This window comes from Eutrigla gurnardus (genome assembly GCF_963514095.1).
Source record: "Eutrigla gurnardus genome assembly, chromosome: 15".
In the NCBI taxonomy this organism is placed as follows: Eukaryota; Metazoa; Chordata; class Actinopteri; order Perciformes; family Triglidae; genus Eutrigla; species Eutrigla gurnardus.
The window spans coordinates 13,985,747-14,087,946 of NC_139938.1; the positions used below are offsets into that span (position 1 = coordinate 13,985,747).

Genomic DNA, 102,200 nt, shown 5'->3' on the forward strand with positions numbered 1-102,200 from the left:
AGATTTAAACTGCACCGTGAGCAGCAGAAACATCAACTGTTGTGTCACATGGGGGCAGCAGAACCAAGTTGTGAACATAATGTAATTACCTCATAAGTAGTGAACTTGTTAGCAAACAGTTTAATGTTTACACGTCCAGCAGTTATGGAGTATTTGGAGTCAGCTGTTTAGATCCAAATCTAAGAGGAAATATCTGCTAAATGCGTCACTAATCTCACCAGCTCGTCTCTAACTGTGTCTTGTTTGGTGCAGAGCTGATATGCACAGTGGATTTTAAAGGAACAATGTAGGATTTTGGGAGATTCATTGGTAGAAATGCAATAGAATATACCTAACTATATTTTCAGTACTGTATAATGACTATAAATCCTACTTCTCTATGAGTGTTTTCACTGAAAACAGCTGCCTACTGCAGTGAATGATAGGAAAGTCTGAGGGAGGAAACCATAATGACAGTTAAAATTAGCTGAAATTGAGGTTACAATATTGCAAGCCTAATTCTATAAGCTACACGTGGAGCACTGGACTCTCAGGTTAAACTCTCCTCCAATAAGCATGCATGGCCAATGGAGTTTTGCATAAGGGTAGCTGGCCGGTCAGGACGCGCCTACCCAAAATACATGCAGATCCCACAAAATGCTGCACACAGGGTTGCCTGGCATCGAACAACAGGGGTTTTCCCACTTACTGCCTACCTCCATGGAACATAACCTGCATGTCTTTGGACTGTAGGAGGAAGCTGAATAGGAGAAATTATCCATATTTTCTTTTATTACTCTAGATCAGAGGTCTTCAACGTTTACCAAGCCAAGGACCCCCAGGGCTTAAAGTGACCCGGTGGAGGGACCCCCTACATATCGTGTAAAATTGTGTTGATTATTAAACCGGGCCAATAATAATAATGTGTAGTGCTTATAGTGCCATGTATAATATTTTGTAATTTTGCTAAGCTGTTAAAATAATAACGACATAGTCATATTTTAATTCTATCACATGACAATTTCACAACATAATTTATATTTTCTTATTAAAAGTTGTATTCATGTTAATGTGTATTTTTGGACATATTTAAATCTTTATTTAAACCCCCTGCAGTAACTCTCTGGACCGCCTGTTAAAGATCTTTTCGAAGATTTCATGTGTTTTATTTAATCGGGAAATCCACACAGTACTGCTTCACAGGGAGTCCTTATATTAAGAACAAACAAAGCAAAAATGTCATGTTCGAATAACAGGACAGTAACAATACATACAACTGTAAAACTCATTATGATCCAGTCACAATACGTATCTCATGCTAGATCATGCAACATGGAGCGTGTAACATGGGCACTTAAAGCTTATGATTCGTACTCTCACATTCTGTAAGCCATGAATGAACCACTATGAACCATGTTAACAGTGCTGGATGAGATCCTACAAACACTGAAGGGCTGAGGGGATTCACACAGCTTCTGCAGTCAGTCAGAGTGTAAGGGAGGAGGTGGAAAGTGAAGGCGAGGGAGAGAGTGAACGTTTTATTAATGAATATTGGAAGCTGAAAGCGATGCGGAGCCAAAAGAAACGCTCATGGGCTTTTTTTTTTTTTGGAAATGGGCGTGAATGCCATATGGGAATGTTTTACTGATGGAAGTGTACTTGGATACAGTGTGGATTTTCCAGCTGTGTGTGTTTTTTGGTTTGGGTTTTTTTTTGGGTGCCAGTCTGGGTTACTACCTGTTCCAGTGAACATGGTGTACAGGTTTCGTCCTTTCTATCCTAAATAAAGCTTGTTGACATATGAATGGCACAATCACATGAATTAGCCACAGCTGCTGCTACTGCAGATGTGTGTGAGCAGCGCCGTCCGCCCAGATCATAGCTGTCACGCTCTCACTTTGGCCAGTGACTACCAGTTTGTTCTAATTAGGATAATCATTCAATTATATTGTGTAATGCTGATTAATTGGATTAAGTGTATTTATTGACTCTCCTCGACATGAATTACATTACTTCCATGTGTTTTACACAAACAAAATGCACCTAATCCTCTTTTGCTTCTGAGGCTCTAAAGTGCAATGAAATAATTTATTTAAAAAACCCACACATGCATGATTTCAGACCAGTGTGTTATAAGAAAACAACATGTTTGGTTTCTAACTTGAAACTCATCTTGCCAACAGGCTGACGAGATGGAAAAAAAAGAGACACGCTATGAAACAGCTGATTTTTTCATCACAGCATGGGCTGCAGAGGTGAGCTGGCTCTGCAGAGACGTATGCTTCAAGTTATTCTTTTTTACCTCCGATACTCCACCACCTGAACTTTAAATCAAGGCCCCATAATTCATGGCTGCTTCTTTCTTCCTGTGCTCAGACCTGCGTGCCTTTTGCTTTTATGTACATGTGGGGGAACTCTACGGCAAAGAATAAACACCATTGAATTCTCACTTGCTGCAAATTCACAGGAAATTAGTATGCAAATAAACACTTACATAATAAGAGACAGCAGGAACATACAGGGTTGGGAACCAGGCTCATATAAACCAGTTGTGGGTGATCACTCATTGCTACTCTGGAAAAGTTAGCTGCATGAAGCATAGTTTTGTTCTGTTAAATGCCATGGTTGTAGACAGTTTTTTTTTTTTCATCTCTGAGTTCGTCAGCGACCACATGTGAGCAAGGAGCTTGGCTGCACAAGGACTAGTTACTGGAATCATGGGATGTTCTTCCTCACTCAGTCATTAGTGTGCACATTCACCTGTTGAATCATGTGAAGACTCACGCACACGGAAAATCTCACGCCATCACTTTCTCCACGAAGCCTGAACATAACTAAATAATTGCATTCCACGTTTCTTTGTTTTACTTTACTTTTTATAGCAGCACACATGTAGTCTGCTATAAACAGTTTACTGTCTGCCAACACAATCACTAAATACTGAATAAAAAGCAAATTTTGGTTCATCCATACCTCGTATGCCCTCACGATGGCACCAAATCCCAAGCTTAAATACAGTCAAATAAGAATCTCTGCATATGAATACAGAAAGAGCAGACTTTCTTCAAGCCACTGCAGACATAACAAGATTAGTTTGCTCTCATCATCAAAAAGACAAATCAATTCAATACAAATCAGCTGGTGTATCCTCTCTGGAAGGGGAAAAAAACAACCTGGCCACACGATGATGACTGCAGCGGCTTTTACGATCATTTTCATGATCCACTGGATGACTAACAGCCTTTCGGAGCCACTCGGAATCATCGGCCAACTTCACATGTGGGCTTCCCGGCTCATTGTAAACAGGACACTTAATGAGCACGCCGACGACTACCAGGCCCCGAACTAATGACATTGATATATATTCCCCGAGACCGTGCCAGCTTTTGATTGCTTTTGTTCATCAGCTAATCAGAAGGGCTGCTAATAGACTGATGTTCTATTTGAAGTGTTTACACAGTGAAGAGACACCCTGCCCTCTTTTCAAACAGTGTTTGACCTCACAGTGGTGGCTCCACTCAGATGTTGTATTCATGCGGACACGTTTTCTGTGAAGCAGCCACACACACACACACACACACACACACACACACATGCAAATAAGCCGTTTTCTCAGGTTGTATCACTGTTTAAACATTTTGACTTAGCACAAAGCTCCCGAATACACAGCGTTCCAACCTTCAATAGCAACAAACCCCCCAAAATATGTCCAAAAAAAGTCTCATCTGTTCTGCATCAGGAGCAACAACAACAACAGGCCTCTTCCCCAAGGTGTGCCGGGCCCTGAGTGAGCCATCCAGGAGTCACCCTCTGTAAATATCACAGGTCACTGCCGTCCAAGCCTTTTCTTTTTCTTTGCAGGATGTCCTGCTGCTGTTTTCTTAAAGCGTGTGTTGTTGAGCTATAGCATTAGCACGTGAGCTTTCACAGCTCCATAATGTAAATCATTAGCTTTCGCTTCCCAATGACAATTTGTATTCAAACAGTAACAGTTAGAAACACATTTCCATATTTGGAAGATTTCTGTATTTGTATTTCTGCTTATACATACAGTGAAATATGGTTTGACCAAATGTATATGTCTGACATAAAATCCTAACTCAATGCTCACCTTTTCTGGAGCTTTCAACCACATCAGAACTCAACAGTCTCCTCTGTTGTCATAGCAACAGTAGCTCAGTTGTCATCAAATATCCTAACTATGACAAGTGAGCTCCACATAAGCAAACTCTACTGTGCCATGAATTGCAGTTAAAGCTCCAATAGGGGTAATATTTCTAAAAATTTGGAGTAATTCTAATAACATAGTGTTGTAGCGTTAGCCATAGGCCTTAAAGTATTGTTTTACTTTAAACACAATAACAATGTTTCTCATACCAACATCTATAAATTCAAAGAATAAGTCATTCATATATGGAGGCTTTAGCAAAGTTGGAAACATCCAATTTTCCCGTGTGTGCCAGAGATGTTATTAATGCTTCCTGAGTTTATTTTGCTCTTGAAATCAGCTACCTGTACTTGGCAGAACACACCATGGCTTGTTAAAAACTCACAGAAATGAACAACGTACATTCGCATAATGGGACACCACACGTGTGCACACACAGACAGGCAGACAGACAGACAGATGTGGCCCAAATGAGCAAGCTGTGATCAGAAGTGTTTTCCTCGGTTGCCAGGTTTGGTGTTTTACAGCTGTATTTGTTCCTGCACGTACCCCTTCACCTCAACCCCGCCACACGCGCCGCCGTGAGAGGCCTGCCCACACACACTAAGCAGCGCACGAGCCACATCAAAGTGACTGCACTAATCCCAGCAGGAAACCGGGGATCCATAGGCCTAATCATGAAAGGGGGGAAGAAAATGCATATGGAATCAAATAAATAAAAACTAAACTCGTAAACATTTACATTAGCTGAAAGTTAATGAGAGCCGGGGTCTTTTTCTAAACTTTGATTTTCTTGAGGTAACATCTTATGGGCCTGTTATGGTGATTTGTCTTCAAATAGATTTAATGAGTAGTGAGCTCATGCTGGAATAATCTCTAATGAGAGTTAAAAAGGAAAACAGGATCATACCATTGAACATATTGAGCTATATGAGCTACACCTCATGGTAATCTTTGACTAACGGTCGAGCAAGAGTGACATTGATCATCCAAGACTAAAAAATATGGCAATCCAGTGATTCATTTTCACATGAGCAAGGTCATAAAAACAAAATGTGGACTTTGAAAGAAGAAATGTAAGTGCACAGCTAAGAAACTTGGCATGGTCAGCAAAGGCCAGGATCATTACAAAAACTTGAAACTGAACTCTCAAACATCTCAAACCAATATTTCAATGCGATGTTTAGGAGCTTCGAAGACCTCCAACACATTGTATATTCAGAGGAATCCCCCTTTTACAAATCAAGGAGCTTTAAGGCACCTCTTTGATCTTTTTTTGTGTTCTTTGAAACCCTCCCGACGAACCCATAATTTTTGCAGCGAGCCCAAAAAGCCCCTAAACTAACCTCGGTGCCTCCAGGAGGCTGGAGCACGGGTGGGATCGCTGGGCAGCCACCTGGTGGGGCTGTGGGAGAGGGGGAAATGGACTGTAATCAAACGAGCCGCCGCAGAAACACCAAGCGTTCACTGGGTTTATGAGGCAGTCAGATCCAGTCAACCACTAACAATGAAAGAGGAAACACCTTTTTTTCTCAGACATTCCACGCTGTTCTTTGTCTTGGAAATGTATTCCACTCATGGTGCCCTCTTCTGAAACTATAAAAAATGAACATCACTTTTGCTTCTCCCATTGGTGACAAGAAAAAAGATTAACCTTCCATGATAAAATCCAAGGAATTACTGCTACACTTTCTATGAATAATCCATTTCTGACCATGGCACCGACCAGCTCTGTGATAATACAGTTCTTTCACACGCACCAACTCAGACACTGGCCCTCTTTGGATGTGTCCGTGGTCTCCGTCTGGACTCCTTGGTGACATTTACATTATTCAGCCTTGTGAGACCCATTAGGCTGACTGCACTGTCCGTTGAGTCCAGCATGGTTTGGCGTGGAGCTTTCCATTACGCTGGTCAGCTGGAACAGTTGGGAGATGCTTGGAGGGGGAAAAGAGAGAGAGACAGAGAAAAAAAAAAACAGTAAAATACAGAAATAGGATAGATGCACAATGAAAATGAGGAATTTGCTACTTGAGGAAGAGTTTCTGTGTGAAACGTTCTGTTTTTCCCGTCTTGGAGGCGTCCCAATGCTGAAGACATTCTAAACGCATGATCCCAACATCAGCAGGGGAGTAGCCCTGATGCTATCTCACACAACGATTAATAATTACAGCTGCAGGGAATTATTTGGCAAGAACAAAAAGGTGGCATCTAAATCTTAAAGTCAACATTTACTCCTGCACAAGCAATCCAAAGATAAACTCCTTTGTGCACTGTTGCCTCATTTAATGTCAAATCCAACGTTGCAGAGAGTAATGCCTAAGATGTCAAGAATGTGTGTGTTTACCAGACGGATTCACAACATGAGCCTCACTGGAGCATTTATAAGCAAGCTTGCAACTGCACAGATAAATAATGAAGAAGGATCCTATACTTTTCTTACGGACAACACAATTAAAACATTAGACATTAAAACCACTTATTATATGCCATATTAAAAAAATCTAAACAGGGAGAAAACAAGAAACCACCGAGCAGCTGCACGGCTCTGTAACGTGGACTGTACGACCTCATGTCTTTCCCCAGAATGCACTACCCAGCACTCACCTCTATCAACCCCCCCCATGTACCTCCAGCCATAACAGCAGTGCGGCAGGCCAGATGTGTGGGACACGGAGGTGCAGAAAGATCCTACCCAGCCCCCCTAGAGATTCCCAGGTCCGTTTGGTCCTCATGTTTCAGGCTGGGCTGTCAACCCCAGTGCCAGGCTCCACATGACGGCGGCCTATAGCTGCTGTCAGTGGTCACGCTCAATGACGGCTAATTCAAATGATTTAAAGGGTGATTTTGTGAGCGAGGGTGAGAATGCATGCGCATATCTCCTGACATCTATTTTTATGATCTATTTCTATCTGTATTCCCCCCTCCTATGCTTTCATTCACTACACAGCATTGTTTTCATTCCTTCTCTCACAATACATGCACGTTGACATCCCTTTGGACTGATATCTGGCTCTGGAGACATATTAGTCTGACAGCAATGACATTATGCTGTATATATATGCACGGTGCATATCATGCACATACGCGCAAAGTCACGAGAGACTGATGTAAAGTAGTTGTATCACACCATGCAGTGATAATACACCCACAGTCTGCTTATGTGCTGTTTATCTACAGGCACAAGTGTTTCTTAAGCAAGAGGGCTGAACTTTGTTTTGTTAAGTTCTAAAAACACAAAATCTCCTGAACTTCTGATGTGTTAAAATGTAAACTGGTTTCAGGGGATATTAGTTATATGGACTATTTCCCCAAATCATGCCAGGATAATGGAAATTCCATTGAGATATTTGCTTTAATAACGGTATTTTTCCATATGTGCTTCTGGGGCATATCTGTTGGAGATTGAGCAATCTGTCACAGGGCAGAATTGGTCCATTCCTCTTGGGCTTTCCCCCCAAAAAATGCCCGGAAAGAAAGATAGATGTGTCCAGTCCTTTTAAGCCATTAAGAGGATGAGCAAACATCCCCTCGAAACCCTTTAAAATGACAAGACTATCTCCCCCCCGGAAAAAAAGCAAATAATCTGTCCTGCTCCTCCTGACTTTCCTCGCATCCTCCGCTGCCCCTCCTCCTCCTCCTACATTCATTTGCAATGATGATAATGCATAAAGTGAAAGCCAGTCGTTGACCTCTGCCTTCTAGCTGCTGCTGAAGTGATTGCAAAGAGAGAAAACTGACATCTATCTGCGGACACAGGATGCTGTGTTAATGACCTCGAAATCAATTAGTCAAGAGAATCGGCAACAAATCTAAAAGAAGGATCACTATCACTTAACTGGCCAAAAACTACAAATATACAGGAGTTGAGTGTCTACGGTTACTTGCGATGGGACTGTGGAAGACACACAAGCTCACGTGGAAGTGAATTCCTCAAGGAGAGCTTAAGGATTTAAGTATGCAGGGGACCGCAGCCCCCCCAAATAGACACTTCCTAAGCCTCTCTCCTGTGGATAAGACTACTCATCAAAATGAACTTACGTCAAATCTGTTCAATTAGGGGGCCGACGCCGGGGTGGACTCATTCCAGAGCTCCCCACCTTCCAAAATGTTGGCCTCTGTGTCTGCGTCTGTTTATCTGCCTCTCCAGAGTGACTTTCAGGGTGAGCACATTCGTGACCCTCCCCACCCTCGGCATGAAGCGAAAGCGAGTACGATTTGGCACAGGATGTCTTTTCCAGGTCGGACACGAGAGCTCAGCCCACCTGCTTTCTCTTCCCCCTCTTGCACATTTTACACTTCCTCGATTTTTCCCCCTCTTCTCGTGCTTGTGTTCCTTCCAGACCCATTCCGTGTTTTATCCCCGGGCTCCTTTAAGAAACGCCGTGCGTACGAGGATCCAGAAAAAGCTTACTGGATGGGGAAGTGTTGCATTTTTGGGACATTACAGCACGATTCTTCTTACAGTTGGGATTGAGAGCGCCACATGTGCCGTTGTAAAATGGAGAAATAATATTACACTGACAGTTTTTCATTGATTCCTTTTTGAGTGGCAGATTCAACCTGATGTCTTTTTTCGGAAAGCGACACGATACTGTAAATAGCAAAGAAACTGAAATAGAGTTGATATTTAATTGGACGTGGTGAAATATATATTTATATTTATTATACAATACAATAACAATCACAATACCTAACCATAACAACTAGCATCCATGTCTTGTCTTAACCCCGAAACTGTGTTGAAGGAGTGAAAATGTCCTTTCTTTATAAAAAAAAGGGCAAATTGGTGCTTACAAAGTACAAGAGCACACACACACACACACACACACACACACACACACACACACACACACACACACACACAGCTGCATTTGAGATTGCAGATCAGAGACATATTGTCCTTATATGGCCATTTCTCTCTCAGTTCTGCGAGCTGGACTCGATCTCAGTGTGTTTAGAGAGTTTTTGAGAAACCTGTGAACTCGGGTTCGCTGGGAGCGAAACACAACCAGAGCAGCTCCTCTAACTGAATTGTTTTGTAGCCGCTGTGATGATTGCACAACTGCCCGTGTGTCACTTGAGTGCAGCCCAGGGTCACAGTCATGCAGCACGCTGCATTGAATGGACCTCATGGTGAGTTTCTGTCTCTTTTAAAAGAAAATGACATTAAGCAGGTGCAAACTCTTGCTGTTGTCGTTTAAAACAGAGGATGTTTGCTCACATCTTTAGTCAACCTCACATTGGGTGAGTATGGATCTACTGTATCACACCAATCAAAGCCATAAAACCAGTTATCCCCACATCCTCTCACAAATCCTTATCCTACTAAAAGAAAGAAAAAAAGTTCAAGAAAACAGTCCCCAACTTTATTCTGGGCGAGTGCAGCTTACAACACTGCTCATCATGGTGTCCTAAAGCCTTTCATTGTGGTTTACTGTGAAAGCTGCTCATCTCAGCCCTGCAATTGCCGCTGATGTGACTGAGACATCTATCCTTCACAGTTCAGAAATATATTCAGCTAAGCGTTTATTGTGTCACATCCACATCCAAGAGTACGTACAGTGTATCTAGGGTAAAGCAGAAAGGGTCTTAACATTGTATATCCATCTGTTGAAGCTTAAGAAACAGTTTAATACCTTTGGCTGCTTGAAGCTCGGCAAGTACTGCCAGCGATGAGATACAGCAAATACGTTTTTTTAAATAAATTATCACCAGGAAGTAGCCTAAAAAGTAAATTTCAATATATATAGAGAGAGAGAGAGATGTTTCTTAATAACAGGATGCATTATCTATCATCTATTCTTGAATTGGAAACTTTGGGAACTTCATCTATTATCTATTACAGAGTGTCATGGAAGACACACAAATTTGACGTATTTGCTAGTGACAGGAACAACATTTGTTATTCACAAATAACACCAAGTGCACATTTTCCTTTTCCCAGCTGGCTAAAATGTCATAAATATGAAAAGCAGATTGTGTTTTTTTGTTTTAGTCTTTTGAGTCACACTTGGCAAAACGTTTCCACCCCAAATAGAAGCACATGTTGCTTGATGAGTCCTCGTTTTGCTATGAACGCATGTTAGGATGGGCAGATTTGTGACCAGCTTACACTTGCGTTCACACATATGCACATGTGCACGCACACGCACACAAACACACACACATACCACACACCAGAAGCAAACCCCACGTTTTACAATAACCCTGATTTACTACCTCCTGTCACTGTGATTGTATATTCCATTCTTGTCTCCCCCTGCCAAGCTCATATTTTCTCGCTTGCTCTAGATTTCTTTTTCCCTGAAAGGGTACTCCGCTGCTTTCATACGGTTTCGTGTGTCTTTTTCCCCTCAATCGTGGATCAGGATTTAACGTTGTCTCAGCTAATAGGATAATATGTCACAATTATTAAATGCCGTTATACTCAAGAGGCTGAAAATAGTTTTCTTGTATATGGAAACTCTAGATTCCAATGTTGTGCATCTGTTTTATGTTTCACGAAAGGGCTTCAAAGATGTTGCAGGCTCGTCAAAGCCAGGAATAATCTAAAAAACGTCATTATTACATGTCATTATATCCGTATTTTCCTGTGTTTTTACGTAGTTGGAATTCAAAAGGAGGAAAAAACATACTGCTGCATAAATGATTAGAAAATACCATTTCTGGTATGTGATGTACAAACACTTTCTGCACACTTTTATATATAAATGAGTTCCAAACGGCGTCGGGTTACAATTTGAGTTTGTTTTCTTTTCTCTCACACTCATTCATCCTTGTGTCCTTTCTCACCCTTCTTAAGCACTTTGTATTTTGACCTTTGACCTCTGTACCCACATCATGCAGATCTTCTTCCCTGGGGACTTGGATGGAAAAAACACAGCACAAAAAGTCACAGCTCAATGGAACGATGCCTTTGTAGACAAACTGTTGAAATATGACAAGGCTTGAATCTCACATCTCTTTCTTCTTGTAATTATTCACATTCCCTATTTTGTTGATGCCTTTTTGTGGGTATGTTTTATACACCTGGACTTTAGTTGTGACTCTGTAATGTATCTGGTTCTTTATTGTATGAAATCAACGTTTACTCGATGTACAGCTTCCATACCAATTGGTTTGTTGTGGTCAAAGGTGGATTTGGTGGCATTTAATGGTATGGTTGCTGATTGCAACCAACTGAAACTTCTTCTGTGAGCCGTGTTGGAGAATGGCGGATAAATATATCAATACATTTTCACATCATTCTATATTTCTCTGTGTTTTTTTTAAAGGGAACTAACTTATTGAATGACTGGGCTTGTACAACATCACTGTAGCCAACAGAGACACAGACCAAGCCTACAGAGAAAGTCTCCAACCTCACAGCAAAGTAAATCAATAGATGAATAAATTGTCCTCTTCACCACAAGGGGACCCAAGGGAGAAATCCAGGAGAGGGAAGGAGAAGGGCAAGTGTGCATATCTTAAAAGAAAACTGGGCCTGAACCACAGATGCATAGACTGGATTTTGCATTAATGAAGAGAGGCTCTCTTTCTGAATTTCAATAAGTGAGAAGCAGAGAAATACAAGGAGAGAGCAATCAGAGAGAGAAGCAGCACCCTAGATAAAAAGGCATCTGTACTCCATGACTTATTCATGCACCCCATGTGGCTGGTTAGAGTCCCATGGGAAGAATTAGATGGAATGCCTGTCGATGTCTCCGGCACCGGGAGGTCACATGTGACCCAGCCGGTAGGCAGAGGCTCTCTGAGCGCCGTCTGCCCTCCGCTGACCTGTAATACTTAGCCTCAGACAGCCCGCGAGACTGCACATCAGCAAACAGAATAACCTCCCCAAAAATATACAGTAAATGTCTCTTTGGGACGTGCGGTCGGCCACAAATTCATCATCGTCTCTCTTTGTTCAGCAGATGCCTCTCCAGAGCCGTGTGGACTTATGGAGCGCTTCATTCGTTTTATGAATTATTTGTATGGATGAGGGAGTCTTTGGTCAGTGCCCAACAATCCCAATCCCTTCCCCTTGGAGTCTGTTATTCGAAAGCTCACGCAAACTTAACATCAATAATGGACAGTGTTTGTTTTGACAAACAAAAACATGGCCTCCGCTGGCTACGGGCTGCAGCGCATGCCTGGGAGTTCGCCCTGCAGTGATTGCATTGGCTGCCGAGTGTGACAATCTAAACCATACCATGCAGGGAGAGGCGGAGGGAGGCTGGAACGACATTAGCAGATGGATGTATTTCACCGTATAGGAGCCCCCCCTCGGTTGACGTTGAAAACACTTAAAACGGTTTAGTCGTTCCACCTCCAGCAGCACCAGAGCTCGCAGCGCTTTTTGATCCCAGTGAGAATTTAATGGGACTTTAACTTGTGGTTCAGATTGTCTTGGTTTAGTGTGGTAACTATTCATTATGGTAGGGCGAACGGAGACTGCACTCAGCAATTCTGTTTGTTGAATTGATTGGAATATTTAACGCTGCTGTGCTTCACTGCGGTTGTTTCCGCTGCTGCTGGGAAGGGAAAAAAGTTAAAAAGATGTTTTTCATCGATAAAAAAAGTGAAGAGAGTTATACTTTATTTAATTGAATCAGGATCTTCAAGGCATTTTCAGAAAGAGCTGGAAAATCAGGTCTTTGCCCCATGAAATATATATTCCTTTTTTCACTATGACTCAAAAATCATAAACAAAAAAATAGATCAGATCAGATCAGAGGTTTTTTTTTTGGCATCTGTCTTTTAGTGTCTCCCTTTATTGCCTCTCTTTTCCTGTAACGTGGTATTGGAAGAGAGAGCAAGTAGCCTTGACTACAGATGTAAAACGTAGGCCAACATGTGCAAATGCTGACTGTATAAACAGATGAAAACATACAATAAATAAAAATGCCTGCCAGTAATTATGTAGTTAGCAGGTAGCTCTTTCTTTTAGACGGATAAAAAATGGTGGTAAGAGTAAAAAAAAGGTCAATTTCCCCTCAAATAGTTTTAACTACGTGTAGTTTTAACTATGTTTACCTCACAATCATTTCCAACTGGACAAGCAAGGAACAGACGCCGGTCATCAGACATGCACCGATAACAAGAAGGCATCTTAGATGTGTAGAAGGTAAAAGATATTTCAGCACACATCAATAAAAAAATACACTCAAGTGTTGCATACGAGAGGGATCATATCTGCCCTTTCCATTTTAACTCATTTTAACACCACAGGACAGTTTTATTTGCAACCAGAGGGGGAGAGGGGGGAGAGGGGGGAGTCAATACAGCGAAGCTCACTCACATTCAACTCTCCGAAGCTCTCGCAAAGTAACAATAAAGAGAATCTTGCGCTAGGAATATGAGATACCGAGGGGGGAAAAAAACGCAGGGAGAGAAGGATGGATAGAAAGAAAGAGAAGGGCAATAAAAGTGTTCAGGAGGGATCTTTATTTAGTTTAGGACTCAGACTCTAAAGTGAAAGCAGATGGGACTTTAGTCTGGAATAGTTTCCACTTGAAGTCTTGGACTCGTGTTTGCTCTGCTCGCTGTTTCTGAGCCCATTCCAGTTTCCTTCAACCTGTGTTTCTGGGCCTTCGACAAGAGGTTTTCAACCACAGATAGGAACACACGCACACATCCGCGCCGCAAGTCACCGGAACGTCCATACGTACGGAACTTTTCATGACAAAGCCAGAGTTCACTGTGTGAGGTCAGCTGAGTGGCGAGACCCTCCACGGTGACAGCTAGGGTGAGCGTGAGAGAAACCCCAAACGCAAAAACAATAAGACGCCTGGCCCGCCGAGGCTGCAATGCGAACACTAAACAATGCGAGGGAGGTTCGCGAGAGGTCAAGTCGACAGTGTCGTCGGGCCGGCACACAATAACTTACAAAACCGAGGCACTTTGTTTTTTTTCCCCCCCTTCAGATGGCAAGAATGATGTTTGCAACACATCTGTCATGTGACCCTGAGAAACAAAAGTTCAGGCAAATAACCAAGCATTGTATTTGTCTTCGTGTAAACGCACAATGCACTCTGGGATGGCGTCATCTCATCTCAGAGTGCAGAAAAACACGTATTTGTGATATGTCCTCCGTCTGGGTCCTCCATCGAAGAGGCATTTAACCCCAGGGTGACGAGTGTGTGTGTGGGTGTCTCATGGATTCAGTTCTGAGTTGACTGTTAAAAGATCCGTATATGTATTTATAGCCGGCTGTAAATAAAGTACAATCAGCACCATGTTGGATTCTACAAACACACGCAGGTTGAGTCATGAGTGATAGTTTCGCTATGCAGCTTTGGCTCTTTGAGACACGTTTGCTGTGCACGGATTCGTGCAGCCGCATCGTCGGGAATGATTAAGCTGTTTCCAACATCTCCAGCTCTCCAGAGAGGCACTGTTTTTTGGTCACCTTCTCCATCACTAAGAGTTGCGCTTGTGTGAGTTTGTTTTATTTTTAGCCAGTGATAAATGGCACACACTATTCCTTTGTGACCAGTCCCCCGACGTATATGCCCCATTATTCAGTGGAAAATAAGAACCCGGGAATAAAGTAATTCTGCTGCCGTGAATTCAACCCATTTCACACACTATACCATTCACGAGGTCGGTCGCCTTGGATCTAGTTCAAACGTCAACCTCATGATATGCATTTTTCACAAATCCGAGAGTCTGCTGCCCTGAGGATTACATTGTCCTTCTCCACCCTCAATCTTTTTTTTCCCTGGGACGGGCCAGAATTTGTAAGATGCCAGCCTTGGTTTTTGGTTCTCTGCATCACTGTCATTTTAAAAAGTGCAGTAGCTTGTTGACATAGAGACGAACCTGAGAAATTGAAATCCAGACTGAAATAAGTGAAGGTTTTTGCTCTGTTTTTTTTTTTTTTTTGCTTTGTTGCTCAGTAAATGTCATATTGTACAAAATAAACGAGATATAACATGTTAATTGGTGCTGGTAGACGGAGATGTTACCTTTGGACAGAGCCTATTTTCAGTGCACATGCTAAGTTAAGCTAAGCTGAGCTAAGCTAATATCGTTAATGAACACATATAGAGGTCTTTGGCCTCTCATCTCACTCAAGGCAAGAAAGCGACTATTCAAAATGTTGAACTAATGCTTTAAAAATTTAAGCTATAGTCATCACTTTCAGGAATATAGTAAATCTCAGTGGCAGTCCATTATAGCGCTGTTGGCTGATGTTTAAACACCGAACTTTTAGACATTCACTACCTGCAGTAGTGAAAAATAATTCATAGTAGGCAGAAAATGCTTTATGTCAAAATAGCAGAAAAAGAAAATCTTTTTTTTCGTTCTGGCCGGCTTCCACGGTGAAACTGAATTCTCACCTCATCCATCTTATTCCAAGAGAATCTCATGGGCTTCCCCCCTCCACACTCTCTCTCCCTCCTTCATTCATGGCTCGCCGGCCTTGACATCTTACTGTTCCTCCGAGTGACATGCCACGCTGCCAGGAATTCAGTTCATCTGAACTATGTACAACCGCAGCCCGTATCCTTTACAACCTGGACGCCCCACACAGCAGGGGCAGAGAGGAGCGCGAAATAGGGCTGGACCGAGGTTCAGCGCTAAGAGGGGGGTGAAAGGCAAAACTTGCCTCCTGTCAAAAATCCCCCCCCTGTAGTCCTGAAATGTGAGGGGAGACAGTGTTGTGTATTTACTGGTGTGTCTATAAATAGCAACTGTGGTGCTGAGTGTTGATTTTCCGACTGTTACTGAACAGAATGAGCTGACAAGATGTCACAAAGCTGCATACACACTCACCTGCAGAAGACAAATGGTGCCAAACTCGGTCGTGACATTTGATTTTCAAGATCATGGCGTCTTCATTTTTCTGACTCCAGCTCAGCACCAGATATTTACGACGGCGTATTACGGCCACTGTAGGAAAAAAACGAAACAAAAAGGAGCCGAGAGTGGGGGGCATACTTTATTACGATGCTAACAACCTGCATCTATGCTAGCTAACTTCCCTTGAATGTCCAATTTTTCTACTTCTAATTAATACATCACAACGTGTGACAACGCCTTAAAGTTAAGGTCCTTAGGGTGATGGCTGTTGATGATTATTGTTGTTTTTGTTTTTTTATATGAGCCAAATTGTCATCTTATGTGTGTTTATTGCTTGGGCGGTTGGGCTACGTTGCTAGCGGTAGCTGTCACTTACTCTATGTCAAGTGGAAGCTACCGCTAGCAACTTAACCCAAACTTTTAGATAAATGATAAGAGTGAATTTGGTGAGCAAATTCAGCACAATTTCCTCCATGTCAGCAAGACCTACTAAAGGTTTAATCAAGTATGAAATAGATGGGCCACTGACTCTGGCTCTGAGTCATGTCTATGCTCCAATCTTAACGATTTAGTCAACAAAGGCCTCGTCCAAATCACCTCGTTCTGTCTAGGGGGGAGAAGAGTTGCAGTGCAGCCATCTTTCACATCGCTTGAATACAAACCTTGGAACGCTGAACCTGTTTCACTTCAAATACAACTGGGAAGAAACCAACCAGTGTCAAGTGAGTGCAGTGATTCAGAAGGAGATAATAACATATTTAACACTGCCAACGAAGCTACATTCACAGAGGGACTTTCAAAAATACCTTCGTTTTTTTGGCTCCATTCTTCCCTCCTCGTCTGCCACCAGAGGCAGCCAGAGCTTCCCATGTGCTTATTTTTTCCACACTAGATATAATTCAAAATGACAGTGTAAGTATGATCGAAAAGGGCTTTGGAAAGGTGCAATACCCGGATGCATCTATCTAAACCTCTATTTTGGGGGAGAGGGGGAGGTGAAGGGAGTTAGCAGCGACGGACTCAGTAGGGGAGGTGGCAGTGATGAGAGTGAACTCTCATTCTGAGGTTAGGGAGGGAGTCTACTTTCTGGACAGGACAGGAAATGTGGGAGCCATAGGGGACACCTCGGAGATATCCACAGCTCCCCCGTAAATCTTCATTATTCACAGCTCACCCAGTCTGATATCTCTATTATGCGGTTTGCGGCTGTCATCGGCTAAGAAGCCAAACCAATTCTCAGCGAGTTCAACCATTTATTATAAGAATAAACCACAAAAACAAAAAAAACAACAACTTCAAACATGACTCATTTCATCTGAAGACCACACCACCCACTTTGGCGAGGACAATCCAGATTCAGATCTTTTTGACCTTTCCGATGCAAAAAAATTGCTGCGTATTATGAATCACGTGAAGCTGAGCGCTGTTATGAATCAGTGAAACTAATCCAGGTTATTGTCAGCCAGAAAAAAAAATTGGAAGAGTAAACCCAAAACCATGTCAATTTTTATGATTCTCCCTCTCCTCCTCCTTTGCGTGCAAGAGAAGAGAAATGTGGTTTCATTACGCATGTGGACCAAAACACATTGTCCCTTTTCCCTTATTTTCCTCACAGAAACAGTCTGAGAGGGACACCCTGGGAGACATGTGGAGCCCAAGTCTCTGGGTTATAATCAAACACAGGAGCCACAGCATCCTGACTCAGCTACTACATACTCCTGGCAGCTGCAGTGACTCAAACCTTTCAAAGGAATACTTAGCTGCCATTTACAGTAATGATTTATTATATAATGAGCACCTTGGATCACTCAGTTTTCCCTGCTGATTTTTCTTAACGTTGGTGGTTCTGCGTCTAGGAATCACGAGCACACCTACAGACTGTGGACCAGCCATCCGGTTGTCAACGATTCTACTGATGTGGCCAACACGGAATATCATAAGCAGGCCACAAAATGGCTGCAATGGTGAAATATTATGATTAAGTCAGATAATACGTATAAAAAAGAGTAATAAGTCATAAAAGAACATTCTACACACCACAAATGGTGATAGCCATCACTGTCATTATGACCTATGAAGTAACTTATATAGTTTATCAATACTGCTATATTACATGAATAATGTAATATTCAAACAGAAAAATATTTTCCGCAGCAACTCAATTTAAATTAACTGCTTATATGTGAATGCATGCGTCAAATCTGTCCGTGTCTCCTCGACTCTTCAGTCATTCTGCAAAAGAGTTTATCTGTCAAAATAACCCACGAGGAGTCAGTTTATTTAATTGCAAATGATATGGATGTAAGCCATGCTGCTTACCGATACTTTTCCTCTCGACCTTAAGCTAAACAAAGTGTTGAGCAAATGTTTCGGTGCCTAGAGTACTTAGCAGTCCTGTGCTTTAAGCTGTACCGACAAGCGGTTGGCTTGTCTCGATGATAAGCCTGATTCATGTCTCTTCTCCGCCAAAAAGCTCCATACAACTGATCTCCTTCCTACTAAATACTCCTTAATTCCCTGTTTAACTTCTCCGTGTCGGGCAGACTCATCCGACGCTAAGACTCGTCTGTTTCGAAGACAAGAGAGATGGAGCAGCTCCTCTACAATCAAGCCACGCTGCTGAGATTCTTCTGGTATGAAGACAAGCAGAGTGAGGGAGAGAAAGTTTGGAAACGTCTTCGGATCTGTAAAATGTGTCAAAACAACAATTATTCATTCTGTCACATGGAAAACATGTTACTTTTTTTTCCCATACACGACTTTAATTACATTTTCAATAACAAAAATTAAGAAATGGAGGAAACCTAACCTATCTAGATATAAGAAATAGTGACTTTTCTAAATGCAAATCATCCTAAATATAGGTTTCTTTCAACTTGAAGCTCTGTGTGGTTTGATTGGAAGCAGCATCTCTGCGGCTTTGCAGGAAGAAGTTAATGAAAGCCTTTTGCCCATTATAGTCTGTTATTGAGGAATATTTATTAAACTTGTCAGTTATTATTACAGGGTGAAATACTGCTTATGGATCTGCTAATGCTCCTCCATCTGAGCATATGCAATGTAAAGCAAGCAATAAAACAGCTGCACGTCTCATTCTCGTGGAGAGACGCTGTGCATCACATGGGCACAAACTGGCTAGTTTGTACAGAGAGACAGAATCATAATAGAATTGAGTGAACGCAAAGACCCAAAACGACACTGTGAGTAAGTTCACAACTGGAAACTAATCACACGAGTTCCTCTCTGAATAAATCTTATAAGACTCATGTAAAAGGAATTAAAAAAGGAGCTCACGGAGAACACAGTGACTCTGGAAAGCAGCTACACTCTATTGTTTTCTCTGCTCTGAGATCGGACATCTCCGTTGATTTGTTCTGCTCTTGTTGAACCCATTAGGAAAGGTTTACATGCGTGAGATTTCGCTCAGACGAATAATCTAGATGGAATGCCGCTTGTAACCCCACAAGTAAAGCTCGCCGTTATTGTTTTTTATGTGAAAAACCTGCAGAGGATAAAGCCTGTCGTTTCCTTGACAGTGAGGGGTGAGTGACCTACACCTCCTTACAGAGCGCAGGGATACGCTCCATACACAGTGGAAAAACATCAGGTGTGCATGTGATATGCTGAGCTACGGGGGAAATACATGGTCAACTGTGGGGTTCTAAATGCTGAAAACACTTCAGTGTTATTGATGGAATTGTATTTTGTCCATCTGAGCAAAAGCTTGACCCAGTCTATCAATCTGTCAATCATAAATCAACGTAATGGCTTGTAATGTGAACATGTTTCGCCTCCACCACAATACATTTTTCCACTTTGAAAGGCTTTTCCCCCTTTTTAAAAGTTCCGTTCTCTGTTTGCAGCGCTGGAAAGAAGTGGTTCTGTTGTCATCCTCGCAGCCCATGTGTTGGTTTAACCTCCCTGATTGAGGACCCAGAATGTTTTCTTAAGTTCAGTATCACTGTCAGACCTTTGGCTCACATCTCGGACACAAATGGAGAGGGCAAAGATGAACTGAGGCTAGGACACAACAAGGAGGGGGGAGGTTCGTGTTGGTAGAGGTAGATGGAGAAATGGTTTCATAACTGACTCACGGACAGAGAAGGACGAAGAGAAAAGGCAAGTCGGGACCTTCTTGTGAACTCAGACTAAGCTATTGCTGACATACTGGCAATCCTGGCTGACTAATAGACTGACGGGCAGTCGGACCACGAGCAGCTCTGCTGCCGAGGTCGTCAACCGCAGAAGGACAGAGATGAACAGAAAAGAGAGAGTGATGTGGTGTCTATTCGGGCTTCTGCAGAACAGGGAAGATTGAATAATCCTTGAAACACTTCCCTCCCTTTGCTCTGTACTTTCCAACTGCGTGCCACCCGCACGACCTTTGAACTCCACCTTAGTTATCATGGCCCATAATTCATGCAAATAAAGACTGACTAACCGATTGGCCCATTCAGGCCCAGATTATTGACTATGACTGAGATTATGAAGAAATGTGTTTCAGTCAGTGAAAACAGTGGATGACTACAACAAGGTATTGTGTTGTCAACATGTTAACCTTGGCTTTTTGGAAAATGATCGATATTGCTATATACGGCTACTTTTTGAGATCCAGTATTTATGTATATGATGTTGTTCACTAAGGAATATGTAAAAGTAAAAATGTATTTCTGAACGTATTAACAGCATGGACAAACTGTAGCTCGGAGCTGAAGACAAACTGGCCAAAATGTTAGCAATTTTTTGTACACACAATGTGTTATATAGTCTTGATATTTATACTCTCTGGAAAAATAATGCAAATGCTAAAGACATTTGTATATTCATAAAGGGATCATGGAACAATTTATATGTCATTCATATTTCACATCTTGCCTGAGGTTCTTCCAGCCGTCTAAAAGCCAACAGATTGATTGACTGACCATAAACTGAAATGTTTGGCCTCTCACCAGAGTAGTTGACACCTGCAGACTCTCACATGGAAGCACTCAGGGGTGTAGAAAGATTAGCTTTTTTTTTTTTTTTTTTAGCACATTGTTTTTTTCTCATACATTCATACTTAGACTTTGCTTTGCTGACTGATTGCACTGCGCTGATATCCAGATTTTTGTTTTACATTAAAAAAACTTGATTAATGGTGTTATTTTTAAATGATGTACAAACAACACACATTAAACACTCAAGACGGCAATTAGAAAAGGCTAAAACGGCACTCAACTCTCAGTGGAATTATTCCCTTAATTCATGTAATCGCTCGCTACAATGTAGCTGAGTTATTTTGTCTCTAACACAGAATCAGATTTCATTTCTAAACCCCAACCAACTACCACGGTAAACTTTTTCCCATCTCTACCCTTCTCCCCTCCACCTCACCTTGCTTCCCTCCAGCAGTGTGAAGTGTGAGTGACACTAGTGAGGGAGTCCTGGAAAGCAAGGTCAGCACAAATGAGAACCAGGCTCACACTGACTCAGCTGGCTCCTTTCTCCTGTCACTTTTTTTTTCTAAGCTTGACGCCACAGAAAAGAAAGAAAGTGAAAAGTCACTAAAAATAGCAACCTGGAGGCCAGGAGCCAAAGAGCCCGAGTGACTGTTTTTCCTCCACGAATCCTGTTGGTCGAGTGGAAGAGCACAAAAGAGATCCAGTCTGGAACTCTTTGGATTAACAGAAGTCTTTGAAAACTATTGTAAATCAACTTGATGTGTGGTCATTTTCTGCTTGGTCACCGTAGAAACACACATCACAAAGAACATCACACCGTCTCGACACGCATGCGTACGGGACAAACAGAAAAGCAGTGGGAAACAGTGAGATAACAAGTGACAAAAAGCATGAAACGGGATCTCGGCACCTACTGCTGAGAGCCTTTGAATGTTAGTGTGTAGGGATGTATGTGTTCATGGTCATTTCCTTGGGTGGGAGGGGGGGATACTAGGGGGAACAGATTCACTGGGGCTCGTCTGACCTTGGAGCAGAAGTTGCCTTAGCCAACTTCCACAGGTCCTGTTTGGAGCTCTGGGAATCCGTCAAAGAGACGAAGAGGACACAATGAATAGTTTGTTGAACTGAGATAATCTCACTAACTTTGCAGGGAAATTCAAGATTGTTTTCTCAAATAAAGTGAAATGCAAAATGATGGATGATCTTAAAATTCAAATTGATACTTTTGATTGCATTAAACGTCATACTCCAGACATCTAAAAACACACTTCTGGGTTATAATGTGTGTTGTAGAGGCCGAGATGTTTTTAGTCCTATTACGGTTCACGCTGATCCTACATTTCCCATGAAACCATCCCTGTCTCCTAAATGTCCACTTCTTCCAAGTCCCACACAAACACTCACAGAAGTCACAGAGGACATTATAAAACTGTCGTAAAATGAAAAAGAAAATTTGGTCACCAAATATGTGCGTGTGACTGTTATGAGGAAATAAGAAAACATTCAGCGTCGGTTGTGCCATGTCCTTAAGCATGCCAGATGGTTGGTTTCTACTGAGGTATTTCAATGACAAAGTTTGCAGTTAAAACTGAGAAAGCCTCCACATGGAAACTTGACATGAAAAATAAGTATTAGTGTAACTTGCCATCAACATAATTAATTTCTCCATTTTTAGGGTTTAGGTTACAATACAATACCGACAAACCATACATCTCGGATGGCTTTGGTTTAAAAAGCAACTGCCAGAAATTCCTTTTTTCATCAGCATTTCATCAGAGCGAATTAAACTTAAGTATTAAGGGGATCCTCGAGGCAAAATCGTTAATATCTTTCAGATGCTTTTAGTTTTTGCATTTGGCACTTACTTTAACAACAGTTTTTTTTTTCATTTATATGCCTTAATGAAAAGAAATCCTTGCACGACCTCAAGCTCAGTTAAAAGTTACAATTATTCCTTTTCTTTCTGTTTCGTCCTTGCCCTCTCTGCGCTGACCTACATTCATGAATAAGGTATCAACTGCTAATATTTGCCTCCAATATTCAGTGCACAATAATTCATATTTAACGGTTGCATGCATACTTTGTGTTTTAGTGGTTGCAAGTGCCTGTCCTGATTTATCATTCAATAAAGCTGAACAGATCGAAATCAGAATGAAAGAGCACCTGGATGCTAACTACGGCGTGGGCCAAGTCTAACACAATATTTACAGGCTCGATTCCTAAAGTCTGCAGCTGCAGATTACCCAGACCAACTGGAAAGAAAACATGGGCTTTTAAGAGACCGTGCTTTCTCGGAATGTTTTTACAAGAGGGACATTTTTTTGGAGAATGAGATTTATAAAAGTTTCTCGAAGGCCTTCACTTCTGCTCGAAAACTCTTGGAATTACTTTTACAGCGGGATGACAAGTACAATTAACAGTCGGTCCGTGAAAGTGATGCTTTCTTAACAATTGGAGGTCACATTGAAATTCAGTTTTTGTGCTCCACCGTGTCAAACACGCGTAAAAAGTGATACATTAAAATGACTCTTGTGGAGTAGCTGTGTCACTGGAAGTTAAATTAGGTGAAAATGTCTTCATCGACCATTGAAATCAACATTTTATTGTGATATTCCCAGAAGTCTCGGCTGGTTTAGAAGAGTAATTTACTCTAGCACATTAATGTATCTATCACTACAAGTAGGCAACTATAAAAGTATTAGTCAAGTAAGTAAGTAGGAGAATTCAGTTGTATTATATAATGGCTGTTAGCAGTGTCACCTCACAGCCAGAGGGGCCCGGAGCCTTCGGTGTGGACTTTGCATCATTAGTGTGGGTTTTCTCCAGGAACTCCAGCTTCCTCCCACAGTTCAAAGACATGACATTTAGTGTAATCCATGACTCTAAATTGCTTGTAGGTGTGAATGAGTGTGTGTGTGTGTGTGTGTGTGTGTGTGTGTGTGTGTGTGTGTGTGTGTGTGTGTGTGTGTGTGTGTGAATGGTGGTGTTCTATGTTACAGCACTGTGATGGACTGGTGACCTTTACAGGCTCCAGCCCCCCACAAGCATCAAGAGAATAAGTGGTCACAGATAATGGATGGATGGATTATTTCCATAGGATATTGGTTATAATGGCGATATTACCTTGAAAATTTTGATTATATAGTAGGTGAATATATAAATTATATGTTTCCCTTCACAGCATCTCCACTTACTCTTGAATTGTAATATAAATACATATTCCTTAGCTTCTTACCTTACCTTTTGAAATGAGACCAGAAATGTGCACATGGAGCACTACCTCTACCAAGTGAGCTATTTGAGTGCCCCTGCTATTGCACGGATTAACATTTCAATACTTCACAATAACACACTCACACACACACACACAATATCATTGTGTACCAGCAATTTTAGATTTGTCTTACAACATCTCCAGGGGATAGACTTCTGCTCCGGACAGATTTCTCCCACATTTGCCTAAATAACCTGCCAAGTATGTGCCTGTAGTTGCTGGATCTGGGCCAATATCAGCTGGGGAGATTGCTGTGGGCCTCCAAGTGTGTGCGTGGAAGTGTGTATGTGTGTGATTAGTGTGTGCGGTTAGGGAAGGAGTAGGCTGCAAAAGAAGTCTTGGGGCAGCAGCCTGTAAACACAGCTGTGTTGAGGTGAACGTGTAAGTGAGGGCAGGAAGGTTTCTCCTTAGACCTTAGTTTAGTTAATATGTTCTTCATCCTGTGAAGGCATTTATCCTCCGCTGACTACAAATTCATGATATAAATGGCATGAACAATATCAACATTCAGTTTGTAAATGTGCAATTTGTTTTCATCTTTCATTTCACAAGAGGTTTTAATGCGTGAGCTTCTGTCTTTGGCACTTCCTTTTGCATCGTGTCAAACACCATGTCCGGTTCCTTCCATCCATAATGACTACAGAATCACTGCAGCACGGCTGTGTGTGATGGCCACATGCAGCAGAAATCTGCAACAGCTATGCAAACACGTCTGTGCTCCATATGAAATAAACATTTTTGCAATTTTTCCAGCTACATCAACATCATCTGCCTTTATATGAGCTGGGAGAACTGAAATATACTGTTGATTGGATCTTGGATGAAACTCAGGTTTCTCTGATACTTCTCTGATATATATATTATTGTATATTATATTGTCTGCATGTTGCAATGTTGGAAATAAGTGTAAATGGATTCAACCAAACCCAAGCGAAATTTAAATCCAATCTAATGTCATAATGCTAATAAACTGTATTAGATAATACAGTATGTAGGGCTACTTCAAAGTTTTACAGCCTAGTAGTTCTGGGTGTTCTTTAAAGCCAGAAGGTGACCATACTGGGTGTAGGTCTCTGTCTCCTGACCCCTTGTCCTTGTAAGGTCTGCAGTGATTCTGCCCAAAGCCCTCCCTTTAGTAACAGCCCTCTCATAAATCACTTAAGTGAAATACAGCTCTTCAAAGTTACCATCCACAGCTAAGATAACTGGAAGATTGTTAAACTTTAAGTACTTTTCAGTCGTTCCCTCAAACCCTTCTGGAAAAAAAAGATGAAGCCTGACTCCAGTTTGTCAAAAGAGATCAGTAGGAATTTATTATTTGCTTTAAATACATGTACAGCTCTTTTTTTTTGTCCGCCTTCGCTCCGCTGATCATTCATGGCAGTCATCTCAAACTGAACTCTGAATGGAGGCCCTCCAACGCAGAAATGTTTCTGAGACACCACCATTATGAGTGGAGAACATGTTGTGCCGGAGCTCGGCTCGTGGCACGTGGAGCTCTCAGCTGAACCGATGCCAGCTTTGCATGAGGCGATTTATAGACTTATGTCGAACAAAGAACAGAGGTAGACTCCATCCCTTGAAAGGACATCCAATCGCTGCAATTACTCCGGAAGATTAAAAACAGACCAGAAGGATAAATACATATGGATGAATTAAAAAAAAAAGGCTCTCTTAAAGTCTTTTTTGCCTCTTGCTACGCAAACAGATCACTAAAAGTGAATCATGAACAATGGGAGGGAGGAAAAAAAAAGGTGCAGATGATGAGTTAAACACATGGAACCAGAAAACACCTCATCATGTCGGTGACAATCTCGATGAGTGAATCACACCAATGAAATGCACAGAACAGAGAGTTGAGATGGAAAATAAATACTGCACCGGTTGCTAAATCCTTGTACATTCATCGGGGCTCATGCAGGCGATCGGTTCCCACTCTGGCTCGTGTGCTACATTTCTCCAAGTTATGCCACTTTTTCTACCAGAATCCCAGCCTACACATTGCATGTTGTTTTTTGTTGCGCTGAGATGAGCAACTTCACAGTAAAATGCATTTAAGCTTAATCAAGTTAATTGACTTTAGGAAGCACTTTCTGTCAAAGACAGAGGCGATCAGCAAATTGAGTTCTCCCTGAATAAAAAAAAAAAAGGGAATGTGCTGTTATGCATAACAGCAGAAGTGATGAACTGCTGAAGAAGCAGGCATTTAGATTGATCACAGGTTTTCATCCAGCTGCTGTTTTGGATTAAGGATGATCTACAGTTTGACAAAAAAAAAAAAGAAAAAAATCTTAAGGTAACGACGCAGCCTAGTGTGAGCTGTGCTTGGTTTCCTACTGTCGAAAGTGTGGCAGCAAGTCCTCTTTTCATATAAATAATGCTAAAAACACAATGCGTCCCGCTCACTCACTGTCACAAGAGTCTCTAAAAACCTACGAGACACATACAGTACATAACGTAGCCTGCATACATACAAATATACATATATGCAAATACACACAAAAACAATAACCCCCTCCATGTGGAATAATGGCATTTCCCGATCTGAAATCATAATTTCATATAAAAATATATAAAAGTAAAAATCAAAAAGAAGTGTCGTCTGAAGTGATGAGAAAACAACAATAATCTCCATTGTGGTTCCACTGTGCGATGCATTGCCAGTTCAATGGATCAAGCGTCCTTGTGAACACACCGTTTGTCCGTCCAGGAGGCCATTTTTTTTTAACAGAGGCCACCAGATGAGTTTAATACTGGAGTGTAAAAAAATGTCCACAGACACAAAGAGAGGAACGAGGTCCTTAGCTCTCTGGCCAGCCAGCGAGGTAACACGTAAACGACACATCTATCTATCTACATACTAAGGGATCTCTGACTGCAGGGCTTGGTAAGTGCACATTCAATTGACCTCTTAGCCCCGATCAGTTCATAGAGACCTGCGTCACTGTTGACATGGAAGGGTGGGCTGGTCCTGTCAACATAGGCACACGTTCTGTGTATTCCTGTAACACTGCAGACCAAAAGGAAGTACTTCAAAGAATGCAAATATTCTACCAGGAGAAGGTTAAGTATGTTTTTTGTGGCGGTTTTTATTGTCCAGGATTCATATGGTCGGACACTTAAAAAACAAAACGTCGCAACATTCCCGTCTGGACATCCGTGAAACCTTTATTCTCACGATGAAAACGACGGTTTCTGAGAATGACAGTACAACCGATGTCTCCGATTGCTTTCTTTTGGTCCATGAAAAAGCCAAAAGGACGCTTCATCGTGCTTTGTTCAGGTTGTCTGTCTTAAAAAAGGTCTTCCTTAAATAGTTTTCAAATGTTTCCATCATATTCTCATCTCGCGATCAGGACTCTGGTCCAGTGAAGGCTCTCTGGTGCTGATCATGGACGCCGAGGGCCCTTGGTTGACGCCGAAGGGAGAAACAGCCGGAGATCGGGCTGCCAGAGGGGACAGCGAAGGGGAGAAGCTGGGGGACATCGCTGCTGATGAAATGGACCCCTCGTGACTGATCGGGGACCTGCGGAGTGACGCCAAGTGGGGGAATGTCCGTCCAATCACAGGGACTTTGGGGGGAACTGACATGGCCCCTGGGTGAGCAACTGATGTGATGAGTGGCGGAGGGTCAATTCTAGGTTTGGGATCCAGTTTGTGCTTGGGCTGGAAGGGCTGGCGAGGATTCTGGCTCTGCTGGGCAGTTTCGTCCTTCAGCCTGGCGATCTCTGTGAAGACATTAGCCAGAGGCTGGAACTGAGGGCACCAGTTGAGGAGGTAATCCCAGTTGTAGCTGCCGCGGAGCTCCTCGTCGCTGGCAACGATAGCCGTGAGGGAGCCATCCACTAAAGGTTTGCCGTCCTCAGGGAAGGGGTAATCCTTGGGGAGGGAAATGTTGAGGCCACGGCCTGCTCCTAGGTAACCTCCTGCCTCGTCCCTGTAGACTGGGAGTTGGCCAGAGAGCAAGGTCCCACTAAGACTGCCCCCCAGTTTCTTTCCTTTGAACCAAGTGCTACCCTCCAAAGCTGCAGGCTCACAGGAGATATCGGAGAGCTGGTCGGCATCCTGCTGAATCCCAGAGTCTGGTCCTCTGGCAGAGATGTGCTCCTGCATGGACGAGGTGATGGAGGCGACACGGGGGTACTCGTTTATCATCCGGATCTCGTCATCCTCCGCGGCCTCAGCTGATCCTCTTCCGCTGGAGTGAGAGGGATCCAGCGAGCCCCCTCTAGTGTAAGGTCCACCACCAGCCCCGCCTTGATCTCCAGCGTAGCCCGGCAAGGCCTGGTGATAGATCCTCTCCCCTCCTTGCCCCGACTTGCAATCATCCAATTTCTGCAGAGCAGTTCCAGAGGCAGCGGTTCGGTTTCCTGTATCCTGGGCTTTCTTCCGTCTGCGTGACTTGACGAGGAAGACGACCACAGCCATGATCACAAGCAGTATGATGAAACCGAGCGACACAGCAATGATGCTAATCAGCAGGATGTTGACATCGGTGGCCAGGCCATAGTTGGTGTTTGTGACATCAATGGAGACTTGGGCTGTAGTGGTGCGGGATGCATCTAGAGGACTGTGAGCCCTCACATCCAGGGTCATCAGCCTGGCTTCCCGTTTGGAGCGGCCCGATCCGCTGCTACTACGGCTGCTTGAACCGTCCAACTTGAGGAAAATGACCCCAGTTGTTTTGTTTACATCAAAGTACTGAGAGCTGGTGGGAAGAGAATAGAGAACAATACCATCCACCCCTCCATCCTCATCATTCGCCTGGACTTGGCCAATGCTCTGGCCTTTCTTAGCTCCCTCTGGCACTTCGAAAGAGAAATCGGAGGATGTGAAGAGTGGGTCGTACTCATCCTCACCCGTGACAAACACCTGTACAGTCACAGTGGCCGAATGGTTCCCTGAATCTACCGCCACTGCTACGAAGTTAAAGGAGTTGACCTTCTCAAAGTCAAAGGGAATTTTGCTTTTGATTTCTCCTGAGTTCCGGTCCACGGTGAAGCTGTCTCTCCCCGCCGCAGACCGCTCCATGATGTGGTACTTCAGTTGGCCAAAAACCCCTGTGTCATGGTCTATGGCATGTAGGACGGTCACGGCTGAGTTCGCTGGTTGGTTTTCTCTGATGCTGACGGTCAGGACTTCCACTGGGAAGAAGGGGTGATTGTCATTTACATCCTTGACCTCGATAATGACCGGCGCTAGTGCGAAGTGACCCTGTCCATCTGTGGCCTGGATGATGACAATATGCGTGGACTGGTGCTCACGATCGAGTGCCTGCTGAAGCCGCAGGGCTCCGGTCCATTGGTCCATGGTGAACAAGTTCACCTCATCCCCAGAGCTGATAGTATACTGGACCTCGGCGTTGGGAGTTGAGTCTGGGTCTGGCAAAAAGAGAGCAATAGAGTCCAATGAATTAACTGGGAGACAACGTAAGAGAGGAATAATGTGAGATAAATACAAAAATGCCCACCAGTAGCAGTCAGTCTTATGATCTCAGTCCCAGCGGCAGCTCCCTCACTTAGTGACACAGTATATTCTGCTCTGCTGAACACCGGCGGGTTATCGTTCACATCGCCGATAGTTATCACCGCAGCGACACACGAGCTCTTCTGGGGCACGCCGCGGTCCGACACCACCACTGTGAGGTTGTAAAGGGGCTTGGTTTCAAAGTCGAGCCCCTCAGCCAACAGCAGAGTCCCAACTGTCTGGAAGCCCCGTCCCTCCAGGAACCGCACGCTGCTTTCAATCTGGAATGCATTTCCTTCATTGCCGGTGGCAATAGCAAAGTCGAAGCCACAGTTTTCTCGAGAGAGGTCGCTGTCAAAGGCCTCAAAAGTCAGAACCGTTGACCCTGGGATGGTATCCTCGGCAACTGTAGCCCTGCAGACAAAAGAACATCACGTTTTTAAAGGCCAGCTGTTGAGGATACACCATAACGCATCCGGAATCTATTGACGGCAGGCTGACCTGTACTCTGATTGGTGAAACACAGGAGCATTGTCGTTGACGTCGGTGATTTGGACCTGGACAGTGGTGAGGGAGGAGAGTGGAGGCTCACCTCCGTCACAAGCTTCAATAACAACACTAACTGATGGACGTTCGGGGTCAAACTCTGCCCTGTGATTGATGAACAGGGTCCCTGGAGAAAGAAGGCGGGGAGAGGGGTTCAGACATCGTGCAGGGGAAGGTCCTTTAAAAATGTTAAAGAATAACATTCATTTATCACGGAGGAAGCCTGGGTTGCTCACCGTTGTTGGGGTCAATGTAGAATCCCTCCTGGGTCGAAGACATCACCCTGTAGGTGATCTTTCCATTCTCCCCCGAGTCCCTGTCAGTTGCTGTTACCGTGACAACTACACTTCCTGCTGGCGTGTGCTCCAGCAGCATTACCTGGGATGCAGAGATATTAACAACAGTTGAGCAACAGGGCAAAAGAAACAAATAACCCAACAACGGATCACATAAAAACTGTGTCTACAAGTACAATATAGTCTGTTGGAGAGAAACTGTTTCTGAAGTTTAATTCCCGATCAAACCTTATAAGGTGTGTAGAAATCAAACATGTAATCACACTTATTTTCCTCAGGGAGTAAGAACTCTGCAATGGACACCTCAGACTTCTTAAAACACACATGTAATCAACATAGCTGCATAAAGAAAGAGCATCAGTTTGATTTATAAGACACCCTACCTGATAGAGATCATGGGTGAATGTGGGCGCGTTGTCGTTAATATCCTCCACCAGTATTGTAATGTTAGCCTCGGTTTGGTGCTGGCTGTCTGTGGCTCTGACGGTCAGGGTGTACCACGTCTTCTCCTCAAAGTCCAGCGGGGCGGTGAGTGACACGCCTCCACCGTAGCGGTGAATTCCAAACTTGCCTAGAGCTGTGGGGTCCAGCTGCAGGGAGTAGGAGAGGGCAGGACTGGAGTCCACGTCATTGCCCGTCACAAGAGTGATCTCTGTGCCGATCAACATGTCTGAGAGGTGGAGAGGGAGATTGAAGAAAAAACGGTCAGCTGCAGAAGTATGCTTTTTTTGTTGTTGCAGTTTTTATATTGTTGCACAATCATCATTCTACACACACAGGGTTTTTCTGATGACAGATTTGTTTTTATAAATTTGATGCATGCATGCTGTAAGCTGGCCTACATAAGGCAATAATAAAGGACAGAAAGGACAAAATCCCTTTAAATGAAAGCACTTACTTTCTGGAATGCGGACTTCCTGGGGCAAGGGAATAGTGGGACTGTTGTCATTCTGGTCAACAATGATAACTGTCAATGTGGCTGAACCAGCCAATCGTGGACTTCCTCTATCAGTTGCCGTAACAACAAGCCTGTGGGTGGGCAGAAAAAAAAGAGGTTAGAGAAAACGTATACATAATGGGCTGTTTCTGTACACCACCATGTAGCAGCTCAAACATTTATTATAGGGAAAACACATATCCATCCTCAAAATGTGCACATAGAGTGGTTCTCGTGAGATCTTTTCAACCACATATGCGTTCTCACTTGGTCTGGGTGAAGATCTCACGGTCCATGATGGCCGCTGTGCTGATGCTTCCTGTCATCGGGTCGATCTTGAACAGGCCGCTTATGCCTGATGACTGGATGGAGTAGGTCACCTGACCATTCTGGCCCTGATCCACATCCTCAGCCATCACCTGGCAGAAGGTAAGGGAGAGGAAAATGAATGAATGATGAGAATTTATTTTGACCCTTAGGAAACTCTAGCAAACCTAATACCTGACTGTGGAATTTCTTTCCTCCGCCAAGGAGGTTATATTTTTGTTTTTTCTGGCCTGATTTTCATGAAACTTAGTGGAAGGGTCTAGCACGGGCAAAGGAAGAACCAATTAGACTTTGGACAAACACCTGATTCTTCTCATGGAAACAGCCTTAGTTGAGGTCTGTGCTCTCAGAGTGCCCTTCTAGTTTATTATGCAGTTTTTTTTATATTTGGAAGTACCTGTATGATTGGCATTTCGTATCCCTGTGCTTCTCTCATGTAGGCCACATAATTCTGCAGCTGAAAGCGGGGGAGGTTGTCATTGACATCCTGCAGGATCAGGTTGATAGCCATGAAAGAAGTAGAGGACACCGTTTCAGCCTTCACAACTAGACGGAGTCTGGGGGTGTCTTCAAAGTCAAGACCCTTGGAGCTCTGCACCATGATTTCACCTGAAGATTTGAGTGGGAAAATGATTGTCATTTGAAATCATCAAAATTAAACACATTCAACTGATGTGTTAAGTTGTCACATACACATTTATGACTAAAAAAGGGGCCAATTAAAATGTTTTATTGTGAGTTTCACCTGTTGAGGAGGTGATGCTGAAGGCCTGCCTTCTGTTGCCACTGAAGAGGCTGTAGCTGATACCCCTCCGTGTGCCATCTGGGTGTTGAGCCTGAGCCTGAGCCACAGCTGTGCCTGGATTTTTTGAAGCAGAGTAGAAAGAATATTTCTTAACATCGACAGCTGATAAATCTACCAAAATGTAAAGTGGAAAACATTAAACTGATGTCATTATTCTAATCCCAAACAAAGCAGTATCAGTGTCAGACCTTTTATAGCGTTCTCCTGTAGGCTGACGTCTCTGGCGTTCCTGGAGAAACGAATGCCGTCGTACTCCACCTCCTTCACGTAAATCACCACCACCCCCTGAGCCGACTGAGCCGGACTGCCCTGGTCCATGGCCTCCACTATCAGGGTCCTCTGGGCCTGGGTCAGATCCCCGAGTGGCTCGGTGGCCTGGATCTCCCCGGTCAAGGAGTTGATGCTGAAGCCCTTTACTGGCATGGCGAAGCGGTAAAAAACGGAGCCGTTGGCTCCAAAGTCTTTATCCTCGGCCTTCATGGTCGCCAGGACCCGCTGGGAATGCCTGCTGGACACTTCGATGACAAGCGGATCCTGGATGAAGAAGGGAGTGTTGTCGTTGACGTCCAGGATGGTGACCGTCACCTAGAAGGAAAGAGGTCACATGTCAGTTAAATACAAAATGCACTGCTATTCCAATAAGCGTTCAAATCTTCTAAATCATAAACATCTAACCCTTCATTTACCTGAGCAGAGGCGTTCCTGGGTTCAGCAGGTGAAAGGTCAACTGCAAAAACCTGGAAGCTGTATGACGGCCATTTCTCCCGGTCCAGAGGTGCCGATGTGGTGATGGCGCCGGTGCTCTCATCCACGCTGAACGCTCCGTGCGCCTCACGGCTAAGGAAGTACAAAACCTTCCCATTCAGGTCGCTATCAGCATCTGTGGCTGACACCTGGAATTAGATAGAAATACAGATTTATTGGATTAAATGAGTATTTGTTGACATGTGAGAAGTTTGTGATATATTTTGAATGAAGCATCTTCTAATTTCTGCTTACCTCCAGAACTTTGGACCCCTCTGCCGCATCCTCTGACATTTCCACAGAGTAGCTACTCCTGCTGAACACAGGGCTGTTGTCGTTGACATCCAGGACTCGGACCTCCACGGTGGCGGTAGTGCTGAGAGCAGGGCTGCCCCGGTCGCTGGCCACCACCTCCAGGGTATACTGGTCCCTCGTCTCCCTGTCTAAGCCGCGCGACGCGGACAGGGCTCCCGTGCTGGCGTGGAGGTGGAAATCTCCATTAGGGTCACCAGCTGGTTGGAGAATTCACATGGCAGAAGAAAGAAACATCTTTAAAATCCAAGCATTTATGTGGACCCAGTTTGCCAACTCTGCACTTAAGGCAAATGATCGACTGGGCTCCAGACAGGTAAATGGAAAGTTCTATATTGGAAATGAGACAGAAGAATGCCAGGAGCGAGTTAGGGAGGAATAGAGCGCCGTCAAAAGTAATACACTGGTCCAAATGCATGTATGACCTTTCTCCAATAATGTAGACCAAACTACCAAACAGGCTAACTAGATGTCACCAAAAATGGTCCAAGCAAACACGATTCTTAACATTCTGTACATTTAAACCGTTTTAATCCTTAAAAGCATTCACTGTCTCACCGAGGATGTTGTTAGTTTCCACATTAGACACACACGCGCAGCCATTATTGCAGTTGTGGTAAACTAAATCACTCTTTTAACCCATTCTAATAAAAGACTTGGTTTGGACACACAACAGCAGTTCCTCACCAGTGATCCTGTACTCCAGCTCTCCACCGGGACCAGAGTCGGGGTCTGTGGCCTTGAGAAAGCAAAGCTCTACGGGGGCCTGGTTCTCCGGCACCTCCAGTCCGTACCATGACTTCGCAAAGACCGGAGTGTTGTCGTTGACATCCTGCACCTCCACGCGGACTACAGCCTTGGCGAAGTTAGGAGGGAGCCCTCCATCCCTGGCGTACACTGATCAGAGATATACATTGTTAAGCCGGTTTTAATTTGAAACTGACAGAGGCTACTTGTGGTGTTCTGTGGGAATAAATGAACTTGAGATCCGTTGGTGTATGAAAGAGTGAATAGAGTTGGGAAGACGACGGATGCAGTAGTACCAGTGAGTGTGTAGTGATCCTGCAGCTCTGCGTCCAGTTCCCTCGTGGTGGTGATGACTCCCGTCACAGGGTTGATGATGAAGCCTTCCTCTGTCACACCTCCATATGTGACTTGGCCATTAGAACCTGCATTGAAAAGATTAAACTAAGTGCTGGGCAAACTGCCAAACTGGGAATGAAGCAAATAAGCTATATTCAATAAAATAAGAAAGTGAGTAGTTCAAAAGATAGCTCTTAAAATATGTACTGTAAATCAGCTGTACTTCTTTACTCATTCTTCCTTTAGTGAATTTTTGAACTTTTTGTTTCTTTTGAAGCTCTATCCTCTTCATCCATAATTCTTACTGACCAAAGGACGTGTGTTCCTGTGTTCCTCCAGCAAATATAGAATATAAAGAGAATAATTCAATATTTTACATGTTGTTTTTTTTACTTTTAGAAAGTCTATGTATTTCTGTAACTTATTCTTGTCCTATTGTACCTGCATCCACATTTCCAGTATACTGACTGAAGGATTATTGAAATGTTTAAACGAACCTTGGTCCCGGTCAGTAGCAGTGACTTTTAATACAGTCGTCCCCGGGCCGTGGTTTTCCGTCACCTGGGCCACGAACTCTGATCGCTGGAACAACGGAGCTTCGTCGTTCACGTCGATCACCTGCACACACAGCACCTGGGAAGTGGAAAGCTGAGGCATCCCATGATCCTCTGCCACGATGGTCAGATTGAAGACTTCCTGCTCTTCCCGGTCTAATGCTTTGAGAATGGAGAGAGAGCCTGCAAGAGAGAAAAGGGAACATGTTGTAAAAACACTTTTCCTGGATGACATCACTTCAAATGTATTTTTCTCTAAGTGTGTGTATTTGTATGTCTAGAAGGACCAGTAAAAACAAAATCTTTAGTTTTGCTTTATGAGAGTTTCCACAGTAGGTGTGAGACCACAGCCAGGCTATTCGACTATGGCACTTTGAATATGCATTTGAGTATAAATCAATGCTTTATCAGTGAAACACGTAGGGTCTAGAAGTTTGCGCAGAACCACACACCAAGTCAAATCTCAAATTTTCTTTTTTATCTGCCCACATCACTGTATCAGTTAGCTTTTGAATCTGTAAGGCATTAGTTTGTGTTTACGTGTGTGTTTCATATCAATCGAGCTGGTTCCCATAGAGTCTGTGAATAAGACCACCACTTCTAAGACCCTGGCTTCAGTTACTCTTCTACCTTTTATGTCGACACCCCACACCCCTGTCATCACCCAAACTACGAGGAGGGTCAGTCCAAGTGGGAATATGAAAAGTGCATGTGTGTGTCTGTGTGTGTGTGTGTGTGTGTGTGTGTACTGCTCACAGTAGCGTAGCCTACGAGTCTAACTGGCCTGCGGTGCCTAAGAGGCGTGTGTGATTTCTAAAGGCTGCAGCATGCCAACACACATGCAGTCTGTGTTAAGCTGAGGCTCTGATGTTGCTGTGGGGTTTTGCTATATAGCTCCCATGTTGCAGCCAAATGCAAACAGATGCAAAACATTTACTGTTGCGTTCTCCTCTGCAGTCGATTTAGTGTTGCTGATACAGTACCAACCACACAGCACGCTTAATGTGATCTTACCCATGAGCTTTGCTAATGTTCCATGTGCTAACTCATGAGAAATGTTATTTTAGTTCTACCAAAGATCTCAAATGTTATAGCTGATAAAGAATATATTATCTATGTTCCAAATAGCCTTAATACAATATTTTATCCAATATTAAGGCTCCTTTTGATGAAATGAAGCGATGTATGAGAAACATTAACTTCCAAATGGTTATAAAACTAGCATGAAGCAGCTGTAACGCTAAATAACTCAAGGTTCATATTGGCAGAGCAGACATATCATTTATAAGCAGTAATAAGGCTAATGATGCTCTGAGCTTTCGCCAGGAAGTTTGGTAAATGTCTTCACAAAACAATGCTAATCTGATATTACAGCTAATATCAACCATAAGCGCAACACCGCACAGTCTGAGAAACAAACCAGAAGTGAAATCAAGCCCGGCTAAATGCACCACACACTCGACAGTAATGAAGTAAAGACTTTCTTCCATCTGGAAGCTGCATTAGGTGTCTGTCTGATGGTTCTTAATCCCATCGAAGGCAGGCCGAGCACGCCCACGCCACCCAGCTGCTACCATTATGACCAGATTACACATACACATCTAGAGATATCAAAGAGCGTCCACGTCCCTCGCGGCAAATTAACGTTGGTTCCCATGAAGAAATCCGTCAAGAAAAGGACACTGAAGCATTATTCAAGCGGAATATTGCTCTCAGGCAGTGAAAGACCATTGAGTATAGCGTGTTATGAGGGTTATGAGTGTTTTAGCAGTTGGGACCCTATAGACGCAGCACTTCACTGGGTAATTATGATCTTCTGGAAAGTTTTGTTCATCCAGGGGGGCTTCCCCCCGGGTGGGATGCTGATTATCTATCAATCATGGAGCCCTCACAGAGAAGGGCCACATGCTACTCCGACTGTGGTAAAGCATTCAAAGCGGGATTTGAAACGCATGATGTGGTGAAGTTTGCCGTAATCATCTCTTGATGGAGTGTAAATTGGGTATTTATGGGGAATCCCCAGTTTCCAGAGACCTTCTTATACAGTATTATTGGAACATTATAATATTTTTACACAAATAAGCTTACCAGTGTTGGGGTTCAAACTGAAGCGACCAGCGCTGTTGCCGGCCTGAATTCTGTACGACACTCGGCCATTTTCTCCCTCGTCTTCATCTCGAGCCATCACGTACAAAATCACAAACCTGTCAATAGTGATACAAGTTAAAATACCAGAGTAGAAAGACCACTTTCAAGCTAGTAAATTCATTTGATTACTTTTTAACAGGCTTCTTGGTTGAAATAAATCTGTGTAGATAGAGTTAGACTCACCCTACAGGCTGATCCTCCATGACGCTGACTGCAGACGGAGAGCTGAAGACCGGAGCGTTGTCATTTTCATCCGTCACGAACACCCGGGCGGTGACTGAACCCCAGCGCCTCTGAGAGGGATCCACCGCCTGGTCTGTGGCCCGCACCACAAGGTAGAGGGAAGGTGCTGACTCGCGATCTAACTTCTGCCCAAGGGTCAGGACTCCACTCGAGGGGTCGAGGGTCAGGAGGTCAGCCGTGTTAGGCCAGTAGTGTTCGATGGAATAGTGCAGCTCACTGTTGGGTCCACTGCCGTCCTATAAAAGAATTAGAAAAAAGGAAAATTTAGCAAGGAAAAGGACAAGAAATAGAAAAATATATAGAAATTTACTTTTATAGAACTTTTGAATAGACTTTCTATTGTATTTTCATCAGCAAGTGGATGAAATTTGAGAAAATCCCATTGAAGTCCAATATGATTGAAAGCTCATGAGAAAATATCAATCACGGGTTAACATTGCACCTATTTGTCAGCAGATACTATATTCTCTTTCCCACCTGGTCCACAGCCTGGAAAGTATATATGGAAGCCCCGGGCTCCATGTTCTCTGGGATCACAATGGTAACAGGGTCTTCTGTGAACTGGGGAGCGTGGTCGTTGCTGTCCTGCACGTCGATATCCAGCTCCACGACGTGGCTGCTGGGAAACGCCTGCGAGAAGTCCGACACCTCGACGTGCAGCCTGTACTTCGAGCCCTTCTCGTAGTCCAGCTCACGCACCAGGTACACGTCGCCCTTCAAGCGGTCCACCATGAAGGTCCCATCGCGGTCTGTGCCCCCCACAACAAGGTAGGTCACCTGACCTTCCAACATATTCGACGCATGCTGGTCATGTGAGCGGACGGAGCCAATGATGGAGCCGGGAGCGGCTCCTTCAACTGTGTTCAGGGTCATGGAGAGCATGTTGGGCTTGGGGTTGGAGCGGGAGGAGCTGAGAACCTGAAGGAAAGGAAACCAGGTTCAAACAGACTCATTTTAATCTTGCATGTCTTAAACTAATATAATAATTCACATCATGTCATGCAAATAATGATTTTGAAATTATTTTCCATAATAATCTGCATAGAAAACAGAGTGAAAAAAGCTGTGAAAACTTTTCAATATATTATTTCAACCAAATATAGAAGCAAAGTGTCAAGGCTAATGCTGTATTGTGTATGTTGCTGGGTCTCATTTCCTTTGGTGTTCTGCAGACAATGAAGCTATATGGCTCTCATCCCAGCCCATCCCTAAACATAGCCTTGGTCTGTAATCTGTTTCTGTTTTGTTGCTATTATTATAATAACCCCTGACAGGCATCCTCATTGTGCATGAAGACATCATGTAGAATCCTTTCCAGTAAAAAGTCCTGACACTGACGCATTCTGGCTTCAAGATGAGAGTCGCAGCTTGTGACCTGTGACAAAATAATGACGGGTGTAATGCAAGCTGTCAATATTCTAGTCCAAACAATGCAGAGCAATAAATGCCCCCATGATGTAGCAATCCGGTCAGCTGAGGAACAAGTGAGCGCCAGAGGGGCTTTCGCCACTCAAGAGCAGTAGCCTCGGGGTTCGATAATGTTCTGGGACAGATCAAAGCAGATTTTAACAAGCTCTGGTTTCATCATCAACACACACACACACACACACACACACACACCATAACTTCACTCCAACACCAACATCTGTTGCAATGAATTGCATCTTTCTGGTGTCTTTATCGAACTTATAAAGCTAGAGGAGGACTGATGTGGATAGTTTGAATAACTTAACCCTGCCATGCTGACTAAAAAGACAGATTTTCAGCTAAAACGCACAACAAAACATCAAAAAGTCCACCTCTCATTTTTTTAAAGCTAGAAAATAGCACCTTGTCCCATCATTTTTCTCTTCTGTGTTTCACTGAAATGGTGCAGCAAGCCAATCACAGCCCACTACGAAAGTGGAGCAATGATTTTGAAATCCATGTGGAATTCAGCTACGATTGAACGTTGTTGTCGAATTGGAATTTGTGGTGTGTCAGCCACAAATGTTTGAACATAGGACTCCAGGTGCAAGTAATTTGCTCAAATACATCCCAGTGTTCCCATTATCTTGAATTTACTACACTTTTCTTTGTTTTACTCACTGCCTACAGTACACACACACACACACACACACACACACACACACACACACACACACACACACACACATGCTAGCGTACTGTAGTACTTGTGGTGTACAACATTATCCCTGGGTCCGATTCAGCTATGTGAAACGTTATCTCAAAATCATTATCTGGAAACGTTGCCCCATGAGAGTGTTTGAGAGTGTCATTTCAGCCAGTGTGTCTGCAGCATGTGTGTGTGTGTATATGTATCACTGCCTGCTACCGTACAGTGGTGGATTCCCTTTCTCTCTGTGTGATTCGATGCAGCTGGCTCCCATCAAATCTCATCTGGGAGCATTTGATTCCAAGGTGCCTGTTTCCCCTCTGACTAATCTCAGTGTCGCACAAAGCAGGGGGCGACGGGCGAGCACTCCCGTTGTAATTAGCATCCTTTTTCCCCTTTCTCAAATCACATCACGTGAAAACACTGAGCTCAAGAGTTCCACAGTCAAAGCAAACCACCACCCATTTCTGGCGAAATGGCTCTGTGGCAGGTCCCCCCCCACCCCTGATATTGCTGATATGCAGGGTTGACCCTCCTACAGAAAGTTCAGAACAATAACTCAGTCCAGACCAGGTCCCTCCTGCAGCTCCGGGCTTCTCACCTTGGGTTTTGGTTACTCCACTAATCTTCGGAGCAGGAAACGCACACCGGACTGCGTACATGCTTCTGTTTGTACAGGCACAGGTTCAGCTAACTCTCCTTCTCATATTTATCTCCTTCGCTAATTCCTCTGACAGTTACACTCTTCACATTGTGCACAGTTTGAGGAAATGACTCGAAGCAAGGAATGCAAAAGGGCCGAGGTAACGCCCAGATGTGACAGTTTTTTCAGTAACTGCCAGATGCCTTAGAAATGTTTTGAAAACACAACAATGTTTCCGTGGATGTAGCTGGAGGATAGATGAGGAATGTACAGATTTTGACTACCTGTATGCGTAGCTGGCAGGTGGAGCTGAGGCCCGGGGTGCCGTGGTCGGCGGCCGTCAGGGTGAAGGAGTACTCGGCTCGCTCGGAAAATCTCAGAGGGGAAGCGGTCCTTAGCTCGCCGCTGATTGGGTTAAGGGAGAACCGCTCAGCTCTGGTGCCTTCAGAAGATGCAATATGGATTAATATCGGCTCGAGTAGTTAACGTCATGATGCGGTTTGAAATGTTAATGATGGCACTCACCTGATAAAGAGTAGTACACGGTCCCGTTCTCACCCTCGTCTGGGTCTTTAGCTGTCACTGTTCCCAGGACTGTCCCGGATGGAAGCCCCTCCATCACCTACAATGGAGAAAGAAACAGTATATTCCTATTATTTTTATCCCTATGCCTTATTTTGTCCTCCCCCCTCCCTTTCTAGGGCTATGAATTTTGCTCATACATCATACAACTTCACAGCCTTAAAAAAAAAGCAGGTTGTCATAAAGTATGTGAATTCAACAGTATAGGGAAGTTGGGAGTTGGGAAAGCGATATGTGACTTAAGGATCTCTGATGTCCCTTCTTTCTCACCTGGTGCAGCAGCTCCCTGTCCGGCCTGACGTGAGTGAAATTGGGGGCGTGGTCATTTTCGTCCAGCACACTGATGTGAGCGGTGCCGGTGGCGCTGCGAGGAGGCGTACCCCCGTCCTGTACCACCACACCCAGCTGGTAGCTGGACTGCTGCTCTCTGTCCAGGACGAGGCGGGTGCTGATCTCACCTACAGACGGAGAGAAGGCCTTAGCGTGCATTGCAACAGTTAGGGGAGAATTACTGACTAACAGCAAATCATTCAATCCTCAGGGGAAATCATGCTGTATTAGTGCTGCTTACGGACTACCTACATTTTAGCCGGTGTAACTCAATTACAACAAACTGCTTCAAGTGTAAGATGAATGCTCTCAAATTCAAATACGGTACGTTACAGTGTTCATATTCACCTGTTTGTGAGTTGATCTGAAAGTGCCTGTCAGTGTGCAGCAACCTGTAGGTGAGTCGAGCATTTAGTCCCGCGTCCCGGTCTGTGGCGGACACCCGTCCGAAGCCTGTCCCTGCCACTAGGTTCTCTCTGACGGCCAGGAACACCCTCTCCTGACTCAGCCTCGGCGAATTGTCGTTCTCGTCGGTTACCGTCACCCTGACCGTGGCGCTGCCGGTCCTCCCCGTCCCTCCCGGGCTCGTCGTGGCCAGGACGGTCAACAGGTACATGTCTTTGACCTCGCGGTCCAGAGAGCTACGGACAAACAGCCAGCCGCTGTCCGGCATAATACCAAAACCCGCAGCGTCACCGTCAGGCCTTAGGCGGTAGGAAATAGGGGAGGAAGAAGACGAGGAGGAGCCTCCACCATTCCCAGAAGCCTCTCTGTTGAGCGCTCGCACCTGGAGGAAACGTGTGTTGAGAGGCGTGTTTTCCCGGAGCTCCACGCGATAGGTCAGGGTGTCGAAGTTGGGGCCTTGTGCATCTTGTGCTTGGACGTGGACCACCAGGGTGAAGGTGGAGCTCAGCTGGGGCGCTCCGCCGTCTTTCGCAACCACCAGAAGGTCATAGCGTGGGACACTTTCATACGACAGAATCCCAATCAGACGTACTTCCCCGCTGCCCCGGTCAACGCCAAACGTCCTCTGGCCACTATTTCCTCCGGCCCCGGCAGAGACCAGGTCGAAGCTGAGCTGGCCGTTATGGCCAGAGTCCTTGTCGGTGGCTTGAATGCTGTAGATGACAGTCCCCATTTTGGTGATCTCGGGTATAAGCAGGGACTCTGAGGAGGAGGGGAGGAAGGTCGGGGCATTGTCATTGACGTCTGAGATGGTTATCCGCACCCGGCTGGCTCCGAACGCCGGAGGAGAGCCGGAGCGGGCCTGGATCTCCAGGTCAAGACTGGAGCAGGTCTCGTGGTCCAGAGGAAGGGCAGTGCGAATTGTACCAGAGGAACTGTCCACTGTGAAGTAACCATCGGGGTCTCCGGAGGAGATGGAGTAGAAGATGTCCTTAGAGACTCCTACACGGAGAACACAGAGAGAGAGCAAAAAAGAAGGTCACGAAGGGACTAGGGTTGCAAAATATCATAAAATGCTAAAAAGGCATCTCATATTTTCCACCCAGAGTGTTTATAATATAAAACAGAGATAATGAATTTCGCTTGATAATCAATCATCCAAACATTTCAACACTAGAAGGGATATTAAGAGTTTCAACATAACCGTATCCACAACGTGAAAAATGAACTTGACCGATCCAGATGAACTTTTTTGTAGACCCAGATGTTTATTATTATTATTATTGCAAGTGTTAACGAAGGGCTGGAATCACTGAAAGCCTCGTACAGTTACAGACCGAGATAAGTATTCTCCACTCTGACTCCCACTCAGAATTACAGGCCCATCCAAATTCATGTCTCCATCAATAACACTGACACAAACTAAAAGTCTGGCCACAGTGGAAATAATCCCCTGTAAAGCACACACCGTGTGATGGATGTGATTCCTAATGGGATGCATGTTCTTGTTGCGTATTTGTAGAACTGCTGAAGTTAGAGAGATGACATCATGCACTCTCCAGCCTATAAAACAGGCTCCCCTGGCAAAAAAACAAACACTTGATGACTTGACAGTACAGGCGTCCTCACCTGTCTTGGTAGCGGCTCGGACCACCCCGACCGCTGTCCCCCTGAGGACGTCCTCGGACACGGTGAAGAAATACTGGGCCTGGTCGAACACGGGAGACGCCACCGAGCCTCCCACCACACTCACGTTTACCCTGGCGTTGACCGGGGCCGTCAGACCTCCGCCGTCCTCTGCTGATATCACCATGGAGATCACCGTGTTGGCTTTGCCATGGAGCGAGCGAGAGAGAGAAATAACACCTGTAGGAGGGAGAGAGATTAGTAAGGAAGACACACACACACGCACACACGCACACACACACACACACACACACACACACACACACACACACACACACACCTGTGTCCTTGTTGAGAGTGAAGAAGCCGGAGCCTCCTGCAGGTACCGTGCGGTAGGTCACCCGGCCGTTTTGCCCAGCATCGGGGTCATTCGCTGTTACCTTGACGACGGAGGTTCCCGGGGCACTGTGGGTACTGAGACTGACTGTGTAGAGGACTGGGTAGAAGGTGGGCCGGTTGTCATTGATGTCCACCACTGAGACTCGTACGCGTGCTACTGAGCTCAGGCCACCCTGGAAAAAAACAAAAATACTTCCGATTAGATTTCAAGATGTTTGCATTAAAACAGTGACGTCACATGAGCAGGCACCAATACTGTACTGATATTATGGACCTTAACTGACGAGTCGATTGATACAAAGGGAGGCTAAATCATGAGAATAGCTATTTTAGTTCAACAATAATAAAATACATCCCCGAAGACAACATTCAATTTGTTGTCCATTGCATGGTGAAAAGCAACAGTCCGGGACTCGACAACAGATTTATGTACGACTGCAAAAAAAACAAAGCAGCTGCAAATGCAATAAAATACAGAAGTTGAGATGAGTTCTCCGTCGAAGATCTCTGAAATATGAAGCCAATCAACCGTTGTGTTTGTCAGCGAGGAGAAGAGTTTGAGGCTCATTACGCTGCATCTGCCGGCTTAGCTTTACGAGACCATTAAAAAAGGGGGGATAGTTGAGACGCAGGAAACAGATGAATCAAGCTGGGAATGTGCCGGGAGTCGGAGAGAAAATGCAGGGTGGGAGCCAGGTGGTAAATTACAGACCTGAAGTCAATCTTTACCTGATAGAGCAAATAAAAAAGTCTGACTTCCACTAATATGACTAATGATAATACTTGAAAAATAATGGCAAAGTATTCTATTTCTTTAAGATGCTTTATGGCACATTATGTGGAGATTCAATGCCTGCTTAAGTGCATCCAATGTGATTAAGTGACACTTTAAACATGCATGGGTCTGCTGGGAAGAGTTGAGAGCAAAAAGTGTGTAAATGTGGTCGAGTAATGCATCGTATTTAACTTAAATGGTATCCTACAGTAAGAAGGTTATTTAAATTGACTGTTTAAATGGATCTGTTTTCCTACTTCTTTACCTTTTCCCTCCCAACGCTCCCTCTACGTTTGCTCTGATTGCTTTGCCATGCTGTTGTGCTTCCCCTTGATTTTTTTTTTTGAAGATGCACAGTAAGAGACAGGACGCCGGTCTTCTTCAAACATGCCCTGGATGTCTCTTTGATCAGATTTATTTGAGTGCAGTCGTACACATCTTTAGATTGCCTTCTGCTCGAAGCTTTGATCTGAAGGAGCATCACGCACTCAGCGAGCAATGTGTTTGGCCATGAAGCAACACAAAGAACCGCCGCTTCAGTTTGATGTTTTGATCTCTTTCAGAACTCTATTGTCAAATTAATTAGGTTTTGATTGGACGAATGATGCAAAGGTGAAAGGAATAGTCTTTGGTGAAATACGCTTAGTTGCCTTTGTGTCGAGAGTTGGATGAGAATATTGACACCACTATTCACTTTGTCTGTGAAGTGAAGCTACTGGCTTTCTATGTATAATGCACTGGCTTCATTCCCTGCAATCTGCTGGCTGTAGCTGCCTAGCTTTTTATCAGACAGACACAAGCCTGGCAGACTATTCCTTTAATGATTCATTTGTCTGATGAAAGATGAAAGGCTAACAGAGATGACGACTGTACTTTTCCTTATAATATGAAGGTAATAATGTACGTACTCCATCCGTTGCAGTGACGGTCAACTCAAACTTGTCCAACCCTTCGTCCCGGTCCAGAGCCGTGCTGGTGCAGATCTGGGCCGTCTCCTTGTCAATGGTGAAGTGGGTTGGCGCTGCGCTTCCAGAGGCGGAACCCAGGACGTAAGATATGGTGCCAAAGGAACCGCGGTCCTCATCTGTGGCCGACACCTGAGGGAGAAGAGACATGAGGTAAAATATGGAACGGTCCACCGGTGCCAAACAGCCCGTGAGGCATAAGGATTTCAAAAGGCATCGCACCAACACACCCAGCAGGTTCCCCGAAATCGGCGTGAAGGAAAACCTACGTGTTATAATTATTATAATATACGAGCGGAGGGCCTATCTGTTATCACAATCATGTCCCATCATACAGTCACATACATCTGCACTTGTCAAAATATCACACACCATAGCACTACCTGTTATGATTTCCAAACTACTATAAAAACGGAGCATCTGCGAGAGCGATTCACTTTTATATATCACAGACGAAAATGAAGAAAATAGAAGGTTAAATCTCTCCCATGGTGTGTTTGAAAAACTGGAAAAAGGCCAGCTGGTGCCGTTACCATGGATACAGACGGAGGATCTGACAGATGACCTTTAATAAAAGAGAGGAGAGTTTTGACGGAGGTTGTGAGTTTTGATACAGGGGGGTCAACAGAGGCGCTTAAATTATTGTCGGAAGGTCAAATTGGTTTTCAGCTGGCATTTAAATAAGATGCAGACCGACACACACGCACACACACACACACACGTTTGCTTCAATGAAATCTATTAAAACACTCAAAATTCCCGTAATACAAGACGAACACAAAAGGGAAATGTCCTCTGTACTGCAGGGCAGTGCTTGAGACTGAAGTTTTACTGGTCCATAACATTGTTTGGTGGCGTTTATGGTGCTTGTTAAAAGTAGCATTCTTCCTCAGATCTCGAAGCCTTGGACCCGAGCCAAGATCCAGGAGGCCTTGTGACTTCTAATAAGGCAACACAAAGATGTCTGATTTCCTAGAAGTCTTTGGGTTCAATTTTGTCTTTGTATGAATACTGATTTCAAAATATCTGACAAAAGAAGATTTATAGAATGAAGTCATAATATTATGAGGCCAAAGTCGTACCTAATAATGTATCTGTTTAAGAACTCGGATAAGCCTGCACTGCACGAACATGAACATTTAAACAAAGCGGTCAAACGGAGTATTAATAATGTTCTTGAGTTTAACCCAAAGAAAACAAAATGAAATTGTAAATTCTTAAAAGGCAAGTAGACACATTTTTCTTTTGTTCTTTACTCCTGTTGTGATTATGAATGTTCTACAGTATTGTAATACTACATGGTCTGAGTGTTTGTCTAAAGTCAACAACGTCATCTCTGACCCCAACGATGTCCTGAACAGGGAATAGATTGTTGCCATCGAATGGGAGATACAGGGTCCCACCATTTAGTCTGTTATGCACCAGTCAATCTTATTTGAAGATAAAGTACTATAATTATAATGAAGAAAACTTTGTTATTCTCACGATTTATCTAGTCATATCATGAGAAGATTTTTTGGGGAAAAACCATCAAAATCAGACTTTATACTTTCAATAGGATGCCTATTATGATTACATCAAATATGGGAACTGGTGTGACTATAGGTGTAATAAACCTCTCAAAAAAGGGTTAGAAGTGAACAACGCAGACATAAAAGACACATCTCATATGTCTTCTGCCGTTTAAAGATTCAATTCAACGTCCGAATCCTACATGTGAACTTGTCCTGGCCCTGAACCCTTGAGCACAGCAGACAACCGGCAATGACCTTTCTTCCGTCCCACCAACACGTGGCTACAAACAGATGTAACGGAACACTACCACCTTGACTCATGTCTCACTGTTGTTCCTATGGGATATTAAAAGATGGGGATATTAGAAAAGCCCCTCCTGGGTTTTGGAGGAGGTCGGTGTTTACAGCTGGGGGGACTTTAGATCATTGCTGGGACTTCCTTCAGAGTAGTGTTGAGACTAACGCGATCTTTTGGGATCTACGCACATGTCTGGGCGTTCGTCATATCGGACTCTTGTGATGGATTAGCCACCTGTGGTGATGAGGACCATACATGCTCACACACAGACACTCGCATATATGATGACCCCCATCCCTTTTTCACTTAATCTAATTAAAGGGGCTTTAACACCCATGACCGCCCACCTGGTCATAGGGTGACTTCATCGCCACCTCTATATTTACCCTATACATTCTGTTGTAAGTCACAAACAAAGAGGGAAAGGGTGCTATAGACTGGATAACGCAGCAAAGGAGACATGACAGTGTTCTTTTTAAAGGTTTTATGAAAACACAAGGGTTGGGCACGGCATCACATGTGCTTTGAAGTCGCTTTTGAATGGGGGCTTGGGCTAAAAAAAGGCTTGCATTGAGGCTGGGAACAAGCAGGAGAGCAGGACATTGATTCTCCACACACTCTGAAATTTAGAAAACCCACAGCAATATGGTATGGGTTCTTCATGCTCGGAAAAACAAAAAAAAAACATGCAAGACAAACATACGGTCTTACTGAGAGAAAAGGCCTATGCAAGCACACTTTCATTGAAACCTTGGGAGCTATAAAACAAAAGATGTAATGATTTGGGTTTCTCTGCTGATACATACTAAACGCAGCGCGGTAGTTTTGTGGTTACGGACTTCGAAATGCAAAAAGTAGAACACTAGAAAGAATGCAGAGCGTCAAAACAGAGACAGGCAGACCTCCAAGGCTGGAATACTTGACAGTATTGTCAAAGCACCAAAGTTTGAAATGTGTAGCAGAAGAAAATCCCATCGACGCTCCACGAAAAGACAAGAAGGTTGTATGGATCAACTCTGTCATCGGTACATTTCCCTCCTGTCAGTCCATCTGACATCACAGCTTCAACAGTCGGCTTGACACTACACAGGCCAGAAGGTTGGATCAAACGTGCCGATTCAGCACCAAAAAAAACTTGTTGCGGCATCCTGCATTTACAGCACTTATCTCGACTACAAAAAAAGTAGCACAGATTTAAAAGCCAATAAGCTAATCTAGTAAACACGCACACACGTCTTCTTAAATCAACAGATCTGGTGGACTAGACGGGGATGTTTGCCAGGGAGGAATTCCTCCCACGCCAGAGCCTGCTCTCTGATGCATGAGCAGCCAGCGAGCCTCGGCTCCGCACATCTATTCCTCATCGTGCTCTCCGGAGCTTTCCTGCTGTGATAAACTCACAGCTACACAGTAACACATACACAGACGGCAGCTCACACCTTTCCCACATCTAAATCTCTCTTGCTCTTAAGCATAGACGCTTGCATACTGCTCGTCTCCGTGAAGTTTGTGGGATTTTTCTCGGGTATGTGTGTTGATGGCAGGGCGCTGGTTAACTGTAAGGTCAAAAGTTCAGTCCACGTGATTTGGCAACGCTCTGGAGCATTACGCTAAACCTTTTAAAGTGCGTTTTTATGCTGACTTGCAGTCGTTTCGGTTGATGAAGCATTTACAGATACAGCAGTTGAGGCAAACAATTATTTTAAATGATTATATTAAAAGGGCCATAATGGTGGTTTGTGAAGCTGACTTTCATACATTATTGGCATGAACTGAAACTGAATGGCTGCCTGAAGTTTGATGAATGCCTGGACTGTGGCGGCTGTGAAAAACAATCTGCAGTAATGCTGTGTATACATATTGTATGCTCCGATGTGGTTCTTTTTTGTGGGACCTCTGATATCCCACCTGATGTCACGGGATGCTTAAGTGACAGGAACGTGGCTTTAAACGTCTATGAATGATACGTGACCTACAGACAAAGTTGATAACTACTTCTAATCTGAATTATTGGATGTACCAGCTGTGAAGTTTGCATTTTGACTTAGATTTTGACGAGAAAAATCATCGGAATTGTGATACACTCACATATGGTGGAGTTCGTTGACCGACTACTAAATACCTGTTCAAAGACACAGCCCGAGTCTCACAAAGCACACGTCAGTCTGGTTAAAAGACTATGTGAAAAACAGTCACAGGGAGAGCGTGCCGAGGATGGGATTCAGTTAGGATTCATGTCTGGAGCTTTTTGTCCAGAGAGAGCAATTCATCCCTGGCTGGGACAGTGGAGGAGCGATCGCTCACTGGAGCATTAGCAATGATCCAGACCTCATCATTCATTCGTCCTCACAAGCACGCTCTCTCTTTCTGTTTATTTGTCTCTCCACCTTTTCACTCTCCTAATGTATGCACCCCCGTCGCCCCTCATTCTCCTTATGCGGATGCACGGATGGGCATAACAGCTACACACCTAACCCTCACACACCTCACTCAGTCAGTGTGTCCGTCTGTATTTAATGCTGCAGAGAAGGAGCGGTCTCCTGTCTGGGAAGCGGCGATGATTAAAAGGTAGGCCCCCCCCTTACCGAGCCCACGTCTCATCAAACCTCAGGGAGTGACAGGTATGTCATCGCCTCCATTACATGGCTTTATCTTTTAGTGCTGCGATGCATCTCCTCTCTCCCTCCGTTCCTCTCCACTGTTCTCGGAGTCTCCAGATGTGGGCGCTGGTCCAGGTGGATCCTGCTGTTCTCTGCAGTTTGTCTCTGTAAAACATCGGTTCATGGCAGAGGGAGGCTGCACACGGCTTTTTCTCGGCTGCAGCTGCAACTCTGCTGCAGCTCTGGGCTTTTATAGCTACTCGTGAACGAGAGGGAGAGATTCTAATAGTGACCAGTGCCAGACCTGTATGTTAATGTTAATAAAAGAACATCATCTAAGAGGTCTAGCCTGATATGAATGCAAATGCTGTCCCACCATATGCAGAATGTGCAGAAGTGGCCATCTATGTCGTATCGTGTATTATTGGCAAGCTATGATTTCACTAATTCATTGATTTTTAGTCTTTTTAGTTTATTTCCCCATCTGACTTGTAGGGATGTCACTGGATTTCCAGATCTCAATTAACTTGATAAACACAATCTTATTATTACTGTTATGAAATAAAATGGCAGAAAGTATGACAATTAGACCCAGGCTGTAATAAAAAAAAACAACAACCTTGAATTATCCTTTAAACCAGCAACAATGACCATAAAAGAGCATGCTAGACTTGGAGCTGGAGAGCTCAATACATCATTGCTGGATAATTGCACACAAGCTGAAGTTATTTACAACTAACTGAAACTGTCTGGATGCAGAAGCAATAACTGCGTTGGAGTGTCGGATGGAGCGAAAACATTCATTTAACTCGGTTGCTCTTTTTCCACCGACACATTCCTTTGCTCTCCAGTGAGCTGCATTCCTCATATTAGGCATTCTCAAGTCTCCAAATCAATTTCTGCCTCTCCGTGGCCGATGAGTTGAGACACCGTGGGTACAATTAAGACAGAAGGGAGGGGAAGGTCGGAGAGGGGGGAAATAGTTTGGCGTATGAACAAAAGGCAGGGCTAATGATAACATGAGACCTTGAAACGGGGAATGACGAGGACCGAGGCTTCATCTCGCTTCTCATCCAATCTCCGTTCCTCCCTTGACCTCCCCCTTTCTCTTTTAGCGTCCCCCCCCCACTTCTTCGGTGCTCTCCCTCGCTCATTCTTTCAGCACCCTATTATGGCAAGTGCTTGTTGTCTTTCATGTGGAGTCGACGGCTGGAAATGATTAGCAACATCAAACCGCCGAAAGGGGAAGAGAAAGGGGAGGGAGGTGAAACGGGCAGAGAGCGATAGAGATTGACTTCTATATTTGGAAGAAAGAATGCTAATATTATTAATTAATAATAGTAGGGGATTATGGCCACTAAAAAAAAAGACTCCCTGCCTCTTTCTGCGCGTACTTTCACACACAGGACACATTTGTAGATGCTCCGCACTGAAAGCTAAACAGTAAAGTCTCATAGTTGCAGCTTTGGCCCATGGAGTTCAACATGCAGACATGTGGTGTGTGTTAGGAAGTTTATCTTTGGGCCGCATGTCATGTTAAAGGACACAGGAGCCGTTGTTCAGGCCTATTCGTGAGTGGAGACATCTCGTTTATGGCTGATGTTTGGAGTTTCCCATCCCTATATCTGCTGTGGTTTATTTTCACTTATATATGCTTTGGTTTAACCTTCAATCAGATCTATTTCAATATGCAACCAGAGCAGGATCATCGTACAATCCCTGCTAAATTAGAAATATACATTAATATACATCAAAAATACACTGTCGTCTCTTTTTTGTGAAAAGGAAGAAAGGAGGGCAACTAGGTTAAAAAATAAGATGGATAAAAAAGTGTATTCCATGGATGTGCATAGAGGAACACAATGAGGGATGACATCACCTTACCGGACTCTGAAGAGTGACCGGAGACACGGGGGATTTAGATGATAGTGATCTGATCGTGCACAAAGCCCTGCAATGTGGCAACTCTTAACCCGGGTGTGCAACACTGTGTGTGTGTGTGTGTGTGTGTGTGTGTGTGTGTGTGTGTGTGTGTGTGTGTGTGTGTGTGTGTGTGTGTGTGTGTGTGTGTGTGTCGATGCCTCTCCCCCTTTAACATTTTGAATCCTATGGGACCTCAGTGACAGCTGGCCTAATCAGCGCAGAAATAAGCCCCGTTTTTGACTTACTGTTAAATAATAATAGCGTTTAAACCGCTGCCCGATGCCTCAGCGAGACTCTGGCTGGTGCAGCAGCTGCACGACACAAGGGTGAATATCTGCGACATACCACAGATTTTATCGTCGCTGCCCGCTAACAGGGAAGCTAATGAGGAGCTCGGGGTTAAGTGTCAAAGTTGAAGGGTGAATGTGCACGTTCACCACCCACGGAGACAAATAAAGATTGATATATTTATGGTTTTGGTCATTAAATAGTCTTTAGTCTACATGCAATATAGGCAATATTGCCAACAATTATCAAGATTCCTTTCTAAATCATAATTAGTGAAATCAACATTGTAACCTAATAACTGATCCTCGATCTGCAATCAAAATCCGGCATCCGCGAGCTTAATGAGGCTCAGCGCTGTTCCGCTGTTGTCGAGCAGCACAACTGTTCTGTTTTATGTATTCTTGAAATATCAAAAAAGAAAAAAAAGAAAAAGCGAAAAACAGAAGCTGCTAAAACTAGAGAGAACAAAACGCATATGAGAAAAGTTTTCTCTAAGCCATCATCTTTCATTTAAACAGTGAGGTATGTAATATAAAATGAGCGATAATTGTCACGTATTGTCTTCCAGTTGTAATTTAGCTCCAGAGATGGAGAGAAGGCAGTAATTAAGGAGCGAGAGAGCATAGAGATGGACGGGGGTTGTTGGACCTCAGACAGGGCACCGCTGTCTGAGACGGTCTGAACCGTCGGGGGTTTTTGGGATGAATGAGAGGATGAACGACTGAGAGTGAGCGGCCCACGGTTGCCTGGGGCACATTTTGAATCCTCTGACTAAAACGGTAGTATGTGTTTATAAGGATGCATCTGTGTTTCTGCTAGGAGAAGACATGTGTGTGTGTGTATATATAAATTGTGGGCACTTCAGTGGTTTATCCAATAAAAACACGACAAAGAGACAGAGAGAGTGTGGAGTCTGTTTTGTTTTTATGTTCTCTTGAGTGTTCGGGACTCTCAGACCGCTGTGAAGAGTATATCATTGAAATTCTCATCGTAGGTATTGATTAGTCCATCTGTGAGAGCAGAAAGCACAGCAAAGGGGAGATCGATGGGTTTGATTCCAACAATCTATGAAGACAGCTGTTGATCAAAATGGACATATAATGGGTTGATGAAAAACCTAAAACAAACATTTTTTTGTAGTAAATGGGATGTTTTCTTTTATTTCTTTGAAACTAACCTGCTTCAAGTTGATACGACTATTGAGTACATACACTCAGTCTACCCTTTAAACATGCTACACAAAGGTTTATCGCTGCTGATTGCACGGCTTCGCTCCAATAAACCAAAATAGTGTCTCTAAGCCTCTGTAGCCCTCCGCCCATTTCGTCATGCTTCCAGGATGTGATCCCCGAGGCCATGGGACAGTTTCATCGTGGCCTCTTCAGTCAACAGTAACAACCACAATAATACATTAACCCCCTCTACATATCCTAGACATCTATATTATAATGTATTTACTTTGAGTGATATCATATTGTTTATTGTTAACGTCCAAATCAATGATTTCAAGCAAATTGTAGGTAAAAAAACAAACACAAGGAGCGATTGGAGGTTTTGGTTTACACATGTGAAGCTATTTTGAAAATGTAAGTGGTTTGCCAGGCCACCATTGGAAATAAGAATGTATTTTTCATGATATGCCTGGTTAAATCAAAGTCAAATACAGAAAAAAGGATAAAAGTCATGTCAAATCGTCAAAACACCTTTGGAATTTTTGGATGTATCAACTGACCGTGGCCACTAGACGTTTTCCTTGTGAGGTGTAGTCTCGTTTGAGCGGAGAACCAAAACACGACTCACTGAAAAGCCACAAAAGTTTCTCTTCCACTCCCCGCTCTCCACCCAAAAGCTGAAAACACAGCAGATAAAAATGGATGACCCGAGTTAAACTCCCAAAAATCATTTGTCACTGCCGCAACGATTCCTTGTATCTTACGCCTACGGCACTGCAGCCTTGGTTAGGGCAATGCCGTGCGTTGCCAGATGGAAGCCTTTAACTCAAAGACTTATTACATTATTTATCTATTACTTTCTCTGCCGAGGGGCTAAGAACACAATACATCTAGCCAAACTTGAGTTAAAGGATTCTACACTGACATGTTTCCAATTCAAACTAAATCACGGCTTAATATAGTAAATCTGAAACCAAGTCCCCCCTCTGTGGAGCAGCCTTTTTTTCCCTTCTTTAGGTGCACGAAACCTTCCAGGCGAGTTGAAGCCTGATTTTCTCCACGTAAACATTTATGTTTGAGTGTCGTTTTATTTCTCGATCTGTAAACCAACACGCAGCTACGTGGGAGGTTCACACTAATAAGGCAGTGTGTTTGTCATTATAAGTAAGCTGGGCTTTATTGGGGACGGACTAAACCAGCACCGTTTTCTGTCTTCCAGAAATGGTCATACAAAGAGCCAATATCCATCTGACAATATTAGTTTTGGTGATGGGGGTCATTACAAACGGTGTGTGTGTGTGTGTGTGTGTGTGTGTGTGTGTGTGTGTGTGTGAGATCACATCAATGACTGAGACTTAAGGGTCAAAGGAGAACCAAACTTCCAGCTGTTTCCTTGACCCTTAGAGACATGTTTGAATGTGTGTGTGTGTGTGTGTGTGTGTGTGTGTGTGTGTGTGTGTGTGTGTGTGTGTGTGTGTGTGTGTGTGTGTGTGTGTGTGCGTGTGTGTGTGTGTGTGTGTGTGTGTGTGTGTGTGCTTTAATGTTTCACTGACAAAACAGGAGAAAGCAACACCCCGTTATCTTACCACAAAAGGGAAAAGCGTGGCTGCCTTGAGGCAATGGAAACCCCGTGTGCTCTGACATCTCAGGGCTCAGCGGGGTTGATCTCGCTCTTTCTTCTCCTTTATGAGTCGTTTCTGAAGAACGGCAGATCAGCACGCAGAACAGATTCAAGCAGCCGTCGTGTGTGTGCGTGTTTTCTTTCAACCCTGTCTATCTCTGCTTTTTATACCTGAATCCCTTCTCTCCCCTTGTTCTGCCTGAGGTCAACCAGTCAACGACCTCCACCTCAGGGAAGTGACAATAGTAAAAAGATAGCAGGAGCAACCCCCCTGAGCTTTGAGCTTACATCTGGCGTCGGGTTACTCCGACAACTGTTGACTGCAGAGAGGATGTCTGCGTATCAAAGCATCTCCAGTCAGGATGTACACTGCACATAGTATATAAAAGTGACTGTGACTTATACGAGGGTGAAACTCAGGTCAGGATAAAGAGGTAAACCACTAAGAGGCCTCTATATGACAGCGGCTATAATAGCTCTCTCTCTCTCTCTCTCTCTCTCTCTCTCTGTTCCTGCACTTCAAAAGTGCCGGTTCATATTAAAATAGAAAACCTTTTAAGATATGAACATGCTTTTGCCACTGCAGTGTTAGTATTCTCATCACTATAAGGGTCTCTGGCCTCGACTTTTCTACCAGCCGCTCCATGAGGTTGGTATTTGTGGCTGAAGTGAAATGTCTACATTTGCCAAGCACATCTGTTATTATTGCTATGGATGTATAGATGTGTTGTTATCACAGATATTACTTTCCATCATCAGAGAAGGGCGTTAGGTCTAGTAATATCACAGAAGATGAATAAAAGCGAAACAGAAGACTAAAGCTCGGTCAGCACTGATGCCATTGTTTGCACTGCTATGGCTGTTGGCACCGTTAGCTGCAAGCCGCCGGCCCAGCCATTGGCTCAGCAGCATCCTTACAACAAGATAAGTGGCATTTACTTGAAATCATATATTGTTGCGTAGTCTGCACTAGCTCATCCGATCCATACTCAAAGGTCAGTAATGTTGCTTTCCTACAGATGTTAGTGTTACGGTTAAGATCTTTACCAGCTGATAGCGATGTTGCAGAACCAAACCTCGTGTGTCTTCATGCGTATCTGATCATTCCCCGTTCAGCCTGCACATTACAAGCCTGTGACCGCAGTCATGTGCACGACAGGGGTCAAGACAACAAGCAGCAAAGATTAATGGCTGCTAACATTGGACCTCAGACTGACAATGGAGCTAAGTTGATTGTGCGGTTGGGAGTAACAGGCAGCTATGATAACTGGATTAGCCTCTAACTGACCCGGGCCTGAACCACAGCCAGAGTCAGAGATGGGTCACCCGCTGGGTGAAACGTATAGAGGTTCTTCTGTCCGACCCTTATGCTCATTACCATAAGGGTCACCGGTAAGATGAAATTAAACACGGTTAGCAAACTTAACATCGAGGAGGTTAAACTACTTGGGTCCCATGCAGGACCCCGAAGGTCACGAACTCCAGCTGCTACCGTACACACGGTGTGTGTGTTGCCGATTTAAGGTGCAGATAAAAGCACATCACTCTCATTAACCCACACATGCTAATGCACACTGTGCACTCACGCTGACACATAAACTGCTGAATGGTCAGCTTGTAGTGAAAGCAGTAACGCCTTAACGAGCTCTATTGATTAACTTTATTCTGCTGAAGGTTCAGGAGCCAAGCCCTTGTCTGCTCCACACGCCTACAGTAAAACTCCACTGTGCTTAATTGACCCGCAGAGACATAAAAAACCTCCACGTGTATTTGCGGGGGAAGATATCAGAGACTGTGATTTCATATTCATACACAGCCTGAGGGGGTGAAAAACTAGCTTATCCTTGTTAAATTAATTTCCTGACTCTGCACATGTGGGGTGAATATGAGGAAGTGGCGGGAAACACAGTCCTGATTCCTAAAGCACCTGTTAAATCAAGGTTCGTGTGGGATCCAAACCAGAATTTGGACGGCGCTTAGAAGAGGCAGCCAAGTTATTCTCAGGATAAACCGTTCTGTCTGAAGCTACTTTAGCTGCTTCAATCCTCTTCGTCTTTTCTCGCTTTTTTCCCCCTTAATTTGGTACTCGCGCTTCTCATCTGCTCTCCTTCCCTAATTGTTCCTCTGTGTTGGCACATTTTTCATTTGTTTCTCCATCCCTGTGTTTTCAGCGTAAACAAAAAAGAAGGGCAGTCAGCGTGGACAGCGAAGGCTCGGTCAAACAGCGGGGAACCAATCGGATTAAAGCGAGCACCAGAGGGCCTCGTTAAAATCAAAAACAAACTTGGCGCGCCCAGGTTGTCAGTGACATAGAGCATCCATTAAAGATACATCCACGCACACAGAGGTACAACATGTGCACAGTCTGCCTCCCCATTATCATCCCATCTTCCACAGCTAGCTCAGCCAAGTGGAATTTCCAAGAAAAACAGGTTGGCTAGGCATGATGCAGCCCTGGGGTCAGAGACACAGCCAACTCCTGCAGAGAGCGAATCAGGCGGGGATGAAGACGAGGGGGGGAAGGAGAGAGAGAGAATGTGAGAGAAACGAAGAAAAAGAGGGAGAAGGAGGTTAGCGTCGCACACCTACAGGCGTGTGGAAAGAAGTCTTAAATCAGCTACACGTCCACACTTCATCAGTCAGCTCCCTGGGAAATGACTTCTCAACACAAAGACCCACTGCAAGCACAGTAGTAGCCCCAAACACAAACACTGCAGACGTGAACTGGGCAGACAAGGCCCGAGGCCACATATTGCTCCATTGTCTCCAATAAAAAAAAAACTATAAAAGCACACCGCAGGCATTCAAAAGGAATTTTTGAATGCTTAGACAGTTACTTTATCTGTGTTGGGAAACTTGAAAATCTTAATTGCTTGAGCAGAGGCAACGGAGCGGAGATAAACTGGAATGGAGATTAATTTACGGCTAAATCGTCTCCACATAGAGGAAGTTTAGCTTCAAAGAAAGAAATAATGAGACTCCAGTGACTCTGATTAATTAAGGGGCCTTTTTCTATCTTCGTCACTCCATCTGTCCCGCTATCTGCTCCTAGTCCCCCAACACTGTATCTCCACCGCTTTCACTCGCTGTGCTGAATCATTACCACAGCGTCTCTGACGTCAGTTCAGTGACGAAAACACTAGAGCTGCACTAATTATCTCAAGCAGAAAGTTTTAACTTCTTCACATTAGCAGTTTGATAGAAACATATGCTCCCAAACTGCTGAAGGAATTTGGAAAACGCTAAAAGCAAAAAACACAGGCTGACGACATTTCTAATGCGGTCCACATCTCAGTGGACGTGATCATCCGCACGAAAGAAGCAAGAACGAAGGAGGTGTAAACAGAAATCAGGCCTGGAAGGGATGAAAGAGAGAGTCCACTAATGGGTCCGGTACTGAGAGATGAGGTGAAAGTGGCCGGTACGATGTGTGCAGGGAGGAGTTGAGATTGTCAGGGTGAGGAGTGTGTGTGAGGAAAGGTGGATAGCGAGAGCGGGAGGGAGGGAGCTGAAGTAATGTGGTGTTTTGGAGATGTGTAACAGAGGGTTTAGCGAGACACACGGAGGGGACGGACAGAAAGCCAAAGAGAACAGAGGAGAATGAATGCTTCGCCAAATAAAGACGGTGACAGAAGGGTATTTGTGGCGCGTGATAGAAAGTAGGAAATGTATTCCGGTGACTCTTCTTCCGAAGTTGTCTATTTTGGCTTCATTTTCGCAAAGGAGGGGGCGACAGGTGATGAGGAATGAGAGGTTTAGCGGGGAGTTAGAGGGGAGATTATCTTAAGTCACGGGGTAAACAGACCTCCAACGCAGTAAGCCAACGGGGTTGGAGGGAGGAGGCGCTGACTAAGATGCACTAAGCCACACGGTAATGGGAAATGATGGGGTCCCGGCTATCACATGGCTGGTCACATCGAGGCTGCATGGGAGGTGGGTGAGAAGAGGGCGGTGGACCGGGGGCTGGTGCAGATTATTACCCAGATCAAAGCCACGTTTGAGTGGATTTAGGTTTCAGAAAATGGGAGGAGAACAGGGGGGGCAGCGAGATGAAGGGAGGGGTAGAGATCTAAAGATATAGTAAACAGCATTTCAAAGAGGCTGGAGTCATTACGCACCTTCCAACACATATTATTAAGCAAAACGGGCTCAGATAGACCACTTGTGACTCTGGAACTAAACGCTTAATGCAGCATTCGCCATTTCTTTCAACATGCACCTGCTATGACAGATTTGCATCCAGCTGCCTCCCTCTCTCTCCCAACCCCCGCTTCAACTGCCAGAAACAGCTTCTGCCCACGCTTCCCCTCTGTTTGCTTACCCCTTAATGTATTTACTTGACCTCCAAGAGGCATCCATACGATGGTGTTTTTCACACCCCTGAACCCCCCCCCCCCCCCCACACACACTCTCTCTCAGCTCAAATAGCATCGTACCTCAGCTAGCAAGCGAAGCTCGACCATCACCGGGGTCACATTCAGCTCAGCTCAGCACTTACAAGGGAGAATCGGAGAGGGACAACCGATACGACTGCAAAAACAAAAGTGGGATAAGATACAACGGCAGAGGAGAGGAAGATGGGTGGAGGAGGAGGACGCTGGATGATGGAGGAGTCGAGGTAAACGAAGCTTAAGGGAGGGAGAGGAGAAACAGGTCCCCGATGTCTTTAAAATCATATTGGTTTTCTCTTTCATTACAGACACTGTGTTGACTCTGCACACTGCCTGCCCCCTGTGGAGGAACTGCACTGCCTTCACACACACGATGAAGCACTAACTCATATGCATACTGACACATGCATGTGGGTGTATGTGCAAACTTACTCCGGTTTGACATCATACACAGCAATGATTTAGCTTCTTTTTTCATCTTTAATGCCAAACACAAGCATCAGTTTTTCAGACCATGTCACAAAAAGGTAAATTTATCTCCTGTGTCCAACATGAGTGAAGCATGACAGGCTTTAAGACAGCCGTTTCTCAGACGACGTAGAAACAAAATGCGCCTGTACGTTTCTATCTCAAACACATTGCTCCCAGAGGGGCAAGTAAAAACAGGCTTGTCAAACCCAGTTAGCAAGCCACCGTGGACGGACAATGGTGCCTTGTGTGCAGGGGCCAACCGAAATGTTCCCCAGGTTTCCCCTCGTCGGCCCATCTCTGCACGGACAGGGGGATTTCCCTTTAAAACTGCTTCCTTGTTATTCCGTTAAATTTCCCTCTTATCACTTCCTCCTCTTTGAGTCCTGTTTTCGATCCTTGTCACCTCAATCTCCGTGGCCTCTCTCCGTCTCGACCCCTCCTTTTCGACTGACTCGGCTTTTATTGACAATTTGACCCCACTGGCTTGAGCCCTTAAGGCCACATGTGCAATATCTTTGGCTGAAAGAAAAACCTGGATAATTGCCTGTTCTACTGTAATGATTTGCTTTCTCTTTGTCACATTTATATGTAGTTTAGTTGCAGTTCTTCTCTCCTTTTTAATGTTTTAGTGCTTCTGCATTACAGGTATATATTTTATTGATTTGCATTTTCTTTTTCCCGTTTTCAGTTTTGGTTACAGTAAACCGTCGGTTACTTCACAGACAGGGTGTGTCGCATACATTTCTGGATGTTTTTTCTGCTACAGTCTACTCTCATTTTGGTTTTGACCAAGGAAGAGAGCCCAAAAATATTCCTGGTGGATTTTTTTTATTTTATTTCTGTGACTTCGGGGTGCAGTGTGTTCCATCGTGCCGTACTTTCATACAACAGTGGTGGCACTGCCCAGAAAGTAACCCGACTTCGCTGCCATTGACCTCCCAGGAAACGCACAGGAGATTGTCATTTTTTTGTGAATTTATGTGTGGACCTTTAATCTTAATCTAAACATTTAAGCGTGTCGTGTTTCTGAACTGCAGCCAGCTCTGACAGTGGAAACGGGATGGTGATGTGGTTTTGTAAATGGACCACAAACCAAAATTGACTTCAACCCCTGCTGTTCCAAAAAGAGAAAATACACTACACACACACACACACACACACACACAATGGATTTAAGTGATGAACAGATGGAAATGTTCAGTTTAGTTTTTCCACAAATTTCAGCTCCTTCTTCTTCACATATCTGGTCGGACAAACATTCTGCAGTAGCTTCGGGATCACAGTCGCTACATTTGTTGTTGCTCCGGGCTAAAGATCGTAAACCTTGAAACATTTGAGCCTTTTATTTCATTATAATGGTGACATTGGTCTTGTACTTTAATCCACATGACATTAACAAGGTCATAAAATGTCTTGGATTTACCTTTATAAGGCCCACAACCCAACACTGGTGCAGCTGATGCCATTACTAATATGTACATTTATGTGTGACATCATCTGGCTCGAATAGACAAAAGAAAAGCCAAAAAGAAAAACCCTTTTAACGCAGGAAAAACCCTGTAATAAGCCTTCATTCCTTTCTCACTCTTATCCCTGCCAGGTCTTTTTATCCCCAGCGTTTTGAATCTTTGTCTTCTGCTTCCCACTCTCCTCCCTCATTCCCTCCACACTCCAGTCAGTGCCAGCCTCCGATCCCTTTGTTCTCCACTAGGTGTGGCCGATGACAGAAGGCTAGGGGGGCAGTAAACTCCGGCAGTGCTAACGCCGCTTCACTGATTCGCAGCTTTGATGCCTCTCGCTAATCTCCGGCACTCACTGTGGCACATACTGGCACAGAGCTACACAAGCTGTGACTATGCTCACACACACACACACACACACACACACACACACAGCTGCAAAGGATAAGGATACAAACAGATCAGGACTACAGTGTGTACAGTAAGATTAAACACCATCACAAAGACATACACAGAGTTCGAAAGTGGACACTTGCAAACTTCACACACACGTTCACACATTTTTTTTTTTTTTTTTTTTTGCACAAAACAAGCTAAATCTGATCTTTCCATCAGCAAAATACATCCAGGCGACTCATATTTGGGCTTACGACAGCAGATCGCCAGCTTCAATGCGCCTTCCATTATAGAACTGGCTCCATCACAAGATACTGCGTTTCCTCTCACCGGGTGTTTTGCCAGAACAGCGAACTGATCAGTGTCAGGTTCAGAAAACAAAGAATCCAGAAAGGCTGAGTGGAGCGAGACACACCCAGACGCAGTCGATTTCTTTGCTTAAAGTTACTCGCCATCATCATCTCTGATTGGGCCGTCTCATTTTGAAAGATGAGATTGTTCCTGGCCATTTTTACTGCTATTTCTGCCTGATGTTAAATGATCTTGAACAGGTAAACCAGCCATTTCAAAGAGATATTTATATATTTTACGCATACATTATTGCTACACATACACAATTGTTAAATACTTTATACATGAGGCCAAATAAATGCCTTTTGGCAGAGGTAACAGGCTATCTCATTGTTTTCATTTCCTCTCATTGGTTCAACAACAGACGGCCTTAACAAGCTAAAACTAACAGAATGAACACGAGCCTTTCATATTAGATTCCGTTTTACATGCAGGCTACTATTAAACAAACATTCAGGTGTACCGCAGCTATTAATGTTCAAACATTTATTTGGCAAAATAAGAATCTCCTGCAACCCACCGGTGGGTCCCAACCCAGTTTTTGGGAACGGCTGCTCTAATTGGCTCTTTGGCAGTCAGGACGTTGCAGATATTGAATTCTCGGTCAACAATCGCTGCAGCAGATGTAAATCCTGTTTTGGATGGATTTCACTTTCAAATGTTGAGTCATTATTAAAGTTAAGCAAGGCCTTGTTTCCACTAAACTGTCCATTTCCATTGTTTTATAGAAACATCTACTGCTTTTGCTTTTCATACACATATGAACGTGTTTTCCTTGATTTTTGTGAGCCTATACATGACCAAAGTATTTTTTTACATTAAGGTTTCACCAGATTTAAGGATTCCATGGAAACTGAAATCAGTCGGGCAGATAAAACACAATCAGTGCATGACTTCTACACGGCACTACAAGAATCTTCTTTAGACAGAGTCCCATGAAATGTATGATGAAAATAAAGTTAAAAGGCTACTCAACATGCTCTGGGTTCAGCTCCCTCCCCATCCCTGGCATGGGAGCGGGTGTTAGAAGAACAGCAGGGCTACGCTAACGTGTCAGCAGTTTGTTAGTGCTGCCTGTCCCGTTTCGGACCTGCCTGCATCATGTCCCGTAGCACACAGCCAGTCTTCGCAGCCTTCATCACACTCACAGAGCTGCTGTAAACAAGGCTCTGGGCCAGGTGTATCAGGCAACTTCCCGCTCAAACCCTACAGATGGATTCAGAATTATTGGCACGACTTAATGCAACAGTGAAGAAATGCAGCTAAGTGGAGCGCTATGGTTTAGTCATTGTTGAGTATTCTTGAACGCTCGCCCTACATGGGCTTTGAAACAAAACCATAGATGAGAGAGAGAGAAGCAAGCTGTTAAGAGTTGGACGAGAAGATTCGTGCATTCGTGTGGATGCACTAGACCACCCGAGCAGTGGCCTTTGATCCACGAAAACATGAAGATGGCTGATAATAACGCCTGCAAGACCTCTACTTGAGATGCCTCACACACACACACTCAAACACACACACACACTTTTAATAATGACATTCTTGGATTCGTACAACCCCGTGACATATCAAATTCAAAATCAGCACCGCTGCAATATCTTAACTTTGGCTTTGAAATAAAAGAAGATTATCTTCTCCGTATTTATCAGTCGCCCATAAATAACTGACCTAAATCACTGAATTTTGACGCAATTCAACATTAGGACATGCATTTAAATGTGAGATAAAGGGGAAATTGTTGCAGAACAAGTGTGACAGTTGAGTTTTACGGCGAACACCATGACGATGACCAGATATACTCCCGAGGACAGGAAAGCGATGCGAACGAGGACATGAGATCATGTTTTCCCTCCAAGCTCGTGTGAGAAATAGAAGAACTGATTTATGGTGTTCAAAATCACTGAATTTCAATCAGAACATTGGATTAGCTTTGCGGGATCCTTCAACTTTTGCCCTTGTCCTTGATTACCTTGGATTTCCAGACTCCATTCCAGCGGCCCCGTTGCTGTGAGACGGTATTAGAACCGAGACAGGAAATGATGCGATAAACCAGGAAGGTGCCACTATTGTTAGGCCGTGAAAACGGAAGTTCTGCTTGGAAAGATACGCTCAGGAACTGGACGATGCAGAAATCACACAAGAAAGCGCATAGAGGAACCGTAGACAGAAACACACACAATGTGTCACACACTCTTTCTCCACATAGCACGAAGCTGATACATCCTCTGAGGACTTCAACTTCATTTGAATACACCTCCACAAAGTCTGTAGCTGTTCTTAGATGTATTTGATTGATGCATCACCACGCTGACACAAATACCTACAAAGCTCTGACAAAGAATGAATCACATAAAAAGTCCAGGGATAAGGAATAACACATTTATCAACTCCAGAGCTAAAAGAAAGTATTTGTTGAGGTTTTTTTTGTTTTTGCAGATGTGGTACACGTTGGCTTTGCTTATAATGAAGGGTCACTGATGTGGTCACGAAACATATTTCTCCTAATTCTTCGAAGCACACATAGCAGATAAAGAACAATGTATTGTAGGACAACCCATATATGGTGTGATGCAACAGTCGCTACAGTTTGCTGAAAAGCATTCCACACCTCTTTTTCACAAATTCAATTAGACCTTTTTACAGCATCGCCCCAGGTGTGACACACACTTCCCCCCACTCTGCTTTTCATCACACAATCCCTCCTCCTCTCATCCCTCCTGTTAGGCACATGACACAATCGGTGACAGAAATGTTTTGCATAAAACCCCAAATTCGTTCACAGAGACGTGTAGAGAAATAAAACCGGCATGCACAGCGTGTGTCCCCTTTGTGTGCCTTTCCCTCTCGTCGAACAGTTCTGCCGTTTCTATTCGCCAGGCGAACCTCATTATGGACAAGGACAAAAAGAGGAGGCTTGTCAATCAGAGCATGATTAAATGGGATTTGAGCATGCTACCCACAGCGACAGACAAAACGCGTGTGTGCGTGTGCAAACGGATGAATGTATGCGTATGAAAGAGCGCCCGACGGTGACAGCCAGACTGTACGAGGCGTCGGGGATTAGGTAGGAAAACCAATCTGGACCCGCCATGACCAAAGCTGTGAAATAATAAAGAAGAAGAAAAAAAAAGCTCTGCAGACAGACACTGAGACGAAATAGGTTTCATTGGTTCATTATGGGAGCCGACTCACTGGAGAACACATCTGGATTCCTCATACAGCCTTAATCAAACAGCTGCCGCGGGGTGACGGTTCAGAAGGAGACTACAAGGTTATTGTGCAAGATGTCGGGGTTTGCGTGGGCACTTTCATGTGCATCATGTTTACAGTTATTTTTAATAATGTGATGAGGCTAATTTTGCAAAGAAGAGGGGGAAAAAAATGATGTTTCAATTAGGGTGAAAGTCAATCCCCTGATGTGGTTGTTTTCCTCGTTTGTGACTATGGCAACGTGATGTCACGCAGAGAGATAGTCCTCCTCACAAAAAACAATGGGAGAGAACTGGGTCAGAGCTTATTAGAACATATATTACATTTTCTTTGGTTGTTGCCACATGGGTTTAAACAGTATGGGGATGTACGATCATTTAAGGAATTTTGTATGACACAATTCAAATGGCTTCTCGTACAAGAAGAATGAATGTTTCCCTCCTGATCAATGCATCTGTTTTTCTATGCGTTGTTCTCCCTTGGTCTAACACAGGACACAGTGGATGTAATAGATGATATAAACCTCATGTTTGCCTCTCGAGCTCCATATGCTTTTGGGGAAATGCTCTCTTGATAACGCACAGCACAATATACAACATCTTCTCACTGCATGTGAACATCTTGGACACAAACTACAAGGTTGTTCAAGGACCTTCGTTTTTTTTTTTTTAAGCTTTCAAATCAAAGGAACCTCCCTCAGCATGGGGCTTGCAAGTGAAAGAATGGGACATGCGTTTTTCCAATCCTGCACATGCACATGTAAAGATTGAGCTCTGTTTTCCTGCCATAAAACGCTCAGGGCACAACAAGGACAATTAACTTTGACAGAAAGTTCCCTCTTCATACACCAAAGGTTTACCCCCCCCCCCCCCCCCTTGTATCCGCTCAAGCAACGCAGCCAGGAGTCGGCGAACGGGTTGATATGTCATCAGAGTTTGGGAGCGAAAGACGTCTTTGAAGCACGAGCAATTCCAGGTAATGATTTCCAGAGTGGTTTGCGTTCGGAGAGATGGGGAATAATCCTGGTGACTTGACTCACCAAGGTTAGAGCGGCGCACACGGTACACAGCGGCGTACATATGCCTGCTGCATAACGCAGACGGATGCCACAGCGAGCGGAGACGTTGTGTAAACCCCCAGGGTGGGTGCTTTGATGACTCGTGTCTGGTTTTTGGGAGGGTGGTCTTCTAAATTGCCCCGCTTCGCTCAGGCACATGATCGATACGCCTGTAAATGTTTTAGCACTGGCGCTACATGAGAGCATAAAATATTCAAGCGACAGACTGAAACACAACCTCGTGTGATGAGGGAGGGATTGCGCATGTGTGTGTGTGTGTGTGTGTGTGTGTGTGGAGGGGGTAACACTAGAGAGCGAGTCAGCGTTATAAACTACCCCATCAGTCACTCTACACCAGTGTTTGTATGAAGAGAGAAAGAGAAACAGGGAGAGGAGATTGTAAACGTCAGCGCAATTTAGCCTAACTGACTTTACATGGATCTTTTTAAGCGATTGCACTTTTGATAAGAAGATAAACCGTATTCCATCTCGTCAATAATACTCGTATCTGTCAGAGGCAATAACAGCAAAAACATGCTAATGGTCCTCGAGTGAGTATACAAAAATACACACATTTTTCCTATTATTTGTTTACCTACAAGCCATTACACAGCTCAAACACTGGCTTCCCAATCAACAACTGCTGACATGAGAGATTACCTTCAACCACTCCTGTTCCACCCTCCTGCACGCCTACAGCCACTCAGACCGGGCTCCACATGATTTACTTGAATGCGTATATATACAAGGTGAACGCAAACCCAAACACGGCGGTGCTCATACACTTATTATACGTCACGTGACTTCAAATGGACCAATTGTGCGGAAGCGGAGCTGACCTCAGCTTACTACGGGGGTGTTAAATGACAACTGGGGCATGAGTGACTGGAGGTTGGGCCTCGAGTGCGACTCCGACTTTATAACACGAGTAACACGATAGGCTGCGTTTATGACAAAGGAAACTGAGCTCCGCTCTGTAGGAAGCTGGGCAGCGGGAGACGGGGAGATTATAAATGGACGTTCACGGGAAATGTCTGCGTTATTAAAAGTTGGATCTTATTTTTATGTACTTACATCCTTTCTGCTGGTTATTATAACAGTTCGCCAAAAACGTTTGGAAGAAAATGCAAACGTGCTGACATACAGCAGAGTCCGACAAATCAAACTTATTTGTTTAGGGGAAGTGAGTTAATGAGCAGAGAGATGAGTGTGTGCGACCCCCCCCTTCCAGCCAACATTCCACATTTCCCAATCTACGGTCTTTGCCGCAACCCTCTTAACCTGCGTGACCCCGTGACGCCCTCCAGCAGGGACTCAAGCACATGTTCGTCTTTTCAAAGCCTGTGAGACACTTCATCTTAAGTGTCAAAATCCTACTTCTGGTTGTGAATTTCCTTTTATTCTATATTTTTTACACTTTCAATCCAGAGCAGCCTTCAATGCACTGCATTGTTCAACATGAAAGTTGACATCTAGTGAGAGAGTAGGATTTGACCTGATGCTAATGCATGACATCCTCTCTAAAAATGTGTTTGCACAGAAATTATGGCCATGAAACCTAATCAGCACACAAATTACTGCAACATTTCAATCCAAGAAAAAGACCAAATGGGAACTTCTAAATGTTTTCCAGTAAATGGCAGCATTATGCAACAGGGGTATTGTCTCGGAGTCGCCCTCGCTCTCCTCCGGCCTCTGTGTATGTGCGTTATGTGTGAGAGACAGGGCTGACAGATGGCTTAGGGTCCGAAATCACCACCTCGCGTGAGGAGCGGGCTTCAGACCGAGCTCTCACCCCGGTCTCTGCCCTGGGCCCAGGCCTTAACCCAATTAGATGGATGGATAAACCAGACACACATATGGGGATATTTACATACATCTGCTAAATCTATCCTTTCGGGGAGATACGATTGAGAGGATGAGGCAGACAGACAGGCAGACAGACAGACAGACAAATAGATTGAGATGAGCGGTGGAACAAACCAAGACCAAAGAAATTCGTAAGCACAAAACCTTGTAGAAGTCCTCTCATCCCCTCGTCCTCGTCTTTCCCTCCATGCCCCTGCTGCAGATATTCAGACCAGTAATTAGATTAATTGCCTCACAGCTGACTCACCCGGGAGGTGGTCAATATTAAACCGTATGCCAGATGGAGAATACACTGCCACGGTGCTGAGATCATTGTTGATAATTCACTTTTTCCCACCGTTTAATACACGAACAGCAACACTGGCGGAACATGTGGGAGTGTTCGTGCGGCTGCGCGTGATTGCTTCCAAGTGTGCGAGTGAGAAAACGCACAAAGAGAAAATGGGACAAAGATGACCAAAATATTCGGCTACTTATCACAAATTCTTTTTTTTTTTGTTTTTTTTTTACTTGAAAGGAACTCTTTTTTTTTCTCTCATTGAAAACAAACCACTGGCGACTTATTCAAATCGTGTCGAGTGGAAAATGGATGTCATGTGTGGAAATGATTAGCGGAGTACCACTGCAGATATGCAACACTCTTAGGTCGATATGCAGACGACGATCCACGCTACACTGCCAACTTTACCATGACCAAAGTGATCCGAGGAGATGCCGTAAGCTATAATTGATCAGGACATTGGAGTGAGGTCGAAGGGGGCACTGGAGTCAAAAACAGGGAGGGGTGGGTTACATGAGATTCTGACCCTAACCTCAGAGGGAAACACAACACAGACCCGTGTGTGTACACAGAGTCTCGGAGGTTTACTGCATGTATAAACACACCACATACTGTACTGTATATGGTGCTTTCATTATTGAACTCATGCATGCGCACGTCTGGCTCACTCCACAGGTAAAGTACGACAAAGAGAGGGAGAAGAGCAAAAAGCGGGAGGGGGGGGGGACAGACCAAGAGTCAGAGACAGGACTACTTGAGGCCTGTCCACAGTAAATCACAGTGATAGTTCTCTTTGAAAATGCACATAAGAGAGGAGCAGCAGAGGGAGGCCCTTGGACCGGCTTAATAGCACAGATTAAATCTCTATAGCGGGGCTATAAATGTACGTCTCCCTGTTTTCCATAGGTCTGCATTAGCCTGCAGCTCACATTACCTCTGTCCTGGCTCTGTGGTCGGACTGGCTAACCGAACCTGACTCCTACCGCCTATGTCTCTCCTAGGTGGCGTTCGGTCTAGAGCAGTGGTTCCCAAACTGGGATTCAGACATCACAAGCATAGCTTGAGGGGCCACTGGAGGGTTTGTCACTTGTGTTCCAATCACTGGAGGTGAGAACAATGACACAATACAGGAGGATGCTTTCGGTATACACACTGTTATCGCGCCACCTGATTCCCCGAATTAACTCGGGTCTGATGAAAATTCATTTTTGAATTTGCAATGAACCCAAAAGTGCCAAAACCAGAACACCTCTTAAAGCACCCATAAGCCACTTTCATTGGAACCACTGGGGTGCCATATTGGAACATTGTATCCCCATCCTTAATACTCTATAGGGATGAAGCCACAGAGACGTTCTACATCCTAATACAAGATTTGAGTTGACACAAAACCTGGCAACATCAGACGAAACGCCGCTCTACATTCTTTCCCAAATTTCTTTTCACATATGCTGGAGCGTGTCCCTGTTTTGCCCAACATGAAAATGAATTTGGAGGACGGAGCTGTCAGCTGTAATTCTGTCACGGCTGTTGGGACCTAAAGGTACCTTTGTCTTTCACACCTGAGGAACGTAGTACATCTGACACGGTAATCCTGTTTGGCCCAACCCCTGGCTTAGTGCGGGACACAGAGAGGAAACCCACCCCTGATCTACTGCAGGTTTCCAAACGTGGGAGAGACTGATGGCTATACCAGGCAGTACGTTTAGGTCCCTGATCCAGGTCTCATATATGCGGTCCTCCATTGCTCCACCCAACAATGGAATTCGAAAGAATCTCCCTCGGCCTGAGGACGACCCAGACAGACAGAAGGAGACTGAACTGCATTCTTGATACCGCATTTAAGTCATATCATACGGCAGTTGTCAGCCATGAAATAAGCCTGTGTGTGTTTATGTGCACAGCTCCTGCCAAGGTGACCTCCGAATGAACGTGATTATAAAAGCCTCTATATCTGTGAGCCTGCATGCATATGTATACATTTATGAATGTGTGTGTGTGTGTGTGTAAAGGTCAGCAGTGTCGGGGTACGGGAGAGAGAACACAGTGAGCTCACACATAAAAAGAAATGAGTGAATGACTGATTTATTAGGTGTATAATTGCCACGGCTCTCTCTATCTTGGCTGTGGATCTCTGCTGGATGCTCAGCTTGTGTGTGTGTGTGTGTGTGCTCATGTAAAGTGTGTGTGTGGCATTGGGCAACGTGGATGACGGCAACATTAACGGGACACTTAGCACGCCAACTCCATGCAGACCACCAGCATTGCGTTCACCTCGTATGCAGACACTGGGACAGAGAGACCATGAAATCATGTGAGAGTATTTATAGAGTATGAGCCTGTTGCTCCGGTCAACCTGCTCGCCTGTCCATCTCATTTATCCTCTCTCAATCCTCTTCTCTTTGTCTTTTTTTGGGGTGTACTTGAATGCTTTTATGTTGGTTGAATATTTTAAAAGTGAGATGTTTCTACATGTAATGGATCAAGATGTGTAGTTTTTTGGTGGAGCACATTCTTTACCCCTCCCGAAGAGAAGAGAGGTATAATTGTATCTGTTTCCCTGGCGACTCAATGTATCTCATTCAGGATTTCAGCCAAAGGCTCTCTGGTGTATATCATGCCGCGCTGATGTAAGTCGAAAGAGAGAGCAGCATAGCTCACACATACACTCTCAGACGCCCAGAGAGCCGTGCCAGAAAAAGGCTTATTCATCAAACCTAACCTTGTGAAAATGTGGAGCTGACTACAGTCCTCTAAATCACGACGGTGGAATGGCAGAGAGAAGAAGAAATCACTTTATTACACGGCCCGCAGGCCTATTGGATCCACGACTGCAACCAAAAAAAACGCGATGATGTGAAAAAGAAAATAGAGAGCTTTCCTCCAAAAATAGGAGAACCTGTATTGATTTTAGAATAAACGTAAATCTAACACGGATTAAACTCTTTGACAAATCACCTTTGCCAGATTCTGTGATTTATTTGTCTTTTTTTTTTTTTTTTTTAAGATTTTCTTTCACTTTCCCCTAGAGAACCGACACCTGCTTCAGAAATGCTAAATGAGGCACTGATTGGATTTCAAGCCAAGGTTCGAGGCCTCGCTCGGCTGAAGCTTAAACCAATAAAGACGACTCAGGATTCTAAACCTTAATTATGTGTCTTCGGGGCCGTTCAGCGGGAGGACATTAATTAAGCGAGATGATCCTTCCTCGACAAATCATCTCGCAGCATTCATCAAGGAACAAGGAGGAGAATCGCTCCCGCGGCGTGAAGTATAGCTGTGCATTGTGTGGAGCTGCAGGACACCGCTGGAGGGCTCACATCCAATCCAGTATGAGAGAGAGGCTGCTGGAAGAAAGGCCAAACTAAAAACAACAAAAAAAATGGATGGATGGATGTTCGATTTGACTGGGCAAACAAATATAAAACAATAATCATCAGCAGGAAAAACAAAGACATTCCATGCTGTAGTTTTCCATGGAGCTGGTCCCTCCCGACTCCACCTTCATATTTCACAGACAGGGCTGGGATGGATGGGGCTTTCTCTAGTGGCACTCTGGGATTAGAAACACACACATAAACACACACATATGCATGCTTGTCCTCACATCTAATGCTCGTGGGCACTACACACACACACACACACACACACACACACACACAAGCAAGAGAATGAGGCAGCCTGTGAGGTGATTGTTACCAGATGAGGGGGGTCATCCATCCAGCCTCACTCTTTGACAGACAAAAGATTGCACTGACTTTTCCTCATCATCTCCTCGCACGTGCGCGCGCGTGTGTGAATGTGCATATGTGTGTGTCAAGCATGTTCAAGTGGGGTTTTTTTTGGGGGGGAGGGGCTTGTGTCTTTAATGAATAAGGGCTAAATCCCCCCCCCCCCCCCCCCCCCCCCATTTCTCCACCGGGCGAGCTGGCAGCTGGCGTATGTGTGTCCCATTCAAATAGAGCGACATGTTTAATTTGACAATTAAGAAAACAAAGGGCTCCATTTAGAGCCACAGTTGGAGGCTGTGTATACTGTGTGTGTGTGTAAGTGTGTGTGCGCTCGTCAAGATTCTCCAGCGGATTGAAAGAGACAGACGGGGAAGTATTGTGGATGAAAGAGCCTTAAAAAAAAAAGCTGGAGAAAACCTGAAGCAGTCAGTTTAGATGAGCAAGGAAAAGGACGAAGGGAGCTGTGAGCGAAGGCGGGCTAAGAACAGAATGAACTTTAACGAGTCAAATTGACTTTTTCTGTTAATTCAAACCACGAGGCCCCGAAAACCCCAACTGCTGTGCCAGTCGATCTGGCTGATGCACGCGAGTATTTACAGTTGTGGGTGAAGCATTACCTCAGTTTACCTCAAAGCAGCGGCGGACCACAGGGATTTAAAGGTGATGCAAATAAAAACCTGCACATGGTATCTTTTTGCAGCTGGCTGAAGACCGTAAACCTAACATTGAGTGACGCACGTTTGAGGTGTTGGGAAAGCAAGCTGTGCACTTACGCACGTACATGCATATTATCAGTCTCGCAAACGTGCGTGAGGGGTATATAAAAACGTTACAAAATACAACTACTTACAGGGAAATAAGAGACCAAAAATCAATTCAGGCAGTATATGTTGTAGCTATTCTGTGTCATTTCTTTCTGATACATTTGTAATTTTATTTTTTAATAAAACGTACCGTGTTTCAGTGAGAACAAACAAACCATTTGGGCCCTATCAGGCGCGGATTTACATCAGCGCTTATCGTGAGATACAGACACCGACACCCCCACCATATCGCCCTCCCCTTTCCCTCCATGTGGTCCTGGGAGTCCTGTTACCATGACTACGGGCTGAACGATGGCTCAACCGTTCGAAAGGCATCATGCTTCCCCCGTTCTGCCTCACGCTTGCACACGCTATCTGTATGAAGTAATGGCACTCATCCTTCACACGGGTGAGTGTTCATATGAAGACTGTCTGCCTGCTCCGTTCTGTGCCCAGTTACGATAACATGACCCCGCTCTCCCCCTGACAGCAAGGGAACATATCTTTGGAGTGAAGAATGCTCCCCCTGCAAACACACACGCACACACACACACACACACACACAGTCCAATCTGAACTCATCAGGGCGTTCTAATTTGCAAAGACAGACAGAATTCCCTAATTGCTGCAACTATCAATCAATCAATAGCTTCTTTTTTTAAGCGCAGCCTCGTGGCCTTCTTCCATTCTCAGTCTGCGTGCCGTAGAAGATAATGTCAGGTTAACAATGGAGTGAATGGCTAGCTGTTTCAAGAAGAAGATTAAATATTCGTCTTCTTTGACTCTGTCTGGAAAATGCTGTGTGAGACGACCTGCAACGCCGGTCTGCTCATTACCTGTCTGCTCCCCATATTCTCCACTGCACCACTTTGTTTTATGTGTAGATGTGTGTGCGAGCCAGGTGCAAGAGAAAGAAATAGCCCGTTTCAAGGACGCCCTCAGACAGATAGAGGTGAAGTCACACACACACACACACACACACACACACACACACACACACGCTTACACAAGAGTAAACGGTGATGAATTGGCTCGGCCCCACCTCCACTGACCTCCCTTCCATGTCTTTCATTGTCATGGCAACCATGGCATCAGCACCTCCGCTGCATCCTGCCTGCGCTGGTGCATTCACACCACATGCATCCATGTTCTTTTCATCACTCCCTCTTTGGTTTTCCTGTACACTCGCTCGCCGAGCCCCAATCTTTCCAGAGCATTCTAGATTCCTAGCATGAAGTCATTTATGTATATGATTACACATGATTGGCTTTAATAAAAATCACACATAGATAAATCAAGCCAACTAGAATAATTGTTGATTGAAAGAACAATTTGCGTCTGCTATTTCATAAAGATCATGTTGAGCACAAGTTGTAATTTTTTTTCCAGTATACATTATATTACACGTTCTTCACAAAATAAACAGAATCATCTGTTCAGCACTTCCCGTGATCTCCGTGTTGCCATCTGCGTGACTTGAAAGAACCATTCTTTAGATAAGAAAAGGCTTCGGAGGAGAAAATACCCTTCCGTGGATTCACATCAGCCCTCGTATCCGGTATAAGAGCGGCAGATCCGGCTCTCCAAGATTATTTTGCAATCAAGCAGCTCCTCTATAATCGTCCCCTGGAGCGAGGCACCAAGTACTCCCAACAGCCAGCGGTGTGGGTGTTTACCCGTGTGCATGAGTCTGTGTGTTTGTGCGGTAGCACGTGTGCTGAAGTGTGTGTATTGTAAATAGATATATATATAGATGTGTGTGTGTATTAGAAATCCCCTTACAGGGAGAAGGATGCAGGCCAATAATCCAATGCCTGCCTCTACTGGAGAGACAGAGAGACTGTGCATCACTAACAGAACAGGGTTTCTCCATTAACAATCCAGGCTGACACAGGTTTGTACGATCATTAGCAGACAGAGACAACTATAGACTGTCTCCGTTTACACACCACACAGAAGACACAACACTTCATAGACTTCGGTTTAAGTTGCCATTACTGTCATTCAGAACGCTAACTTATTCAGATGCTCCACATAACGTTTTAAAAGTTATTTTTTTTTTTGTATGTATGTAGCCTAGGGCTGTTCGATTTTGCCCATAAATAAAATCCCGATTTTCTTCTCTCAAAATCCGATTTTCGATTACGATTACGATTACGATTATTTTGTGAAATGACAAAAAATATGTTGTTTTTTATTGAACATTTTGCAAATAATTTCCCCATTGGGATTTAAGTGCAAACCTTGCTCTTATTAAACAAAAACTCCTTAAAGGGATTAATATAAAGAACAATTAATGAACGTTTGCCATCTGGCTTTGCTCCATGTTATCTTCTTGTAGACCTCTTGTAAACAACAACAACAACAACAACAAAAATTAAACAAAGATGAATGAATAAAGTGCAGAACTTTAACTTTTTGAAAAATCGATTTTACGATTTTTTAACGTTTTTAACATCGTCCTAACTACATAATCGCGATTACGATTTAAAATCGATTAATCGAACAGGCCTAATGTAGCCTGTATGCTGTACAACAAGCAGTTACATCACTTTTGATTGGCCTTTCATCCGTGCATAAATCTGTGTTTCTATTTATGAGGTTTATCGGGATGTTGAGAGGAATACTCGAGATGAATCACTAAATCAAATCTCAGACATGGCTATGAACGACTAAGCATTTCTTCCTCCCCCTCTGTGTGAAATTAATGACTAGGATATCAGATTCAATGAAACACGTATCCCTTTTCATCTTCCAACCAGGCAACTGCTCCCCCCCGTTCCACAACAGTCCCGCTCTGCTGAGCCATGATGTGAAAACATTACGCTGCGGTGAGTGACAGCAGCTAGGACACCAGATGTCGACATAGAAAGGCGGCTGGTGCGACTCCCCTCTTGTTGTCGGTGGCTTTGATGCCTTTAGTGGGAACACGGCGACGTCTCCATGCGAAAGGGAGCCGACGCCTCCGAAGATCCAGACTCGTGACAGCGATTCATCTCCGTCAACTGTTGACTTTGACTCACGTCCGTGCCCTTTGACTCCAGAACATCATCTAGTAGCACTTTTACTGCTAAATGCAGCGAGATGTTATTTCAAAACCAAGAGATTTATTCCAAGTAGTATAAAGAACTTCCTAAACTGCACACGGCACACCAGGGTTTGTTAGGCCGCAGTAAATCTAATCCAAAACCACAGAGCTGAATTTGGGCCACATGCACCAGAAATGTTGGTTCTCCTAAATTGACATTAAATCTGACACATCCTTACTCTAAAAGTTAAATCACTTGCAACAGTGAGACAGAACACAGGCCAAAAAATCTGATGATTTACCTAACCTCAGCCAACACCTATTGCCCAGGCCAAATGCCTGTAAATGTACTCAGTGTGAGGTTAAAAAAACACAAAGCGACTACTGTTTCATGTCGGAGAGATTCATCTCAGAGTCCTTACACGACTCCAACACAAACACCTCGTGCATGATCTGATTGCAAGACATGCTGCTATGAAACAAAAAAAAAAAGAAAGAAACTCTCGGTCCTTACGAGAGCTTTGTCCAAATTGCAGGGTGGGAATACCGAAATGCACAGTGACAGGAAAGATGGGAGAATCCCTTTTTTCCTTAATAACGAGTTACAGCACGGTTGGTCAGAAAAAGATAGACCACCCTGAAAAAAATCAGAGTAATCAGAGTATAAAAAGCCACACGCCTTGTCAAGAATGTTTAAACTCAAGAGCTTAGAGAAATAATCGACGCCATTATTGATGAACGGCAAACTCGGAGGCATGTATTTATGGGTGTATTATTAGTGTTAAAGCCAGTGGAGCGGGTGTTAATTCAAGGGCTTATTATAGCGAAATTATTGACCTTAGCCCAAATAAATCTAGAGAAAGGATAGACGGGACTGCAATGAGCACGGTTTCAAAAAAAAAAAAAACCCTCTCTGAGCTGGTTGGTCAATTTAAATGGAAAAAAAGACACTGAGGTTCATTCCTCATCTCAAGGCTGCTTATTAAATTAATATTCTGCTTATCCTGCATGGACGGGTTCACTGAGTCCAGAAAGCTACAGACGACTGTTCATGCAGAAGGAAAAAAAAACTTTGTGAAAAAGTTAATAATCAAGCTCTATAATCGTTTTTTCATCCGTCTATTGATTTTCTGTCCCGACATATTTACCCTCTTTCTGGTCACCTGTCCTTTTCGGTTGTCATCACGCTTTCATTCATCGCCGTCCCGTCGTCCTTGCGGCTCAACATTTGTACAGTTCAACGAAACAAATCGCAGCAGTCGCCCATGCAAACAGTAAAGTTATTTCCACTCCTGCAGTCCTTCCAACCCTGTCTGACACACCACAGCCAGCGACCGCAAACACACACGCGCCCATGTGCACGGAGGCCCACAGTGGAAATAAGTCTCTTTTCTGTGGTTTTCATCCCTCATGCAGCTCATGCACCGGGGTTTCATCCTGTGCTCCCGTTCTTCTCCCTACATGCACTTATTTAGATTTATATATCAGCATCCAATCGTGTTCAATAACAAATGTCCATAAATATACGCGTAAAGTAAAATGCCCCCACTTCAACACGCGTGAATTACAACTCAGTAGAAGCAGAGAGCCAAAAGTAAAAAGGCAGAAATATATGTGGAGGGTAGAGTGGGCAGGTGGGAAGTAGTAGGAGATTCTCTTGTAAAAGATTCCACCCTGGGGGAGTGGAAACTTTCTTTCATTCTTTCTGGTGCTGCTCTGAACTTTAATAAGACGACTCATGGTGAGAACTTCCCTTACAAAAGCTTGAGTCCAAAGAAAAGACAATATGAGATGCACGCATGACGGAAATGCATCTGGGAAACGTAAAGAAAGCGAGAGATGTGATGTGGACCATGCTGGATATAAAAACGCTTTTTGTGAGTTTGTGATCTCATATAAAGCAGCGGTCGTTGTGTCTTTTGGCACCGCCAATGCAACGGCAGATCTCAAACACTAATGTTTCCCCCTCTCTGCTCCTCTCGGTATCTCTCGGCGCTTCAGCTCCTGAGGTGAGACCCAAGTCGAATGGGACAAGTGAGATGATTAAATGGACGATTCATCTGAGAAAACAAATATCCGTAGCCGCACGGCCTTTGACCTCTAGGAGGAAAATAAATAGTGTGGAGAGAGCCGGGACAGACACAACAGCTGATAACAGCCCCGAGGCAGCGACGCCCAGAGACAGACGCACAAACAAGTCATGCAAAACACAACTTGAATCATTCACATCTTTCCAAGCTCAGCGCTCGGAGAGAAATGTCTCGGTCGCGCCCAACTGCGACTTCAAATCTAACATCTATCTCCTCCGTCGAGCCGAAATGACAGAATCCGATACGCTGGGAAAGGAGCCCTTGTACCGCCCTTCGCCCCTAACTTATCGACCACCTGCTGTTTCAAACTGCGTAACCTCTCCCAAAGCAAATACAATCTAGAGAAACACAGGAAGCATACTAATTTACACCAACTTAACTCAATGTGTCATGAAATTAGATTAGTGTGACCAAATGAACTGTGGAAAGCCTCGGGATCACCTGCCGCTTGTGCGTGGCGTCCGTGTGTGTGTGTGTGTGTGTGTGTGTGTGTGTGTGTGTGTGTGTGTGTTTGGTCCTTTCACTCTCATACTCCAGTGTAGGAGTGAGAATAAGAGATGAGACAGTAACAGATGAAGGCCCAGACAGAGATAGAGAGGATGTCTGTACGGCTGATAAGTTTGAAAAGAAACACAATGCATAAGCAGCCCAGGAGAGCTGGAGTAGAGAGATAGGACGGGGAGAAGAGAAAGATAGAGAAAACGTGTGTGTGTGTGTGTGTGTGTGTGTGTGTGTGTGTGTGTGTGTGTGTGTGAATGGCCTGTGTTGTATATGGAGGACTGGTGCCTGCAGCTGTTTGATATCAGTGCGCTCCACGGACTAGGGGAGCGATCTCGACTGTATTCTGGCTAAAGCTGACTCCGTCAGTCAGTTTCAGGCTGTGGAAGGAAACTCGCCACACTAAAGACTTTTCAATTCACATATTTATTATCTTTATTAGTTTACTGGTTTCATTTTGTGCATGTGAGCCCAGAACAGCCACTCATGTTTAAGTATAGCAATTTGATTTAGGAAAATTGTGATGGGATTCATGAGATTTTGACTCGTTTTATACAGAGAACGATTAATTGATAATAAAAAAGTGAGTAAAACTGATGCATTAATGCATTTGGTTGTGTAGTATTGGCATGGTTATCTGAAATATGGTCCATTGCTGCAGAAGGGAGAGAAAGTATTTCCGTATTTGTGTCTCGCTCGCTGATGGGAGAGTGATTTCTTCCAAATAGCAGAGGAAAAGATAAAGTGGAGACCAGCACAGGAGCCATAAGGGTAAATGCCCGTGAGACATGAGGTAAAAAGTGAAGAAAGAGAAGGAAAAAAAAAAGAAAGAATGGAAATTGAGATACTCACTAACAGATGAGATGAAGAAATGGAACAGAAACCAGTCAGGCTGGAGAGAGAGAGAGAAAGAGACAGAGAAAGAAAGAGAACCCCTCACTGCCATATGGTACGGAGTATTGGGCTTAATGAGGCGTAAGGCCATCCTCTCCACAGAGGCATCAGCCAGTCAGATCACACATGAATGAGCACTCTGATAGGGTTAAAACACAGCATATGCCAACAGCTAGTGATATGGAACCAAACTACTGCTTCTGAGGGGGGGAAAAAATAAAGAAAATAAAGAATGATTTACCCAACTCGGGGCCAGAATCCAACAACCACCAAAGAGCTAAAAAATGTTCTTACAAAATTAAAAAATCTGTCTGATAACAGTTTAACATTTGGAAGCTGATTGATGTGGAAAATATCCTAGCAACAAGAGAAGAGCAGAGAATCTGGGCTCTGAATTGCCTTCGCCAAAAAAAAAAAATAGAACATTTCCAAAAAATGTTAAAAGGACTAAGAGACTATACAGTTTCAGTCAGACAATTAGATCCTGCAACAGTAATCGTGTTCTACTTATACAGATCCCAGCCTTCCCTTCAAATGCATCACTGGAAGCAGCTAACTTGTCACACCAAGGCCGAGACAAATAAACCCACATTCAACTCTACACACATTGTGCAAGACTGTAAAAAAAAAACATTACAATGAGGTCGCATTTCCTCTGAAGCATGTCATTGTAACGAGCGTGAACGCTGAGCTTCATTGCAGTGGGTTTTGTGCCATTCATGCCTGGACTCCAATGTAGCCTGATGTGTTTATGTGATACATGACCAACACAAGGTCTAATGGTCAGCTTATATACAGTAGGTCAGCTTGGCTCCGGGGCTCTGTGGACTCCCCAAGCTCATATGCCCAACATGATGAGGCTGGAGACTACTAGTTTGAAGCGTCATAAATGACATTTGAATTATTATTAATGACTTACAGGAAAAGTTAGGGGATCTCCAAAGGTAGATGATATATCCTCGGCACAATGAATGTCTGTAGAAAATTTCACGGCCATCCATCCCCATAGTTGTTGAGATATTTCAGTCTGGATTAAAGTGGCGTACCGACAAACGAACCAACAGACAGACTGCCGTTTCCATCCCTGCAGCCAAAAATGGGGGTTCATGTCATGAAAATCTTAAGAAGTGCAACCTTGATATTTCTAAAAAAAACACTCTCATGAGTTCAGACCATCTGTTCTTTTAAGAAAGGCTTTACCACCATACAGCTAACAAATAAAACCCACCTCATTATGTAGAAAGCTTTAGCGAGCCATGGCGTTTTTTTTTCGCTCACGGCTTCTGAGCCTCCAGTAGCAAACAGGTGATGAATCCGCCGCGAGTGTGGACGGATGTCATGAGAGAGGTTCGCATTGGCAGACACGCCATCCTGATCCCTCATCACACACATCCTGTCAACATCGCTGGCAGCTGAGAAACGTGCGAGTTGGAGGGAGGGCGGCAGAAACAGATAGAGATACACGAGCGGTGAAAGAGCGAGTGTGTCGGAGCGGAGGCCAGCTGTTAACAGCATGAAACGATTTACCAAATTTTCTGATCTGGCTGGCGTCCGTTTGTATGAAACCAGACCGTTTGTCAGCGCTGATCACCTGTTAGATGCAACCGAGGCACGCGTTGACAAGCCATCACTCCAACCTGCAGCCTTTTCTCCACTCACGCTATTGATCCCACCAAATTAAGCCCACTGACAGATTAATTAAAACACACAAGATAAAGTTTCAACGGCGCGGGGGCCGCGTTAAAGCACAGCTGCCGCTGTTGGAGAACGAGCATTGAGGGGGAAGACATGAAGCGGACAATAAATTTCTTCAACCTCCACCCCCCATCTAACCCCCCATTTTCAAGCTTAATAAAAACTAAAGTGTGTGTATTGTGAGTCTGGGCTGGAGGAGAACGTACGAGCTCCAAGTGGAAGCTGTGGTTTGGTGCTGGCTCTGGTTTCCACAGGGGTCGGATTTAGCACGACACCAGTCTGGTCCTATGTTACAGGAAGCTCAAGAGGAACCCCTTCCTGTTTTCAGTGCGTCACCAAATGGCTCTATTGGTTTATCAAATGTGATTAGTCTCAGTGTGCGTGTGTTTTAAATATGATTAGTATTTCCTTATAGAGCCGTATAGACTGCATCCGTGGGCTCCCAGACTTTGGACTTCACACAAAAAAATTGCTGATTGCTTTGACAGGCAGACATACAGTGTTTATTTAAGTGGTTTTGCTGGAAGTTCAGCAGGACTTACTCCACCTGTCAAAAGAAACCTGTCTCCTTCCCTGTATGGTTTTGCTCTATTTCAGTCACCTTCACACTCCATGCACATGTTTTTGTGCGACTTTATATTCTTGTTTTACCTGACTACCCACAAGGCCTGCTCAGTAGGTGAGATTATCTGTCTGTCTGTCATAAAAAAGTGGGCTAGAGGAAGGACACATGAAGGTGAAATCGCCACCATTAAATGTCCCCTTGACCAGCCTTTTGGTGCAGGGCATAGTATTTGAAATACCCAGATTTCTGTAAAATGTGCTGTAATTTAAAAGTGAGGGTACTCCTGAACCACAGTTGGACAAGTCTCAGGTCAGATCGTCACTTTAATTGCAAGCTATTATCATTACCAGGGGCATGTTTATGTAACTTTGGAGATAATCCCCGAGAATAATTGTACCTCCGGTTCTCGCAAAGACGTACCAATAACAAAATCATCAGTTTCTCCTCCTCCACCTAGTTCAGTACCATTATACTGTTGCACCACGATGCCAGCGCGTCATTCTCTACAGTTCTGCACATCTCCCAGCGGAGCACATCTGTGCGTCTGCTGGGATGATTGAGTGTTGTTTAACAGGCTTGACCAGGAAACCACATGCTGAACATCGCAGGGGAGATGCATCACCTGCTGAAAGTAAGTTACTGGCTAGTGTACACAAGTACACATACACGGATATGACATATGTTTTGCCTTCTATTTTGCCATCTTGTTCTCAGCTATCTCCGCTATTTAATTCTCCCTTTGTTAGGGTTCTTTTATTTCATTTGTACTATATTCCAGTCGAGCTGGGTTTCTTCGAACTTGCATCTTATCTGTTGATGTCTGTTGGTACTACGTTTGAGGCTTGGCGAGGGCATGCACGTCACTGCTAACCCTGAGATCAACAGTGGCTTCCTCCCAAAAAGGTTATGCTGGATGTGAACATGTCATTGGATTTGACAGCAGCCCTGCGAGGTACGGCCCACGCGGGAAGGAAATATATGTGTAGCCTCTGAAAAGCGCAGATTGTACCCGAAAAAAGAGGGAAGATATACGGATCAACTCAGTAGCATTTAAACAGGCCTCAGATCAGACAGTTTTTTAAACAATGACAATACTCTGCTCTAAAATATTCATTCATTTCTCATCGCCGGCCAGAATTCACGCTGTTCTCATGACCCTTAACTTCTCAGGATATGAACCTGAATCAGACGGATGTGCACACACACACACACACACACACACACACACACACACACACACACACACACACACACACACACACTGAGGCACCATAACCTCTCCTGCCTGGGAAATACTTTAAGGAAGTGGGGGAAGAGGAAACCAAGAAATAAATAACTCCTTTGTGTCGCGGCTACATAAACACTGCAGCACATTACAGATTACTTTAGTAGCCCAGCTGATAAGGAATTTCCTACACACTATTGCTGCAGGCATGTGCGTGTGTGTGCGTGTGTGTCTGTGTAAAGACAGAAATCAAAAGAGACATCGTGAAAAAAGATATAAAGAAAGAGAAATTGAGCAAATAAGTATAAAGAGGGACTGAGAGAATGAGAGAGAAAAGTCATTTTGGCAGAAAATAATAACCTTACCTTATGTGTGTGTACGTCCCAATTCCTTGAAACGCTTGGTCTGATAACATATTTCCTTGTTTAGATATTAAACATTTGCTGATTTTTTTTTCCCACTCATTTATACACAAAGTGTCCAAAATTCAACCCGAGCCAGCCAGTCCGGTATAATAATTCCGAAAGTCAAACAGAGACGCGATTGTTATCTATTGTAAATATTGGTACAATGCTGAGAACAGTCTGCCTTTGCCTCTTTTCTGTGATGAAAACCTCACAACCTGATTGCCTGCTGCCAAATAACATCACACAAAAATGTTAACCAGGCCTACTGGACCAGCTGACCCAATTCTTCACGTTGTCACTCTCTTGACAGAGTAAAACACCAAAACGCTCCGCAATCTCGACAGTCGGTTGGCAAGCCGAAGTAGAAAATACAGAACAAATCTGGAAGGACATCCATTAGGGTATGATGTCAGGTATAACATCATTTGTGTGGTTGTCCTATCTGAACGTCCACTAATTCAGTTTGGCCCAGAAAAAATAGTTTACTCTAACTACCATTATCCTGCAAATCACAGCCCCCGCGAGCAGACTCTCGCCTGGAGAATCTTGGCTCGGTTCGAACGAGCTTTGAGGAACGTGCCGGAATGAGCGAATCAAGACTTATTCACTCACTCTGGCATCAGAACCACCCGTGGTGTCTGGCATGGGATTACCCCTGCACTTACTGCCAGAATAACTGCCGGCTAGGATTAGAAAAACGACTAACAGTTGATTACAACTGTTGCAGTAACTGGAATGAAGGTCCAGGGGGTTCATTTAGTTGGTGGAGCGATATAATAATTCAACAGAGCAGCCTAATAAGGGCCAAATTACAGGGTTCAATAATTCACCATCGGACAGGCTGTATCTTTGATTGGAAATAAATCACATTCAGGCTGTTTATCCGCATTGCATTTTTTCTTTCCTCAATACTTCCACTTTTACTCCTTTTAATTAATTAGCATCTCATATAAAACCCCCTACTTCCTTCATGTCCTGTCTTCCCTAAGGAGCGAGCCCATATGCCAGTTTCCACACAACACGAAGCAGCCAATCGTTTTCAAAAGCACGGTACATGAACCTGCAAGAATGTGAAATCTAACTACCCGTATTTATTCCAGTTCGGTTGACCTGATTACGGGTCCAAACCCATTTTATTAGAACCTCTGCACGTATTCTAGCAGCAGCCATTCTTAAAAAGCCTAAGAAATGGAGATGCTTCTCTTTCTTTTCATCCGCTTCACGTTGAAGGGGCAAAACCATCCTGTAAAAACAGTTGGTCTAAACGACACATGATGCCAGGCCAAGGCCAGTCATCCTTTTTTCGTTTCTCAGGAGAGGTCCTCCTTATGTATACGGTGTAAGAGCTGCTGGAATCAAGATAAAAGCAAGACAGCCGAGCTGCCGCGAGATACCAGGGGCTCATCCTACGCTGATGGCTTGGCTACCATGACAACCACACGAGGTGAGAGCGAGGACATACCAGCAGAGAGTAAATCTCCTCACAGTAGATTCGGGAATGCAGGTGACGTATGCCTCCCTGCCTTCCTCTCCCGGTTTATTTGTTCTGCCGTAAATCTTTTTACCTCTAAATGAACATGTTTTTATCATGAATCACTTCACAATGCACTTCAAAGTGCAACTATCCTCTTCCGAAATAAGACTTTGAGACTGCTTTTCACATCAGACATGGCTTTGATTTCCAGACACATTTGTATTGATGTATTAATCAGGCTTCTGCCTTGGGTGTAATCAGAGAGAGCTTAAGCTGAGGGTGTGAGTGAGTGAATAAAGAGATGAGAAGACATGGGAGGCTGCGGATACTTGGTTTTGGCTGCATTAAGTAGGACAATAGTGTCGTGGCCAACACAGTGCAAGATTGAGCACCATGAGAATTATAACGGCAGGTCTCCGACAAAATAAAGAGAGCAGAGTGAAAGAGAGCCGGATAAAAGAAGATTGAGAGGGAAAGAAGGCTTAAGGCTGCATGGAAAAGTTATTTGGGGTTTTCTCTTACCTCTAAGAAGCAGGTCCCAGCTGGGGTGTTCTCCTTGATGGAGGCGTTGTAGAAGTTGCTGGAAAAGACCGGTGTGTTGTCGTTAACATCCTGCAGCACAATGTCCACCTTCGCCGTGGACGACAATGGCGGCCGGCCACTATCCGTTGCAATAACGGTCACACTAGGTGCTGGTTCTGATTCGAAATCCAGGGCCGTCGCCGTGGTAATGATCCCTGTCACCGGGTCGATGGAAAACCAATCAGAATGAGAGTTTTTGCCCTTGAGGAGGGTATATCGGACGTCCCCATTGGGGCCCTGGTCCTTGTCCCTGGCAGTCACTTGGAGAACAAAGGAACCAGGATAGACAACTTCAGGAATAGTCTGTCTGTAGGCCTGCTGGTCGAAAAGAGGGGGGTTGTCATTGACATCCATCACCTGAATAGTGAAAGATGACTCTGCCCTGAGGGGAGGCGTGCCGGAGTCCGTGGCCATAACCCTCAGGTCATACGAATCACGTTCCTCTCTGTCCAAGACCTGGTCGACATATATCAGGTAGATGATGCTGTCCTTGGTTGTGAGAGCAAACTTCCCATCACCCCCCTCAAGAGACACGTTAACATTGGCATACTCTCCATAGTCTGGGTCCGTGACAGATATCCGAGCTACGTACTGGCCCGGCTGGGCCCCTTCGGAGATCCTTGGAGAGCCATCTTCGCTGAGGAAGATGATGGTCATGGTGGGCTGGTTATCATTGAAGTCACGGACATGGATGGTCACGAAGGCATTGGTAACCTGGAAAATGTGGATTATTCATGTTACTTAGAGATCAAATCAATTTGTGTTACATTATATCAGTGGACTACTAAAAAGACCCTTCTGGAACACATTTATATTAAAAAAATATCTTATTCGTCATCATTAATGACACTTAATGCTTAAAGCCCCATAATGCAATTACCTCAGGGTGGCTGGCGTTATCCCTGGCCTGGACCACAAGTTCATGAACCCTCTTCAGTTCATAATCCAGGGGTCTATTCAAAGTGATGACCCCAGACTTGACATCCATGACAAAGGAGCGATCCGGGTCACTCTGACGCCGGTTGATTTCATAAAGGACCAGACCATTATCACCCTCATCTTCATCTGTTGCAAACACCTGAAATGATTAAAACAAAATTAAATTTAAATTAAAATGACCCTGGAAAATCTTGATGTATAGACACAACTGTTATAGAAGTAATGGGTCACTATCCGAACCCCAACATTTGAGCGAACCTGTAGGATGCTGCTGCCTTGTGGGAGACTTTCAGAGATAATAGCGTGGTATCTGCTCTGATTGAAAACCGGTGCGTGATCATTGATGTCGGTCACAGTCACTTCCAGGGTCATGGATCCCATCCTTCTGGGTGAGCCCCCATCAAAGGCCTCCAGGACCATTGTGTACATTGAGCGTTTCTCCCTGTCCAGGAGTCCGTTGACCACCAAGTCTAGATACAGCACCTTGTTCGCAGCTCTCTTGGTCTCCAGTCTGAATGCCTGGCCCACGTTGCCCTCTCGAATAGCGTAGCCTTGAGTGGTCAGCTGGTCCTTGTCGGCATCCGTCGCAGGCTCCAGAGAAAACCTCGTCCCCACTGCGGTGTGCTCGGGGATCTTAAGAACAGCTTTCTTTTTGGGGAAAACGGGCGCGTGGTCGTTGATGTCGTTGACGGTGATCGACACCTCAACAGTGACTCCCGTCATCGTCACGGCAATGAAGCTGTAGTGGTCCCTTTGCTCGCGATCCAGGCGGCGTGCGGTGGTAATGATGCCAGTGGTTTCGTCGATATTGAGATCGTTGCTAACGCCTGTACTCTCATGGTCCGAGATGAAGTAAAGACCTCCGATTTCACCAGGAGGCAACCCGGCACTGATGTCACCAACAATGGTGTCTGCCGGCTGCTCCTCATCCAGCTGGAGCTCCAGTGCTCCAAGGACAGTTGTAGACTGAACAAAAACAAGAACGATGCATAAATAAAAGACTGGCGTCCGTCGCCAGAGACTTGAGTGCACACAGGGTCCCGTGACCCAAGCCCTCCGCCTTGACCCTTTACTTGTTATCGGCATGGTTGGGTTCTGCTACACCTGGGAGAAAGAAACAAGAGAAGAAAGAGAAAGATATCAGCCAAAGAAAAGATGGATTTGAAAAGAAATACATATATTTTTATAGTGTCTAAATTGAGAAATGTAACCTCTTTTTTCATTATAAAACATCTTGAAAATGCACCTACTTCTGTAGCCCAACACTTAAATGTATAAAGACATATATCAAAGATGTAGCCTGATGAATTTGAGCTTTTTCTTCCCCCATTAAATGGACATATAACATTTTGGAAAGAACTCAGCTGGATCGTGAAGATTTGAAAGAGCATGACAACAGACGTCTAACTCTGTCCAGGATCCGCGTTGGCTTGAACCACATTGAGGAAAGAATCATAAACTATATTTATCTGAAGAATAACACATTTTATTCACTGGGTGAGAGTATTTTAAAGTGTCCAGAGCAGTCACGCACAGAAATCCCAAGGGAAAACGTGTTTAAGAGGATAGGCACGAGGATTGTCGAAAGATTTTTATTTCATGATTAAAACTTCTCACACACACAAACACACATACTGTATATACACACCGATGCACACACACACACACACACACACACAGATACATGGAATGCATGGGAAAGTGAGTCTATAGCTGCTTCAGCGGGGCATTTATGGGAAAAGCAGCCATTTAAGACTGTAAGCTTAGCCTATATGTTCCCCCAAACTCTAAATCATGCACAAATCCATAAAGATAATACGCTCCTCATGCTAATGCTACATCAGTCTTATCAGTCAGAGGCTGGATCTAACCATGAACAGATACACATAATGTAACTGTTCACAAAGGCATGCATCAGTCCAGGGTCAAACACTTTATGTAGCTGGTGTGCCAGAAGCGTGGATTTGCTCCATCAGTTGGCACGTCGTACTGCAAGGAAAGGCAATCGGCTGAAGAAAAAAGCGTTTAGAAGGCTATCTAAAATTCACCTGATATTGTTACACTGCAGCCAACCCACCATCTGGTAATCCTAGCAAGTTAAAACAAACACCAATAATTATTTGCAAATGGTATTTGACCCAGGTTTGACCCGCATACTTTCGCAAACTGCCATAAAATTGTGGAAATACAAATTTAACCTGCATGGCCGCTCTCAACTCTCACGAGATGGATGCTCATTTTTGCCCCTTGATGAGGTCTGCAAATATTTAGATTACGTTCAAAATGAGACCAATTGTTTATACATGTTCCTCTCGTATTTACAAGGGGAGATTTATTGAGCGTATAACTCTTGAAAACATCCTGCAATGAGGAGGACCGACCAGCCCTAACATACCTCATTCATCACACTTGCATGCCAGAGGGATGCTGCTTTAACGGTCTTTCATTGAACACCTTAACTCTCCGGAATGCGAAGGCGTCCAGCCTCTTTTAGCTAACGTTTGGTACAAAACTCGAAATGTGTGAATGCAGGGAAAAGGCCGGTAGCAGACAGGAGGCTAGTTGTCAATGGAGGTTGTTGGCCTTTGCTGGCCAGCCATATCCACCCAGACGATCACTCCCCCAGCGCATGTATAGTCTGGACAGTTAACTTTAGGAATGTTTCCCACCTCTGGAGAGAAAGCCAGCAGTATCTGCACATACGTTGAATCAAATCATTCACACCCACACACATAAAAAGACTATAGACTGACCTTCTTGCAGGCTAATGGAAAGGCTGACTCCTATTCCATACACAATAATAGGAAGAAAAACAGCTTCTTTCTATTAGATAATAGTTCATCAGAGTGAGGTGACGCTCATCAGGAGTTGTAGATTCATTATATTAATCACCATAATCAATGCTGGCATATTTGCTTGTCTTTCAGATAAATATAATGTGTTTCCTTTCAGTTTCTGATGGCTGTTTAACTAAAAAGTACAACTAATCTCTCCATAAATAACACAAATCATTAAGCCGATCACATGGTAGCGAATCGTGAGCGCATACTACTAAGGATCCTGAAAGACTATGAGCAGTGTGCATAGCATATAAAGCAATAAAATAAATTAAAAATGATTAAATATCTAATGAATCCTCCTGCAATCATCCTTCCCCTCCAGTCTTTCTACCAACCCTGACCTGCTGCGGTGGTTTATGAGGCCTCCAAGGAAGAGAGATTAATAAAGTCTATAGCTCCACTGGGACAGGGGGAGGGACACTGATACTGGCCCCTCTGGACCAGTCACTGATCCCTACATCTGGTCCAGGCGGCTGCTCCGGACACTTGCTGCACTCCTACGTAAAGGTGGGAGGCAGAGCTGAGACTGAGCATGCACACGCGGCTTTCTTTTATGTGTGTCAAAGTAGTTGTTAGTGTTTGTGTCTATAGAACTGTCTGTCTTAAACAAACAATAAAGGTTGAATTTAGAGATCTCTCATTAGAGGTGTGATGTTAAAAAGAAACCTCTCTGCTGGGAGTCGGGGGAGGACAAAAGGAAAAGACCCAGAGAGAAGCAGGAGTGGATTTAGGACACAATAGAACATGTTCAGTTCTGAGGGGCGATTACAGTTTGCTTTGGCTTGACTGCCGTAGTGTCTTTAGGGGCCAGTGAGCTTGAAACTTGAAAAAAGAAAGTCAGAAAGGGTGTATTCCAAAGTCTGTGAGCGCGTGTGTGTGTGTGTGTGTGTGTGTTTTCATCCTCTCTCTCTCTCTCTCTCCCTCACTGCTTCGGTTAGCGAAAGGTTATATTGATGAACAAATCGCACGGCTGCAATTTGTCATCGTCGATGTGCAGTCGGCGCATGACATCATCTCCCTTTTGACGTGTGCTGTAATGCACTTGTGTTTACAGGGGGAAAACACGAGCTGATGAGGAACGGACAGAGCGAGGGCTGAAATATAGCTCATGCTGAAAGGCTACTGGCTGAACAGATGGCCGGTGGAAAGACAGCCACCTGATTCACTCCCTCTAGTGGCACTCTTTATAACATCCTGCTAACTATGAGAAATCACATTTCTAGGAGTTGACACGAGTTAGAATATTTCTAATGTCATCTAAAGCAAAAAAAAAAAACTGTTAAAATATGTAAAATACAACAAAGAACAAGTCTGGTTGCACGGGTGCATCCGTGTCTTTGGATGCCTGCGCAACACATGTGCATGCGTGCCGTGACATCATCTCTGTGCGACCACACTGACAGACAGGGCAGACCCCGAGGGCTCCATGCAGTCTCAGCCACATTATATCTGGCATTGCACCCCCATAATCTGCCTCTGCTGTGTGCAAGCCTCAAAGCCTCAAATACATGGGCCTCCACTCTTAAGTGCTGTCACCGTATAATAGAAAACCATAGTGTTTTCTATAGGATGTGAGCGTATAAAAGCAGAGCTGTATGTGTACGAGGACGCGTGAGTGTGTTCACACTGTCGTATCTCTGTTGTGAGGAATAGTTTTTCCTCATGGAGTGCCAATTCTAAACAGGCCTCTCTATCCCATGTCCGTCCCTCCCTCCTCCCTCCCTCCCTCCGTCCATCCCCTCTAATGGATTTAGCAGATCTAGTAGGGCACGCCATAGCTACCCGTGGGCCAAGCTAAATAGGACCAAAAGTCACGAAGCTCCAAAGAAAAAAAAAAAAACGGCCACTCCACACACCACCTCTATCTCCGCCATGTTTCTTGTGCTTTGATGGCGCCGCACAGGATTGCTTTCAGCTAGTTCCTCGGCGGTTGAGAGGTCTGGCATTGGCTGTAGATAGTTGGCAGTCGGCTCATTCAGCACTGCAACTGCTTCTGTGTCAACCAGAACAAACACTGGCCGGGTCCTGTGATTGACAGTAAAGTCAGACAGTGGAACGAATAAAAGGGGAAGGCTGTCGAAGTGAAATACACAAGTAAAAATCAGCCGTAGTGTGACGACCATAAAGACAGACACAGTATATAGCCTTGCCTTCGCATGTTCAAAACTCTAAACGCAAAAGTCTGATTAATGGAGGAAGTTTCTGATCTTGCAACATCTTTTTTTTTTTTGCAAAAGGCTTGGATGTTCTCTACATGATGTTGAGATTGACTGTTGTAGTAGTGGTGCCATTTCAAAGTGTCAAAAAACAAATGACCAACTGTTTTAATGGCTGAAAGGTGAGAGTCTAGCGGGGGGGTAGAGGATGGAGGAATGCTTTGCATCTCAGTTTTCATGTCGTTTGGGTGTGTGTGTGTGTGTGTGTGTGTGTGTGTGTGTGTGTGTGTGTGTGTGTGTGTGTGTGTGTGTGTGTGTGTTAAGGGGGACGACAATGACCCCCGTCTCCACTTGAGTCCCCTTTCTCCGGATCTCTGGATATAGACGTCCCGTTTGCAACCCCAGCTGTCACCTCCACTGTGAACATGAATGTGACTGTGTGTGTGTGTGTGTGTGTGTGTGTGTGTGTGTGTGCGTGTGTACATTTAAGTGTAAGTAAGTGTTAGTCCCCTTCTATGCATATATATATCTACACACACACACACACACATACACCTATGTTCCCAGACTACACTAAAAGGTGGCTATCAGTTTCAATTTATTTCCATAGCTGACTCTATCAAAACAGAATCTAAAGTATCGTAGCACCAGCCTCTCAGACAGCCAGACGTCCACTGTCTGGCCAGTCACACACACACACACACACACTAAAATATACATGCTGGACCCAAGCACAATCAATATTAATAATATGTGCCGAGAGTTTTCTCGAATGTATCCCACAACTGGGTTACCTCACCCAGGGGAAGCCTGCAGCCAGAAAAGCTCTCACAACCTGTGAAATCCATCCCACGTATCTGGTTCGTGGTAGAATCTAAGTAAGTTTGAATTAATCATGATGAAATGAGGACCGGTTCCCTGGTTCCACGGAGCTGCAGCTTCATTGGTTGATCCGATATGGAGTCGCAAAGGGAACATGAAATCCCGTTGATCGACTGCATCATCAAGTCTTTGATGAATCAAAAGTGATCATTATTGATTTTTCTCATCCAATTCAGTAGTTAATCCAAACTCTGGGACCGAGGAACCAAGCTGTATGCTTGGTTTGATTCCCAGTTTACCTCAACTCTGTGAAAGTCTTTTGTTTTTAATTCTGTCCGTGAAATGTTGCTCTGGAGTTTTATTTTATGACTTATTTCCTACATAAATGTCAATGTCTGTGACATCAGTGAGGCTGAAGGTAGCGGGGGGGGGGGTTGGACCACGTCATCGCAGAGACTAGTCAGTTCACAGTGAGAGCGAGCCTCTGTGCCAGGAGCCTACTGTGACTGAGAGTTTGAGGCTCAAGCCCACACTTTTTTTTTTCATATTGCAGTTTTTCTTTTCTATTTGGAAGCATCAAAAAGAAAAGTATCGACTAGAATACACACTTTTTTTTCCCCTCTTAAGGAAGTGAATGTTGTTTGAGTGTTTTGTTCCAACCCGAAGGTGTTTGGAGGGTTAGATATGTTTTCATGGTTTGGCTCCGCGTGAACATGATTGGATGTGAAACAATGCGCTGAAAATTAGGTTAAAGTGCTGACTTTAATTTTGTTTTATTATCAGCAATAAAAACAGACACGGTTGAACACGATGTGTCCTCGTTTTGGGGTCGGTGCAGTTTATTATATTATTCAGTAATGCCATGTTTGGTATTTGACCCATTTCTTCTGTTTTGCACTATTAAAAGTCATGTCTGCTTGAAGTTATCAAATCAGTCTCAATTCACTGTGCTGCTGCTACAAAACTTCCACATCGGTGTGTTATACTTATTTCTTTGCATGTCTCCACCAACATTCTTACTCAACTCCATGGGGATAATAGTTGCAGAAGATATCTGCGGAAGATTCTGACACTGCAGCCACAGCATGATGCTTCAAAGCTGGTGTGATGACTCAGATTTGTTTATTTACGCATAAAGAAGATGTCAAGCTGGAATTCAATCACACACACTTACAAACTGCACAAGGTCCCCTGTGACAAAACGCCCTAGATTTTACTGCCCGAAAGACGAGAAGGAGAGAGAGAGAATGACACCGTCGGAGATGGAAGGAGGGGAGGAAGACGTGGAACTGGAGATGCAAAAGAAAAGTTTGGTTCTGGTTTGCTGAAGAAAAAAAACATTGCCACGGTGAAAGAGACAGAAGCATGGAGAAGTTAACCATAGTCTGAGTGAGTGCTGAAGCACACACACACACACACACACACACACACACACACACACACACACACACGCACCCACATAAATAATGTACCCTCCGGACCATCAGTGAAGCCGCGGAGCGAGTGAAAACACAGCCGGAGGTGATTCACTTACCCCTCAACCTCCAAGGCCACACTGCCGAGGGAATGTGCAGTGAGGTTTTTTTTCTCTGATGAGTGTGTGTGTGTGTGTCTCGGTGTGTGTCTGTCTCGGTGTGTGTGTGTGAGACCATTCGTTTCAAGAGAAAAATGGCGGGTGGAAATTCAAAGAATATGCGGTCAAGAGTGAGTTAATAATACCAAACAAAGAGTGGATCTACATGTATGGCAGAGTTAAAAAAAGACAAAAGAAAAAAGATTAGTGTTGTAAGATATCTCAGAAGGTGAAGCAGCAGCTGCCATCTACCATCACTCGTCGCCCCTCCCCATCACAGCACGGTTAATATCCCACAAGGGCAAGTTGAACAGGCTGAACCAAGTCCATGACTCTCAAACATCAAACATCATTACCTCATTGGTGCAAACGGAGATAAATAGCCTGGAACGCAAATCCTTTCTCTTTTCATGATTAGCATGCAGTTCTATCTGAGAACTCCAATTCAATTGTCTGTGAAAAAGCATTTACTAAACATTTACTGGAAGTAATGAAACATCAGGAAATGAAGACGGTAAATTGCACAAATAAGTAGTTAATGGCTCAGTTAACAAACCTGGTGTATGCATTGTCATAAGCAGTTTTGATTATTTAATGGCTACTTATTTATGTTTTTTTGTTATTTGTAAGTATTATTAGAGTCTTATGAGCCGGTGTGATGCATGATAACCATTACAATCTGATGCTAACATGATGTAAATGTGATACAAATAATCAATAACCACTCTGGATTAGATTGAAATTTTGATTCCAACATTTGCCAAGTTATGCGTAAAGTATTACTGATACCCATACACACTTGACTTCATTTCCTGTAGGGGTCATCCTGAAGTTAAATGTCTCACTCCGACCTTTAACCTAACCATAACCCGGTCATAATTCAAAACCAAAAATAAATGTTTGACTTTGTGGGGACTGCTGTGGGGACATATTGGAGTTGAATTTGAAGTTGCAATATGAACAGACTTCAGTCCCCGCAATGTGATGGATACATTAACATACACACACACACACACACACACTGTATTAATCAACGAACAGAGGAAAAGTTCAAAGACATAACACTCAGCTGATAGCCAAAACAGGACCAGGAGAAGGGAAACCAACGATCCATCTTGTAACTTAAACACACACACACACACGCACACACACACAGAAGCACACACTTTAGTCTTTTTCCACATTCCGACAAATGAAATAATCAGCAGAGTGACCAAAGAGCAGCTAACCAGGCATGTGTCGTTTTAGGGTCAGAAAACACACAAACATGAATCAAAGTGAGGCCATTTTTGTTGAAGCCATTGCCAGCCAACAGAGCAAACCATTTTTAAAAGGTGAAAAGAGGTCAGTATCTCCCGAAGAGAAATGCTACAGACATTATTTCACTGGGAGAGACTTCTTCTCTGGTCTGCAAAACTATCAAAATCTGTAATTACTCATCTCCAGCTCGGAACATGTGACAGTGACGTAGCTTATTAGCTCCCGGTTCTCCATCAGCCCCTCGGGTTAGTGGTGCGCTGGCAGCTGTTCTCCAAGGGAATGCCTTTGTATCGCGTTACTCCATTATATTTCTTGTGGTAAGCCTGGGAATTAAGTCTGTCTGTCTTTGTTTTCAATCGCTCCGCATGGTTAAACAGACATCAAAACGCATCAGTTAATAATGACGCAATGAAATCACGAGAGATGTGATTGATGGCTTTGAGGCTCCGAATGAAAGATTCACTTCTGGAGCGATCCAATCTCTGCATCAAACAACACAAAATAATAAAAAAAAGAGTGTTGAAGTGACTTCTTCTCTGTTCAACTTTTCCTTTGCCCTCCCTTTGTCTCACACCGCCCACACACATCCAGCCTCCCAGTCCCTTAACTTGCGTAACACGTTGCACTACCTGAGCCGCGGTGCCCTACATGCAGCTCTCTCAGCTCGCTGCGAGTGTTTGAAGTTACCAGGAGCTCAGATCATCTCGCTTACTTCATTAAAAACACATGAGACTCTACACAGGCTCTCTTCCTCTCTCTGTTCTTGCCTCAGAGCTTAGACACTTCCATCCATCACGGACCCAGATGGGCAGCAGTTACCGCGTTTCATTCATCTTCGCTCAGGGCCATCCTCACGTTTATCTCCTCATGTGACTAATGAAATGAATACATTGCTTCATTCAGAAACATGTGCGCATATGTCTGCTCTGGTCGTCCCCTCAATGGGAAAGAAACGATAAAGAGATTTGAGCAGAAATGCTGTTATCTAGTCAAAATAATTGATTGGCCGATGATGGAAATGGTCGTTCGTTGCACCAGGCTAGCTCCGCCGACTACACAGGTATACCCAGAGGCCACACACTTGCTCGCGTGCATTGTACATATGTGCCGAGGCAAACTCACTTCTTCCACTCATCCGCTGCAACAACGAGAAAGCCAGAGTTCCAAGGATCTGGCCACACTTTGGCACTGCGGAGCCAGTGTCACCGTTCCAACCCACGGCAGAGAAACTCGAGACAACGCCGAGCTTTAGAGGACTTCCATCTGCAGCTTCCTCCAGGAATATAACAACCCATTTCCAGCGGTCGTTATACCGGATCAGAATCTAAAAGGCCTGGTCTGGCCACGCCGGCCAGTTTGGATCAACGCCTGTTGTCAACTTTAAAGATTATAATGTAGCAGGTTTCAAAAGGATGGAGAAACAAGTAGTCTTCCCATTGCCTTGTAGAGGGAACCTAGTGCCCTACAGTGTATTTTATTTAGCCAGTGTCTGTTGTCTTTCCCTTTCAGCAGCCTCGACCATTATACTAACAGGATCCCTACTGCCCAGACATAGACCATGAATAATGGCGGTTACTTCAGGACTGGGCCTCAGAACAAACAAAATATGGAATTGCACCATCTGAAAACTCCAGCTAGTGAATCATCCTGCATCTGACAGGAGAGTCCAGTCATTTCCTTTGATTAGTTGAGGCAGTTATACGGTAATATCTTCTCCAGCGGAGCAGATAGATGGGTCTTCATACTGTAGGAAGGCAAGATGTGGATTTCCCCCGGGGTGGAGACTGTAGTACACCGTCAGAAAATAAGCCTCAGTCCAAGTTAAAAGATGTGGCATCACTCAGGGTGATTAGGAATGGGATCCATTTTGCCAGAGTTTATTTAATATGAACGCCCTTTTACGATCAAACACTGCAAGGTATGAACTTGTACCACATCATTCAAACTTTACCTCCCAAAGTAGCAGCAGCAAGAATTAAAAATCAAATAAGCAATGATAGTAACTGCTGAGAAACTGGATGGCTGGCCAAAATAAAATGACATTACAACCTGATGCCTTTATCCTCGTTTCATCTTTGATACTTATTGAGCAAAATGACATCAACGCATCGGTAAACTTCAATGAAAAGTCATCGAAAGCAACCCGAGACAGCCGCGTTTCAATATCAATATAATTTTTGGGAACCACTTTCTCTGCATGTAAGCACACACACAGCTCGGATTTTACAGTCGTGTAATTAAATTTCACGATTGTAATCACAGCAAGATGGCAGACTTGGCGATCGTAGCTGCCATGGCAACCGACGGGCCTTCAGGGTGAAGTTAATGAAATGTGGAGCAATCAGCAGAGGGGATTCCTTATCAATGGGAATCTTATTTTCTGACTCTGCTACCGAAGCTATTAATAACGGCCTGAGATGGATAATGCAAATAGAATTGACTCTCCAGGAAACCAATGCTACTCTACAAATGCTGAAGCTTAACACTGGTTATACTTCACATTCTGCCCAATACACATAAATCACATGTAATTCCCTCAATATTGAGCCTGTGGTTTATTTTACGTCTAAGGACTGTGGCCCTGAGAGGTAAATAAGGACACCGGGACCGACCTCAGGTATCAGCAGCGTGCGGTCGGTGAAAGATGGAGCGTAAATAATTCCACAAGCTACTTGTGGAGCCGGAGAAGAGGAAAACAATCTTTAAGTTGTTTGGTTGGCCGTCATCTGCTGCCCGTACGACACTGTTGGGAGTGTGTGTTGCAGTTCTTTACTTGACGAATGGTTATTTTGAATCTCCTCATTTTAAGGTGCAAATTTAGCATTTGAATGAGTCAAGAGTTTGGATTGGAGTACAGGAAACATAGAAATATAATCATATGAGGTAAGGTCAGGCTTGTGGAGGTTGTGTATATGCTTGTGTGTGTGTGTGTGTGTGCGTGTATGTGTGTGTATGTGTGTGTGTATGTGTGTGTGAGAAAGAGGGAGAGGGAATCTGTGAGTCACTTTCCGTTATTTGTACTCAGATGATGACTTCCCCTGCACAGAAAACAAAACCCAGGAAAAAAACAGTTCTGGGATTTGTCATCTTAATCAACAATTCAGACATTCAGGGATAAAGGATGAAATCATCCACACAATGAAACTTGACTGAAAAAGATGCTATTTTTTTTCATATGTGGGTTTGGTTTGGTGGGAGCACAAGTAGAATTTCAGTGTCAATGTGGGTGGCGAATGTGCAGCTTTGATTACACTGTATATCGCCGGAGTTTAAAGTAAACTCTGGAGATTTGTAGAAGAATAAATCTGAAACTTGGGTATTCCCTTTACAGTAAACAAAAAATAAACTTAAAGCCTATGGTTATTATTTGGGGGGGGGGAGCAAACTTGATTAAAGCTTAAAACAGATTATTCAATATTTGCCTGTATGCCAGCAATGATTCAGCTGTAGTATACCAGATGTAATATAAGGAGAAGAACAAGATGCCAACTTAGATGCCACATTGCTGCCAACATGAACCCCAAATAATACAATGTACAATGAAGAGAAAGGGGGTGGTAATTAGTCTTCTCCCCCAAAAATGTTAACTATAAAGTATTTCAGCAAATGCTGTTGTCCAAGGAGTGCATGTATTTTGAACACATCCCCGATGAGAATCCCCTGACCCTGAGTAAGTAAGTGTCATCCATTCAGCTGCACAGAAACACATGAAGTGCAAGGTAAACAGCCGACTGTTGACTTTGCTGATAAGCTCGACAAAAAAGACTTGACACTGAACCGAATGAATAGACCTTCCTGCCTTGACACACAGTGTAATGTATACAGGTAGTAATGTGAGTAACATTACTTGTCTTGATAATTAAATGTGGATGTTCAAGGGTCAGTGACGTCAGCTGCCACCCCAAGATCCCATGAAATGGTGGTCTAGGCCCAAACTTCTCTTTTCTTAATTGTTTCCCCTCATCTACATTAGATATAACTAAACTATCAAGAGTCTTAATCGCCACAATTGTATATCCAAAGTCCTGCTTCTGTATAAGGTCCCCTACGCAGCTGATGTGAATAATTAGTTGTTTGCACAAACATGAGCTCTACTCAGTTGCAGCCGCACCAACAGATATCCATATGGTTCCTGTTAGAAAATGCCTCGCTGCACGCCTCATCACTCTGCAAGAAAAACCCCAAACTCTTACTTGTTGTATGCAGACCAGAGGCCGGGGCCCAGTATGCTGGAGCACATGAGACCGTGTAAGTGGATAGTGTAATAATGCAAAGATCCGTATCCCTCTTTTACAGCAGAAAACCAGGAGCTGTGGATGCCAGCGGACACCAGATATGACTAGAATAACTATTGTGGTTAGGTACTTAAATATGCCCCTGGGTTCCTCTTTTTAGCTGCTGGCCATGTAAACATATAGATGAAACTGGCTGCTATAAATACACTTCATCTTTGTTTTTGTTTTTTTAATTGCTGGATATTAAAATGACATGTATCCTCTTGGATGTTCAACATATGATACGGTCTACTGAGATGGTCCCTCTGGGTTTTTCTGGTTGTTTCCATAATCACAAAGAGCATGTCCTGCTGTAGCTAATGCCTTGCTCAACAGTAGGCTACTTCAAATTCTCTCCACCAGTGAGGCCTCACACCCTTAAATCCCTACACTGTCACATCAGTTGCTTTCCCCAGGAAATAGTCCAGAGTATGCTGGCCCACTTCACGGTCTTTCCCTATAAGCCGTCCTCTCCTCCCTCTAAACAAAGTGTATTCACTGGAAGTTGAAAACAATGGAGGTGGGAACCACATAAAATAGTTCCATAAGGCATAAGAAACCTGTGCTGGCCTACTGCAACTATCTTTTCATGTTAGCATATATTCTAAAAAAAAGAGAGAAAAGAGTGGGGGGAGCCCCCCCCTATTTTCTCTCTTTTTTTTCCCCAATCTGGCTGTTTAGCTGCTTTAGCTGTGGATTGAAATCAATAATCAATATGAGGGTGCTGCATCACCACGACCCATTGATTTTGTATAATAGCTATACAGCCCATCCAATATGGTCTCCCCCACATCTCAGTAGCCGGGGACCAGCTACTAGCACATGCATGCAAGGTGCAGATGCAGGGTGCACCCTTCTACGTGGAGAACCAGACGGGCTCGTCCCTGCACCTTCATGCAGATACATCAGTGAACACACAGAGGATGAGAATAAAAAAAGGAGCCCTTCACTTACATTCATCTGACCCGCTCCGCAGCTCTGGATGCGCGTTCTGGATATCCCCTCCAAAACTGATTAGTATGCAAACGGGTTTCCAATCCCCCCTCAACGACAGACAATCCACCCGGACGGAATCTTGAATGGAGCCGTACTGGCCAGCTGGACTGGGCTTTTTTTTTTCCTTCCTTCCTTTTTTTTTTTTTTTTTTTTATCCTTAATATCCACACACACACAAAAAAAATACAGTTGAGCCAATTCCACAGATGTTCTAATCCGGTAGACCGGTGGGTTGGTTTATTCCTCCAGTTGAGGGCTCTTTTCGCGTCTCCGTCCCCGTGTCAGGTGAGCGCGTCTGGATCAGCTGCGAGCTCCACGCTTCCTTTGCTGTCTGCAGAAGAAAGGAGCCGTCTGTCGCCCCGCAGTGCTCTGCTCCCTCGTTGATCCTAAACGTTTCTCTCCTCCTTTTCTCTCTCTCAGCATCCAGTCACTCAGACACGACGCGTGTGTGCGTGTATGTGTGTGAGCCGCTCCGGGGCACCGTGCACCTCACCGACTGAAAGCCGACTCCTCCGCCACAAGGCCCGGCCCCCCTACTCCCCTCCTCCTCCTCTCCATCCTCCCTCCCTTCACTGACTTGGGTCGCTAATTTATTCGAGGAGCTACACAAAAGGGGGGGACTCCGAGAGGAGATTGGAGAGCAGACTTTGGTGCCCCCCAGCTCCGTTCAGTGGAAGTAGTCTTTCAGACAAAGGAGCGCATCAAAAGCTTTTTTTAGCTCGGTGGCGCCATTGTGTATGGAAATTAGTCATTAACAACATCATTAATATTCCCTTCTTCCTGGGGTCTTAATATTATGATACACACTTAGAAAGATGCCGCACAATTATTAAATATTTTAAAAAAAGTCCCTCGATCAAAGGTGCTTAATACTGAATTCATATGGATTGCCTCCCTTTGGCTCTCAACATGGAGTCTGAGCTGGTGGCCAGCTAGCAGCTAACAGTGCTAGCAGGGCAAAGAGTGCAAACAATGGCTAACAGAGCTAACATGTTCACCTGGGGGGAGGAGGGGAGACAAAAAATGAGAGCAGGCTGGGTTGAGATCCAAACACACCCACACACACGCACAGATGCACACACACACACACACACACACACATGTTGGACTGCTAGCATCAGCAGGATGGTAGCCATTCATCACCCCAGATTTTAGGTCAAGCCTCCATCTGCATCGCTGAAGCAGAGCAAGGAAGGCGGTGTGGAGGAGAGAGGTGTGAACACGGGGAGGGGCTGGCGGGTGGGTGTTGGAGGCGGTTGCCAAGGACAGCAATCAATCCATCCCCTCTTGCTTTGGGAGAGCACATGCCTGATTATGTTGCAGTCAGTGGAGGGGAATGGTGCATTTACACTTTGCTCGCCAGCGAGTGTCTACATTTACCCATATTGACCATGACATGACCACACAGTATGCATCCAGGCTCATTTAAGTCTGCATTGGCTGGGAAGAAAATAGAATATACAGGCAGAGGTCAGGGACTAGGACAGGAAGTTGGTGCATATTATACCTATATCTAAAAATAAAGTATTTATCATTCCAAGCCAGCAACATAATTCTCAACAATTCAACATCTACTTCACTACATCCCTGCCCTTAATTCATAACAAGTTTAACCTCATTTGTTTTAGGATGATGGCGCGTGACGTGTAATATAAGATTACCAGTGGAAACAACGTGTGATCTAACTCCTATTCTCACCCGTTGGTTCCCGACTCCCGACTGAACCCCGTGCCCCAGATATGCATGCATTTCAAAGAAAACATACCAAAGGGTTGACATGAAAGATGCAATTTATAGTGGAGATGGAAAATGATCCACCAGTTGATTGTACCTTTGCCCCTTTGCCGTGAGTTATGAGGATTCTACACATGTTTTTGGAAATATCTGCTCCTTGTGAAAAGGCCTACTTGCAAATACCCTAAAAGTCCTGTTCAGTTGGGAAAAGTAAGTGCTTTTCTAAAGACACATGTTGATGAATCAGACAATGAACGCAC

At 44.3% G+C, this 102,200-nt stretch overlaps 1 protein-coding gene across 1 annotated transcript; it reads right to left on the minus strand.

Moving 5' to 3' along the window:
• Positions 1-25,437: 25,437 nt before the first annotated feature.
• dchs1b (dachsous cadherin-related 1b) lies at positions 25,438-100,748 on the minus strand. The gene is made up of 29 exons (XM_084029293.1): positions 100,165-100,748; positions 86,544-87,389; positions 86,227-86,424; positions 85,287-86,060; positions 45,397-45,585; positions 43,655-43,886; positions 43,318-43,554; positions 41,632-42,690; positions 41,224-41,411; positions 40,897-40,993; positions 40,656-40,813; positions 38,090-38,530; positions 37,553-37,848; positions 37,310-37,425; positions 35,165-35,404; positions 34,628-34,753; positions 34,272-34,481; positions 33,528-33,784; positions 33,215-33,421; positions 32,717-33,113; positions 32,469-32,582; positions 32,121-32,332; positions 31,664-31,815; positions 31,358-31,488; positions 30,843-31,129; positions 30,400-30,541; positions 30,119-30,290; positions 29,622-30,031; positions 25,438-29,532 (listed from the first exon to the last, which is right to left on the minus strand). Exons 2-29 carry the CDS (start codon positions 87,369-87,371, stop codon positions 27,485-27,487), a joined length of 9,918 nt encoding a protein of 3,305 aa, XP_083885419.1. The 5' UTR covers positions 87,372-87,389; positions 100,165-100,748; the 3' UTR covers positions 25,438-27,484.
• Between the last annotated feature and the right edge of the window lie 1,452 nt (positions 100,749-102,200).

What these genes read in the sequence shown, in the direction of transcription:
- dchs1b (XM_084029293.1), bottom strand. Translation starts at nt 87,371, where the DNA reads ATGCCGATAACAAGTAAAGGGTCAAGGCGGAGGGCTTGGGTCACGGGA. An exon ending in CAGCATCACCTCCTCAACAG is followed by an intron (nt 32,333 to 32,468) that starts GTGAAACTCACA and finishes TCAAATCTTCAG; the next exon opens with GTGAAATCATGGTGCAGAGC. An exon ending in TTTCACCAATCAGAGTACAG is followed by an intron (nt 30,032 to 30,118) that starts GTCAGCCTGCCG and finishes TTTTGTCTGCAG; the next exon opens with GGCTACAGTTGCCGAGGATA.